The 144,179-nt window shown below is 38.8% G+C and overlaps 5 protein-coding genes across 12 annotated transcripts in view; 2 read left to right on the forward strand and 3 right to left on the reverse strand.

Moving 5' to 3' along the window:
- Nucleotides 1-23,920: 23,920 nt before the first annotated feature.
- On the reverse strand, nt 23,921-62,189 carry LOC139695758 (CLIP domain-containing serine protease B9-like). Of its 2 annotated transcripts, none has more exons than XM_071594536.1 (7): nt 62,001-62,189; nt 49,203-49,295; nt 41,265-42,218; nt 31,544-31,652; nt 29,732-29,916; nt 27,891-27,989; nt 23,921-25,092 (listed from the first exon to the last, which is right to left on the reverse strand). In XM_071594536.1, the coding sequence occupies exons 2-7, from the start codon at nt 49,279-49,281 to the stop codon at nt 24,755-24,757; spliced, it is 1,764 nt and encodes a 587-aa protein (XP_071450637.1). In that variant the 5' UTR covers nt 49,282-49,295; nt 62,001-62,189; the 3' UTR covers nt 23,921-24,754. The 2 variants fall into 2 exon arrangements, with proteins under 2 accessions (XP_071450637.1, XP_071450636.1); XM_071594535.1 differs by having other exon boundaries at nt 41,265-42,308.
- Nucleotides 62,190-89,482: 27,293 nt separating this feature from the next.
- On the reverse strand, nt 89,483-91,690 carry Sgf11 (SAGA associated factor 11kDa). 2 transcript variants are annotated; one of them, XM_071594556.1, is made up of 2 exons: nt 91,544-91,690; nt 89,483-91,294 (listed from the first exon to the last, which is right to left on the reverse strand). In XM_071594556.1, exons 1-2 carry the CDS (start codon nt 91,565-91,567, stop codon nt 90,026-90,028), a joined length of 1,293 nt encoding a protein of 430 aa, XP_071450657.1. In that variant the 5' UTR covers nt 91,568-91,690; the 3' UTR covers nt 89,483-90,025. The 2 variants fall into 2 exon arrangements, with proteins under 2 accessions (XP_071450657.1, XP_071450658.1); XM_071594557.1 differs by lacking the exon at nt 91,544-91,690 and adding an exon at nt 91,362-91,468 and having other exon boundaries at nt 89,483-91,267.
- Nucleotides 91,691-94,585: 2,895 nt separating this feature from the next.
- flfl (serine/threonine-protein phosphatase 4 regulatory subunit 3 flfl) lies at nt 94,586-120,820 on the forward strand. Of its 2 annotated transcripts, none has more exons than XM_071594552.1 (17): nt 94,586-94,659; nt 95,679-95,875; nt 95,969-96,024; nt 96,103-96,201; nt 96,482-96,625; nt 97,891-98,095; nt 98,183-98,276; nt 98,357-98,537; nt 98,643-98,792; nt 102,218-102,379; nt 102,732-102,924; nt 103,164-103,364; nt 103,475-103,644; nt 103,721-103,869; nt 110,239-110,426; nt 113,312-113,466; nt 117,991-120,820. In XM_071594552.1, the coding sequence occupies exons 2-17, from the start codon at nt 95,734-95,736 to the stop codon at nt 118,099-118,101; spliced, it is 2,400 nt and encodes a 799-aa protein (XP_071450653.1). In that variant the 5' UTR covers nt 94,586-94,659; nt 95,679-95,733; the 3' UTR covers nt 118,102-120,820. The 2 variants fall into 2 exon arrangements, with proteins under 2 accessions (XP_071450653.1, XP_071450656.1); XM_071594555.1 differs by having other exon boundaries at nt 110,254-110,426.
- A 7,634-nt stretch (nt 120,821-128,454) lies between these two features.
- LOC139695763 (cilia- and flagella-associated protein 36) lies at nt 128,455-136,315 on the reverse strand. Its single transcript, XM_071594541.1, has 7 exons — nt 136,139-136,315; nt 135,803-135,867; nt 135,543-135,650; nt 135,271-135,467; nt 131,851-132,008; nt 131,590-131,657; nt 128,455-129,223 (listed from the first exon to the last, which is right to left on the reverse strand). The coding sequence occupies exons 1-7, from the start codon at nt 136,242-136,244 to the stop codon at nt 128,951-128,953; spliced, it is 975 nt and encodes a 324-aa protein (XP_071450642.1). The 5' UTR covers nt 136,245-136,315; the 3' UTR covers nt 128,455-128,950.
- A 480-nt stretch (nt 136,316-136,795) lies between these two features.
- Nucleotides 136,796-144,179, forward strand: part of LOC139695755 (transcriptional regulator ATRX homolog) — a 23,725-nt gene continuing 16,341 nt past the window's right edge. For all 5 annotated transcript variants that reach the window (XR_011702388.1, XR_011702389.1, XM_071594530.1 and 2 more), the window contains exons 1-3: nt 136,796-137,444; nt 138,160-138,420; nt 144,131-144,179. The exon at nt 144,131-144,179 is cut by the window's right edge and continues 105 nt beyond it. Coding sequence is in view for 3 of the 5 variants with exons in the window: in XM_071594530.1 (XP_071450631.1) it covers nt 136,911-137,444; nt 138,160-138,420; nt 144,131-144,179 (844 nt within the window). In the remaining 2 variants the exon portion in view is untranslated. The remainder of the gene's footprint in view (nt 137,445-138,159; nt 138,421-144,130) is intronic.

Genomic DNA, 144,179 nt, shown 5'->3' on the forward strand with positions numbered 1-144,179 from the left:
CCTCATAATCGTCGTTACTCGTATTTTCCAAATCTTTGACGCTTTCCTACGTTTTAGTGTGATATGAACAATCAAACCCAGCCGTAATCGTAATGTATTACGTTAGGTCAATATATTTTAGTGGTTTATTGCCTCTATAACCGTTACAGCAATTAAAGTTCAATAAACGTTCATCGGAGAAATTTGCATTTTCCAACAGATCCAATTTTATTATAGCAAAAAAAATAAATTCATTTTATTGAACAAAATATTACAATATTATTGGGTAAAAGATAACGTTTAATAAAAAAGTATTTTAAAGCTGACTGTACTCTGGATGCGAAAAATCGTTATTAGCCTAGAAGCAGCATATAAAAAGCGACTCATGGCGATGGAAATTAAGTGCTACAAAATATTGATATAGCATCCCTCATAAACCACGCCAAATGATTAACAAGTCTTTTGGAAATTGGATGGGTTGAAGATCAAGTATGTGGAAAACTTAGGAACATTAGCATTCATAACCTATTTATTACCTGTGCACCCATTAAGGAAGAAGCTAAAGAAGTGAGGAGCAAGTTCGAGGTTGTAATGTAAGATTTCAAAGGCTCGTAATAAGCTATAGAATACGTCAGCATTAAACATTTGAGGAATGAATAATAGAAACAGGGAAAATCAATTTGGAAAGCTGCAATAAAAAATCCTTGGGTTAAAAACGTTTGGTAATGAATTGGTAAAAAGATAATGTTGCATGACTGTGCATCAAATATATTTTGATGCAACTTGAACACATGCCGATTGTACCCAAGAAATTACACAATCCAAAACAGGGATAAACGTTTTGTAATCACCCAAAACAATTTATTTTCCTTTCTTTAAATTCTCCCCTCGTTGATAACAAATGTTCAAAACAGCATAAATAAAGCCTCGAAAGAATTTTGTACTGCCTAAGTTTTCCCTAGGGGTTGACAATTTTATTTAAAATGTTTAAAATCCGAACCGTTAACATCTCTGAATAGGTTGGATGCTGTTAAAAGGCCCCTATGTTAGTTTATTTGTTTATCTACATCCAACCGTAAATTAACTGGGAAAAAATGCTTTGTTGTCATATCTACCAGAACGAATTTATTCCCGTATCCTATGGCTTAAGTAACTTTAAGGACATATAAACGGTGCCGCGGGTATCACCGGACAAATTTCAATTTGAATTTTCCCCCATATGATAGTTCCACTGGAGGATTTAATTGGCATTCTTAAAAGCAATAGGCATCAAGTAAACAGTCATAACCTCAAAATAGGCGAGATGTTACGTACAAGTGCGGCGAATAATCGAAGAGTCGCTATTATCGAAAGTGTTCGCACTGGGCGTTATATTTCGAAATAGTTTGATTCTTCTGGTACCCCAGATCAACTGTTTACGATATAATGGATGAGTATAATGCTTCGGAAAAGTCAAGGGAAGGTTTCGCAAACCCGGCGAGGAAATCTCATTCGAGTATTTGCGTGCTTGTCCGGATTTAAGCGTCGCACCCCGTGCATAAGCTCTGGCTATGGCGGAAAGATATCATTAAAATACTATTATCAATGTCGCCACTATGAGATTCAGAAGTGCACACAATAATTGAGATGCAATGCTTCCAAAGAATTCTGATATAATTCATAATTCTTTGACTTCGTTTCTTCATGTATTAGTCCATGGTGGTGCATGGTTTCACTTGTATTTTTTTACTTGTATTTTTTTAATCTTGACAAAATTTGAGTGCAATAGAAAAGTTGTGTTTTATTATACATTTATGCCATATTTTATTGAGTTAAAATATATTTGGGCCGATAATTTAATGAAAATGCTTCATACCAAGTAGAAAACATTTTATATTGCCTTCCTTAAGTTCGACTCGGAAAGTATAACTCTTGCATGAGTGTTATCGAATTGATAACAAGTGTGGCAACCATGGACGTCTATGAAGCAAAAATATTCCCGTGTTAATATACCTCTAGGGCCTATGAATTACTGGATATGATCACAAATCCCTATTCTCACTTAGTCTGAGATACCTAGCAAAGCTAAGGATATATAAGGAACGTATTAAAAAATCCAAAGAAAATGCTTGGAGAAAGTTTGCTAGACAAAACTTTGGAGACAACTCCTGGGGCTTTATCTACAAGCTGTTCTCAGATAAACTGAAACTCCCAACAATACCAGGGACTAGACGAAATGACAAGGGTGAGGTAATGCTGATAGAAGAATGGATGGACGAAATGTTGGACACCCTTCTACCTGACGAAGATCAATCAGATAATTGTTACCACGAGTCTACCAGGAGAATGTACAATGAACCGCTTGAGAAAAGCGCCGCAAGGCTCTTCTCAGACGAGGAAGTCAGTGAAGCCATCTACCTGATAAGAGATGGCAAAGCCCCCGGCCACGATCAGATTCCGGGTACTGTAATAAGAAAACTGTGTCAGCCTATCTCAGGAGAGCTAACCAATATCATTAATGATTGTATAGTCCTCTCATACTTTCCGAACACCTGGAAACTTGGGAAGCTACACGCTATTCTAATGGATAAGCGTAAAGGCCCAGCGAACGCTGAAGCATTCCGACCAATCACTCTCCTCCCAGAGCTGGGAAAGGTAATGGAGAGACTTATTAAAAAGAGAATTATAGAAGAGGCTGGGGAATGCCAGATCTACCACCCCAAGCAATACGGGTTTACTCCAGGGAGAAGCACGATTGATGCCATAACTAAACTGCTGAGACTAACTAACAACGATTGCAAATACACCATGGTGGTTTTTATAGACATAAAAGGCGCTTTTGATTCCGTCTGGTGGCCATCCGTAATTAAAGAACTAAAATATTTAAGGGTCTCCAACAACCTAATAAAATTAGTCAAAAACTATTTTACCAACCGCGTGATAGAATACTCCAGCAAACACCTCAAGTTCTCTAAAGTAGCCACGAAGGGGTGCCCACAGGGTTCGGTTCTTGGCCCAACCTTGTGGAACCTCTTAACCAATTCACTTTTAACAGAAGAACTCCCGGATAGGTGCGATATTATCGCATACGCGGATGACATCGCAGTAACTATCCCTGGAAACAGCAGAAAAGAGCTGGAAATGTTGGCGGAGAAAACTCTACTTATCCTAGAAACCTGGGCAAAAAGTAACAAACTGAAGTTATCCATAGAAAAAAGCCAATACATGACCCTAGGAGCAAAAATATTAAGAAACCCGGCATGTAAAATCAATGGGAAACAGCTAAAGAGAACGAAGACCTTTAAATACCTCGGCATACACATAGACGATAAACTTACCTTCCAACCTCACATGAACTACACTTGCTCGAAGGTTAAGACTATCTTTGGTGCCATAAGAAGGCTTTGCCGTTGTACATATGGCCTCAAACCGATGGAAAACATTTATGAGGGAGTAGTAATACCCATTGTCACTTATGGGTGCGAAATTTGGTCCCATAGAGTCAATCTCGCAAAATTCGAGAGAAAGCTAAAGGAGACACAGCGTGCCTGCTTGATAGCGATGTGCAACAGCTATTCCACCGTGAGCTGCGACGCACTCTTTATAGTGGCTGCAACTCCACCTCTAAAATACCGAATTTGGGAAAGAATTGCTATAAACAAATCGAGGAAAAAATTAAATATAGAGTATTTCAACCTCTCGTTAGATGCAGAAAATGCAGTACAAATATCAAAATTAAAAAGGCTACTGAGACAGGAAACACATAGAGAATGGAACGACGAATGGAACAGAACAGAAAAGGGAAGGAAAACACACCGTATATTTCCGAACATAGATGACCGGATTAAATTAAATATTAAACACACATCAGCAAGCACACAAGTGTTAACCAGACATGGAAACTTTAACTCCTACTTAAACTTCATAGGGAAATGTTTTACCCCTCTGTGTAACTGTGGAAAAGAAGACACAGCAGAACACAGAGTGGAGGATTGTGTTTACTATGAGACAAAGCGGCAACTCTTATGGAACAATATGGAAGAGAAGCTAACGAGCTTTAGGGAAATGATCACATTCTGCCTACAGAACAACAATAACCTGCTCGGAAAATTTGCAATAAGAAAACCAGCAAATAGTGAACCACAACAATCGAACTAACTGGGAAATATTTTGTGTAAAATTTTATGTAAAATGTAGCAATGTATTCTATATGTCTATTGAGTGATTTTTTTTCTTGAATTGTTTATCATTAGTTTAACTCCCAACATATATAAGCACCTGTAGATGTTAAAATTTTAGAAAAACTTTCCTTATGTCTGATTATTTTTGTCTTTTTGTCTGTTTTGTTATGTATGTTGTTTCCTTATGTCTCATTATTGTTTGTAAAAAGGGGAACTAAGATTCAAAGGAATCCCCAACTAACTGTGAAGTAAAATAAAAGTGAACCCAGGAAACCATTGGTCAAATGGGTCCAAAAATTATTCTCACTTAGTGCGTGGCCACTCGGTTATAGAATAGTGTTCAAACTAACAGGCGTTGAAGTCTCCAAGATACAATCTCACGATCAATTATGAAGATTGTACTACTATGCTATACAATTTAGTTTACAATTGTAAAGACGTAATTTAAAAAAAATGATTTAGTATGAAAAATAAAATTTCGCTTCGATGAACAGATTTTTGCTTTAGGAGATGACTAGACTACTCTTTTTGGGATTACTATTAAATACTAACGAAAGATTCTCAGCAAATCCAACTCATTAAGGATATATTTCAAAACCCCATTTACTTATCAAGATTTATTCAGATCTGAGTGAGTTAGTAGTAGTAAACCCTTTCCAAATGTCGACGTTGTGTAATTATAACTGTGATTACCTTACACGGATGCTGTAAAAATCCTTTCTTCATACTTTACAATTTTCCTTTGATAGTACTTAGCTCTTTACCAACCTCTATGACTTCCTCAACAGCCTGTTGGTACTCCTTCATTTTTAATCCGTTTAATGCTTCTATGTGCCATTTTCTAACCCACCGCCCCTGCCTTATCCTTTTAAAACGGACGCTACACTTCATAACAACTAAATTGTGGTCAGTGTCCGCACCCGCTCTCAGGAAGCTGTGCGAATCTATAACACTGTTCCTGAACCTGCGTCTAACCAGGATATAATGCAGCTGATACCTTCCTGAGTCACCTGGCATTTTCTATGTATACCTGCGTCTTTTGTGGTGTCTAAACCAAGTGTTGGTGATGACTTGCCCCTGTCTCCTGCAGAACTCAACTGCTTTCTCCCCTCGGTCATTCCTCGTGCCTAAACCGTAGTCCCCGACCTTGTCACCATCTCTTCCTTCGCCTACCGTCGCATTCCAATCCCCCATCACTATCAAATATTTCTCTGCAGTAACACACGCGATTATGTCCTCTAACTGATCGTATATCCTATCGACCTCTCCTTCTTTATGGTTGCTCGGTGGCATGTATACCTGAATAATAACCAAGTTCGTCGGTTCTGCTTTTATCTCTACTAGTAGTATTCTATCCGTTACCTGCTCTATGTTGACTACACTTCTCCCTACCTCTTCATTTAATGCTATGGAAACCCCTCGTTGGTTCTCGTCCCCGCCGCTGTATATTATTCAATACTTATCACTCCAGTAATCCCCGCTATCCTTCCATCTCACCTCGCATAGACCTAAAATATTGATATTTCCCCTTCCCATTTCTCGCTTAACATTCTCCAATTTTCCTGTCCTCATCATTGTCCTAACGTTCCACGTTCCTATTCTAACTAATTTGGTCTTCTTCTCCTGCGTCTTCTGTCCTGCTACTGCCGGTTTTCCCTTGCAAAGGTTTCGTGGGAGGGCGACCGCAGAAGCCTTGCCTCCCCCGCTGCCGGGCACGACACACGGCCGATTGTGCCGAGCGCCGTAGTTGCCAGGACTCAAAATCTCTGTAGTGACCATCATATTTATCTTGGGAATGATAATTGAGGTGGTTTCCCGTTGCCTCCCTCAATAGTGTTTTTAACGTGACACCATCACTTACTGGCCGCCCCAGTGGGGTCAGACGCCATTGCAGCCGCCTCACTGAGGAACAGACGCTGTGTGGACTACCTATCATATGGCTCCTAACCTTGGACCTATCTGGCATGGAGACCCTTCCAGGAGCAATTATTATTACTCCCGCCAGCACAGCTCTATAGGTAATCGTAACGCATGTGCCCTTCCACCACGTCAAGGTTGTAGTCCGGGGAGGGACATATATATATATATATATATATATATATATATATATATATATATCATTTCAGTGATTTATAAAATATCATCATAATATATTTGGAAAGTAAAGGCAAAAATCAATGGAGTAATTTGTGAAATGAAAATGGACGATACACAAATAGAAACGCAGCATGGGGTAAAAATGCTAGAGGAAAGAAAAGCATGGTTTCTCCGCTCCAGAAATGGTTCTATGAAGGGTAACTTCAGGAAGAACGAGGAGAAATGTATTATTTATTGTAAACACATAATCCGTCAGTGATCGGGGAGGTCTGTGGTGCGGACGTCTCTTTTGTTGTTACGGTGTAGAGATTTGTGAAGATTGAAAAAATTAATATTGAAGCTGTGATTAGTAAAGAAAGGTGTGAAAGTAAAGGAAATTCATGCCGACTGTAAGAACAATTAAGGGACTCTGGCCCTTCATATTCAACTGTTGCTTAGTGAACAAACGAGTTAAAGTTTGGTCGGGACAGCTTAGATCATGATCCGCGTAGTAGTCGGCCGAAATTTGTCAATACCCCCGAAATTATTAAACTATTACCCCCAAAATGCATTAAATGATCATTGAGGATCGCCGACTGAAGGTGCCAGAAATGACTGAATCTGCAGGGATGTCATCTGAACAGGGTTATCACATTTTAACAGTGGAGTCGGATATGATATAATTAATTAAGACATGGGTGCCGCGGCCATTGCTGCAGGATCCTTGGGCTTCACTCTCGCCCGAAGCTGTGGCTGTTAATGCTGGACCGATATCCTTGATCTACGCTATCAATGCCTGCTTCCTCTCAGTAGTTTGGTCATTTTGTGTTACCTGTAAAAAATTTCACTTATTCGCTGCTAAATATTTTCCGACAATGTAGCCATAAAAATATTCTCCGTGTTTTGGTCTCGAGCCTGCGACCCTCAATCTAAGAGACGAACACGCTACCACTTGACATCCCCGGTCCGCATTAAGCTTCATTATTATGTATTATTACAAACAAGTATGCGATACGCCGATAAAGCCTGTGATCTGATAAATATCTCGATGCCACAAGTGAACTCTGAGTGTCCTTTGCTTTTCTAGAAGTCTTCGTCGAAGATTTTTGTGATGGGAAGGAAACGGTGATCGGAATTGAGAGACCTTATTTATTACTCAATACGTCATTGAGCAATCAGATACGCTAAATTCACTGAATCCAAGAAGACGGCCATGGACGCAAGTATAGCCTCTTGGACACCACAGGGAAGGTTTTCTCTAGCGGTGAGGGATCACCTGTCCTGTATATAACTTACAGCCTCGTTTTTCCTATGCCCGTGACGTAGTGAGCAGCAGTCAACACGTAACGGTTGCTAATGAGAGACCCACCGCACAGGAACTGCCGTCCGTTTCCTGAACGATAATATAAAAAAATAAAGCCAGTGTATCAAAAATCTGTGAAAGACAGTGGTTGCTAAAATATTTATACATCTGACTGGGTAAGATTGAAATTCACGCAAATAAGGGAGACGTAAATATAAATTTCAAAATTGTCATCAAAATCAAGATGTTAATAGCTTGATATTTACAAAAATAATATTCCGTATTATACAAGAGAGCATACGCATGGCTAAATATGCCATTTTCATTCATCTGCTGAATGTAAAAGTGGTTAATATTTTAGATTAATAATCACAACCAAATGTAGAAACCCGAAAAGATAACAGCCATCGTAATTTTAAAGTAATATTTTGCAGGTACAAAACCAAGAAATTTAAATTCTCCTTAAAATAGAAGGTTCCGGTGAAAAACTATCGTTTATGTTGGTCTAGCAATGCCTAAATCCTTGAGATTCATGTAATGTCAAATCTTTAATTAAACTTCTTAGGCATTTGAATGATAATTATTATCCATAATTTTCAAAATTTTCCAAAATTTTCATAAGAAATAAACGAAGATTTATTTTCAAGGAAGTAACTGGATAACCTGCTTTTAGAATGACTTTATAATAGTGAATTATTATTAGGTTAGCTTATAGGTGAGGGTAGACCTCACCTGGTACTAAGCCCGACAGCGTGTGAAATTCACACATTAGTAGGGTAATAAGGGGAAGTCAGTTCTTTTCTCAGTGCCGTCTATGGTTTCCCAGGAATATCAGGTACCCAAAAAATCACGCAACTTGGGAAAAGCTTAGGGGGCCCAGAGGCGAACCCGCGAATTGAACCCGGGCCTTCCGGTCTATAGTCCAACGCCCTACTAACAGGATTACCATGTCACCATAATTGAAAATAACTCGACAATAATACAAATTAAGCAAGCTTATATTATTTATTATTTAAGCCGAAGATTCGGTGAGATCATTTTGATTGGTAGTGCTTTAGTGGTTTGCCGTAAATATTAATTTCCATGAGTATAACTTGATCTTAAAGCATCAGTTCACTGTGTCCCCGTTTAGTTTAGTGTAAAAACCAATTGCGTTCATGCATGCAATAGCATCTTCCAGCCAAAATATAGTTCTCACGCGTCTGGTACTCCAGGAGCGCGAGCCAGGGATATTCCTTGAGGTTGGCTTCCTCCCCGCCGAAGATGCGGTCGCTGACGTCCGCCCCACAGACGTCCGTCCTCAGGTATCTCCAGTTGGGGTGGTTGTCCACGTTGGACACTGAGGCCCCCGATCCGCCCCCTTGATTGTATCCCTGCGCCGGAGGTCGCCTCGTCGTAGTCATCGGCGGAGTCACTTGGCCGGTTCCGGACGAAGGGCAGCACACAAAGGGACGATTACCCTGGGAGAGACGGCATTCCGCATTGAAGTGTAACGTCAAGGGAAAACAATCACTTGCTTGGACTGAAGGGGACGGATTTGAAGACTAAACCGATTTTCAAAGTTTTAGCAGAACAAACATACCTACTTCCGACACTCGGATTAAAATCAAAGTCCAAGTTGGGCAAGCGGGCGGTCAGATAAGGGTGACAGAGCTGTTGAGATGGAATATCGAATTGATATTTTTAAGGATTCTTTTTGTACTTGTTTAGAATGATGACCAGAACTCACAGAGAGAAACACACCAATGTGTTTCCATATGCTTTCCAGTAAAAGACTCTCTTTTTTACACAAAAGGTAGGAGTATTCTGTCGTCACTTCGAGCAAACCTTGATGATTTATTCTTTTAAAATAAGTTTAAGTTAATTCTATAATAAGGCTCTTCTATGCCTCCAGAGTCCGCATTCCCAGATTCCGAAGTAACTACGTGAGGCGCGGTGTATTATGTTTATGAACCGCACGACGTTCACCTATGTTTCCTTCGTTTCTTGAGACAACGACAAATACATGGAATGGACCTACTATGATTGGTTATGCAGAAAGAATAATTAGGATAAATGAGCGAGAATTATTTTCCCTACCGGCACCTTCCTCACAAAAACTATCCTAAAGAGCAAGTATAATAAAGGTTCAAAATTAACTCGCTAAGAGACACACTCGACCACGTGAAGTTAATCCACAAAAAAAGGAGAAGTCCCCAACCTATAACTTTCTGCCGCATATACGACGAACACACATATGTCGATAAACGCGTACCCAAATGAGACGGGGATCGAGTTGGTGCGGGGGCTAACGTACTGGCTTCCCATCCAGAGGGCCCGGGTTCAAATCCCGGCGGTGATGAATATTTTTATAGGTATCTCGAGCCCTACTTGAGGTGCTTTGTGGAGGGCACTTTGAGTGAGTACGGCGTCCGTCGGATGGGACGTTAAGCTGCGGACCCCTTGACGCCTTTCGTATGGAGTAGGCTAATGCCGACGCCGGGTTTCTCTCCACCCCTTATCCTTTCCTGTCCATCCAAATGGCGCAAAAACCTCAGCTGTCGGTCGCCTCCCCTAAAATACTACTACTACCCAAATGAGACGATTTGATACAGCAGAAGAGAGCTTCAATGCCATTGTATCTATGCGATATGTTGATGCAACTGATCTCAAGCGAATTGGATGGGCGCTATCTTTAGAATACGATATTTTGAATCATTCAATTCAAGCATATCGATTACTGCCAGTCCAATTGAATCGATTCATTCCCATAATTCACCCATCTCTGGTGCTGGCGCCCCGGCGGGTGCTTAGGGAGCGGAAGTGCTTGGACTGCTGACGCGAGTCCCACCTAGGAGGCATGAGCGAAGTTGAGCAGGAATGAGGGCCAAGAGAATGGGGGGGGGGGTTAATTTGGTCATATGTAGCTCGTGTTGCATTTAATAAAGCATCAAATTCTCACCTGGAATCCGCACTGATACCGACTAAGGAAATCCACCGTGTTCGGTGGAAGCGGCCTCTGATTCAACATAGCCCGGTAAGACTCGCAGGACAATATGGAAATGCACCGGCCCGGATGGTTATTCGGAGTTTGGCATCTTCCCCCAATGTAAGGTAGGTTTTTGGTTGGACACAGCCACTAAATAAATATTTTCTGACTCCTAACAAAACACAAAATCCAGCATCCTACTCTACATCAGGTCCCTCTTCATCTCTGAGAACTTTCTTCCTCCCTTCATCTCGTCCAGCATCCCTATCCTGTTCCTTCCCTTTCCTCGTTTAACATTCTCCCCTCTATCACAGTCTTCAACATCCCACTGCCGGCCAATACCCCCTTCATCCACTTTTCCTGCCTCCATAGGATTGCTCCCAACAAACCCCTCTCTTCGCTCACTATACCAAGTACTTCATCATTTGTTTTCTTCTCGGTCCATTTCACCTTCTCCACTCGTCTCCACACCCACATTTCAAAAGCCTCCAGTCTACGTCTATCCTCCTGCTTCAATGACCACGTTTCCGCGCCGTATATAGCTACGCTCCATATCTAATTTTTTACGAGTCTTTTCTTAACATCCTTACTCAACGTCCCTGTCATCAACTCCCTCCTCCTTGTAAAAGCCTCTTTGCTTAGCACAATTCTTCTCATTACGTCCCTACTACTTTGACCGTGTTGGTCCGAAATCACTTCAGAGATACGTAAACTGTTCTACCTGCTTTAGTTTTTGCCCTCGTATTTCAATGCTAATATTAGCCTTTTTCTTTCTAGAAAATCAGATAATCTTTGTTTCATTAATTTTTATTCTCATCCCATACCTGTCGCACTGAATTTCCAATTCGCTCAGCAATGCCTGCAACCCCTTGGCTGACTGAAAAACTAAAGCTTGGTCATCAGCAAACCTAACTGATTTTACGAATTCCCCGCCCACTTTCATTCCTACCTCCAGGTCTTCCCATGCCTCTTTAATCATTTCCTCTACATACAGGTTGAACAGCAACGTGAAAGGGCACTAAGGGAATTGAATTCAAAAAAGGCATGGGGGTAGAAAGCATTCTCGCAAACTTATCGAAGTGTTTAGAAATATGTGGGATGAATTTTTTCGATGAACTTAATTGTGGCATTTGTGGACAAAACACTTGAACGGTAGAATTCGTTCGATCATGATTAGTTCCCATTCCAAAATAGAGAAATGAAAAAATATATGAAGAATTAAGAACTATATATTTGTAGCAAAATTAGTTCTTATGTTCATCAATAAGACGATGGAGAGACAATGATTAATTACGGCATGATGTTTGGTTTCAGATAGGGGAGAGGTACGCGTGATAGCAATGCTAAGATGACTCTTAGGAAGGAACGTGGAGCACAGAAGGAAGAGAGACGCGTGACGCCATAGTAGTAATGAGGTCACTAACTGAGAGGGACGTATAATCAGGGTGTATTAGACTGTTTCGCAGATTTCGTGAAAGCGCATGACAAATGAGCAAATTGGGTAGAATTCATGAATGCATTTCAGAAAAAAGGAGCAAATTAAACGGATAGGAGACATACGCAACCTGTGTATGTATCAGACTGGTCAGGTGTGAGTGGCGGGTGAAGAGTCAGGAGGGGGTAGTGCTAGGAAGAGGTTACCACCCTTGTTGCTTTTTAACTTTCATTTGGAGGAAATGGCTAAAGAAGCATAGAAAGAACTGGAGATAGAAATGAAGGTCGGATTAGAATTCAGGAATTCAGTTTATTTTGCGAATGATCAAGCTTTAGTTAGCACGTCATGTTGGACTCATCAGATGACATTGTGATAGGTTTGGAACGAGAGATATTTTATTCTTCTCTGAAGAGACCTACTTGGCAGGCGAAAAACCTGATGTAAGGTTTTATCTAAGGACTAACCTACCCCCGGCACTTATTTCCTTGTTTTTTGTTTGTATTTGTGCGATTGACGGGTCCCTGGCATCAGAGGAATCCTTGTAAACCCTGAATGAGTGAGTGAGCGCGATTCACAAAAGTCTAATACACCCGAGTGATTGAGTGATTGTGAACGGGAACTTGGACCTTTTCTTTTTAATGTTTATTGTTTAAATTCCTGTGTGAGTAAAACGGGTCCCTGGCATATGAGATGCCCTTGCAAACCCTGAGTATTTGCGTGTGACTGCGATTCACGAGAGTGACTGCTATTCCTTAACACACACCCTAGTGATCGAGTGGTTGTAAGTTTGTTTTATTTTTTATTATTAATTTTGGTTTTTTGTGTGTGATTGAGGTATACGTGGGTCACTGTTTCCCCCAACACACCCAACTGACCTAGTGTGGGTTCCCTATTTTTTCTCTTACTTGCAACTTTGTTTTACCTCCCCCCCTTTACAAACCTAGTGTCATGGGAAGAGTTCACCCCAGCCGTACTCTTATAAATGGGCAAAGGATGGGTGGGGGATATTGGAGAAAATAGAAGCAGTAAATCGATAAAAATTATAAAATTAAATAATTAACTGAAAATAAGACTAACAATAGTAAAAAACTGAAAATAATTGAAATATTGAAATACCGCAAACGGTTAGAACAATGAAATGGAGAGGGGAAAAAAAATTAATTTTTTGAATACTAAAAAAGTGAAAATTAATCACGCATTCTCTAGCTTGGATGTACTATGCAGCAGTGATCCTTGCTAGTCCCATACACTCCCACTCTATCAGGGCTTACGAGAGGTTTCCCTCTGCGTCAGGGGCCCACCAATCACACGTATTAAAATAAAATTAAGAAATATAATAAACGAAAAATGATCACGCGCAGGTTGCGGATAAGCCTCCTGTCCCTCCAATCTAATCCTATTTTCTTCAATATACTCATTAGTTTTTTTTCAAATTCACTCTTTCTAAAGCTTTTTCGAAATCTATGAAAAACAGGCAAATACCTCCTGGTTGTATTTCATATTCCTCTCGATTAATAATCTCATTACTGTAATGGCATCACGCGTACCTCTCCCCTTCCTAAACACAAACTAATCATTTCCCCACTCTCAATCGTTTTGTTTATGATAATGAGAACTTTAGCTGCGTGAGATATTAAACTTATTGTCGTGTGGTCCTCACATGATGTAGCCTTTACCTTTTTCGGAATAGGAACTAAAACTGATCTCACAAACTCTTCCGGCCAGATTCCTTCCTCATAGATACTACGAATCAGCCCATATAGCCTCTTCCTCCCACATTTTCCTAAACATTTCAGTAGTTCCGCGGGAATGTTATCCACCCCCACGGCCTTATTTAGCTTCATCTCCCTTAATGCTCTTTCTATCTCATCGTCTAGCATGCCTGGACCTAAGGTATCGTCCTCTACGTCATGTTCCTTTTCTATGTCTAACTTTGTTGGTCAAAGTTCTTTACTATACAGTTCTTCCATATATTCCTTCCATCTCGCTTGGATCTTTCCTATGTCAACTATTATCTTACCCGCCCTATGTCCAACTGTTATCATAGATCTTCCCTTCCTACTTCCCGATAAAGATTACTTTGCTGTACAGCGCACCCATTTCACCCTTCCTCTGCAAACTTTCCATATCCTTCGTGTCTTCCACCATGCTTCTTTTGCTTTATTTGTTGCCCGCCTCAATATTGTTTAACTCTTTGCACTTCATTTTGACTAACTCTGTGTTTATATTCTTCCATTTTCTCCTCTCATTCATCTTTGCCATCATCTCATCCGTGATCCACGGTTTCCTAGTCCTTTTAGCGTTAACGGTTCCAATAGTGTCTTTTGCGGCTTTAGACAACCCTTTCTTGATACTTTCCCATTTTTCTTCGATAGTACTCAGCTCTTTACCGTCCTCCATGATTATCTCTACAGCCTGCTGGTTCTCCTTCCTTTTCAATCTATTTAACGCTTCTATATTCCTTTTCCTATTCCGCCGCCAATTCCTTATCTTTTTGAAACGGAGGCTACACTTCATTACAACTAAATTGTGGCCAGAGCCCGCATCCGCTCCCGGGAAGCTGTGCGAATACATCACACCGTCCCTAAACCTGTGTCTAACCAGAATATAATCTAATAAAGAAGGCTCAGTGCCTCGCGACTGGAAGCTAGCCCATATAACTCCCATCTATAAAGGCGGCGATAGGGATAAACCAACCAATGGCAGACCCATTTCTTAAACATCGATCTCTTGTAAAATATTGGAACACATTATTGTCACTAACATTATGAGATTTCTTGATAATAGAAAAATACTAATCCACAACCAGCACGGATTTAGGAAAAGCAGATCTTGCGAAACACAACTTGGTCTCTTCATTCACGATATACTTAGATCGGGAGAAATCAACACACAAGTCGATGCAGTATTCTTGGATTTCAAAAAAGCCTTCGACAAAGTCCCACACAATAAACTGTCACATAAACTTAAATACAATGGAGTCAATGAGAAAATTATTAATTGGATTAGAGACTTCTTGTCAGATCGCAAACAAATAGTAGTCATGGATGGGTTATGCTCAACGGATAGAAATGTAACTTCGGGCGTCCTCCAGGGAAGTGTAATAGTGCCTCTTCAGTTCTTAATATACATTAATGACTTAAGCACACACGTTGGTAACAATCTGTGTTTATATGCTGACGACACGGTGGTATATAGGGAAATAAGGTGCCAACTAGATCGCGAGCTACTCTCTAGAGACTTAGATAATATCTCGGAATGGTGCAATAAATGGGGATTAACACTTAATATAGATAAATGCGCAGTTTTGAAATTTTGAAACAAAAGAAGCGACGAACAGGATATAAAGTACGAAATAGAGAGTTCAGTGCTGACTACGGCCAATCAATTTAATTATTTGGGGGTTGTTCTAACACCACGCCTTTCATGGGGAGCACATATCAGGACAGTATGCGGATCAGCTTTAAAAAAACTTGGCTTCAAAAAACGGGGGGTGGTGAAATGTGATGAACAATTTAAAGAGAGGCGTTATTTTGCTCTAGTTAGACCTTATTTGGAATATGCCGCAAGTATTTGGGATCCTTGGGAGAGAATTTGGCAAAAAGAATTAGATAAAATACAGAGAAAATCCGCTAGATTCGTAAAACATTGTTACGAACACGAGTGTGAGAGGTCTCTTTGGGGATTTAGGCTGGGAGCCACTTGAGATACGAAGGGGACAAGCGAGGCCTAGACTTTTAGTAAGGTTCAGAACAAACGAGTTTAACTATGGCACTGAAGGAATTATAATGGCTCCACACTACTTAGGTAGATCAGACCACAAATTTAAAATAAGGGAGATAGATTCCAGTACATATATATACAAATACCCATTCTTTCCCCGAACAATCAGAAATCATAGTAGCAGGAAACCGAAGTCACTTTAGAAACATTTAATTCACAAGTCGGAACAAATTTAAACACTGCAAAGACATCAGGTATATTTGTAGGTGCATGTGTATGTTATTTGGTAGTTTGAGAGTTTGCATATGTGTGGGATGTAAGGGTTTTTGCATTAATGCATGCCATGTTTTGTTTGTGCATTGTATAAATTTGTGGTTATTGCATGTGTTTTTTTGTCTTAATTACGGGTGGTGCCCGAACACCCTCCGCCGCACGCCCTTGCGGCGGCTTGCGCGGTATTAGGTAGATGTAAATATAAATAAACTTCGCATCTGTCAACCTGTGATTAATCAGTACTTATTTCAATTCCTATGCAAACATAAACCTGTGCTGACACTAATGAAAAGATAAAACAATCGTAAAATATATGCACAAAAATATAATAGAATACCAAAAAAACTAAAGAATGTTAGTATCAAAATTTGGATTCAAAGGTAAGTGATGAGGATGTCTGCGGTAAGACTGTTTATGTTGACAGTCTGCCTGGTGAGAGTTGCAACAAAAAGTCTTCAACCTCCACCTCCGATATGAGTCGTGTTTTCCTCTCTCCTTATCACCTTAACCAAACGCGGGGAATGTGGCAAAAACACTTCCTGAGACCTAATGAATGCTCTTCAACAACTTTAAAAACAAGCAAGCCTTATGTAAGAAAGCCATCGCCATGAACCCGAAGTTTGGTTTGCATACATGGCACCCTCATACATACATACATACATACATGGCACCCTGCAAGTCACCGCAAGGGTGCGTCGCAGGGGACGTTTACTCACCAGACAACCCATGACGCAAAAAACTTTTCCATACTGACGCAATTGGACAATATGATTCTGGTCAATAATCGTTCGTGATAAAAATGATATTTTAAATTTATCCGTTCTACAATTAACCTATCAAAAATTATTTACATGATCTCTCCTACGGAGGTAAAAATGGGCTAATAAAAGATTTAAATCATTGCTGAAGAGACGCCCTTCAAATTTATGGAAGAGATTTAATCAGTAATTTAACCTTCACTCTATTGAGTGATGGCCGGCCAAGCTCCTCTAAAATACTTTATACGCTACTCAGTTTATCAGAACGACGTTTTACAAATCTAGCTCCTCTGCGCTACGCGCGATCCAATTCGGCAATCAATCCGAATTCGTGAGGATCCCATAATATACTTTCAGCATATTCTAAATGAGGCCTCACCTGCGACAGATAACATTTCTCTTTAACCTTTTCCTCAAATTTCCCCAATACTCTTATAATAATTCTAATTTTTTTTTGTCGGCTTAAACATATATTTCCCGTATATGTTTCATCCAAACTCCGGATTATTGTTGAATAATTTATAGGAATGATGCAAAAGATACTAATGGTCGATAAATCCCAAGAAAACAATAAGAACAAGATTCTCCTAAAAAGGAAAACGAGTTAAATATTAAATTAGGATGAAATAAACTAGAGAGAGTGGAATAGTTAATGTCTTTGGGCAGTATTTTAGATGAAAAAGGGTGCAGTAGTAGAGGCATTGAGATAGCGACTGACAGGGACATTTGAGAGAAAAGAGAAGCGTTGGCGAGTACACTAAGTAAATATTTAAAGACAAGATTTTAACTTGGATCAAAAGGTTTTATGGACATGAACCATGATCTGTGACGTAAATTGGATAACAGAGTTTTGGGCTGCGTATTGGAGAAAAACTTGGAAAAAGTTGGGCGGAGAGGAATTGAAACGCCGAGGTTTTAAATAGGGTAGACAGAGAAAGGAAGGGAACTTGGGGAAATCGGAAAAAGGAAGAGGAAATGGATGGAGGATTTATTGAAAGGTATTGGTAATCTGAAGACAGCGAAACAAGGTAGAATTTTGGGTGAGAGGCTTAGATAAAGGGAGAAAATAGGTTATTTTCCGATAGCATGAGGGAAGGGAAAAGTTACGAAAATATGAAGAGAAAAATAATGCAGGGCAACGAATGAGGCAGTTCGACGGCATCAACCAACTTGGCATTGTGCCAGCAGACTCAATGTATGATTATAGGTCGCCTGTTACTTTATCAATGCATATTTCAATCAATTGTTGGACAAGCATAATATACTAGGTGTGTTCAAAAAGTAAGGTGACTATATTTTTATGAAAAATAATTATTTATTCTTCAATATTCAAGTTGTTCCCTTCAAATCAATTCCCCCCAAAGATAATACACTTGGTAGTAGTAGTATTTAGGGGAGGCGACCGACAGCTTAGGTCATTTGCGCCATTAGGGATGGACAGGAAAGGGCGAAGTGTGGGGAGAAACCCGGCGTCGGCATTAGCCTACTCTTTACGAAAGGCGCCAAGGGGTCCGCAGTTTATTGTCCCATCCGACGGACGGCGTACTCACTCGAAGTGCCCTCCACAAAGCACCTCAAGTAGGGATCGAGATACCACCTTAAAATATTGAACACCGCAATACACTTGGGCCAACTCTTTTTCTAATCCTCGAAGCAATTCATATAAGCACTTTTTGGTATAGCCTTGAGCTCTTCCGACGATGCAGTCCCTCTCGTCTCCTCACTCGTTACAAATCTCCGTCCTTTCATAGGTCTCTTCAGTTTTGAAAACAGGAAAAAGTTGCAAGGGGCCAAATCGAGTGAATATGGAGGCTGAGGCATGATTGTGGTGTTGATTTTGGTCAAAAAATCTCCCACGAGCAACAAAGAGTGAGCAGGTGCATTATCGAGATGCAAAAGCCATGAATTGTTTTTCCACAATTCCGGATGTTTTCTTCGTATTGCTTCTCGAAAATGGTGTATAACTTCAAGATAATACTCCTTATTGACCGTACGACCTCGTGGTAATAACTCCTGATGCCACGGTAATCTAAGGAAACAGGGAGAATAACCTTGACATTAGATCGAACTTGGCGTGCTTTTTTCGGCCTTGATTATCCTGAGTTCTTCCATTGGGACGATTGGGCTTTGGTTTCAACGTCATAACCATATGCCCATGATTGATATGATCCTTTTGAGCAAATCAGGATCATCATTGGCGTCATTCAACAGCTCCTGAGCGATGCTCATGCGAAGGTTTTCCGTGTCAAAATTAAGCAGTTTCTGAACGAACTTCGCGAAATGTCTCATGCGCAAAACATCCGAAAATATTACATAGTACAATCCAATTGATATGCCAACATCCTCAGAAACGTCTCTAATAGTGGTTTGATGATTTTTTTAAACAATTTTCTTCACTGCTTCAACGTTTTCATCTGCTGTTGACGTGCCGGGGCGTCAAAGGCGAGGTTCGCCATTGGCACATTCTCGGCCATCTTGGAAGAGCTCTTACCACTTGTAAACGTTTATTTTACTTAGACCAGACTCACTGTATGACACTTTCAACATTACAAGTGTTTTGGAGCACTTAATTTCATTTTTTACACAAAATCTGATGCATATTATTTAATCCTTTTTTATAGTATAAAATCACCGAGCACACCAAAATACGTCTAACACCTTAGTATTTGTCAAATTACAAACTGAATATGCTATATTGCTAAATGTTTGGGACATGTGTACCAACACAACAAAACAAAAAAATCGAAAATTGAATATATGTTGCACGCGAAATTTGAAAAGTCACTTTACTTTTTGAACGCACCTCGTACAATCTGGAATTCCTTCCAAATCGGCGAGCACTCTTTGTAATTCGGATGCATGGCGGGTAAACGGGAAGATGACGGCAAAGTCATTGAAACAAATATATTACCCGCTTTAAAAAATAATCTCCACTCAGCTCCTAATGACCCTCACCGTTAACAACACTTTACCGTATAACATCCTCCCAACTCTCGTCAGGTAATCTCATCCGATTACCCTTATTCTCGAGAAATAGGAAAAGGCATCTATTCAACTTCCTACTTACTCGTGCATCCCTTCTTTTGCTCCTCCAAAGTTAAATCGTGCATATGACCAAGTGCAAGGAGCCATGGATGCAACCTCAAATGGCCAATTCTCTGGTTCCCTTTGAGTGAAAAACTTTTAGAATGATTTTGACACTATTTGGCGCCCAAGGATCAATTTACAATTAATTGGTAAAAAACCCGTTTATCAAAAACATAATGTAATGCAGCGTTAACTTTGTCGCTTGCTAATTCAGAATCTTTTGATGATGCCGGCCGTGCCTTCTAAGCGTCAAAACTAAATATGTGAGTGTCCTTTCTGTGTATTTCTGTTTATGATGTTTTAATCAAAGTTTTAATGTTCCTGTCGTCGCTGAAGATCATTCTTTTTCATTAATTAAAAAAATCCAAGTTTGATAACCTGTTCCGGACGATGAGTGAGAATTTCAGGAGGATGTGTTGCTTTGGAGACCGTTTCATACGGTGCTGCCAACGGCGTGCACCCGAAATGTTTCAGGGCGCCATCTAATCCTTACCTCGCAAGTCGCCACGAGAGGGCCTAGTGGAAGGTGTCGGGTAACAGGTAATTAGAGGAATTCCTGAGTGAGTCATGGTATTCCTAATCAATTCGATAATTTCTATCTATTCAACTTCCTACTTACTCGTGCATCCCTTCTTTTGCTCCTCCAAAGGTAAATTGTGCATATGACCAAGTGCAAGGAGCCATGGATGCAACCTCAAATGGCCAATTCTCTGGTTCCCTTTGAGTGAAAAACTTTTAGAATGATTTTGACACTATTTGGCGCACAAGGATCAACTTACAATTTATTGGTTTTAAAATCCGTTTATCAAAAATATAATTCTATGTAGCGTTAACTTTGTCGCTTGTAATAATTCAGATGTCACGGGTTCAGTTCCTACCTGCACGATTTTTACTTAACCTTAGCCTTGAACTTGACCACATTGACAGTTTATGATTTTGCTCGTTTCTGTAAAATAATAATATGTAATGCCAAATTGTGCCTTTTTGGAGGAGTATTATAAAAAAATCAGCTAATATATTTCAAATTCACTACTAAACTTTGATTGGGCAATTTCATATTTTTTGCATCCTAATTATATATTTTAAAATGCATTTGTTGCCTTTTTATTGCTATCAATTCCGAATTAGGACCTTTCAGATGCATTCTGGAAGGCACCCATCCCAATATACAATTCCTTGTATCTTCTAGCAAAAAGAGTTCTACCCTCAACTTTAATACCAAACCTTCAATTCTTATTTGAACCATGGTAACCCTATTAGACTTCTATCGGAAGTTATTCACGTCATGTGACTCAGGATATTTGTTATTTTAGTACCATGCAAGCCACCACTAGGATATGTGGTAGGGGAAGGGTTATTAACAAGGTCACCCGGAGATTTCCTCCTCTCCAAAATGAGATTTTCGCTATAATGCATGATGGATCTCCCTTCAATTTTTCTCTTTTTGCCCGGACATTAATTTAAAAAGTCCAAGTTTCATAACCTGTTCCGGACGATGAGTGAGAATTTCAGGAGGATGTGTTGCTTTGGAGACCGTTTCATACGGTGCTGCCAACGGCGTGCACCCGAAATGTTTAAGGGCGCCATCTAAGCCTTACCTCGCGAGTCGCCACGAGAGGGCCAAGTGGAAAGTATCGGGTAACAGTTAATCAGAGGAATTCATGAGTGACTCATGGTATTCCTTATCAATTCGATAATTTCTAATTACCGTACGTGATGTTTACTATTGCTGTGGTCACGAATTTAGCGAGAGTAAGAGATTCCATGCGGTTCTTTTCACGAGTCCATTTCCCGTTATTCCTCGATATGATCTCGCCTACCATTGCTCTGCTGGGATATAATTATTCCCTCTTATTTCGGTACAAAGCTCTCGTGATGTTTAGACTATGAGTTTAAGACGTGAATGCAATCGTTGAGCTTTCAACGGCTCCCAAATAAGTCATGCAATATTAGTGTGACGCTTTCAGTTCGTCCATCATGATTTTTTCAAGAATCTGTAACATTTTATCACAATCCTGTATAATGCTGAAATTAGGCCTATCTGCGAATGGAACCGAATGATCAAAGCATACTCAAAGTGTGGAGTAATCAACTAGAAATAGCGCCTGTACAACTTTTTCATTCGACTACTTTCCCACCGTTCCTATGATGAAACCATTTTTCCTTAATACGAGGTCTGTCCAATAAATACGCGAACTGAGGCCAAAAAAACCTTATTTTGCAAAATTTAGTCTATATCGATTTTTCCCCTTCAAAGTACTCTCCATTCATTGCTATGCACTTATTCCATCTTCTTTTCCACTGTTTAAAGCACCCTTGGAAGCCCTCGGCAGTTAGGCTTTTTAGTGTTCTCGTCGTTTCTTACTTTATTGTGTCCACATCTCCCCAGTGATGTCCCCTCATCATGTTTTTTTCATTTTAAGAACTGGAATAAATTCGCAGGGGGCGAGAATGGCGAATAAGTGGGAAGATCAAGGATGGTGATTGAATTTTTTGCTTGAAACTGGCGAACAATCATTGCTGAATGTGCAGGTGCATTGTCATGGTGAAGGATAAATTCATCGCCTTGGGTCAAATTTGGTCGCACACGATGCACGCGATCTCTCAAACGCTTGACAACTGAGCTGTAAGGTAGAACTCAGCATTTACTGTTTGTCCTTCAGGAAGAAATTCATGATGAACCTTACCTTCGGAATCAAAGAAAACCAGGAGACTGACTTTGATTTTCGATCGGTTTTTTCTTGTTTGTTCCCTTAAGTCACTTGAATACACGGATGTTTCCTTCAGAGCATTACCACCGTAAACAGCTGTCAATATTACAGTGATTTCTTGATAACCTTTGCCGCACTCCACCAAAAACTTGATGTTGATTCGTTACTCCATGATTTCGTCAATTTCCATTTTCGACAAACAGTAAAAATAGGACAACAGAATCTAATATAACTGGCACCATACGCAGAGCTCGACGATCAGCCAAGTACAGACGGCTCATTGGGTATCAGACAACTAGCGCCGCTAGTGGGTGGGGCTATGATCCGCGCCATGGCTGCCGCATTGCACCAGTTCGTGCATTTATTGGATAGACCTTGCATAGCTCCACAGATAAACCTGGTCGAGGTCACATTAATGACTTGGAGGAAACAGAATTCGCGCCACTAAAGAATGCGGTATTTCTGAAAGCTTCTGCGGTATTCATTTCATTTCCCATATGAGCTTTTGATATACTTGAAATATTCAATTAATGAACTAGATACTGCTAATGGAGCGAATAATGAATTCGGATAAAGATAAGAAATGAAAGTAATTAGGTTACCAAAGAATTGAAAAAATCATTATACCGAAAGCATTTAGGATGGAAGGGAAAATGAAAGTTCAAGAAGAACATTAACAGAAAAATATGCTGCGGAATTTAAGAAAAAGTGGCAGCTAATATACGTTGAAAATTGAATAATTGTATGAAAAACGGTTTAAGTTGCTCTATTATTTGATGCATAATTTATAACAAGTTAAATGTAATACACACTACATAGTCTTAAAACTCTGATTTTAATTTTGAAAAACCCTGTACTTCAATAAAAAAACCGACGATATTAGAAATCAAAAATCATGAAAGTGAAACTTATATTTTGTAATTATGAAGGATAAATTACTGAAATCTATGAAAAATATCATGATTTTCTGTTTATTATCATGTCTGAAACGTGTTAGTAATCACTAGAATAATAAATCGTCATATTCAAGGGAATGATTAAAGTTCGGGATAAAATATAGGAATGTATGGAGAGCAACAAACCTTAAACCTCACCAGTTCAGAAATTTGTAGCAAAAAGGAAGTACCTTAATAACATAAATGCAACTTGGAAAGGAATTGTAACCATAGTTATGATCATCCGCGATAATTACTTTACTTGACTGTTTTCAAATCCCAACGCTATTCCATCCAGTTCTGCATTGTAATTAAAACATTTTATTGAACGAAATTATCAGCATCAGAGGGAAATATTCTCGATATATATTTCGTAAGTAAGGTAATTCAGTTGAGAAAATGAAGGCGGTACCACTTCACTTTGCAACGTCTTAAAAGATAAAACAGAAAATTTAACTGTATTTTTTTTATGATTAACACCAAATAAGATTCCAAATTATAAGATCTTGGAGTTGAACATTTTAATTAAGGAAATTATTTTCATAAAAAGTAATTATTCTCTAATTAATTTGATTTCATAATCCATTTTCCAAATGCTACATTTCAATTACCAGTCGATGGTGATGAAATCCAATAGAGTATAAAAATACAGTGGAAACTCTTAATCGTGATGGACGCACGTGACAGGAAAAACAACAGCTGTTGCAACAACCTTTCAACAACAATAATCAAGAGGAGGAATGTCACACAAAAAAGTGATAAATTAAGTAAATATTTTCATACAGGTGCACAGTTAAGAGTAAAATACTCAACATTGGGCATACTCCATCGCTGTCCTTCATATCATAAACAATAAATTTGTTGCACAACTCTTATAAGTCGTTTTTTACTTATCTTTATGACATTTACACATTCCTTAGTTCTATATTATTTCTCTAGAGATCGCCTGTTCAGGAGAAATTAGAACTGGATTCGCGTTCAGTATTGGTTTGATAGTGATAATCACGATTGGTCAAATTCACGCCCCGGGGCGTTCACATGCCTTAGAGAGCATTTCAAAATGTTTGGACGTAATTTATCGCTACTACGATATCGCTTCACGAATTGCTGAAAGTTACACATCAATGTCTCTCCATCTCTGTCCGAGAGTATTCCGGTTCGATCACCGAGCTGTCTACTCAAACCAGAAAGCCACAGAATATTCACACGCACGCACAAACAACAATTTCAGTCATTCGACTGGAGCTTCCCTTTCGTCGTTGGCAAAATGGTAGTGGCTCGCGACTTGCTAGTCCCACAAGCAGAATCAAAAGAAACGAACGAGTCGGTGGCATCTTGACCCCCGCTCACTCGCGGATAGTGTCCAGTATCCAGTCCAGGTAGCTGGTCACTCTCGCGTACACCCCCGGCATGTTGACCGAGCCGCAGAGCCTCGAGCCGAAGGACACCACGCCGATGAGGACGTGCCTGGGGGTCGAGGCCTCGGCGGGGTCGAGGGCGTCCTCCTCTCGGGACAGCGGGCCCCCGCTGTCCCCCTCACACGAGTCCTGGTCCTCCTGCCCCCCGGCGCAAATCTGGCTGGAAGGGTCCACGTCCGCCTCCTGCCGGAACGCCTCGGTGCAGACGCCCGGGGACACCACCCGGACGTTCACGAAGCGGAGAGTCGGACTTCCACTCGGGGAACCTGGAACGATTCAAATGGTGAAAGTTAATTTTCCTGTCCCTTCATCAATTCAGCCGGGAGATGGCACTCACCGAGGGCAGTATGAGAGGGATGGTATCGGCATTATTGCTCTTAAGACTATGAATACACACTGATAAGAGACAAAAATAATCACACATCGCAATTGACATTTTACCAGGAGCTCAGAGTAAAACACTTTCTTGAAAGGTATCGTAATAACAGCAGCCAGAAGTCTATTTTTCAAGGTTGGTTTTTGATAGATCCAGGGAATAACAGGCGACTAAAAGCCTTCCGGATTCAGTTGAAATAAAATATTAAAAGAATATTACCCCCAAGATCGTATTTTTTGAGGGCATATTTGGGAGAAAGGGGAATATTCACAAAGTTATTAAAAATAAATTAAATATATGTGGATGCGAATGTAACGTTTCACAAATCCTTGTAGGGGTTATTTTTATGGTAAATATTTTTTTATAATTTTCCTTTTGTTTAGTTTTAGCGTGATTGACGCATATAATTATTATTATTATTAAAACTCACATGTGCAGATAGACAATGTCAGGTTGCACAAAGGGCCCAAGTATTGCAATCAAACTTGCCTTGGATAAATAACATGACATACCATGACATGAATCAGTATCACAAAAGATAATAAATAAAATCAGTCAGAATAAAAACAATACGCTTAAAGGAAACTTCCAAACACCAATCTCTCCAAGAAAACCCCCCTCGAAATTTTTGCTCCCTCGAAAATGGCCAAATATATATATTCCAAAATTATATGGAGAGACGGTTGGGAAGAGATATATTCCACCAGGTTTTCCTCCGGACAGAATTCAAACCAAGTCGACTTTTGTGTTCCCAGAAAGGAAAAGGTTTGTCCTAGAGGCGAAAGTGTATCCCTCAGCAGACTCATATAATAAAATATCCAATACTGGTTGTGTGCAAAAAGCATTTTGGTGAAATAGCTATCCTTCTAATAAGGATTTTCACAGACTAGGCGGATGTTCCCTGAAGGAAATAATTTAATAGAGATATTTTGATATTAACATTTTGATATTTTCGTACCCTGCAAGCCACCACTGGGGTTTGTGGCAGGGGGGCGAATACACATAAAATTGATTTTGACACGAATATGACCATATCGCGGTAAGACAATGTTAATTCAAATCCCTTATCGTTCGTGGAAAAAATTACACCTTAAATCTATATGCTCTACACTTAATCTCTCAAATTTTATTGAAATGATATCTCCTTCCGTTGTACGACGGGAGTAATAATACATTTTCATCATCACTGATATAAAGACGTCCTTACAATTTATGCAAGAGCTTCAATATGTAATTTAACCTTCGCTTAGCTCCCAGGCTAGTTGCTCTAATGTTTTGGATACGCTACTTAGTTTATGGTAGCAACGTTTTACAAATCTAGCTCCTCTACGCTGCACGCGATCCAATTCGGTAATCAATCCAACCCATATACCTGCTGTATATCCTAAATGAAGCCTGACCTGCGAAAGATAACATTTCTCTTTGACCTTTTCATCACATTTACCTAGTTTTTCTACCATTCTTCTAATAAATCCTACTTTTTCGTTAGCTTGTCCACACATTCCGCGTATGTGTTTCACCCAGGAGAATTCGTGAATGAGGGTACCGCCTAGGTATGTAATTGAGTCTGCACATTCCGTTTCGGTGTTCCCGATGCAGTAGGCGTTAATAAATTACATAAAGGCGGGGGAAGTTGTCCACCCCATTCCATCTTAGATTGATCCCTGATCATAGCATAAACACAAATACTCTCTAACCTAAATCGTGGAAATTATTCAAAGCCAGCAATTTTACTTGTTTTGAATGTGCTCAGGCATATGCTGAGCATGTTCATAGGGCGTTTGTTTGCTGAATGGTACTTTGGTAAAGGGATCCCAGAACTTGGGCGACGGATCGGCGACCATCGAACGTTTATGATACAACTAAAGAAGCGAAAACTCGTAATCCCTCCGACTAATTGCACCATTGGTGTCATGTTGTGAAAGTAAATTGTATATGTAATTAGAAAATGTGGAAGGTGCACTAATTAGATTTCACATGAACGCTAAACAAAGCGAAACAAAGGCAAGTAATTGATCGGATTTTGAAGCATAAAACAGAATTCAAGTTATACAATTGTGTTGCAATTGAGGCGTTCCTTGTATGAGGTTGTATATCCTAAATACTTGATCCCAGGACGCATTGTCATGGGGCATTGTGACAGAAGAGATCGTAACTAATAGCTAATTAAAAGAAGCAGGAAGACAATATCGTATTCACAACGATATGCTTACACCCCAGTGTACGTTTGTTTCAACATGCACTCAATTAAAGCCTTCGAAAATCCCCTCGCTGTGATTTCCCTCGATAAATTTAGTACTTCATCAATTGTTAAATAATAATTAGCTTTTAGACCTTGAAAAGTCTCTTGGTGAAAGAAATGTTGACAACAAAACTGATGGCGCGCATCAGTTATTTCCATTAAACACACGAAATGACATTGTTTGGGAGCATTATGGAATAATACTTTACGAGTAGCAGTGAGGGTAAGAGGCAATCCTGCAAATGGTAACGATTCGCGAAAATTCCAATCCCCTCACCCGCAAAAGGATACGGTTTTTCCTCGAATTAAAATACCTCAAACCCGAAAATACCTCATTTAGCAAGCACTCTGTTGCCCATGTTTTCGATTAGAAGCCGCCATGTTATTGTTATCGTAATCATAGCGCATTTTGTTTGCGTTAATTTGGCCATTTATTGTTGTCTTACCAATTTCTGTTACTCCCCAGCCGGCGACCGAGGATCTCAGGCCGGTGTAGTTCTTCGTTGAAAGTGAATCGAAGGGCAGACAGATCGGAGACACATATGCTGAAAAGGTGAGTGAAAATTAAAAGTGATTAGATTTGAATAGTATATGTACCAAACGCCATAGTATTGATTATGTGAGATACATTTTTTAACCTCATTATACACACTTGTATGTTTTTCACGGTAAACTCGAATACACTACAATACTTTCAAAAGATATATAAAACTGGGTAGCAAGTGCCACGATTTGAAGCTTTTTTACATGATTGCGTTTCGTGTTTGACTCTGGATATCAAACTACCGAAATGCATCGTAGATAAATTTGAACCTTGTTATATGTACAATACCTTGGTAAATCGCATAATCAGGTATTTTCCATAATTATGGCAAATTCTGATATGATTCGATAAGGATCTAGCGGAAAGCAATCACATTACCATCATAAGAGTGGGAAGACATACCAAAGTCGCAACATTTCACGCTGTAAAATACGAATTCGTAATTCTTATTAGTTATATGAGATGTGCAATTTTTAAGACGAGGTTTCCAACAAGAAGCTTAAGTTGAGCATGCGAATTTTCAGAGTTCCATAGCATGCAATTCATGTTACGCATTCATTCTGTGACGCTATACGTACGAGAGTTATCATGGCAGTTTTCCGCAAACCCTTGATATTCTGTTGAATTCTCAGAAACATTTTTTTCCACTGATAAAAAAAATGCTTATAGTATATAAAATTTGGAGTATAACTAACGAGAGATAAGAATGTTCTCCTCATTTTGAATCACTATATTTCCTCACGACACGTTTCAAAAATGCGAACTTCTTCAGCAATACCGGCACCGCATAGATTAGTTGAACATGCCATTCCCAAGTAAGATCCAATATGAAACCCTGCCATGTGAAAAATCCTTTGACGCAAACACTACCATTTATTACGCGATAGAGAAATATTGATCAACTAAAATTTACTCAAGTAACTGTTCACTCTTTTAATTCAACGTAATTTTGAATGAACTGGTAAAGGGTCATAACATGATGTTGGTGGATTGATTATCGTTAAGAATGGGGTACAACAAGCTAAATCTTCAAAGAACATTCTCTGCACCAATTAACATATTTCAATGCTAGTAATTATTAGCTTATACAATATAGTTAAAGGTTAATATATCAAGGCATGCGTTGCCATAATTAGGAAACTCTTTAGACGAAGGCGAGCAATGCTGTTAGGATATTAAATAAAAAATTACGTTAAGTAAATAATTTGTTACAAAGGGGGAGTTGATGAGAAGCACTCCCAGTAAACATGTAACGAAAAGATTATTAAAACTATGATTTAAATGAGTTTATACTAAAGGAAGATAAGTGTGCATTGGAGGCTGTTGGAATATGCGAATGGAGAAGGATGGAAACATTTGAATTGACAGAAAGAAAAACAAGTATGAAGCTCTGGGAACTATGGGAAAGAGAAAGGACCATCGAGGTAAATTTAAAGTAGACTGATAATATGGATCGAGGCTATATTAAGTGGCCATGGCATGTTGAAAACTATGATACAGGGAGGAATGTGGGGTATGCGAGGTAAAGGCAGGATAAAAATAGACAGGTTTGACGAAGTGAAGGGAAGTAAAAAGTACGAGTTGAAGAGTGGTTTATTGTAGTGTAATGAATTGCGGTGTTACGCGTCGTGTAGGTCGTGGTTTTCAAGCAGAAATTAAGCAGTAGTTAGTCCCAAGCCAAAAGAGAACAGTGATGGCCAGGCCCTGTTTGGCCTGGGGATGCAGTCCTCAATCGCCATTTACTTGAAATGTTTACGGCCCTGTCGAGACGGACGAGGCCGACGTCGTTGCGGTACTTGGGGGTGTCGTAGGCCCGGTGCGCGGTGACGCCCTGAGGCGCGAAGTCTTGCACGGGGTCCGCGCAAACGCCATCTTCGCCGCAGTCCCTCGCGGTCCGCTCATCGTGCTCCCCCAGCCTCACAGTCACGCTGGAAGCGAAAAAGTAATATATTAATTTAAGGGTGGTCATCTTCAGGTCCCCAAGGTGGTTGAGTCGAATTTTGAGCCTGCAAATATGACACCAACATTGCATACGACAAAGGCTGGTCTGGGAACCTCAAAAATTATTTTTTTTTAGAAGGAAATGAAAACTTTAGATGTTTACGCTAAGCGAAGCCGTAGAAAGATCATTAAGGTGTTAGTTCGGAGAGAAGTTGAGAAAACAAGTTGGACAGAAAGAAAAACCAGCAACGAAATTGTAAATTTGATGGGCGAAGAGAGGGAGTTGCAACGTTTAATCCTCAATTAAATACCTAGGCGCTATCCTCACTTACGACCTCTCCAGGGTGAAACACATAAATGTGGGGACAAGCTAATAAAAGTTAATGAGCTAAATAAGCTAATACGGGGACAAGCTAACAAAAAATTAGGACTTATGAGAAGAGTACTGCGTAAATGTGATGAAGGGGTCAAATAGAAATGTTTTTCTTTCGCTGTTAGGCCTCATTTAGGATATGCTACAGGTACTAGTGTATCCATAATATTAAAGGAGCTAGGCTGGAAATCATTCAATGGAGCGAAGGTGAAATTACAGATTAAATCTCTTGCAAAAATTGGAAGGACGTCTTTATATCAGTGATGTTGAAAATGTATTATAACCCCCATCGTACTACGGTGGGAGATATCATGTCAATAAAATTAGAGCGATCAAGTGTAGAACATATTGATTTAAGGTGTCATTTTTTCCACGAACGATAAGGGGTTATAATAACATTGTCCGACCGCGGTAGGATCATATTCTGGTCAAACTAATCTGGTGTATTCACCCCGTGCTACACACCCTATCTGTGGCTTGCAGGGTACTAATAAAGAATGCAAAAATGTGAGTGGAGAATACTGAGAGGTAGAGGCAGGTTAAAACTCACGATGGGAGGGGCGATAGTACATTATCGTGGTAGAGTAAGGAAGACAGGCTGATTTGTGGACTTGGAGTCAAGTAGGTAGTCTGAAGAGCTGTAGAAGGAAATAACACAGGAAAAACAAGAGGAAGGTCACACGAAATCTAATTATTAAGAGTTAAAGGGAAGTCCATAAGCTATTTTTAACAGATATATTACGAATGAGTATTATGAATGATGTTAGTCTACCGATTAAGGTAGGTCCATGATGAACAAATTTACTAATCACCATCAATACCTCCAAACCTCGCATAACAAGAAATTACATGAATCCATACACATTTTTTGGGTATGGGAACAGGAAGGGGGGAGGGGGTACTGTGACGCTCCTAAATTTGGGACGTTTGCCATATTTCTGAGCCTCATAAGAATTTATTACACAGACATATAGCGAAAAATAATTGGTCTCCAGCCAAATTTAATAATAGGAGAATCCTGAAGTGTAATGTAGAGATGAGTCAACAAACATTCAGGCTCATAAACATCATCAGAACTGTCTTCAGTCTCTAGATTGGCTTTATCTTCAAAATAATTGCAAAGCACAAAAACTAGATCACATGTGCAGCGTAAAAAATTGCCTCAACAGAGTTCAGAATGGCCATTTTTTTTAGGTCCCTTTGATATGCGCGAGACGTTGATATTTCAACGGGAGACTCACAGCCTCATTCCAGAGGGCAACTTGGTCACGCAGTGAGCGGCGGTGATCACGTATCTGCTGTTGATCAGTGTACCGCCGCATCTGTAGACCACGTCGTTGGAATTCCTCCCTGAAAATAAAATGGGAAATTTATTGAATGAGGGTATGTCTTCAAACTCCATTTCGCAAACAATTCGCTAAATATTCACCCACGAATAATACTTTGGCGTTGTCTTCAAATAATCATGACTATTTATTAAAGTCACGCAACTAATCCCAGTAGCAACTACATATATCCACTAGCCCATAATGGTGTAAGAAAAAATACACCATACTCGTCCTAACTATAACGGTCCAAGAGCAAAATTTGGGGAATCAAGGTGTCTTTTCATCAAAATTGTCGTTGTACTACCTTTCTTCTTTTTACCCAATTATTCATGAATCGATTTGTTATAGAATCAATGGCTTTAATGGTACATGCTCGTGGTGTGATCAAAAAAACAAAAATAGGTGGGAACTGATCGAACTTCAGATTTGAACCTTTACATGCTTTTCTTTATTGATCTCAATCTTTTTTCATTTCATCTTGTTATTTTACAATGGTAAAATATAAGATTGCTAAATCTTTTGTTCCGGTGATTTCCAGTTCTGAAATGGAATGAATTGGCATGGATTCCGGTGGCACTTTCCATAAAACATTGTTTTTAACAATTTTACAAATAGCTTTTAACCAATCGTGCTCTTCTTCATTGAATCCTCTTGATGACGAGTATGAAACGTTTTAAGCCGGCTCCCTTTCCCTGATAATGTATTCTAATCAGTGCGAATGGCAATGGCAACATCGAGGTTTTCTCTATTTTGATACACTTCCACCGATATTACCAGAACAATTTTGAATGTGCAACTCGTTTCCTTCAAATTTTCCGCATAATAATAATGTAAGTTACCAGTTATATGTACTCTGCTGAGCTTAACCAAATCTAATACATCTGCGATAACCCCAACAAAAGCAGGTGTACATTAAAACGGCGAAAGAACACTTAATACAAAAAATCATCATCCATCACACCGTTTCAAAGATTCTTCAAATCACTCAAGTATTAACAAGGAATTTGATAAAATAGAACTTGATAATGATTCAGAATTCTTATGAATGAATATTGAAAATGTCTCTTGATTAATGTTGCTTTCTAATTTTCAGGTTTCAACACGTTTCTGACGTAAATAAAGAAATATGGCCAACCAGAATTGCGAAGAAATAAACGTAGATGAGCTCAGGGCTTCAGCGGAGGTGAGATGTTTTAGAAATACGCATTTTGTTAGTTTAACTTCATTCCACCAACTGCACAGAAATTCTCCATGGGACAGCAATGCAAAAATGTTACACAATCATCAACTACAAAATTAAGTCTACCTTATTGCATTTCACTTCAAATTCCAAGAGATATCTAAACTTAAGATAAAGGGCATTTAAAACATTTTAACGTCAGGAGTTCATTGAGTCAGGCCGCACGGCTCTAATCTGGAATCCAATGTTCTTATCATTTATGTACATCCACTTGCCAAAGCAGGAAAAGAGAAATTCACCGAAAAGATACCCCGTTATAGGCTCAGGGAGATTATGATTGGCCACTAAAAACGCGCATTGCGCAATTCGAATTTATGTTTTATTGTTAGGCAAATATACATGCCTTCAGTGCAGAGATTTTGCAGTGAGCCCGCGTGATCAATATATCCGAAATATTATTACCGCATGAACAGGGCTGTCGGAAGAACTCTGCAAACAAGACGTGAGCATTCGCTGATAAAATGCACCTCATATAATTATTTAGGAGGACTAGAAAAGAATTTTTTACGATCTCCTTTACGCCTCAAAAATCAAACGTTTTCTAAGAAATTCTTTTTCTTCTTCCTGGTAAGTCGGACATATATTTATTGGGCATTTAAAATACGCGGTATAAGATATACTATCTATCTAAAAGATATTATCCTATAGCATTTTAGTTAATGACGAATTATTCCTCCTTCAGTGTCACAGGTATGCCCAAGGACCGGTGCGACCCACGGACATGCGCCGGCCGAAGGCATCGACAGACAGGGCCGGCGAGAGAGATAGAAAGAGCTGCGAAGATTGCCCGCAGTCTTCAGGGGCGGCGGGAGCGGTGGCGGGCTTCCTTAGTCGCTGGAACACAGACCCCTTCTACTGGGACTTCACTAAGAGCGTCTTTCTGTTCGCCGTGGGCATCAAAATTGCCTTTGATTGCAAAGGCGTCATCGTCATGAAGCCGTGCTTCTAAACACGATGGACCCCGACATGGACTTTCCTTTGAATTCTGATTTAAATTTACTAATTTTCTCTTTAAAAAAATCATATACGAATCGTCCATCCTAGCTGACCATTTGTTTCACCATTTACTAGCTCTACTATTACTCGATTTATGGGTAAGGTTGTGTGATTTTTGTAACGCATTTCAAATTAGTAATGATGGTTTCTGATAAACAACTCCCCACTTCTATGAAATCCCAAAACGTTCAAAATGACACAGGCGTTCGCCTGCGTGGCGAATGAAGTGGCGCGGCTTCGTAGGAATCTGTACTTTGGCTAGGAGACGGGAAACGGAATCCGTTTATCTTTTGCTGGAAATCAGGTGTAAATAATCCGGCATTGTGATTCAAGATTTCATCAGCCCACCGAATGTGAAAAGACACGATTTATTCGGTTTTTGATATTCTAATAATGTTTGATTTAACTTGAAATAATACTATTTTTTATCCAAGATTTTTCCAATACTTTTTCTCGAGAATTAAACTGGGTTATTAAAATTTCACGTTTCTACATCAATAAATAATGTTACATTAAGTACAACAGTTTCAGTACTTACGAGAAAAACACCATCTCGTGTTATCGCCCAATTATTATATCCGGAGTAAATCCAGTGTTTTTCGTTTCAACAATCAAATCAGTAAACGAGTTTTTCGATAAGTTAAGTTCATTGCCAAATAAATTATTTTTTTCCAGTAATTTTAAACTATCATACCAATAAGCATGATTTTATTTTCACTTTAACTGTCCAATCAAACAAATTTTACAAATATGCCTTCCAATAAGATTCGAAATTTGAAAATCACACCTAAATTACATTTTACCTCTGTTATATTTCAAAAATGTAATCATGAGTTTTATTAAGCAATAAATCAAGAAACATGCTAATGTTTTTACACTCCATTATTCATAAGGATCATGCTAACTATATACCTCTGACAGACAAAAAACATCTTCATCACCCCATTTGCGTCACATTCTAGGGAAATGCTGAACTTTCGCGCCATCATTCATTTAAATTGAATTGTGGCGCTGTTTTAGAAAGGACTAATTAATTAAGCAACTGAAAGAGTTTTGACGATCACGATGCGGTCGTTTGTTGACAGGATATGAAGCTCCCACGAGGAGAAATATTTCTGTAGGAAGCCTGCGGTTTCCTGGTTTTCCGACTCTTCTCATCTGTTTTTAAATCATCACTCCCTATATGGCAATGCAAATGTAATATTTGGTTCATCCATGTCGAAAGGGAGAAAATAAAATAACATTTCAATAATTTTCAACAACTAAGTTATGTTTTGCTACTATAATAAGTAATCGATACGTGACACTTGGTGAAATCACTTTAAAAATTACCCCAGACGAAATTCTTACCACTAAAATGGAATATCTTTCATATAGATTGCGGAAACCATGCGTTCTCAAGGGGGCATGTTAACTTCAGACACATGAATGATGACAGTGAGTTAATGCTGCAGCGTTAATTCTCTCTTATCCTTCACTTTTCATTGAAAATTGAGACTGCATTAAACCTAATTACAAATATTTCATAGTTTGCAATCATCTAAAGGCCTCCTTACAGCTGATAATATCACTGCATGCGAGCACACAGACTGAGCTTCCGTTTCATGAACAGCATTTTATCCCATGTCAATCATTTTGTGGATCATGCATGAATGCCGAATAAATCGCTCTGAAGCATTTCGCCGTCCCTCTGCACCGCTACTTACCGTGAATAATTGAATATTACAATGGAGATTTTTGTAAACCGTTATCACTCATGCCTATAATCGATATTGAGGCAACTATGACGCTTATCTGAAGAATTACTGGTACGTACGGGCAACTTGCAACTTCCCTTTCTTGCCGTTCGAAGTCGAGGTCTGAATTAATTCTATTTTTTAATTCATTACCCATCATATTATATAGTCAACTCGGCATGTGATATTTAATAAAAAAATTATTTTTATCGAAGAAGAGTGTTTGGGATCCAGAACCCAAAGTTACTTCTTATAAGTATCAAAGTATAAGTTACTAAGTAAAAGTTACTTCTTATTAGTATGAAAGATACTTCTTATACTACTACCCATCGTCCAATAAGTCCCTGGACCATCTAAGAAAACAACATTTGTTTCGCAAAATTCATTTTTATTCATCAACAGAATCACCTTCAAGAGCTATACCATCATTCCAAAGCTCTTCTAAGTTTTCGATACCTTGCTTGTAAAACAATTTGTCCTTGTCTCCTCAAAACAAGCTTCAGTTGCAGCGATGACTTCCTCATTCGAGCCAAATCTTTTTCCCTGGGGCATCTATTTGAGATCAGCAAACAGCCAGTAGTCGCTGGGGGGGGGCAGTAGATCTGGAGAGTACGTTGGGTGGGGAAGTAGATTGAATCCCAACTCGTTCAATGTGGCCATTGTATTTCATTGACTTGTGGAGCGGCGCATTGTCTTGATGAAAGATGATATTTTTCTTCTTCATGTGCGGTTTTTTTTTGCGATTTCGTCCTTCAAAAGCACCAATAATTCAATTTAATAGTCGCTATTGATATATTTTCCCTTTTCAAGATAGTAGATGTAAATTATACCTTGCGAATCCCAAAATAATATCCCTTTCATTAAGTCCCGGGATTTATTGAATGATGGGTTAATCACTTCGGTATGATTATCAGTTAAAATATCAATTATCATTCAGCAGCATTGAATTATTTCACTTCATGTGCAGCAACTTAAGGTAGCACTGGAGTATTATTATTCATTTGTAGTCATACTTTGATCGGAATTCTTCAAATAGGCTCAGTAGTCGTGGAAAATTATCTTATCGTTTCATGATCTCTTACTCTTTTCGGATAAATCCCTTTCTATTTGGAGTCTAGTAATGTTCTTAATCTTTCATTTGACTTTATCAGTTCTAATTTTGATGGAGTTGTTCTCGGTATGAGTTCGACTATTGTTTTTTCTCATATCTGCATTAATGTATTCACGAATGAATTATCTTCTTTTTGGAAACGCACGAAAATTTCCCGCTAGTCCATCCCGGGCGACAATCACAAGCGCATTCCTGACTGACGGTATCATTCCGATTGTTTCCGCTTCTAAGAAGCAGTGATTCGATCTCGCCTTCTTTCAAACCGCGGGATGTGCACAAGACACGCTCATGACGACGGCGACTGCCGCTCGCCTCTCACATCACGTGCCGCGAGCACAGAGACCCGGGAGGATTTCGGTGACGGCATTGTCAGATATCAATCTTGAAGAAATAACGCTACGACTTGCATAGCAATCTACCATTCAAAAGCTGTGAGCAATGACTGGATTTAATGGCATTTGGACGCGCTGAATTTCCAATTCACTCAGAAATACTTGAAACCGCTTGGCTGACTGACAAACTAAAGCTTGGTCATCAACAAACCTAACTGATTTTACGAATTCCCCGCCGTATTTCATTCCTACTTCCAGTTCTTCCCATGCCTCTTTAATCATTTCCTCTGCATACAGGTTGAACAGCAACGGGCGATAACGGGCAACCCTGCCTTACACCTCTTCCTAACACTGCCCATCCGGACTCCCCGTTCCCCACTCGACATGAGCAGTCTGAGACATGCACAGGTTGCGGATTAGCCTCCTATCCCTCCAATCTATTCCTATTTTCTGCAATATACTCATTAGTTTTCCCCAATTCATTCTATCAAACGCTTTTTCTAAATCTACGAAACAGGCAAATACCTCCTGGTTGTATTCTATATTCCTCTGGATTAATAATCTCATTACTCGAATGGCATCACGCGTACCTCTCCCCTTCCTAAACCCAAACTGGTCATCCCCTAAGTAATCATTTGCCCTACTCTTTATCCTTTTGTTTACGATCTTGAGAACAACTTTAGCTGCGTGGGATATCAAACTAATTGTCCTGTAGTCCTCACATGACGTGGCCTTTACCTTTTTCGGAATCGGAACTAAAACTGCTCTCACAAAGTCTTCCGGCCAGATTCCCTCCTCATAAATACTACGGATCAGCCCATATAGCCTCTTCCTCCCACATTTTCCTAAGCATTTTAAAAGTTCCACGGGAATGTTATCCACCCCCACGGCCTTATTTTGTTTCATCTCCCTTAATGCCCTTTCTATCTCATTGTCTAGTATGCCTGGACCTAAGCTGTCTTGGATCTTTCCTGCGTCAACTATTACCTTACCCGCCTTATCTCTAACTGTTAGCTTAGCTCTTCCTTTCTTACTTCCCGATAACGATTTAACTTTGCTGTACAGCGCACCGATTTCACCCTTCCTCTGCAGACTTTCCATATCCTCGCACTGCGTCTTCCACCATGCTTCTTTGGCTTTATTTGTTGCCCGCCTCAATTTATTGTTCAATTCTTTGTACTTCATTTTGCCTAATTCTGTATTTATATTCTTCCATTTTCGCCGCTCATCCATCTTTGTAATCATCTCATCCGTGATTCATGGTTTCCTAGTCCTTTTAGCGTTAACGGTTCCAATAGTGTCTTTTGCGGCTTTAGACAACCCTTTCTTGATACTTTCCCATTTTTCTTCGATAGTACTTAGCTCTTTACCGTCCTCCATGATTATCTTTACAGCCTGCTAGTTCTCCTTCCTTGTCAATCTATTTAACGCTTCTACATTCCTTTTCCTAATCCGCCGCCAATTCCTTATCTTTTTGAAACGGAGGCTACATTTCATTATTGCTAAATCATGGTCAGAGGCCGCATACGCTCCCGGGAAGCTGTGCGAATACATCACACTGTTCCTAAACCTGTGTCTAACCAGGATATAATCTAGCTGATACCTTTCTGAGTCACCTGGCATTTTCCATGCATACTTGCGTCTTTTGTGGTGTCTAAACCAAGTGCTGGTGATGACTAGCCCCTGTCTCCTGCAGAACTCAACTGCTTTCTCCCCGCGGTCATTCCTCATGCCTAATCCGTAGTCCCCGATCTCGTCACCATCTCTTCCTTCACCTACCGTCGAATTTCAATCCCCCATCACTATCAAATGTTTCCCTGCAGGAACACACGCGATTATGTCCTCTAACTGATCGTATATCCTATCGACCTCTCCTTCTTTATGGTTGCTCGGTGGCATGTATACCTGAATAATAACAAAGTTCGTCGGTTCTGCTTTTATCTCTACTAGTAGTATTCTATCCGTTACCTGCTCTATGTTGACTACGCTTCTTCCTACCTCTTCATTTAATACTATGGCGACCCCACGTTGGCTCTCGTCCCCGCCGCTGTATATTATTCTATACTTATCACTCCAGTAATCCCCGCTATCTTTCCATCTCACCTCGCAGAGACCTAAAATATCTACATTTCCCCTTTCCATCTCTCGCTTAACATTCTCCAATTTCCCTGTCCTCATCATTTTCCTAACATTCCACGTTCCTATTCTAACTAATGTGGTCTTCTTCTTCTGCGTCTTCTGTCCTGCTGCTGCCGGTTTTCCCCTGCAAGGGTTTCGTGGGATGACGACCGCGGAAGCCTTGCCTCCCCCGCTGCCGGGCACGACACACGGCCGATTGGGCCGAGCGCCGTAGTTGCCAGGACTCAAAATCTCTGTAGTGACCATCATATTTATCTTGGGAATGATAATTGAGGTGGTTTCCCGTTGCCTTCCTCAATAGTGTTTTAACGTGACACCATCACTTACTGGCCGCCCCACTGGGGTCAGACGCCATTGCAGCGTCTGTTCCTCAGCCACTGAGGAACAGACGCTGCGTGGACTACCTTTTGTCTGGCTCCTAACCCTCTACCTATCTGGCATGGGGGACCCTACCAGGAGCAATTATTATTACTCCCGCCAGCACAGCTCTAGGGGTCATCGGAACGCACAAGCCCTTCCACCACGTCAAGGTTGTAGTCCGGGGAGGGATATATATATATATGTGTGTGTGTGTGTGTGTGTTTATTAGTCAATTTGTATGCTTATCCTGGCATTAAAACATGTTCACTTGAATGCAGCAACGTCAGATAGTGCACACACTGCAATAAAAGTTTTAGATTACAGTCGCTTCTTTACTTACGCCAGATCATTGGTCCCTTTCACTTGGCAACAGACTAATACTACATATTAATTTTGAGTATTGAATATAAGCCCAAGCCACCAGTTTTCTCCTCAGGAATGGCTGGGAACGATAAAGCACTGGAAAATAGAGGGCACGTTTTGTTGCCAATTGCAAACTCAGAAGGAAATCAACCAGAAGAATTCCATCAAGGAAGTGGAATATATTTTGTTTAGTGCTTATTCACTACAGTCTAAGAAGAAAATGTCCAATGTTAATGCATTCCTTTCCCGTTAGATATTCGCATTACTCCGCTCGCTTTTAAAGGAAATATTACGCGGTGAGGTCTACGTACAAATGAATAATAGCGGCAGGAAGGAAAACGATTACTGTGAATAACCACAAAGTGTGGCGCAGATTTGAATTTTTCCATTCCAATAAACCTGCCGATAATTTGCGGAAAGTGTTTTACGCTCTGGATCCTCTATCACAATGAAACACTAGCCTGAGCACGTGGGTCACAGAGAGAGGCTTCATCGGCTTACGAAATGAACTCCAATTCAAATGCGGATAAGGCCTACTCCCAATCATTATCACTACTTTCATGACCATCAATCAATGCTTAAGTTAAAAGCGGAATACAGGACCGAAAAGTGGGAGTACATAAAAAATGAACACCGAAAGCCGTAACAGAAAACATAAGAAGAGTAAATAGGAAAGGGGCAAGAAAACCATGGATTATGAAGGAGATGATTATTCGAGATAATTAAACGGAGGAAAGTAAGTACAGAGTTAGGTAGAAGAAACATAGAGAGTTATGTTGAGCTCTGATGACTTCATCGAAAAGTCAGTGCGATAGGTATGGAATGAGAATAAATGTAAATAAAACAATAGTAATGCGGTTTTTGAGAAAGAGAAAGGCAAAGTGAAACGTTAAAATAGGAGGGCAAAACCTAGAGCGGGTGGAAGAGTTAACCTATCTCGGAAGTGTTTTGGGCGAAAAGATTAAAAGTCGTTAGAACATTGGGAGAGTTACTGTATTAGATAAAGAAGCTTTGAACAAGGAGGAGAGAATAGATGACAGGGACGTTGAGTCTGGATGTTCAGAAAAAGCACGTAAAAACTTTGAAATGAAGCGCAGTTTTGTACGGCGCGGAAACGGTCATTGAACAGGATAAAAGGCATGGATTGGGAGGCTTGGGAACTCGTAAACAATGTTTAAAAAAATAAAATAATAATACCAACTAAGATTCTTTCTGAATCAATCAACCGCCACATTGAAATATCACGTCCCGCCTATTCCCAAAAAAAACCTTACGTAATTAGAGTGAAGCCCTAGTTATCCCGTAAATTTCATTGGTATTTCTTCGGATGTTTTTAGAAGTCAAATGTTATACTCACTTTGGTATCCGAGCCGCGCAATCCAGGGGAAGGCCCCAAGGTTGGCCTCTCGGCCCCCGACGATTCTCTCGTCCACGGAGATCCCGCAGGCCCCTGCCTCCGGTAACAGCCTCCTCTTCACCTCCCTCGCCGCCCTCCGGGAGGACACCTCTGAGTCTTCACCCTCCGGAGCTGGCGCCGGAGGACGGCTCACGGTCCCGGGGGTCGTTGTCGGGGGACGGTTTGGGGCGCTGGATGTCGTCGGCTGTGGCAGAGGCGTCACCATGGTTGACGTCACCGGCCGCCGGGTCCCCCCGCCGCCCCCAGGGGTCGTGCTCGATGACGGCCTCCCCGTAGACGCGTCGGGCCTCGCGGTGGCCTCCGGGTGAAACGGCTCGTGGCGGTCGGGCCCGGAGTCTTCCGGATGGTCGTGGTGATCGTCGAAGCCCGCGTGGGGCCTCGGCTGCGGGGGGTCATCCGGGCAGTCGCGGTTACTGCTTCGGTGCCTCCCCATACCGTGGCAACCACCCACCACTTCTCTCCCATCCTCCTCCGAGGACTCATCGCCGTGATGCTCTCCCCCATGGGGACTGTGGTGGTGGAACCCGCCGTCGCTTTCCCCGCCCCACCCGGCATGGTGCACAGGGTCATCCCCCCCGTGGACGGGGTAACGGTGCCCTCCGCCTCCTTCACCTCCCGGAATGTGGTGCGGGTTCTCTTCTTCCCGGTTTCCGTGGTGCTCCCCACGGCCCTGCGGGCAACACACTAGCGGGTGCGGGGGCGAGCCGTGGTACCCGCAGTTGGCCTCCCTCAGGTGGTGCAGCTGAGTCTCGGAGGCAGTCCCCAAGCGGCGAGACTCAAGGATGTGGAACATCGGAGGGCAAGTCCGGAGGTCGACGCATCGCTCCCCGCGGGAGCAGCGGCCCGAGCCCGTCGGTGGGGCCTCTGGAAACCTCCTGTGTCCCGGATGGGAGTCTGGGAAGAATATAGTGGGGTGGGAAGAAGGGTAGGTGGCCCAGGGCATGGGCCACGAGGTTGCGGTGGGCCTCGGAGGGAGACGTCCCGCTTCACCCAACGACAAATAAGGCTCTTCAGATAATTCATTTGAGCAATCGACATAAACAAATCACTAAATTTTGAGAATGAATACATAATAAACTGCACCGTGGGGCCGAAAAAATTTATTTTTCCTTTGATTTGCTCAATTAGCAAAACTGCAAAACGCGATATCCCAATTGTTCAATAATGAAGCCGACACGTCCCTTGGATATTCCAATATGGTTTGTGATACGCTTTTGAGTGATTCGCCGGTCATTTTGAATCACATTTTCGACGAGTTTGCAATGTTTATCGTCTGTGGCAGTGATCGGACGACCCCTGCGTGTTTCATCAACAATTATGAATTTTCCAGGCTCGCAACCACGAAATTTTACTGCCCATCGATTTACAGTAGACATATTAACAGCATCGTCACCATTAACAGCCTTTTAACGATGATGAATCTCAGTAGGAGTCACTTTTTCAGCAGTTAAAAACTCGATAACAGTCCGCTGTTTAACTCGCGTTGATATTGCCCTATAACTTGTCTCCATACTTCCGCTTCTCAAAATACACTGGATAAATGTACTGACCTCAAACCTGGGCATGCGTGTGGAGAGGGAATGTTACTTCCACATGACACCAGGATTGCTTATGAAAGTTATTTTGTTTGTGGTCTACAAGCATGCGTGCATTAGTTTTCAGCCTACCGTCGTGTGTAACTTCAAAACAGTTTTTTCACCAAATCAGTTAATAATATCCTAACACTGCCTAATTCGTCTGGATTTTTTGTATTTGAGAATTTTATATTTTTTTATAGTCAACATGAATCTAACATATTCAAATCGGGTCATTATTCTGCTGCTTAACTGCGGTAAACTTTCTTGTCGGTATGAAGAGTACTACGCCTCTCCAACACCGCGTGGATTTGACTATATTATGGAGATTACTGTGGCGTGGTAACACCATTGCTCGCTCCTAAGTGGGCCATCCGAGAGATTCCTCAAACATTCCAAGAAATAATCCACCCAAACGGTGTGATGCTGTGGATCCCAGAACCAGGTAGGAAACCAGGCTGTAACGTGGCGGAGAGATACTTCTATCCTATAAATGTGTGACATTCACGGCCCCTAGGGATTCTCACTTCGTGATATGTACCCTCATCTCACAAAACCACTCTCAGGATAAATTATTCTTGATGCTTTAAGGTAAGTACACGCACTATTCGACAACCAAAAACGTCCACCTCCTAACTTGTACAAAGCAATTAATTTTGCAGTTTTGAACATTAAAACATTGTAAAAATACCCTTTTATAATTCAGGCATGACAAAGTGTAAAAATCATATGCCTTAACCGAGATTCGAACTAGGATGTGCGTGGCTAAGTGCTTTAGTCAGCTTAGTTATCGAGGCATCCTCTGACACTACGAAAATTTTGGGGCTTTAAAGGAACAAGAAGTGATGACGCAATGCTGAGCATACAATGTTACAAGGTATTCAAAGGTTATAAATTCAAAGAACCGCGGGAGAACTTTGAACTGAGTCATCCACTAATATGCATTAAAATGCAGAAATTTCTAGGTGTAAACATCATTCACTAAACTTTACTGTCGCAGCATCTCCCACAGTTCCTTGAATGTGCATAAGATGGACATTCTTTTGTTAATTAATACCTTTCACGAACTTCTATTTATCCTCTCTCCCGGCATTGCGAAACCATCGAAATTCTGAGAACGCCAAGGTATTATAGAAGCAAAGAAGATGAGTCAATAGATTAATAAAGAAGGATAAAGATGTAATTACTATCTTCTCATATAGGTCCACAGTGGCTAAAATTTACTTTCAACTTAGCCGGTTTCTTCGAAATAATGATGAATTTCTCGATTGGTTTAATTTATATGGAACAGACAGTAAATTTGAATCGATTTCGGAGAAAAAGATATTGATATTAATGCCTAGCAGTAAATTGTGCAAAGGTATTGATAAAATTCCTCCAAGGTAAATCAATTTTTGCAGCCCGACTGTGCAGTCAACTATCACCGAGAATATTGGAACAATTTGACACCAAAATAGATCTTCCACCTTATACTAACCCTTGAAAAATAGTAATAGGTTACTCATGCATTTCTCATATTATACTGTGCACGCTGTTGATCACTTAGGATCAATCGAAAGAGAATAATTATTTCAAGTGATAAGGAATTTTAGCGAACACCCTCAACCTTGGAACGGATATCAACTGTCAACCAATATTCTAAATGGAAAACTAGGTCAAGGAATGCTAAAATACATAAGTTTAATTTGGATGGCATGCGATGCTTTCATTGCATGAACATTCACATGGTATGAAAAGAGCACTCTTTGGCAAATACGCTCAATATACAAATTTAACAATTATGAAAATTTTCAGCAATTTTTTCATTGAACCTCTCAACTGTCAATGTCCTCCGTACTTGTCCGTAATCAGATAAGATAATTGATTTTCTGAATCGCTCACTTGCCGTAATTCTTCGATATATACCAGTGCTTCTTTGATCTTGTTTGGTTGGGTTTTCATAGTACATATGCTGCTAATATGAAATACAACGTACGAATAACGTTTCCGTACCATAATATCGTAAATAAAATTTAATACAGCACATTTAAATTAAATGAAGTGATATTTTAATCTACGTTGTTTAATATTTTTCACTGCCCTTCGTTATCTTTGAGCAATGCTATCGTCAAGTAACATTCTCTGTTTAGCTTACGGAGGAATTGTCAAAACCGCGTAGGAAAAATTTGAGTGTTTTTGTTCTATTTTGGGGAAAACAAAAACTGAAAAGCGCAAATGTGATGTGAAAAGCTGGTATTCAATAAAGGGTTTTGATAACCGAAAACACTTGGACATAAATCTAATTTGATTGGAAATTAAAGAATTTCTTTCATTGCAAAATAAGAATTAAGCTTTACCTTCTCCAAATAAATCTTACTGAAAAAACAGTTGCAAAGATTTCAGCAAGTGCTTCGTTTGATTAAAGTTTGATTGAACGCCGAAGGCAATTCTTAGCGAAAATAATTTGGCATCAAAATACATCTATATGTATACTTGCATTCCGCAACCAGGATGCACGTCATGACGAGTTAGCTAATTCGCCAAAATGAGCAATTCGTGACTTAATCAAACAAATAGTAAACGAATATACTCTCGTCAAAACTCCGAAACGTAAACACACAGGGAAAGCGACTGGGATAAATGTCCCCTTTTCGAATGTTATTCTCGAAAAATATGCAAGAGGACCGTTTAGGAAGTCAATTTATCAATCCTTATCACGTTCAAGTTACCAATAGAAGTAGTTAGCAGTTACTAGGGGAGGCGACCGGTAGCAGAGGTAATTTGCACCTGGAGGGATAGGAGGGTAAACTGTTAGGGGTGGGGCGTTTCAAAGGAATGGAGAAAGGCCAGAGAGAAACCAGGCGTCGGCATTAGCCTACGAGTATTCTTAGCGAAAAGCGCCAAAGGGTCACAATCGCCCCATCCGACGGACGGCGCTCCCAAAATACTCCCCACATAGCATCCAAATAGGAATCGGGAACAACTGAAAAATTCAACCACTACGAACCCGGGCCCTCAGTGTGGGAATCCAGTATATTAGCCACCGCACCATCCTGATCCCTAACACACGCAAACGTGACCTATAATAAGGATAAATCTGTAACATTATACATCAGGATTCTCAATTTCATTGAGAATAAATGTCTAGTAATTTATTTGTACACACAAATACAATAAACAGCATAAAAATGCTTTTACTATGATTTAGATCGATGTCTTTCCGTTGTTCGCCATTTCAGCTATTGCTGAGTGAATCGACGTGAGTAGGAAAGAGAACAAGACAGGAGAACGGACAAAGAGAATGATTTTGGAAAACTCTTCGAGTGGAAATGAACGACTGAAGTAGTCCCAAAAGCATCACGAAGCACACCCATTGCATTCCTTGTTAGAGACGGCGGTGGAGTAAACTATAGATGTTGGTGAATGGAATTTATGATGACCAACCAAGCTGGAAATACAACATTAAAATTACCCAAAGAGTGTGGTGATTTTAATGTTGATGAGAGAGGTCAGATTTTACGGTTCATTTAAAACAAAGAAATTCAACTTTTAAAAATGACCTGCAAAGAAGGGAATGTGGTCAAAGTTCGATTATCAACAACGATGTTTTGCAGCAACGAAGGAAAATCCGTGGTTAACCAGTCACTGAAACCTGCGTTTCGAGGTCGTGAATATGAACCTAATTGACGTAAAGTGGTGCGCAATACAAAGGGGATGGATTGAGTCCTCCATTTTTTTATCTCGGCAGAAGGATCCCAACCTCAAGATTACTCCGAGGAAGGATTCTGTCAAACAATGAAGCCTTTCATCATGAAGATAATCTCTTGAATGTGGACTTGATTTTCCTCCTAATCCACATTTGCAATCACTACAGCTGGTAATTAAAGATTATTTCAAGATGCAGTATCATAGGCCAGCCATTCCGTCCCTAGAAATGTAAATGAACCAAGGCGAATATATCTCCTAGCGGAGGATGCTGTTTCGCAAACTAATGCATAATGAAATGGATTAAGCGTGAAAACTATTTAAAGGTGTATTGAAATATGTGGAAGAGCATGAATCTTGGAGGAGATGGTTGAACCACCGCTGATGTTGAACAATAGCGAAGATAAAGTTTATTCGTATTCCCTACGGCAGAGAAGGAGTCATCATGTGTTGATGATTCAGAAGGTCACTGGCAGAGTCGGTTAAAAAAGGTTAACGAAGACCAAGGCTCTCCCTTGCTTTAAATTCCTAATTGTGAATTACTGAACTAAGTTAAATTCTTTATGTAAATACATAGTTTGTCCAAAAAAATGTAGAATTATTTTTTCCGCCCACGTGGACGGCTGAAGCGGGGCAATTTGTGACGGGAAAGGAAACGCGACCCGCGTCAGTAGTCTGTGGGCCGTTACAGTGTGCTGATCACTACTAAACCGGGCCCCTGTTCGAGAGTCGCGTCACCAATTCACGATGCCAAGTTCCGCGGAGCAACGATACGTGATTAAATTTTGAGTTAACATCGGAAAATTGGGTTCTATAGTTGCAGGAATGTCCCGAGGAATGGGTTTCCGTTTGAACGGGATGTTCTTGGAGGGTAGAGAGGAGGTTGACGATGAAGGATGCCCTGGACATCCATTAACAACACAGTATGATGAAAATGCGCAAAAAGTGAGAGACATGCTCCAAATGTTAGCAGAGGAGTGCAATATTCAGAAAACCACATTGCATTGCATTCTCACAGAAGATTCAGCCACGAGAAAGGTGCGCCAAGATGGTCGCCAAAGTGCTGTCGGAAGACTGCTTGTGTGACAATCTTGCTTCGAACCTCCTGGACCACGGTGAAAGTGACTCGAATGTTTTTAAAAATAGGCGGTTACTGGTGACGAGACATGGGTCTTTGAGTACGACCAAAGTATAACCCCTTTGAGTACCATTTTGGACCACTGGATTATGTCTGAGAGGCCATGACGAGGTGCCTCAACGAGGGTTCTAGTGATGCCTCACAGGATGCTTACCTACTGGCGGAGGCACTGTCATGTCGGTACATAAGGGTCCTCTCATGAATAATTTTAACAACTTGTACTTTGATCTGCAATAAATTTCATTCCCTAGATTTATGCTACTTATTTTTGGGACACCTTGTATGCCATTTAAGAATTATTATTGTTGAGCATTGTATCTTGTAACTCCCTGACAAGTATAATTGTCATCCAGTCATTGATTCAAATGCAAATGAAAACCAAAAAATTAATGAAAACACATTGATACAGCGATTCATTCAAACCTAACAGAAAGGGATTAAAAGGTTAATTTTTGTAAGCTGTCATTTACACTAAAGGTTATCTGTACGTTTTCGTAAAATGTTTTTGCACTTTGGGGAATTTATGGCAGCCTGTGCATTATTTTAAGTAGCAATTAGTTGGTAAACCAGCCTGAGATAACGAGAAAACAAGAAATGACAGAAGGCCCGGGCTCGAACCCCGGCGGCGATAGATACTTTTCAGTGATATCCTGATCCCTACTTGTGCTTTGTGGAGAGCCCCTGGAGGGAGTACGACATCCGTTGGATGGGCCGTTAAACTGTTTGACCCCCGGGCGCCTTTCATCATTAAGGGTAGTCTAAGGTCGACGCTGGGTTTCTCTCCACTCTTCATCATCTCCCGTCCATCCCTAATGCGCAAATGTCCTCAGCTGTCGGTGGCCTCCCCTAAAAAAACTGCTACTACTACTACTTAATAAAATCACAATGGGGCATCTGTTATTTCCTCAACCTCCCCAAAAAACCCACCACAATTCAAAGACCAATACTCTTTTACTGGACTTTGATCAATCAAAAAAAGTTTACCTGCAGGTATTTCTAGTGGGAGTCGGCGGGGAAAGAAAGAAATCAATTTGAGAGTTGCCGCATCAGGAGGTGGTCCACGAGAGAGGGTGATAGGCGGACGCACATCAGACCAAGTAAGCGTTAATGATCGGGAACGCTAGTGGATCTTGGTTCATTATCCTTAGACCTAAGGTTAAACGTCAGAAAATGTGCGCCTGCTCAAGGAGAGTGTCCGTAAAAGCATAGAAACACGTTGCCAAACCATCATCATTTGGAAAAATGAACGTTTTTTTTTTGATATTTTTATTATGGCGAGGTTCCACCACGTCACTCCAGGCAACGTGATTTAACTCTTCATATACGTTAACGACTGGTTTTGATAACTTTTTAGCGACTAATGGCTTCCAGAAACGGACCCCGAAGTCGTTTTCCGAGAAATAAATTGGAAAGGAGGGCTAACATCCCCTTCACTTAATACGTGCCGGAGGAAATCCTCGGATCAGCTTAGTCGTGACTCACCTCTCCCCGCACAGCAGCTGCCGCAGGTGACCATCAACAGCACCTGACAGGCCACGGCCAAGTCTTTCGTTCCAAACATCGTGAGGATCTTCCCTGGAAATCAACAGAACTTGGGTCAAAAAAAACAACAAGGAAGATCAACAGAAGCTCACGCTGAAATTACGGAGGCATTTCATTAAATCCTATGGTATACGAATGCATTTGAAAATTAAATCAATATGATTGGTGATTAATTTCAGTCTATGGCATCATTCAAAGGTATCTTAGTGCCTTGCCTAAAAATGTCTTCATTTCTTCCCAATTCCATTCGATGAGGCCTTTCAGTTTGTATTTATGCTAATTCATCCTCAGCCCTTCTCTGCATATTCATCACCTCTTTACTTTCCTTCAGATACGGTCTTCAGATAACTAAGGTGCATCGATCGTGCCCAAATAGTTTATCATTTCTTCTTGTAAGTGTCCTTCACGGAATTCTGTCCACCCAACAACTTCTGTTCCTCAATTCGTCAATCCCTTTCATTGTCACCTCACTCCCATAGGATCAACCATAGAAACAAGGCCGAAGAAAAAATCTAGGGAATTAGTCTAAACGATTTCATTATTGGTTGCAATACTATATGTTTGATATTTTAAAGAGTATTAAAAAATGGGCATTCCTACGGCGAAAAAAATGTTACCGACCATATGCCTGTATGTACTGTATTCCATTTCATTTGAAAGGATAATATCTAATTCAACCTTCCCCGTATATAAATACATTAAAACATTCCTAGTCAAGAGGAAAACTAATAAAATACTTAACAACAGTCAGCTATTGTAGGCTATATATACAATTTTGACCAAGCACTTATCAATTCGCCACTAGATCACAATCTGAAAATCGCTAAAAAAAGAAGAACCAACTTGGGATACCATTAAGCATGACATTAAGAACATTCATTTTGTCATTCTATTTTCTGAACATATTTTGGTGTCTTATGGAATTGCAGCAGATATATGATGCATATAAATCTGTTGAAACCTGGTAATTGTTCCGTTTCCATTGGCGTTCGGCATTTTTGCAAGGGAAAATAAGCCGTAGAACATTTTTTTAACATTCCATCTCTCCCAATTATTACAGCCTTAACCAACGGCCGTCGGAGTGCGAGCGTTTGTTACCTCATTGACTCAAGTAAATCGCACTTTTGATAGATATCAAGGCACTTGATAAACATAACAGTTTTAGGTTTAACTTTGTGGAATTCCTTCATAATGAGATTAAAAAGAAACTTAACACTTCCACCAAAAAGATTTAATATATCACGACCATGGTTTCGATGCTGCGCATAATCATCAGGTGTTAGCACCCACCTGATAATGATGCGCAGCATCGAAACCATGGTCGTGATATATTAAATCTTTTTGGTGGAAATGTTAAGTTTCTTTTTACTCTCATAAATATCAATGCGTTAAGTGTTATCTACAGGTACACCTGTAGTACTGCATTTTGTTAGGCTGCAGAGATTCCCCGGATATGTTTGGTCTACTGAGAATTGTGCAAGCCTAGAAAGAGTCTTTCACGAACCGAGAGGCTTTTCTAGTGTTTGGTGATCTTTTTGCATCAGCATTTTTTTATGCATCCCGTAAATCAACTCCAGAAAAAATTACTCGATCTGCTCTCAAAATAATAAGTAGTAGTACTTTCCCCCATTCTCATTTCTATAACGTACTACTTGGGAAAAAATAGTATTTTGAATATCAAATGGAGAAAAAAACGAGACCATTTAGGGCAACAGAGAAACATGCCGTGCGTAGCGCTCTAGAAAAAAAATTTCTTTTTTGTCATATTGTTAATGGATATATGTAGAAATTTAGAAGAAACCAGGAAAAAATAAGAAAGGGCCCCACGGGCAACTACATATGGCACATTTAGAGGGATGTGGGAGAAAAACTTCAACAGGTGTATTCCACCTATCTGTGGGCTGAAAGGTATTATGAACTTTCCAACAAATGGCATTTCCTAATGGTAAATGTCAGGAGTTAAATTTCTGGGATATATCCGAAATGCGTGGGACGTACGAGAGGGGTTCAATAAGTTTCCGTGTTTGACAACAAAGGGCATTCCTGAGGGAATTGAGGTTTAGTTTACCGTTTATTCATACCCTTAGAGTTCGGAATTACATCGAGTACTTGCTAAATGATAAAGATACTCGCGAAGTATAAAAAATCATTTAAGAGTTGTAAATTTACAGTGATAAGAATAGTATACGGAGGGATGGTAGCCTAGTGGTTAGAGCGATCGGCTATTGATCTGAGGACCAGGCTCGATTACCGTCGAAATTATTTCCCAACTTCATACAAGAGTGAGTATTTAGCGAGTAGCAGATCTTCCTAAGTAACCACGAGAGGCACAGGGCAAACTATTGCCCCCCCCCCCCCCCGGTGGGGAACTTACGCCCTCTCCTCAAGCTCAGTACAAGGGTGGTTCAATAAGTACCCGTGTATGACAACAAAGAGCGTTCCTGAGGGAAGTTTATGTTATCATCGTGTGCTGCCATCTATCAAACGAAGGTGAAACAAATTTCAGATTGATTTAAAGGTTAGTTTGGATTTGGCAGCCATTCGAGTAAGACGTGTTTCGTGATTTTCGCTAAGATGGAAAAAGAGCAGTAACGTTCAGCAATTCGCTTTTTGTTTTTGGATGGGAAGAAATGCGAGGAGATAAAAGTAAAGTTGGATGCTGTTTATGGGGACACTTCGCCATCTATGATCACAGTTAGATATTGGTTCAAAGAATTTAAACGTGGGCGTACATCTGTTTTTGATGAGGAGCGACCAGGACGCCCGGCAGACGTGGTTACCGAGAATATCATTCAAAAAGTCCACGCCATGATTCTCGCTAATCGACAAACGAAAGTGCGCGAAGCAGCAGAGGCTGTGGGTGTGTCGACCGGAACGGCAATTGATATTTTACATGATAAGTTGGAGATGAAAAAATTGTCGGCCCTATGGGTGCCGCGATTGCTCACGGTGGACAACAGGCCGATCCGGCTGTCAACTTCGAAGCAGTGTTTGCAGCACTTTAAGCGAGATCCGAAGGTGTTTTTGCGTCGAGTTATCACTGTTGATGGAACCTGGATTCATCATTACACACCAGAAACTAAGCAACAATCAAACCAATGGATTTCTCCCGGTGAATCTGCTCTAAAGAAGGCGAAGATGGTCCGGTCCGATCGGCCGGAAAGGTCATGGCGACGGTTTTTTGGGATGCAAATGGCGCCATCCTCATTGAGTTTTTAGAAAAAGGAAGAACGATCACTGGGAAATACTACAGTGAGTTATTGGACCGCTTTGACAAAAAATTGAAGGAGACACGGCCGCATTTGGCGAAAAAGAAGGTGCTGTTTCACCACGGTAACGCACTAGTACATTCCTCCGGAGTTGTCGCCGCCAAATTGCATGAACTACGTTATGAATTGCTGCCGCACCCCCCGTATTCACCCTATCTGGCTCCCTGCGACTTTTTCTTATTCCCTAACATGAATAAATGGCTGGCGGGGAAAAAATTTAGCTCAAACGAGGACGTTATCGCCGAGACAGAGGCGTATTTTGGAGAGTTCGACAAATCCTAATTTTTGGAGGGGTTAAAAAAATGGCCGGAACGTTGGGAGAAGTGGATCTTTCTAAAAGGGGACTATGTTGAAAAATAAAAAAAAAAGTTTTTGAAAAAATGGTTTCTTCATTTCTAACACGGGTACTTATTGAACCGCCCCTCGTATTCCCCCTGCGGACTGCATGCGAGTATATGTAACCGAGAGAGAATTGAAATTTTCCATCATTTTTTTTCATTTCCATTATGCAAATATTTTTTTGACAACTGCTACTTTCTTCAAGTTGGCGTTTAGTGGCTTATCAAAGGAGTCTTGTTTTTTTTTAATACTTACCACACGGGCGAATTTTATATAGTATTTCAATTATACCAGGATACACCAGGTCTGATCAGTAGGTATCCAGCCATGAAATATTTTGAGAAAAATAGTCTACACGTATATAAAACGATGAGGCCTTAGGCCCCCCCTTCGAAGTACTCCCCTTGGGACCTTACACACATCACAGCGTCTCTTCCACTTTTCATAACAATTTGCGAAGTCCTTTTTCGGAATGGTCATCAGCTGCCTCGTCGCATTCTCCTCTAACGATATATAACTCTCCTCTATCGGCATAAAACTGTCCGAATGATAGCTGATGAACTGAAATGAAGATGTTGGATAGATCCTTCGCCATGGCAATGCACCTCCACATTCAGCATTGATTGTTCGCCAGTTCCTGGCAAACAATTCAATCAATATCATTAATAATCCTGCTGTTTCGCTAGATCTCGCCCCCAGCGACTTTTTCCTATTCCCAAAATGCAAAAATGTGATGAGGGGACATCACTGGGAAGATGTGGACACAATAAGGCAAGACACGACGAGAAAACTAAAAAGCCTAACTGCCGAGGACTTCCAAGGGTGCTTTAAACAGTGGAAAAGAAGATGGAATAAGTGCATAGCAACAAATGGAGAGTACTTTGAAGGGGACAAAATGAATGTGGACTTTATTTTGCAAAATAAAGTTTTAAAGCCTCAGTTCGCGTATTTATTGGACAGGGTAGGTAGTAATATTATTAATTTTTACAAAATATGGACATAATTATCAAGAACACAGTAACCGACTCTGAGTTCGAGCGTGTTCCACCCTCCCTCTCTCCGCCGCCGCCCCGCGGGAGGAGGGCCGCACCGAACTAGGTGCTCAAATACTTCTCTCTTGTCCAAAGAGACCGAGTAGGCGCGACTCTGCGCCCCTCTCCGGGCTCTCTACCTACCGCTCACTCTCCCCTCTCCGCCCCAAGATATCTTGTAAAAGCCCTCGAGCGGCAATAAACCCAGGCGGCGAAGGATCCAAAGGTCCACATCGAAGAAATTCAGCCGACGAAGCTGGGAACGCCAATTCGAAAGGTTTGTCCGATTCAAGTGAACCCAAATTCAGACGGCATTAGGGAACATCAATAGATAGATTTATAGTTACGCCAAGAGTGAATTCAAATGAGCCGAATTTAAGTATTAATTTATAGGATTACCTGAATAGATATGTTTACGGCTCCACTCGTACACAGAAACATCCCAATGAAAGGCTGAAATGGTTTTTTCGCATCATCAAAATTTCACATTAAAGGGATCCGAATGCCTTCCACGAGGGCGGAGCAAACACCTCCCCTGTAAACAAGTTCCGGTTTCCGAAATAAATCTTCTTTGTTAAGAAAAATGAATGAATTTGACGCCGCAGTGCGCATGTTATCGGGGGGTCGTTAAAGAAAGTTGAGCAGAAGACATGGATCACAGCGTGAGCGTACTCAGTTACTGGTACATTGGCCGAAAGAATTATTTCCTGCTCTGATAGATTTGAAAGCTAAGGACTAGCAGTATAGTAATTTATTCCTTTTTTTAATAGATACAACAGAGTAGAATTTATTTCCTGGAGGCTACTTAAATCCATTGCCTATCGATGTCAAGCTGTTAAAAATAGAATTAAAAGGTATCATAATGTAAAATTTTGAATGAATTTCGATCTAGCCACCTACTTTAAGACTTTAATCTTCAAGTGGGTCAGAATAAATATTACTAGTGGAAATAGTAGGGCTAGAACTATTAGTGCTTCTTCTTTTTAACTGTAGACTAAATAAAACATTCGTTGCGCGCCTCCTACACGTAACAGCCAGCCCGTGAATCGCACCGTTGAATCATATTCAACCGCCGACTTGTTGCGAAGCCCCCATGACACCGAGGAGATATTTAAAAATTTAACTGTCGCTGAATGACAAATATGTTAATCTTTATGATTCTAAGCTTTTATATGTAATCATGAAGAAGCACGAGAATTGGGCATCAAAGGAGTCAAGGTTAATGGCGAATAAATTAACACGCTGCGGTTCGCAGACGACATCACAGTAGCAGCAGAGTCGCGAGAGGACCTGCAATACTACGGACCAAGTACTTCGGGAATATAATATGAGCATCAACAACAAGAAGAAAACGAAAATCCTTGAGTGTGGATGGGAGAAGCTGAATGCAGAAATCACAATTCGAGGGATGAAACAAGTGGAATCCTTCATCTACTTGAGGAGCAGTATAACTTGACGGAAGGGATGGAAGAAGCTCGACCGACATCAAGCGAAGAATAGCTCAAGCAAAGAAGGCGTTTATTGAGAAGAGGCAGCTTCTGAGTTCAAAGAACATAAGATTACAAACAAGGAAGCAGCTCGACAAAACGTTCTTATGGAGCATGGCTTTGTACGGATCGGAGACATGGACCAACGAAGAATAGAAGCTTTTGAATCTAGGTGCTGGAGGAAAATGCTGAAGATCAAATAGACAGACAAAGTGAGGAACGATGAAGTATATAGAAGGGAGCAAAAGGGCCATCTGAAGAGCTCTGCGGCAAAGGAGAACTAGATGGATTGGACACACATTGAGGCACAATGGATTAGTTAGAAACATAATAGAAGGAACAATTGAAGGGAAGATACCGCAAGGAAGGCCAGGAGACAAGTACAGAGCAATTATTAATAAATTGGCAATAAATTAAGAAGGAGGTAAAACAGAAAAGCTATCAGAGGGTGAGGGAATTCACACTAAATAGGAAAGAATGGAGGGCTACAGTAAACCAATCTTAGGATTGAAATACTAATGATGATGATGACATGTAATCTTGCGAATTTTGGCGGATTGTATGAATAAGAAATAGAAAATGGCTTGGATAGTACTCCAAATTCAAAAGTAGCATGATGGATAAAAATTTGGATGGGGAGACAAAAAGAGAAAAGTGGAGGAGAAAATGCTAACTAAGCACAGGTGGGAGGTGAGCGAGACAAGATATATGGATCACCAAGGAGAAGGGAGGGATGCATTTTGGGAGAAATTCGGCTGCATTTTAAGTGGCCCATCAGGTAGGGTCCGGACGTGACTCCCCCAGGATCCCGGTTCCAAAACAGTGGGCTGTTTCAGGGAAACCCCAGATAGACCTCACCTGTGTGAATGTATGGGTCCGAGAACTTCGCAGGAAACCGCAGGTGACCCAAAGAAAGGAACTCCTTTCACCCTATGGTGAATGTGTTAACTTTACAATCCTAAGGGCTTAATAGCAGGACCCTAAATTCCTCCAGTAAAACCGAACTTGGGTTGAAGAAATTGGTTTCGTTATGATTAGGAAGACCTGTTGGACTGTGCTCATTGATTTTCGGGATGAGACTTTAATGATTCATGGTAGCCCACCCCCACATACGTAGTGTGTACAATACATACGCGAACTGGTGCAATCTGGTGGCCAAGACGCGGACTATAGCCCTGCCCGCTAGTTGCCTGAGACCCAATGAGCCGTCTATGCTTGGCGGATCGTCGAGCTGTGCGTATGGTGTCAGCTATGTTAGTTTCCGTTGTCCTTGTTTTTACTGTTTGTCGAAAATGGAAATTGACGAAATCACGGAGCAACGAATCAGCATCAGATTGTTTGGTGAAGTGCGGTAAAAGTTGTCAAGAAATTACCGAAATGTTGATTGCTGTTTACGGTGATAATGCTCTGAAGAAGATATCCGTTTTCAAGTGGATTAAGCGTTTTAAAGATGGCCGACAAGACGCCACGGATGATGCAAGGCCGGGACGACCTTCAACCACCTGTGTTGACAACAACATTGATCGTGTGCGGTCCCTTGTCCTTACCGATCGTCGAAAAACTGTCCGAATGATAGCTGATGAACTGAATTTAGGAAAATCAACAGTGAATACTATTTTAACCGGACATGATGGATGGATCCTTCACCATGACAATACCCCTCCTCCTTATTCACCAGATCTCGCCCCCTGCGACTTCTTCCTATACCCAAAATTCAAGAATGTGATTGGGGTCATCACTGAGAAGATGTGGACACAATAAAGCAAGAAACTACGAGAAAACTAAGAAAGTCTAACTGCCGAGTACTTCCACGAGTGCTTTAAACAGAGGAAACGAAGATGCAATAAGTGCATAGCGACGAATGGAGTGTTCGTATTATGAAGGGGACAAAATCGATGCAGGGTAAATTTTGCAAAATATTTTTTTATGGCGGCCTCAGTTCGCGTATTTATTGGACAGGCCTCGTATATTACGGTGCATGCAAGGCATAGGTGCCTGGTCGGATACAATCCCCCCGAGAACTGTTCCACACGGTGTCGCTAAATTGTCCATATGACCACTGATGCTGCTGTAAATACATACACACACACTGGGTTTTACGTGAGGAATTGTTAATAAAAGGATTCGGCATTGTCGAGCCACCCACATTGACGGAATTTTGACGTCTTGACGTAGATCAATCCTAATTCATTTTTTTTTGTTTTCTAGTTATTTAGCGACTTTATCCGGACGAGATTGAGACTTCATAGTATGAACTTTGACTTTCCACCTAACTTTTAAACATTACAATGAAGACAATCCTAATTAGCTACGTCTTCAAAAATTCGAGATTCGTGGAGACCTTCACAGTCAACACCTCGCCAGATTGTCCAGATTCAAACATGTCGACTCCTTCAATGACGGGCCTCTTTCCCTCATTTCGCGCCGAATCGTTTCCCCCGCCCCTGCGCGAGAGAGGACACCGAGCTCAGAGTTGCGAAATACGAAGCCGTAACGGAAATGTGTAAGCGGAGGAGAGGTCGTGAGCACACGGAGCAACTGGACGCAAAGGCGGGCGTCCGAGATGAGATCTCACCAAAACAAAGAGCGCTTTAGGGATTTGTGTCACTCCTTCAAATCCTCGGGACCACCGCATTACAGTTGTTCAATCTTGTGCTTTTGAGCGTATACTAGAGTCAACTTTTGCAGCAGTCTGATTATCCCTGTGAATCATGTCCCAAATTGAATTCACTTCCCCCCCCCCCAATAAAACGACAGGAATAAAATCAAAACATATCACCGGAATGATAAGTCAGTAGCGGTGATCTAAATTCTAAAGCAATTTGTTTTAAAAGGAGTCTGATGTACAAGAAAATATGATTAGAATGAAATTGCCCCATCATTTATGATTTCACTCCAGAGCAAAGAGATGAATGCAGGACGGACATAATGAGAAACCCAAGGAGATAATGAAAACCCCGGAATGCAGAAGGATCAAGCTGATGATAAAAGAGTTCCGCTTGGAGAAGAGAAATTACGGTACCTGGATTAACTCTTGGAAATAAGATAAGTTACTATGAATTTAATTAACTTCGCGAATACACCTTTGAGGAGTTTATTAGTACAGGGAACAGAAATATATGCCTATGATTGGGAAAGCAGATCATGGTGTATAGAAGCATTTCAAAGCATTCCGAAGGAACTTTTTGAATAACGCAGTAATGAATAAAGTGAATTACAGATAATATGTAAAGGTTTTTGGGCTGAAATTTTTATCGAGGCCATACCTGAACCGTCAAGTGAGTATGAATCAACATGCTATACAAATTAATTATTTATTTATAATATTTCATTGAAAAAAGGTCGTTTAACCAGTTATCTTGAATATTGTGAAGCGTGGAAGTTCGTTTGGCACTGGTCAACTGTAGTATGGATAGGCATTCAGATCTATGAGCACGGAAGTCTATTTATATTTACGTATCTCATCCCCGAATAGTAAATCTGCCGAGTCCTATGCTCTAGATGACACTAGGATTGTTGTTGATATTTTCCGAGCCAGTAGTACCTCCATTTCACGTTCATCCCTCAAAATACTATGATTTTTCAGACCGCCTTGAATTCATTTCCATCGATTAAAATACTTACCACCTCGCACATAACGAAATTCCTCAGCTTCCTGTGTGCACTGACCGTGACCGTGATCAGCGACGAAGTGGTCAACACTACTCGGCAGTTGATTCCAACAATTAGTCAGTGATTAACATCCTAAGAATATATTACAGCCTAGATTCATGACGATAGTAACCTCCGCGGCCGGATAACAGAAAAAAAATCATCGCAGCCAGCGGAAGACCTCAAACAGGTGGTTCCGCGGCGGCAGGTGGCAGTACAATGCGTACGTTAAGGGTAGCGTGCAAGGTTAAAAAATTTAGCGGAGACGTGAATACTAAAATTAAATATTTTATGCACAGAAAAAATGTAATCTCGTTGACAATAAAATTGCCATACGTCGGGTGGATTTGTAAAAAAAAGAAATAGTGGCATTGATATAGCGTGGGTGTCCAAACGTTTTCAACCGTAAATATATCATTCGAGGAGTCATTTTATTGGCTCCCACAGAACTAAAATAATTCTTCTTTCAAAATATCGATTGACCCTGCAAAAATGGAGTCCGACGTAGTATATATCGCCCCGGGATCGAATGGGTTAAGAAGGAACATTGCAATCTGAATAAAATGGAGATTTACGCACCCACCATTTGTTCAATTTGAAGCGTTAACAATTCCACGTAGTTCTTTATGGCCGATAAATTAATCCACCATCATATTCAACAGATTCAGGCGAGATGTAGTGGAAGTTCGTCATAATGAGAAAAGCACAAAATTTGCACTTTTTCGCAGATTTATTTGTAACGTGCAACGCGTTTCAGTTCATCAAACAATCTTCAGGCAGAAGACAAGATTCAAATTGAGAATGCATCACATTTATACCCGTTTGAGGAAGGGGGGGGGAAGAAAAGAGTGAGGAGTAAGTCAGGCGGGGAGAAAGAGGGGAAATGTGATATAAATATGATGCATTCCCAATTTGAATCTTGTCTTGTACCTGAAGATGGCTCCATGACATGAAATGCATTGTACGTTACAGATTAATCTGTGGAAAAGTGCAAATTTTGTGTTTTTCTCATAATCTACCATTAAATTCTATAAATTGAGTCATTTAAATTCATAAACACTTCCAGGGACATGATTCACCTCAATAATCAATTAGTCAAGGTCTTATCCCCAAATAAATGTGACGGCCTGTCATTTGTGGGGAAATAAATAACCCAGAGGCCATCAGACCTGAGTATTCAACATGAAGACTTGGTTTTGAAAGGTAATTACAGAGCCCGCCCCGTACTAACAGTAAAGGGTGGCTGAAATTTGCCCATTGTCTGGGCGCGGGGGGGGGGGAGGAGAGGGCAGTTCCTTTCCCTGTACCACCGTTTGGTTTCGAACACCTAGTTCCAGAAAACAGAAACTCGTTCTTCATGAGATGGAGATGTGAAGTAAGAATTTGAATCCGGGACACCCTTCGGTCAGTAGCCCCGAGCTATAATACCCACTGGACCAGGTAAATAGATTTTGAGATTAAGTGGACACAGTGTTTCATCACGTGCGACTTAAAATATAGATATTTCCTTCCTTCCGCAGCAAAATAGCTTTCAGATAGAATATGGGGAGCGTGGCACTCTACTGGGTAAAGCATGGGTTCAAATCCTGATTTGTTTTTCGAACCCACTTATATAGAAATCAAACGCTAAGATTTCCTGGGATAACTATAACTTCAAGGGAAATGGAAAATTCACGCCATTACAAGAGTGATTGACTGCCCATACCCTGAGCGTGTGACTTTAATATTCCTTCAGGATTACTTCGAGATGAGCCTCAAGCCCAACTATGAAAATATCCTCCGAGTAGGATTACTCCTATTATTTGACTAGGTTGAGAATTTTGGATAAGAAAGATAATTGGCTCCATAGTATTCAAACTATAATATGTTCGGCTTCCATGACAGAAAAACAATCTGAGAGAAAGATATCATTATCTAGATCTAAGCCAGCACACAAAGTTAAAAGGTATAAAGGTTTTCTACAAAGAGCACTCCACGGAAACATTAAGTCTTTCGCCAATGAAAATAATATATTTAAAAATTCATACGTTCATCAGAAATAAAATATTCCTCGGCCTAGGGAAATGAGAAGACAATTTTAATTACGTGAAATAATATCTGCTCTTAGCAAATTTGAATTGGAAGGATATCTCTTTAGCAATGATGTTGAAAATGTATTATTACCCCATCATATTACGGTAGGAGAGGTCACGTCAATAGAATTAGAGCGATTAAGTGTAGAACAGATAGATTTAAGATGTAATTTTTTCCACGAACGATAAAGGATTATAATATCATTGTCCAACCGCGTTATTTTCATGTTCGGGTAAAAATTAGTCTGAAGTGTATTCACCCCCCTGCCACACACCCTAGCGGTGGTTTACGGGGTACTAAAATATCTAAATATCATGTCACGTGCTTTAATACGGACGGGCTTCAAGAATTTGGTGCATTTTCCGAATAGCCAACAAACTCATTGTTGTTAGACTAAGTCATTTCTTCGTTGATTTACCATTGATTTATATGCTATGCTGCCCTCCGAATGTTTCGGTGCTTTGAGTTGCCATCTACAGCCGGCCTTACGGCTGAAATTACACTCAACCTGCATGAAAATTAGGAAACTGGTATATAATTTACGTAGGATATTTTTCTAGCCCTTCAATTTGTCCTCCAAAATGAGACTACTCCGCAATTTGACGATGGGACGATACAGTCAACCTGTATTCCGTATTTTATGCACAACGGAATTGTTTTGCAAATTGCTCGAAGATCTCTTCATTACACGTACGAAGACATTCAAACATTTTTCAACACATTAAGAATGCACTTCAACTGGAAAAAACTCAAATGAGGGGGTTGATGTTTACACTTGCACGACAGAAGATAAGCCACACACAAGACTACAGTTTCCGATGGCGTTCTCCGCCGTGAGTGAAGCGGAGTTGGCGCGAATTGGTGAAGAAGACAATGACATGCACTCACCGCACAGAATCTCCGATCGTCTCCTCCGCGCAGTCCAGCGGGGCGTGCGTCGCCGGGCAAACGAGGTCTAAACCCAGGAGAACCCCTGGCGCCGGTGTACTATACACTCTCGCACCTTCCCTAGGGCGAGGGAAATAAACTGGAGGCGACGGGAGGCGAGACGTACGCCACACGTCCTCGAAACCGTCTCTAAACGCTCCTCCGTCCGCACTACGCCCAGCCGATCATTGCCGACCGATGTTTCTCCGGGAGTCCCTCCCCCTCTCTCTCTTGTTGCACCCCTCCCTCCGCCCCCCTACCATTCCCCAGCCCTTTGTTCCTCCTTTCGGCAGTCGGCGGACGTCGCTGCGTCCGCCCGGCACGTCCAGAGAGGTGTCCTATCGCGAGAAAACTTTTTTCTTCTTCACAGAAGAAACGGCCGTGTCCGGATGTCCACGCGTGTCCATTTTCAAGGGACGGATGCCTGGTTGGGGGAGGGAGAGTGAGTGATTCACGCGGGTATTCCCTCCTCCGACCCTGTCCATAGTGCATCCTGTCCCTCCCCCCCCTCCCGGCGTCAAAACTACCGGAGCCTTTTTGATCGTGAAACGCATTTATTCTTCTCCCGAGAAACGCATGGAGTTGGTCGTTCCTGCACGCACTCCTGCCAATGCCCCGAGCCTCCCTTCCGATGAGGCGGTCGAATTTGAATTGGCATTGTCTTCACGGAATTTTGACAAAGAGATGCCTTTTATATGTCATCATTAGCGATATTGGTGATCGACCATCCGAAGGCGGTTTTCATTCGGCACGGAACCCGTAAGGCATAACAGATCCTGGCGGCTCTTCGTAAGAACTGGCGACACTTTTAGGGCCGCTTTGCCGATATACTCGTCATCTCGATGCAGTGAACTCTGTAAAGATGTGTCCTCGTAATGAAGTCAGATCGGTTGGCCAGTATGCTCCGCTTCATACCGGAATATATGGCCATGAGAAATGCTTCCAGAGTAGTGCCCACGAAGCGAAGGCCGACGGTAAAAGAACCCACCTTCCCGATTCTATCTAAAAATATCTCAGAAGCAGAAGATATAAATATGAAGCTCTCATAAAGTTCCCTACTTTTTGGCACCATTTAAGCTCAGTAGATGTAATTTGAAGACTATTCGTGATGGCGTTTGCCGTGAGGAAAGAAAAATCAACGCCAAGCTAAATAAATGCCTGACTAAACACGATCTAAACTTTGTCATTCTACATTCCCATCACATAGATAAGATCCATTAACAAAAGCCATAGAATCACAATGTCACAGATACGATTAAATCTTTTAACCCTACACTAGAGTGTTACTTTATTGAATATTTTTTTTACTCTTTAACTTTGAATGCCTTCGGTTCATTTACCAGAGGGAGCATTTAATACTAAGGAAATTATGCGTAAAACCTTGATATCAATACTTATCAGTTATAAAATTACTAATTACTCTAAAAATCTTCTTGTCTTTTATCATTACCTTCAACCGTAAATTACAAATACGGTATCATCTCGACTGCTGGAAGTTATTTACTCTGGTAGCTGCACAGTAAATTCACTCCATTTGTATAAAATTCTATTATATTCATTCCTGCTGAAACCGTTTCTCCCTTTGCTGTATTTTATATTAAAGTATTCATAAATCACAATAAAAAGAGAAAAGTATGGTTATGTGGTCGACAGAGTATTCTACATTATTCATGTGACGGGCCCATTCTCGTCCCCAGTGGTTACCATACCTCCGGATAACTGACAATGTTCGCAGCTTAGAGGCTTTTCAACACGGATGACCATCTGAGGAACGAAATGTTCTTGTGGCAACGTGAACATCAGATGGCATGTCTGCGGCAAGATTAACTACATTGATACAGCTGTTTTAGGGGTTAAAAATCTTAACATTTATTTTTTTATTTATTCATGTACCTTGCAGAGGCAGATAGGGTGTGTGGCAGGGGGTGAATACACTTCAAACTAATTTTTACCCGAACATGACTCTAATGCGGTTGGACAATGATATTATAATCCCTTATCGTTCGTGGAAAAAAATGACATCTTAAATCTATCTCTTCTACACTTAATCTCTCTAATTCTATTGACCTGATCTCTCCTACCATAATATGATTGGGGTTATGATACATTGTCAACATCACTGCTGAAGAGACCTCATTCCAATTTATGCAAGAGCTTCAATCTGTAATTCAACCTTCGCTCCGTGAGTGATCACACACATGAGAGCTGAGTCAATAACTCAGCTCTCATTATCCAAATCTTTTTCAAAGTATTGTGATTTCTACAGCAATGTAAATGGATGCCTAACGGATCATTTGAAAATAAATTCGTATCAATCGCGAAAGACCAGCATCAAAGAAGACCGCAATTGACCTGGAGGCTGACAGGCCTCCTTTCCTGGATAATGGCTCAATTGACCTTGCCGGAAATCCGAGGCAATGATGGGGTTAAATATTTTGAACCATAAGGGTTTTGTTTTCCTCATCTTTCCAAGAACCAATTTCGATCCGTTTGTGGCGAGAGCGACAACAACTCGGTTGCGAGCAAGGTTGCCAACCCATGCGGAGGTGCAAACAAAAATAATTTAATTAAAGAAAGGGAAGAGAGGGTCAAGTGGTCAAAGTTGTGTCCCACTGGGCTTTGAGATATTATAGCCAGGTTTGTGAAAAAGCTAGTATAGCGTACGTCGACTTAAAGGTACAAGGGTAGGCTGAAAAGTAATGCACACATGCTTGTAGACCACAAACAAATTGACCTTCAGAAGCACTCCTGATGGCATGTGGAAGTAACATTCCCCACCAACACGCATGCGTAGCTTTGAGGTCGTTTCATTCATCCAGTGCATTTTGAAAAGCGGAAGCATGGAGACGTGTTCCAGTACTATGTCAAATCGAGTTAAACAGCGTGCTGTTATCGAATTTTTAACTGCCGGAAAAGCGACTCCTACTGAGATTAATCGTCGTTTAAAGGCTGTTTGTGGTAGTAAAACTTCGTGGTTGCGAGCCTGGAAAATCCATAACCGTTGATGAAACACGTAGCGGACGTCCGATCACTGCCACAGACGATAAACATCGCAAACTCGTCGAAGATTTAATTCAAAATGACCGGCGAATCACTCAAAAGCGTATCGCAAACTACTATATATTGGAATATCCAAGGAACGTGTCGGCTTCATTATTGAACAATTGGAATACCATAATACCTGTGCAGGATGGGTACCACGCCATCTCACATACGAGAAAAACAAAACCCTCCTTATCGCCCCGATCTTGCGCCTTGCGATTTTTATTTTTTTCCTCAACTCAAGGTACGCCTCAAGGCTAATCATTACACCTCGGACGATGAGGTGAAGGCCCCGTGTCTCATAAACTCAAGACTAAGATTTTTTCATATTCGGCATCAATGGGGTTTCTCAAAAATGAAAACGCAAGCAGGTACAACCAATAGAGATGCCTAATATATAAATAATATTAATATATAATAATATTAATAAAAAACAATATTAATCGATAAATAAAATTAATAGATAGTATTATTGATATGCAATGATATTAACCTATTTGAGATGCATATAATCAATTCAGCGGAGGAGTAAGAGAGGGGGGGGGGTTGGAGAAGATTTAATGCGGCGACGAAGGTTGAAGGGGACGATGTTAAGTAGAGGCACGAGATGACAGTTTCATATAAATTAGCGCTACGGTTATCTTCTACCAAATCACGACTGAAGTCTAAGAATCGCTCGCTGCCAATTGCGAAAGGAAAGCGCGTCGTCCATCGCGGCATTTCCGAATCATTGAACCAGGCGAGCTGCCAAGAGAAGAGAGAGAGGAATGGGGGGGTCTTTGGGAAGGGTGGAGGGCGAAGGAAAAGGGGCTTGGCGTTCCTAGAAGTTCTGTATCCTTCCCCGTAATTCTTACACACACGCCTACTCCTCACACGGCAGGGCGAGCGCCTCAAAACAAATCCTAACTGTTGAGAGGAAGTTCGTTTAAATGGCGGAACCCTGGTCAAACTTAGGTGAAATATATATATATATATATATATATATATATATATATATATATATATATATATATATATATATATGCTTTCGTAGACGTAACACGGAAGTGCCGAATAGTGCAATACACAGTAACACACAATATAGAAACACAAAAAAAAAGAAGAACACTCACACGTTATTTCTTGATATTTCGACGGAAACACTCCGTCTTCATCGGAAGATATAGAAGTGATGCAATGCCATTTCTTCTATATCTTCCGATGAAGACGGAGTGTTTCCGTCGAAATATCAAGAAATAACGTGTGAGTGTTCTTCTTTTTTTTGTGTTTCTATATTGTGTGTTACTGTGTATTGTACTATATATATATATATATATATATATATATATATATATATATATATATATATATATATATAGTATGTGTGTATATGTATATATATATATATATATATATATATATATATATATATATATATATATATATATATATCTTGTGCTGTGTATGTGTTAGGTCACCACCCGTAACAGGGAACAAAACCACATTCAAAACCAAAAAATTCATGCAAACATACATCCACAGCGGGGCATACATTCATGCAAAAACTATTTCATTGTAAACGCATGCATATAAATATACTATCATCTAACAAACAATTGCACCTTAGGATTCAGTAAGAAATTTATCCAATAGCATCAAAACTACATCAATATTTGATGAAATTTTCTCAGGTCTTCCACCGGGTCAGGGGTTCCATGTTGGCCGACGTTTCGATGCACGAGTCGGGCATCGAAACTTCATCGAGCAAATATGCCGGGAAAGCACCACATCTTACTGCATCAATATTTTCTCCTGAAAGTAATAGGAGGACCTTTGGCAGGCAGGTGCAATCGGTTAATACCGCGATATTATTACTTTGGGATAGCAGTAGGTTAAGGGGAGGTGGCCGAGAGTCGACGTCATTTGTGCCATTAGGGATGGATGGGAAAGGAGGAAAGAAACCCGGCGTCGCCATTAGCCTTCTCTTCACTGCCAAGGGGTCAAACAGTGTAACGTCTCCTCTGACGGACGGCATATTCATTTAAGGTGCTCTCCACATAGCACCTGAATTAGGGGTCAGGATACCACCGAAAAAGATCTGCCGTCTCAAGGATTCGAACCCGGGCTCTCTGGGTTGGAAGCCAGTGCATAAATCTCCGCACCATCCCGATCCCCGTAATTTCATTAAGACTTTTTGATAACACTGAAGATTGTTTTAATGCAAACGGTAATTAAGGCAAAATATTCTTCCTTATCGATGAGCTTTCTACAAAATTGATCGACTTTCAAGTATCTATTTTGTTTTCTTCCCAAACGATGATAATTGTTCATGAAATAAGGCACTACACTCGGCGGAGATTATTTACGCCTTCGGTCCATTTCAAGGGAGGATCATCGCTGTCATAAGATCCTTCTCGTAGGGTGTAGCCAATTTTTATCGTGCAGTCAAACCCGTGCCTATGTTTTTAGGGGTAGTGTCAAACGTGATGTTTCCTACTGCTGTGGTCCCGCATAATGAGAAGAAGAATGGATTCCTAAAATAACTCTCTTCAGAAATTTCTCTGGGCTAGCATTATTTCAAGCCAGCGTTAAACTCAAGAGGCTTGTATTTATCTAACAGTTTAAGTCTTGCACGTGTTTAAATTAGTAGCTCCAATAATAGTTTGACTTTCGTTTATAACGATTTTCTAGGGAAGAAGGCAGCTTTTCTCTGAGTATTCTTTAACACAGAATCTTAAGCCCTTCTGCGCAGTCTCGCACATTCGGCTCCCAGGTTTAAATCCGGATTCTTCTTGAAAGCATTAATTCACGACAGGCGATACTCATGCCATTCATTACATCTCCCCTTACCCCTCTTCCATCTGCTTTAAGACCTCACCTCTTCGCATTGCTTGGCACCACTCTTTGACCTGCGATGCGAAGCAAAACACATAATGAACGGCTATTTGCGCCCATCCTATGCCTTTTATCTTGAAAAGAACATGAAAAAATTGAATGCTGTCTTTCGCCGGTTAGACCTTATTTAGAACATGCTGCTGGTGTATGGGATACCCATGAGGTCGGATTGATATGCCGAATTGGATCGCGCGTAGCGTAGAGGAGCTAGATATGTAACACGTTGTTATGATAAACTTAGTAGCGCATCCAAAATATTAGAACAACTAGGTTGGCAATCATTCAATAGAGCGAAGGTTAAATTATAGATTAAATCCCTTGCATAAATTGGAAGGATATCTCTTCAGCAATGATTTTAAAAATCTTTTATTAGCCCCATCTTACTCCGGTAGGAGAGATCATGTAAATAATTTTTGATAGGTTGATTGTAGAACAGATAAATTTTAAATGTCCTTTTTCTCACAAAAGATAATTGGCCAGCATCATATTGTCCGATTGCGTCAGGAGGGAAAAGTGTTTTCCGTCAGGTGTTGTCTGGTGTCGCCTGCCTAACTAAACTATAAACTAAGTACCGTATCCAGAATATGAGAGCAGCTAGGCGAGGAATCACTCAAAGGAGCGAGGGTTAAATTACAGATTAACAGATCTCTTGCATAAATTGGAAGGATGTCTCTTTAGTTGTGATGTTGAAAAATGTGTTATTACCCTCATCGTACTACGGTAGGAGAGATCATGTTGGTAAAATTAGAGAGATTAAGTGTAGAAAAGATAGATTTAAGATGCCGTTTTTTCCATGAACGACAAGGGATCAGAATAACATAATTCGACCGCGGTAGGGTCATATTCGGGTCAAAATTATTCTGGCGTGTATTCACCCCCTGCCACACACCCTAGCGGTGGCTTGCAGGGTACTAAAAAATACAAATGCAAAACGAAATATCCTCCTTTCTGCGAGTCAGGTTGAAACCAAAGTCCCAAATTGGTGCTCCTGTGCTGTGAATAGCCCAAACCTGACCACCAGCTGCTGTAAAATCTAGAGGACAGCGACAGGAATCGATAAAGACGCGCGAGCATGTTCTTTGCAACGTTCACTAAGAAGACGATGATGAGCTCTACAACGGCTCTACCCTTGACCTTCAGGAGTGTGAGCCCATCGATCGTCAATTGCGCTTCCCCAACGTCCCCGAGCGCCCTTACATGCTTTCCATTTGATGCTCGCGTCTCTGGGAGTCCTTTGAGGGCGTCGACTCAAAGCGAATCGTCAAAACGGGGGAGTTTTTGCTGAAGGAAGTCTGCCGCCGCGAATCGGCGTCCGTTCTTCAAATATGCTTTTCCTTTTGACCTAGAGAAGGAATCGATGAAAATCACCGCACGTGTCGTCGGGAGCCATTTGAGTGTAGGTGAGTCACCTACGACTATCGCGATTGAATTGAGGGGACTCCATTCATCTTTCGTCTGTTGTCTGCCAAGATTCCAGGCACAGTTACACAGGGAATGCAATCTTTTCATTTTTTGGCTTGTGCATATTCTGTTTGCCCAATTATAGATTAAGGAGAGTACCCGTCTTTCCCGCCTAGTTTTCAGTTGTTCATTAATTTTCAAGATGATCATTTTATGTCAGTGGTTTTGGTTCAAACTTTGGTCGATAAATAGATTATTTGTCAAGGACATGCTGTTTCTTTCATTATTCTGCATAAATATGTTGTTTAAAGTAGCACTAGATAACATTTAGTTAACTCGTTTTTTTTAATTTGCCGTTAAACATTAAGCATTTATTTCAAAGCTGCAAGTCAATTTAAAAACCCTCTTAGAATCAGAAAAGTCCTTAATGTGATAAAATACTTTCAAATTATTATTATGTTAAATTTGGTTAAGAAACAAGTACTGCATCATTTATTGCCGCCAGCGGACTTTGCATAAGGAAATTGCAAGGAATTGTAAAGTGAATCGTTGTTTGAATACTAATTAGCTGGAAACCACATATTTCAAATGAGACCTTAAATAGCTGAACCGACGAGCCATTTCTACTAGAGTTCAATAAACAAAAATAGCTGTAGTAAAAACTCCTCAGAATGAATCCAAATGGGTCCGATTTCCGGCGTGAGCCCATTTCCGGGAAGCATCGACGATCATCAAGGTGAGGAGGTATTTGTCTCCCCAATGTAATTCGGTGATTATCACTTTGCATGAATTGTTCTCCATCCGGAATGGCATTAAATGGGTCGACCGAACTGTTTCGTGGAATCCCAATAGGCATGTATGCGCGGAATGAATAAATGGCACCGAACAATAAGGACTACGGATGGAGTTCAAGGTTCTCCTGCGCCCGAGGTCATTTAGCACCTTGATCACACTCGAAAAGACGACGGGCTCGTATCATTGCGCGAAATCGACATTCATACAACATGGGACTCCAACGACCGTCGTGCGCCCAGAGGAACGTTTAACCAATAGGAACAAACGGAGCGGCGGCTAAGGGGAAAAAATGTTTCTTCGAGCTGAATATGCGCGAATTGGTATCAGCCAAAATCGGAGTCTCCCGACTTCAATAGCAGCATCCATGATCTCAGGCATCAGTTCTACGATATTGTACGCGGCTCATCTACATCTACTTAATACCCCGCTAGCCGCCACAAGGGCGTGTGGCGGGGGGTGTACGGGCACCACCCGTAATTAAGAAAAAACCGCATGCAAAAGCCACAAATTTATACAATCCACAAACAAAACATGGGATGCATTCATGCAAAAACCCTTACAACCCAAACACATGCAAACACTCAAATTATCAACTAACCTACAAATGCCGCTACAACTATACCTGATGTCTTTGCAGTGTTTAGTTTTGTTCCGGCTGGTAAATTAAATGTTTTCAATGTTTCTAAAATGACTTCGGTTTCTTACTATCATTATTTCTGATTCTTCGGGAAAAGAATGGGTATTTGTATGTATATGTACTGGAATCTACCACCCTTATTTTATCTTTGTGGTCTGCTCTACATACGTAGTGTGGGGCCATATTAATTACATTAGTGTCATAGTTAAACTCGTTTGTTCTGAACCTTTCTAAAAATCTAAGCCTCGCTTGTTCTCTCCGCATTTCAACTGGTTCCCAGCCTAAATCCCCTAAGAGACCTGTCACACTTGTGTTCTCATCATAACAATTTTTTTACGAATCTGGCGGATTTTCTCTGGACTTTATCCAATTCTTTTTGCCAAATTTTCTCCCAAGGATCCCAAATACTTGCTGCATATTCCAAACGAGGTCTAACTAGAGTAAAATAACACCTCTCTTTAACTTTATCATTACATTTCCCCACCATCCGTTTTATGAAGCCAAATTTCTTTGAAGCGGATCCGCATATTGTCATGATATATGCTCTCCATGAAATACCTGGTGTTATAACTACCCCTAAATATTTAACTTGATAACTTCTTGCTGCTCTGAATGCTTATCTAACTATAAAAACATGAAATTTGTTCTTGTGTGATACAAAACTACTGTCTCGAACAACCAAGAATGTCCTCATTCATCGCCGACGTCCTGCATCCTTTTTTCAGCATATCTATCTCCCATAAATCTCATCACCATTTTGCCCTCAACCTCAGATGGTGTTGCCAACTGGTTAAGAGCCCACATTTCCCCCAAAAACGCAAGTTTCTAACGGAAGCAAAAGAAAACCACGAACTGCTTTGGAAAGTTAACCACAACATTCGACACGAAATGAGTACAAAGAGGCGCTTGGAATTGGTCAATGTATAAAAAAAACCATTTACACAGTAATCAACATGAGTCATATTTTTAAGTTGTACCCCATCGCCTGTCATCTGCTTCATTCAACTCTGATCGCATTTCTTTCTGCAGGCATAGATTTCCGATTCACTGATTCGGCCCTAAACCAGAATATGAAATCATTTTCCATATTCTTTGATGATACTGTGCATGCCAAATATACACCAAATTACTTTTGAAATAGAGCAGAGTACTCGATCAAATCCATCCTGTTTCCCAGCCAAAAAACCTTTGCTTTCTTTTCTTTAATTCTCATTCCCTTTTATCGCAGTGATCCCCTGATGCACTCAGAAATATCTGCAAGCAACTTGCAAGTAACCACAAACTAATAACCATAACTAATTTCATGTGTTCCCCACCTCCAGTTCTTTCTATGCCTCTTTTACCATTTCCATTACGGATGCGATGAACAGCTCACGTGTTAATGGACACCCTTACCTTAGTCCTCTTATCAAAACTGCCCATTAGGACTCTCCATCCACCACTCGCACCTCGGCAGTCTGATACATGTACAGGTTACGGATACATCTCTCATCCTCCTATTCCTCTAATATACTATTACCGTACTATCATACTCTACTTCGATTGTCAACAATGCATTCATTAATTCTGCTCAATTCACTCAATGAGACGCCTTCTGAAAATCTGCGAAACAGATAAATACAAATTGACTATATTGTACACACCTTATTAATAATCTCTCATTCGATGCGATGACATTGCGCGTCTGAGAACCACTTTTGCTGCGCGCGAAATCTCATAAATCGTAGAGTACTCGTCTATTGTGAATCTCCATAAATTATCCTCATGCAAATTGTAGTAAATCTAAGTCATCAGATGCAAAATATTGTAAAACTCATTCTCGTATTTAAAACTATGAAGAAAATCATGGCTCAATTCAGGGGAACATAGACACGTTAATTCTGCATTCAAAATAATATTTTGTTGGAAATTCTTGCATTACTGGGATGTGATAGACCAAAGGATAACCAGAGGGTTTGAGTTCAATTCCTGGTGAAACCTTCGAGTGATATTTTAATCAAACACTCTCTTATCTCCAAAGAAATGCTCAAGGTAAATACCCCTATGAAACTAAAAAACTTAAGAAAAACTCATTTCGGCAATTTATGGAGGAATATAAGAAATTGACAGAGTATTGGCAATTCGCCTAAATTACGATATTTGCATGTTCAAGTCTTGTGCAACTAATCTGGAGAAACCAAATTGAGGACCTCCGCAATTTTTATCACTTTTTTCTCCGAGCCGCATCTCCAGGCATTTGCGGTTGCACCAATGACGTCACCCATATTGTTCTCGCGCCTTGAACTCTATGGCGAACGCTTGTCGGCTTTGAAGGAAGTGACGTTGTTCGCGGGGATGCTGTGTTAACATGACGCCGACGAAAGTGACTCCGGTCTAGCCGACGGTGACGTCCGCTGACGCCATTAAAATGTCCGAATTTGGAGCTCCACTGCGACAAGAGCGTTGCCCCTCGAGATGAGAATGGGCACGAGGGTGGACCGGATTGAGTCGAGGCAGGTGTGACGTGTGATTGGAAAAATTATGAATCACAAAATGTGTGATTTTCCACCGGATGAAATCGTTTGATATGACAGAGGTCCGATGCATCAAAATCATCACCAATATGGAGTATATAAGAAATTGATGTTTGCCTGAAACAGCAAATGTAGCTGGGTATGAAAGTGTAACATTTCCCATATTTTTTTAGTTAAAAGTAGTTTAAATTTTAAAAAAATCAATTTAATCCAAAATGAAAAAGCTCGATTGAATACGGTGGGTAAGTGTTACTTGAAGAGGGTTTGCGGTAAAATTAGCAGTGCGAGAGAGAGATAGATATAGAAAGATAGATAGATAGATAAATAGATAGAGGTCTTAATGTTGGCGAAATTGAGACCTAATGGTCCCTGCTTCCATTTGACCCATCGTCGTATACATATCAGGCATAAAATTTATTTTTCCATGCATATACACACATAAATACATATAGACTGACACAAATTCACTATGGGCACATTCGCACATCGAAAAGAAATATATACATACATTTATGCATGCATATGGATATATAAATTAAGGATACACCTACACATACACACCTACTCAAAGTAAATGAAAGTGAAGAAAGATAACAATAAAATAGGGAAAGTCTAAGCAAAGAATGAGGTTATGTGGGAAAAGCTAGGGAGAACGTGGCATTGCTCACCTAGTAAATAAACCCACGCAGGAAACCACCCATGAAGTCAAGGGAGATGTGAAAAGCCTGCGAAAACCATACTAATCAGAGGAAAGATACATATACATTGAAACAATCATTTTTCACATAGTAAACATATTATTAAGCTACTGAAATTGAAATGAAGTAATTAATTATGTCGACAACGCATGAGGAGTAATGAAAAACATAATATTGACTGAAAATAATGATGCAAAATTCTACTGCTTGAGATGACAAAAGAAAAAGTAGAAACGGTGATCCGTATAGCAGCTGAGTGAAATGAGGGAGGTCGTTTGCAGGTTAAGTTTTGTACCTGAGGAAAAAGAACTTGTGAAGTGCTCTTCTAAATGTTGTTGTTGATGGAGAGTTTTATATGTCATCTGGGAGAGGGTTACACAGACGGCATGCTGTAAAGAGAGGACGGTGAAAGAGTAAAATGCCAGAATTACCTAAATAGTGAGCATTTTTAACCTTTCTTTAAAACGAAAGGGATCGAAATTTTGAGTAGATAGAGATAGATAGTAGATATCCCACATTTTCCAAGTATCCTGCCCCTGTGCCTGGAAATGGGAGGCGGGAACTTTCAAACCTGTCACCCATTCATGTGGGCTCTGTTTCCCAGGTTGTCAGGATTTAGAATTCCCGTATTGGAGGCATAATATCAAAATGCTGCTCAAGGATATGATTGGCAGAAGCAGTAATAATGGAAATTGAATTTTTAAGAGCATGAGAAGTCGTTTGGTAACTATAAATGGGGAAATAGCATGTCAAGAATAAAAATTTGGATATTTCCTCTGATTGATGGGGTGTTAGAGACTATTAGACGCTATAAAGGTGGGGTCAGTCATATTATCGCATGGAGAATCGTGGGGTGAGTGATTTTGGCTGAGGATTCAGGCGGGGCATTCAATTATGACCCTGGCTTTTTAACCTACAATTGGTGAAAAAAGAGAGGCAGGGTGTAATGCTCGGAGCAGTAATGAGAGCTGTAACCTGGGAACTGATTAAGTCGGTTATATTTACGGTAAATCAATTTTTTTTATCCAGTCATACACGGTATTGAAATCATTGCCTGACGTATTAAACGACAAGCATATTGAGGGCATAAATTTCAATAGACAAAAAATTCAGCTTCTGGAATTATTTTAGGCGAAAATAAAAAGAATTTTTGCGAATATTAACAAAATAACTGCATTATGTAGGAAATAAGTTGATGAGATGAGGGAATTAATGACAAGTGCAGCAAAGGTGGAGTTAAAAATATTGTTCAAGAAAGGAAAATAATATGTATATGTCAAATATGAAGGACGATCCAAAAAGCCTGGTTTAAATCGAGATAGAATCGCGGAAGTTGGAAATTTCAAGTATACTCGTATGCATCCAAGAGAAAGGGAAGAACTGGACAACCTGGAGAAGGAAATCACTCGATGTACGCACGAGAACCAAATTTCAAAGGTTTATCAATGTACGAAAAGCACCTACAACTTTTCTATGAAAAGTATCGGTAACATTTTTTTCCTGGCGTGCATTGCGTGAAGTGCTGAATTCAAACCGTCGGTATTTGAGTTTGCGCATGATCGTAGATCGTATTATTGGCATTGATAAGACCGTGACAGTGCACACACACACACACACACACACACACACACACACACACACACACACACACAGCATTATATCACTGAAAATATGGAGATTCGAAATATCTGCGCTAAACTCGTCCTCCCGAAGGTCTTTGGACGGACTACCAAGAAGAGCAGAGTAGAGAGTATCTGCTTGCGAGGACCTTCTGCGACGACATCGCGACGATTCCCCAACCCTCTCACAGTCCCGACTTGGCACCAGCAAACTACTATTCTTATTCCGAAAAGTTAAATCCTCCCTCCCTCAAAGGACACCACCCTAGGGGACCCTAAGTGCCGTCAAAGAAGCTTGCTCTCATACCCTATCCGGAATCCGCGAACCACGGAGCCTTGGAGTTGTGGAAATGCCGCTCTGGCCAAAGTGTTTGTCGACGCTCAAGAAGGGATGTACTTCGAAGAATTTTGAGTATAAAAAAAGCACTCATCAATGAAAGCCAAATCCAGACAATATTTTGCCGGAGAGAGGCCAGGAGCTATTTACGTTGTTGAATTCCTTAAAATGGATAAAGAAGAGGCTAGAGGGAAAAATTGTAAATTGGAGAGAGATCTTGATGAGGCCCAATCGGAGACAGTGGAGTACATGGAAGAAAATGCAATCACAAATAAACAGAAAAGATTAAGGAGTTACGGAAAACATAAAGAAGAGTTACATTTTATGAGCACTCGAAAGAGATGAAATTAGCCAATACTATTCGGAAGTATTTATCAGATAAAATGATAAAGGGTGCATGGTTTGTGAATTTGGAAAAGGACTTTGGAGGAATGAGAATTACTTGGGAGGACATGAAGGATCGTCATGTAATCAGGAGCAAGGTAATAGATAGTGAATGGGGAAGAGAAATGGAAGACGGAACGGAAAAAAGCAGAAGATAGGAAAAAGATAGGACAGATTATAAAATGAAGGGGTATAAGAAGAGGTAAAAAATGAAAATCAGTTCAACCAACGTGATCCGGAGTCGGACAAATCAAAAAAAGATACTGATTAGAGTAATTTGCACTGTGTAATAGTCTTCTGTGTCCATTAAATAGCTAACGCTGAGTGACTCACTCTTTATGGATTCAGAAATCAGAGGTTAAAAAAAAATATAGCCACTTTTGCTGCCATTAACGAGAAGAACAACAATTTTAACGCTCGTGAACGGGAAATCTTTGTTCAATTTTGGTTTCTCGGACAGTAATATGAAATATGGTAAGCTTTAAATAAACAACACGAATGTAGAAATACCAATTTTATTCATTTATTTTAAGGGCGCTGATTTTTTTCACTTTGATGAAAGATGCAAATACTTATAACGAAAACCTCGTATGAAACGGTGTGTTTTCCCCTTGTAGGACAGAACTAGGTGTGACACCTAGTATATTACTTTTTCTGAAACTCATTTTCACTCAAATGAAGTGCTACCACGAATTGTATACGTCATCGAATGACTTTCAAGCGATTACGTTGGCCGTTGCGTCACGGCGCATACGGCGAACGGGAATGATATTCGCGATGCCTCGCTTTGCCAAAAAAAGGCGTTCTTTTCTTCGTTCCTCTTATTATTTCAGTCAATAAAGAGAACCAAACACAAGTAACACGTCACACTTTTGAGTTGAATAGAATTTCTTCGTAAAAATTTTTAATTTTTTATCCCGGCAGTTGTAAAAGCAACCATTATATTTAGATTAAATTTTGCCTTGCCGAGCCCCCAGAATGAGACACCTTCACGGCACTCTCTTTTGTAACGTGATAAAAAAGATATTTTTTTGCTTAGGTACTTATTTTCAAACACGAAACCGAATGCAACGAATGTTACCGGACCGCTTCTCAAAATACACTGGATGAATGTAACGACCTCCAACCTGCGCATGCGTGTTGAGAGGGAATGTTACTTCCACATGCCACCAGGATTGCTTCTAAAGGTCATTTAGTTCGCACTCTACAAGCATGTGTGCATTACTTTTCAGCCTACCCTCGTACGTGGCTGCGTCTCTAACCCGAGATGTTTACGTCGCTAATTAAGTTAAATCGCCTCGCTCGATGAAACGCGAGAGAAACATTTGGGCACATCAGCTATCCCTAAGTTCTAATAGTGAAGATGGGTAACTTGAATATTTCAGATTCTACGATGAGAGATGTGTTGTCGCTAGCTAAACAGACAAAAATCATAGCTCGACAACAAGTATTGTTGCTCTTGATGGGAAGGGAGTTCAAAACCTAAATCTTAAGATTACGTTTAGCGTTAACGGTGAAAGTTCCTCGCGACGATATAGTCGGCCTAAACATTAACAATATTAAAATTTCAAATTCGAAAAATTAATTCACCCAAAAAAATTTTGAAGTGATTTCCGTCATTTGGGAAAGACATGCTGAGTTAAAGATTCTAGTACGGAGACAATATAAAAACAGCGTATAATTACCCCTGCGGTGTTGTTGCGAGCTATGGCCGTGCTTTTTAATATGAAACTTAATCACGACCCTCTGATCGCCAGGCGAGCGCACTTCACTCCAAACTGACCGAGCTAGACCTTTGACTGCCTGTTAACATGTGGTAGAAGATAGTGTTATCAGTACTGGTATACTGCCGGTAAGATACCGGTATTGGTAAGAAGTTTTGGATGGACACAGCCTAAACAGGGTGGGTTCCAACGGTAATGCAATTATTATTTTTTAAAGTAATTTATTGAACATATTTGCACAAACACTTGAAATTCTTCAAAGTACTGTCCTTTGGCCTCTATAATGTTTTTCCAGCGATTCTGCCATACATACCGATTCTAAACTACATACCGATTCACTGCATAATTCACCGAGAACATCTCCTTACAAAATATTTAAAATATCCTGATGTCATGAAATGTAAACAACATTCGCACCAACCAAAAAAACAACCACAATTCAAACATTTCCTTGAAGAATTAAAGGACCAAGAACTTCTAAATCACATTAATTTCTTTTGCATTGTTAGATGATATCTAGCTAAAACGTATTAAATCGATTTGTGGATTTTTTGGATCCGATAACTGCATTTCTATTTAGTTTTCAAACTAAATTAAAACCTTTTCAAAAGGACATTAAAAATAAAACATTTTGCCATTTTCCTCGGATTAAAAAAATTGTTCCAATGCTAAACAAGAAAAACTCAACGAGTATGTAAAAAAGCTAGGAAGAATATTGACGGAATTACAAAATAGATTTCAACACTTGAAATAATTTAAATCGTCTGTTGATTTTTACTAAATCCATTTGAAGTTGACATAATTCAAGGTGAGTTTTCCATTTCCAATATAATTATGACCCAAAAAGCATCTGGAGAATTAGAATTAATAGAGATGCAAGAAGATCAAGCTCTACAATCAAAATAGAAGTCGACGCTGATAACTGAATTTTGGAAATTTGTACCAGAATCGAAGTATCCTGAATTAAAAAAGGCTGCTTGCCGAATTATTTCAATTTTAGAAACAACGTACTCATGTGAATCATTTTATTCCACTTTAAAATTCTTGAAATCCAAGCACCGATCAGTATTAACTAACCAGAATCTGAAAGAATTACTGAGAAGTGCTGTCACCACTTAATCACCAAATTTTAAAGAATGATCAAGAGAAGTAAAATAAATGAATTAAAATTTTAATATTAAAATGCAATTCACATAATTTGTACTTTTATTTATATGTTTTCAATAAACACCATTTCTGTAAAAAAAAAGTTTTAATACCTTTTAAAGACGTATTCAATTGCGGCTCGCGAAAAAATTCAAATTTTGAAAAATGGCTGGGATTATCAAGGAACTTGACCACCCCTGGTGTACCTGTACACTATAATTTTCTGAGGCACATTAAAAAATTCCGATTTTTTAAACTCCGACTCTCTGATTACCCTCCATTCTGTTGGCTTCACTTAGTTTCTCCGTAGTGCTGGAAAATAGACGGAAATCAAAATAAACGAGGAAATTCTTGGTATAGTAGGAGAGGGGAGAAGGTTGCTGGTAGGAATTCTAAGATGCAGGGAAATAAGATGCAGAGCATAATGAGTGGCAATGGAATATTGAAGAAGGTGAAGGAGGCTGGGCAGGCGATGGAGGGAAAAAATGGCAGGTTGAATTCAATTGAAGAATAGTTTACTGTAACGAAGGGATTAAAAAATTTGTCCACTGTCTTCACATTCCGGGTTCGGGAGTACAGAACTTCTAAATCCATGGATCCATTAATAACCTACCTCGACCGGTACGCTAAACATAATATTAATAATGGATCGCTTTAGTAATGCATTTTGTTCATTGCTACAGGGTTCGTCCGGAAAATAAGTGTACTGAGCTCAGGAAAAAAAATTTATTACACTTTTACATATCTTAAGCTAATATTCCTCAAAATAGGACCCTTGTGAGTCGATACACTTGTTCCAGCGGCGTTCCCATTCCTGGAACGCTCCCGCGAAGGCATCATCGGGAACCTCTCGAAGACACGTCGTCACGGCCTCTTTGACCGCGTCCAAAGTCCCGTATCGCGTTCCTTTCAAACTCTTCTTTATCTTCGGGAACAGAAAGAATTCCGGTGGTGCCAAGTCCGGGCTGTAGGGCGGGTGCGGCAGCGTTGCCACGCCGTGCTTGGCCAAGAAGTCCGACACGACAAGCGCGGTGTGAGACGGCGCATTGTCGTGATGCAGCCGCCAGATGTTTTTGATCGCTGGCCGGACGCGGGCGACTCGTTTTCGAAGATTACACTGCTCTGCTATCATCCGAACACTAAGACGACGATCAGAGTTCAGTACATCGCGAACTTTTCGCACATTTTCGTCGGTGAGTGTCGTTGATGGGCGTCCAGGCCGTGGTTCGTCGTCGACCTCTTCTCTGCCCTCCACGAGCATCTTGTGCCACCGAAAGATCATGTTTCTGGACATGGCTGACTCCCCGTAAGCCTGGTTAATCATACCGACAGTTTCGGTAGACGATTTCCCAAGCTTTACCGCAAATTTGATGGAATAACGCTGCTCCAAAAACTTCGGCATCGCGTTCCGTGACGTGGGTCGAGCGTGGAGGTTCGTGTTAACAGAGCTCCTCACTACACCACAGCTCAGAGCCGACTGCCTTTTTCAGCGTCGCTTGCCAACATACCCCACTCCAATCGCAGCCCGTCAGAGCGGTGCTGGGCGCGCCTGGAGCGGCGGGAAAAAATCAGTACACTTATTTTCCGGACGAACCCTGTATTATCATCACTGCTGACCAATCCTGAGATTTGTCTGACTCATCCCTCCACTAGATTCTTCTATCGACCAGCCTCTAACATCATAGATATTCAATTACAGATTCATTCACATTACTGCCTACATTACCCCACCAACAACTGTAATTGCCCCATGCTGGAGTAAGTAAATAAATAAAATTACTCAGGGTATTAAATTGACCAAAATATTAACTTTGGTGAACGTATTTTAAAAATTAATAACAACTTAAATTACATGCTCCGTCAATTTCACTACATTTCTAGTTTTGTAAGTTTTAATGTCATCAAAATAGTGTAATTTTCCCTGGTTGAGAGTATTTTAAGATATGGTATAACCGCCCGGGGAACCACTGGTTACACAAAAATTAATATACTAAAATATAAACAGTAAAAAATCCTAGAGAAAATGTCTGAGGCTTGATCAAAAAAATACAAATATTCTAGATGGAAGAAATATCTTTCAAAAATTAGGAATTCTGCCTGTAGACAGGTTATGTAGAAATGCCGTCATAATAGGAAACTATTATTATGACAAATATAAAACACCTGATTTAAATAAAAAGGAATTGCCATTTAGGGACAATATTAAGTATACTATCACAAAACAATTTCATACAAATGAAGGTAGAAGAAAATTGGAGGTTACTGTTCATCTAATTTTTAATGAAATACCTTAAAGATTCAAGAATTTTAACTGTCAATAAACGATGTGAAAAGGAGAATAAAAGACTGCCTATTATACATAATGGATTAGGGCTTGAAAAAAACGTGACGCAATGTATGTAATTTATAATTTCATACACTTTAAGCTCTCATTTTTACTTACGTGGCACCTGCTGTGAATCCAGAACTGATTGGCTTAGCAGGACCAGAATTGAGCATTCCATTTATAAATTTTAATGCATGCCACTATTGAATATTAGGATGATCATATCACAATGGTATATGATAAAGATTGTCTGTAGTTGTATATATACCAAGTAATTCATATATTATACTAAAATTGTAAACTATGCATCAATTTAAAAAAAAAGGTCGTTGCATTTCTTCCCTTAGTCTTCATGGATCATCATTATTTGTTTCATGTAACACATACCTCCGGAGTCTTCCTTCCCCGTCCACATTTCGCGGGATGAATACTTTTATGGTTCCTCCAATTGCGTCCGAAAAGGGTGTCCGTTCTTCGTTCCGGAGTTCTCATTCGGTTTCTTTCTTTCTCCGCTCTTCGAAGAGTAACATAGTCACTCATTCCATCCATCCCTTTGTTCTTCATCATTCAGACGTCGCACCACAACACCAATACTCTCGGGCTAACGTACTGGCTTCCCACCCAGAGGGTGCGGGTTCAAATCCCGGCGGTGTTGAATATTTTTCAGAGATATCTCGATCCCTACTTGAGGTGCTTTGTGGAGGGCACTTTGAGTGAGTACGCCGTCCGTCGGATGGGAAGTTAAACTGCGAACCCCTTGGCGCCTATCGTAAAGAGTAGGCTAATGCCGACGAGGCCGGGTTTCTCTCCACCCTTTCCTGTCCATCCCCTATGGCGCAAATGGCCTCAGTTGTCGGTCGCCTCCCCTAAATACTACTACTACCAATGCTCTCAACCCTCTCTCTTTCAAACCCATCCCATTCTGACATTCATAGTACTCCACGTGCCTCCTGAACATTCGCCCATGGATGATGTCTCTATCCAATCGTACCCCTCAAACCATTCTCTCTCTCCGATGGCCACCTCTGTGTTTGGAGATTCCTCTCTCAGCGCCACTCATCTTTCAAGTTCGTCTATTCACAGAGCATCCAATTCGTTTTCATTCATCTGCTTCAACTGCCTACTCTATTCACATCGATTGGAAGAACTAAGCGAATTCATAATACTAGAGCTTCTTGACTTTTAGTGATTGAATTATTACTCATGTGAGTGGAAAAATTCAAAAATATACGATGTTGTTCCTACATGTTACACTGGCTATTTTGCACTGGTCACTTGGCTCTGATTGGCTAAAATTGTTCTTCAGAGCGCAGTTCGCGCGTGAAACTCATTACCTACCAATGATTTCTATTACCCTTCCTTTCCTACTCCCGCCTTTCAGTATCGCCTGGCACCTGCGACCACAAATTTGACCCACTAGCATCAAAGTTTATTGTCTAAATAGAATATACGGGGGTAGGCATAAAATTGATGCACACATGCTTGTAGACCACAAACAAAATGACATTTAGAAGCACTTCAGGAGGCATGTGGAAGTAATATTCCCCTTCAACACGCATGCGCAGGTTTGAGATGGTTATATTCATCCAGTGTATTTTGAGAAGCGGAAGTATGGAGACGTGTAATTGATGAAGCGGTAGTAAAATTTCGTGGTTGCGAGCATGAAAAAGCCATAATTGTTGATGAAACACGCAGCGGACGTCCGATCACTGCCATAGACGATAAACATCGCAAACTCTTCGAAGATTTGATTCAAAATGACCGACGAATCACTCAAAAACATATCGTAAACCATAATGGTCGACTTTGTCGCGTAAAAACGGGTCTGGGGCCAATAATCTTGCAACATGACAACGCTCGTCCACACACCTCGCGCGCAACTGGAGAGGCTCTGCGAAACCAGAAATTTGAACGAATTCCACACCCTCCTCATTTTGTCACCCATCGCTGGCTCTCTTCCCCACCCCTGTTTATTATTTCATAACTTTCACCACATTAATCCCCCACTATCCTTCCATCTCACCTCCCCTTAAATTCCTATTTTTCCTCTCTCCATCTATCGCTTTATATTCTCTCATTTTTCTGTCCTCAACATCGTCCTAGCACACCATAGCCCTGTGTTCTAAATTTTTCGTGCCTTTCCTCATACGTATGTGCTTCCGCTGTCGATTTTGCTTTGCGAGGATTTCGAGGGATGACGACCGGGGAAACCTTGAATCTCCCGCTTCCGGGCACAACACACGACCATAATTGTCATTATTATTTCATTATTAAATAGTACCCTGAAAGCCACTACTAGGGCGTGAGGCAGGGGGTGGTTACACACCAGACTACTTTTGACCCAAAATATTTTCTCCCCCCAGCGCGGTCGAACTAATTAATTTTAATCCCTTATTGTTGGTGGGAGAAATGAAATCTATGTTCTACATTTAATTGTAGGAAACTAGGAATGGAAAAAAGGGATTTCTAACAGAAGAAAACCTCTCCTTTCGTTAAAAATAGTACCAGCAAAGGCGTCACAATAGGACGGGATTCAAAACTGCCTACGCATGGAATTTTATTTTTAAAGGATGTGAGACGCGGACAATAGAGACAGCAAAGAAATGTAGATTGGGTCGGCGATGAAAATGTGGCGCTACAGTAGAACGATGAAGATAACATGGACACACCGATTGGCAAGTGAACAAGTACTTCACGGATTTGGAGAAGAGAGAAGTCTGTCACATACAAGAAGATGAGGGAAACTGAATATACCTAGAACGCTTGAGAAGCGGTAGTTTACTCGGGACTCTCTGTCTGAAGGAAAACTGGAAGAAAAGGTCTGGAGAGGGAGGCGATGATCAATTAGCGAGAAGCAGATGATATGGTGGAAGTCGGCGCGAGGAACTCCGAAGAAATTAAAAGATTTCCAAGTATTAGGATTGCTTGGAAAATACGAACGACCAATCCTCTGATTAATAAACCAATACGATGATAACCCACTCATAAGAATTAGCTTTTGAGGGAGTTTGAAAATCGACACTTAATTTTGAGAAACGTGCCTCGGGCAGGGTCAAATCACCCAAATATCACATCACCTCAATATTTAGCCAAATGTCTCGGAGGGAGATAAATGGGCACAATGGCGAACGCACAAACCCATTATCTACGGTGAATCCCATCCTGAAATCATTGGCATAATGAATTTGAATGAGAATTTAAGTTTGCTTTTGACCAAATTAATATTCTGTGAGGTTATGAAATTCTTATGAACACGGTTCGATCACCTCGAAATACACTGCCGTTAACGGAAAAGCTTTTACCCCTGAAAGAAAAATAGTCCTTTCCACTAGACCCTAAAATTGTGAGGGAATTACTAAATATATTTACTTAAGATTTTGTAACTCACACATACTAAGAATAAATCGTACAGTGTCATCTCTCAGGTCAATGTAGTATTCCACATGGGTTTGAATTTTGATTCGTTTTCGCACTTCTATTGTTTTATGGCCTGATTATATTGAAAGCAAATACAATTATTTAATTTCCATGAAAGCATTTTTTTGAACTCGTATTGGCATCGCAATTAATTTCAGGGTTATCTCTGGCGTTGCCGAATCAGTGGGTAAACTTTTAAAGTAAATAATAGTCGGGAAATTCACATTAAAAATCGCTCACCTTGATGGGAGTCGGGTTCGAATTCTGGTCTAAGCGAATGATTTTTACAATCTGAAAAAGTTGCATTGTAATGTAAATGCAGCAGATGACTCCGTTAAAAGTTACCGTCGCGTCATCTTCCACAATTTCTTAGTCGGGAAGTTGAATGTTGGAATTCATTAGGGGTTAGTGACGTCGGGATGAGAGATGACGTGATTTCTTCTTCAGTTTTAAATTCAGTATTCCCTGATTCCCATGAGGAATATAGAATACAATCAGGACGTATTTGCCTGTTTCGTAGATTTCTAAAAAGTGTTTGATAGAGTGAAGTGGGAAAAACTAATGAGTATGTTGCAGAAAATAGGAATAGATTGGAGGGAAAGGAGGCTAATCTGCAACCTGTATTTGTCTCAGACTGCTCAGGTGCGAGTGGGGGATAAAGAGTCCGAATGGGCAGTGTTAGGAAGAGGTGTAAGGCAGGGTTGTCCTTTGTCACCAGTGCTGTTCAACATATATTCATATATACATTATATATATATATATATATATATATATATATATATATATATATATATATATATATACACGTGTGTGTGTGTGTGTGTGTGTGTGTGGAGGAAATGATTAAAGAAACATGAGAAAAATTGGAGGTAGGAATGAAAGTGGGCGGGGAATTCGTTTATTCAGTTAGGTTTGCTGATGACCAAACTCTATTGTATCAGTCAGCCAAGGGGTTGCAAGCATTGGTGAGTGAACTGGAAATGCAGTGCAATAGATATGGGATGAGAATAAATATAAATAAAACTAAGGTTATGTAATTTTCCAAAAAGAAAAAGGCTAAGCTAAACAAATAGGAGGGCAAAAACTATATCAGGTAGAACAGTTTACGCATCTCGGAAGTGTTTTGGATCAACACGGTCAAAGTAGTAGGAACGTAAGGAGAAGAATTGCACTAGGTAAAGAGGCTTTTGCAAGGAGGAGGGAGTCAAAGAAAAGAGTCGTAAAAACTTTGAGATGGAGCGTAGCTACGAGGGTGGTCTAAAAATTTCCGACCTAGCAAAGATACAAGACATTTTTTCTGAAATTTTCTGAGGTCGGAAATTTTTCAATCCACCCTCGCATGTACGGCGCGGAGTCATGGTCTTGTAGGAGTACAGACGTAGATTGGAGGCTTTTGAAATGTGGTTGTGGAGAAGAATGGAGAAGATGTAATGGACCAAAAGGAAAATAAATGATGAAGTGCCAGGTATGGTGAAGAGGATGGTATGGTGGGAGAAGGGCTTGTTCGGAGAAACCCTAAGGAGGCAGGAAAAATGAATGAAAAACATACTTATCAGCAGCGGAATGTTGAAGACTGTGATAGAGGAGGTAATTTTTGCCACATGATAACTCCCTGGTTTAAATCATAGCATGATTTGAAGTATTTCCTCTCAAGAAATAATTCTGCGCGAGAATTCGCAGTCACTAAGTACATCAGTTCACCATCGGGAGTGAATGGACAGCATGGGCCCGCCCTCGTCCACAATTGACCTCATACAGACTAGGGACCGAATTAATTAGGTATTCAGTCCCTAGACTATTTTTCGCTTTTTCGGCAAATGAATTAACCCAAGAAGGTATATTTCGAAAGATCCAAGAGAGATGGAAGCAGTATATAGAAGAACTGTATGGTAAAGAACTCAGACCAACAAAGTTAGACATTGAAAAAGAAAATGACGTAGAGGAGGACAGCTTAGGTCCAGGCATACTAGACCATGAGATAGAAAGGGCATTAAGGGAGATGAAACTAAATAAGGCCGTAGGGGTAGATAACATTCCCGTGGAACTTTTAAAATGCTTAGGAAAATGTGGGAGGAAGAGACTATATGGGCTGATCCGTAGTATTTATGAGGAGGGAATCTGGCCGGAAGACTTTGTGAAATCAGTTTTAGTTCCTATTCCGAAAAAGGTAAAGGCCACGTCATGTGAGGACTATAGGACAATTAGTTTGATATCCCACGCAGCTAAAGTTGTTCTCAGGATCATAAACAAAAGGATAGAGAGTAGGGCAAATGATTACTTAGGGGATGATCAGTTTGGGTTTAGGAAGGGGAGAGGTACGCGTGATGCCATTGCAGTAATGAGATTATTAATCGAGAGGAAAATAGAACAGAACCAGGAGGTATTTGCCTGTTTCGTAGATTTCGAAAAAGCGTTTGATAGGGTGAATTGGGAAAAACTAATGAGTATATTGCAGAAAATAGGAATAGATTGGAGGGAAAGGAGGCTAATCCACAACCTGTACATGTCTCAGACTGCTCAGGTGCGGGTGGGAAACGGGGAGTCAGGATGGGCAGTGTTAGGAAGGGGTGTAAGGCAGGGTTGCCCATTATCACCGTTGCTGTTCAACCTGTATGCAGAGGAAATGATTAAAGAGGCATGGGAAGAACTCGAGGTAGGAATGAAAGTGGGCGGGGAATTCGTAAAATCAGTTAGGTTTGCTTATGACCAAGCTTTAGTTTGTCAGTCAGCCAAGGGGCTGCAAGCATTGCTGAGTGAATTGGAAATTCAGTGCGACAGGTATGGGATGAGAATCAATATTAATAAAACAAAGGTTATGCGATTTTCTAGAAAGAAAAAGGCCAAGCTTAACATTAAAATAGGAGGGCAAAAACTAGAGCAGGTAGAACAGTTTACGTATCTCGGTAGTGTTTTGGACCAACACGGTCAAAGTAGTAGGGACGTGAGGAGAAGAATTGCGCTAGGCAAAGAGGCTTTCACAAGGAGGAGGGAGTTGATGACGGGGACTCTGAGTAAGGATGTTAAGAAAAGACTCGTAAAAACTTTGATATGGAGCGTAGCTATGTACGGTGCGGAAACGTGGTCATTGAAGCAGGAGGATAGACGTAGATTGGAGGCTTTTGAAATGTGGGTGTGGAGAAGAATGGAGAAGGTGAAATGGACAGAGAAGAAAACAAATGAGGAAGTACTTGGTATGGTGGGCGAAGAGAGGGGTTTGTTGGGAGAAATCCTGTGGAGGCAGGAAAAGTGGATGAAGGGGGTATTGACCGGCAGTGGGATGTTGAAGACTGTGATAGAGGGTAGAATGTTGGGCAAAAGAGGAAAGGGAAGGAACAGGATAGGGATGTTGGACGGGATGAAGGGAGGAAGAAAGTACTCAGAGATGAAGAGGGACCTGATATAGAGTAGGATGATGGATTTTGTGTTTTGTTAGGAGTAATAAAATATTTGTTTGGTAGTTGTGTCCATCCAAAATCTACCTTAACCGGTAGATTACCTTAAAAAAAATATGACGGGGGAGTCTTGGGGAATACGGAAGAATTACCGAGGAAGGTGCAATAGCTTTTACTCCCCCCGTCCGACATTACAAGATTCAGGAATTGGTCAACAATCCTGTAGGTCCTAGGGATCCATCGAGAGGGTGCTTGCTTGCTTAAGGAGGAAGGCCATACCAAAAAAAGGAATGCCAAGCGCAAAAACATGAGAATGTGGACACATTTTCAGATTTAGGTCCTAAATAACATTCTTTAGTACACGCCGAGGTAAAATAATTTCAGTTCGCCTGAAAATAATATCCTACATACATATCTTCACACTGGTGAAGAAAACACGCTTAATCACTAGGGAAAGGAATACAGGGCGAGTAAGGGGGAAATCCGAAAGAGGAGCGAAAAGATAGTGCCCATTACCGAAGCGATTGCCAATACTCAGGGTTTAGTATACTCAGCCTACCTACCAGAAGAACGAAAATTTGCATTAGAAGTCCCGAAAAGCAAGAAAGTATGGGCGTTCAGATCTTTCCGATAAGTGATATAAGATAAGACATTTGGTAGGGCTTGCGAGTAAAATTCTAGAAAAGATGTGTTTGCACTTCATATCAGCTGTAAGAACCTCACTACGATTCGATGAAATGGCATACATTGAGCAAGGCTATTATTATTGATTAAATATGAAGCGGTTGTTCTAGTACCTTAAATACTCGCTAGATGTCATATGCGTCCAATCCAAATGTCCATTGCTCAAAATAGTTCGCACGGACGTCGTCAGAGAGCAGTGCTACTGGTATCTAATCGTCAACACTAGGTCTAATGTAAATAGAAGAAAAACAAAGTATATTTTAATTATTACCCTTAAATTTCGAACAAAGTAATCATCTTATGAAATTCAAGATAATTATGTATACAACATTATAAATTAAGTTAGCATTTTCGTAATTATTGAATGTTCACCTGTGAAATGAACCAAGTACCTATGGCTAATAAGGAGGGCCACTTATTTAATAATGATATTATACATTATGTTCACAATATTTATTCTATATGAGCAACAAAACCTCTGAGTGTCTTCGCATTCATTAAACGATGCAAACCAAAAGTACAGATTTTGGGACAACAAACGATTAAAGCCACATTCAGAAGTACAATTCAACATTAAATTGCACCATAAATCACAGAGACCTTTTTTTTAAATTACAGAGCAGTACATTAATATAGTAGCAAACATAGTGTCGACATTTGGAATGTTGTCAAATCCACTCATCAAAGACCTGCAACGTATACTGCATTTCGTTTTTCTCAATAAAAACAAGTCAGTCCATACCTCACAGAAGCTACCTCACTCTGTCAATACCCTTTCATCACAAAGCTTGGCTTGAAGAATTGACATTAACACTCTTCGCTTGGGCATGCTAATTCAAACATGCATGAAGAAGAATGATGAAATAGTTGCAATACTGCCTAATAACTGAGGAACATGTGACCCCACACATTCATCTATTGATAGTAATGAGCATACTTGTACAGTATCAAGTACACAAAAAGAAGTACACGGAATCATGTTACTAGTAACCACTGATCAGTCTCCACCAACTTGGTGATTACTTATGAGAACATTTGCAGAGACTTTCACTCCTTTGGAAGAGTTTTTCTTCTTTGCTTTAGAAGACTTTTCGCGCTTCTTATTGGAGGAAGATGAACTCGTAGAAGCTGAGTCTGCTGGGGACGATGTATTGGAGTGTTCAACTTCCCAACCACCCTTACCAGCGGGTTCCCTAGTGATAGGTACGTCGCCATCGTACATTTCGACATCGACCTGAGAGCCACCCCTCTGAGGTACAGCTGCTTGATTAACGCCTATCAAACTCACAACTGTACTAGACCCACGTTCGACTACCATGCTAATACAATCGCTTACTTCAACTTCCTGAGAACTCTTATTTACCTGCCCAACGAACTGCTGCTGCCCAAGAAGGTTCACCCTCACGGCTCGCCTTTGGTCTTCTGTATGCAAAGGACACCTCATTGACCTCAAACACAGCTTACCCGTGTGTTCAGAAATGACACCACAAATCTGTGTCATTAAATTCCTTTTGTCTTCGTCTGACATGGACTCAAAAAAACCTTTGGAAGGGAGTGCAGCGTCAGATGAAGAAGAGGCCCCCAAAGATGTAGATGGCATTGTACTTGCACCTGCTCCCCCGCCATCCTTTGACGAAGAGGTAGTTGCTGCAGCGGTAGAATTGGATGTACAAGTACTATTCGCTGTAGGCGGTGGTACTTCGCCGTTACGCACCTTCTGAGTTTTAGTTCTCCTACCACCTCCACCACCTCCACAGTGACGATCTCGACGTTTCCTTCGACGATCCGACCCGCCTGCAGTCCAATCGGCATCATCGTCATCGTCACTCACTGTTCCTCCACCACCGTAAGAAGCATTTTCTTTACTGTTGTTTGCTATTCTTCGACTGGCTATCCGCGAACTATTTCTTCCCATTCCCATGCACTTCTCTAAGTGAGGAGCAAACCGAGATGCTGCTAAATTACGATGACAACTGGGACACACACATTCATGCTGTTTTTTCACCGGTAACTGCCCAAAAACATCAACATCAGGACCTTCAACAATTTGGTACTTGTTTTCTTCTTCGATCAGACCGTCCTCCAGAGCAGTTAGTCCCAATTTCACGGCTCTATGTACATCAAAACATACACCTAATATCACATCATCCACCAATTCTTCGAACGCAGACTCCGCAGATTTCTCCAAACACTCGGGAGTACTAACCAGGCGTTTTAATTGCATTAAAATTTCCATAGCCTTTTCGTCAGCCATCATTTCGGATACCTATAAATAAAAACAACACATTTAAAAAGATAAAAAACAGAAAATAGCGAGTACCTAGGCGACCTACATTTTAAAATAACATGTTTTGTGATTTTCCCCATATACACAGGCAAAAATACCTAGGGACGATATCATTTCATGAACCAGAGACCTCAAGTAATAAGCACGATCAATTGAATAAAAGAAAACAGAGAAAAACAGACGACGCGGTAATGATCTTTGCCGAACGACAAGAAAGTCAATACTAACCTGAGCAATATTTGGCGATTTCATAAGTATTTGAGATGTACTTGGAATAATCCGAAAATATTAAGCTCGTTTTCAAGCATTTAGTATCACAAATCCACATCTACGCACATTTTTACAAAAAGTAGGCTTGGCTTCATATCGAGAAGCTTTACGCCGAAAACCAGCTGATGAATTACTGCGCTTGAAAGCAACTCCTTTATTTGTCACAATTCGGAGTAGCAAGGAGGGCAGCTAGCGACGCGTAGTGGATAAAGGAAAAATGTTTTTCTGCTAACGTAGTAATCCGGGTCACGGAAGTGAGCGGCCAATCCATTGATGCCGTCCTCGGCGCCAATTCAATTCATCTAACTCACTTACTAGCAATTATTCACATTCTTCGATCTTATAGATTACTATTTGGGAGTGGTATTCGAATATTATAGCTACCGCATAAGGTATTTATAAGTTCCTCTGTATTTGTTATCAATTCGTTAAATTTTTAATATATAATGCGATCAAGTCAAGAAAAACTAAGTCATAATGTTTGCATAAAAATATCGCCATAATACTGGTTGACAAACACAGAATGCAATACTACATTAATTACTATCATATCATTTATTATCCGCGTCTCTTGAGTTTACTATTTTCATAAATATGAGCCGTTTCTTTATTCGTAAACTTATTTTTCTCTTAAATATCTCCATTGTATAATTTTTATATGGCCCTGTTTTTTTTTAGTCATGCCTCTTCCAATTTCTGGATTTGTCTCCAAATTTGGCTCACCGCAATGGAAATGAGACCTTCCTCGCAGAAAGGACCTTCCTTAAAATATTTAAATGCTTTGGGCCGTTTTGCCGTGCATAAAAGCATCAGGTTTGTTATCTTTCTGTTCGGATTGAATCTGATGACGTCGAATTAAATTTATTACTATGCTTGGCCATATTTTTGGCATCAAATTTTTAAAGCCGCGGTTATTCAACAATATGCTATCAATGTTCGTGCATAGATTAATGATTATAGCGAAGCTTTCCACAAATTTCCCGGTTCAGTCATTTATTTCGTCCTTTCCCCGCTATTCAACATTTATACTATTCATGTCCATGCATAGATTAATGATTCGAGTGAAGCCTTCCACAAATTGCCCGATTGAGTCACTCAAAGCAAAATTACAGCGCTACCCCATCCAAATCGTTGTCGTCGTTATTTAATCCCGGTTGTAAACAAACATTTTTAGTGGCCTGGGCTCATACTAGAAAACGCGTTGAATACAGTATTCATTCATTCATCAGATAGCAGAATAAACAAGAGGATCCATCAAATATTCACCGTGATTAAATTTATTCCGAGAGTTTTCTTAACATCTCTCGGCCACTGAATTACTATTGTATGGCAAATCCCAGTGTTTGAAGAAACAGTGTCTATAAAAATTATTTATAGGTCAGTACTTCTTTCTGTTGGGGACCAACAACTAGCATACTCGTAAACCATGGATTTTACAGGTTAATAGCATTCTGTTTGACGCACTCGCGTAAGAACTAGAGGCAGAGTCCAATCTAGATTAGATGTTACTTATGTTGATTATGTAGTATAGCATACTACCATTCTCTCCTCCTCAGTAGGTTAACCAGTATTTCCTTGAATCGACTGTGGAGGACGGACACCTACTTATTGGTCTATAATAATAACAAGCATTTCTTTCCTGCTCATTGTCCCCGTGACGAAGCAATTTTTTTCTTGAATTAAAGAAGGCAACATAGTGTCGAACAATTTGGAACATTAATTCTGCTACACATGTATTTATCTATTTGAATTTTTCAATGAATGGAGATCACTTCAATTTAATGTCTATACTTCAGAATGACTTATTGCTCTTGCCGAAAACAAATTTCATTCGCGCCGAGTAAATATTTTATTAGATTATCTCCTCGTCCCTTGCACGCAAATCAAAATAAATAATAGTGCCTACCAAAATCTCACTAAATGTTAAATAGTGGTAGTGTTAGTTTAATGGTACTACTTTATATTTTCTAATATCTGATTTTGTTGACCGGCAAAGGAATTAAGTGTCATGGGTCACCCTTGTAGGTATTGGGTAGATCATAACAGGACATACTCGCTCACTACCTTACAAGAATTTAAAAACTGAGCTTTGATAAAATCGTAAATCGCTCCCTAAAGCCTATCTTCTTATTAAATATTAAAGATTTATTTCATATCTCTATTACCATTAACTCCAGATTATGTGAACCAGAAGCGAAGATAATTATCTTCATGAATACACAAACAAGTACATGCCAAAGATAAACAAGTTTGTGAAGTATCTACTGAATTGATTATTTTAAATTGTTAGCGAGGAAAGAAAATTTAATAAGGTATGGCAGACAGCGTATACTACATGAACTGACGATATCTGAAGATTAATTGAAAATAATTATTTTATTGAGAACAGGACAATCCCCGGCATACCTTACATCTACGAATTTGAATTGCCATAACTCCAAGCGGACTTATACCTGATTCTTTGACATTTTTTTATTCCTAATCCACAACTAATACCAATCGGAATACCCTTGATTATGAATATCCCAAATATAGGAGCTGTTAAATATTATCTTATCACAATCGGCCACAGTTATTGTGATAATGACCATATTTACCCTGATTGATTTATTACATTTCTACAACATTTCAAAACGCTTTCCCACGATTTTTTAGTTCCTAAATAATTCAGAGCAGCATATTATAATGCGAGTCCCTTTGGAGTATTCGCGTAATATAACTAACCCTAACAACCTTATCATTTATTATACAAACACGCTAATACTGGTTCAATTGTTTATTGATCGTTTTTATTTTTTTATTTTAATGCATGCTTGTGGCATTTTTCCTAGAAAGGAGATTATGAAGATCAAACGGAGTAAAATAAATATTTTTTCAAAAATTAATCCTGCCATCGACTTACCGTAATACTGTGATTATAATTTAGTATAAATAATACTCATCGCCCAAATAATTTCATATTTCGCGGGGTCTTTGCACTCTACAATGTAAACCCCGTAGCGCGTTGTTGTGAATTCAATATGGCGTGTAATGTTGTGTCTAAGTGAGAGAGTACGTCAATCTATAGATATTAGGTAATTCTTTGTTAATGTGTACTACCTTGGCTTTACTCAGGTTGATTTTAATTCTCCATTTTTCCTTGTAAAATTATCTTAAAAGTGCATGATTATCATCCAAGTTTGCTGCCGTATGTATGTCGACGGTACAACGTAAGGGCATTGGTATAAATTTTGAGTGAAAACTCATACTGTGGCTGTTAAGTCGTGGAAAATAGTTAGAAAGTAATTTATTTCACGCATATATTTTATGAGATTCTCGCCAGGATGAACCAATTGTGCTTGTTCAGTGTTGAATGTTCATGAATCATGATTCATGCCTCAAGAGTTATACCAATACAGGACACAGTACGATTTTCGTAAAAGCTTTAATGTTGTGTTTTAGCGTCGACTAACCTAATGTGACTCTACTCAAGCCTCCAATGCGTATTTGAAGCAGTTACTTAGTAATGGAGTAATGTATAGATGTTTATTTGAGAATTTGATAAGTTAACTTTGTTGACATTTTAAATGTACTATTATGTTGATGCTTCTGCCCTGTTTTTGCATTGATAATATGCTAATTTGCATCATTTTTATTGATATCCTTTTCCATATTATTGATAAGTGAGTTGAATTTGATGATTAAGTATTTTTGGGTCTGTTGTGCGGTGATATTTACTTGGAAAGCCAGCTCCTACTTGGGACTTGATGAGTGACCATGATTTGTAATTTTTAGTCTATTAGGCAACTGTGTATTTAAGGATACCTTTTTAAATGTTTGATACTTCTTCCTAATTATGGACTACATAAATTGCCATTTTGTTCATATTAATTGGTGGGACGGGAATATTCTGAGTACGATATATGTTTCACCGTTATTCCAATGATGCCTCTGTGCTAGCATTTTGTGCTTTCCTTTTGATCTAATACATTTCCCGCTAAAGTTATACTTGGCAGTATTTCATACCACTACAAAGTTTTACAAGAAAAATTTAGTGTCTGTTTTATCCGTCCAAGGGATTACGAATTGTAATTAATGTATACCGCTCTTACAGGTCATATTATCCAGGGATGTAAGGGAATGCAATCCTTATAAATTTTTTGTTGGCCATGACGGACACAAGAAGACGTGTCAAGCTATATGCACTCAACGCAGACAGGCAATGGGATGATCGAGGGACCGGACACGTTTCTTCATCGTATGTTGATCGCCTTAAAGGAGTTTCACTGCTTGTGAGGGCTGAATCTGATGGTGAGTGTCAATCAAATTATTTTCACATTTTATAACATCTTATGTTTCTTATGTTTTGAACGCTGAGCCAAATCCAAGAATTAAACATTACAGGCTCCCTGTTATTGGAGTCTAAGATTCAACCCGACACAGCTTACCAAAAGCAACAGGTTAGCTCAATATTCCTTTATTTCTCTTGTCTATTTGGTAAAATCTTCTAATACAAATCTGTTAATCCTCATATTTAGGATACATTAATTGTGTGGTCAGAAGGTGACAACTTTGACTTGGCGCTAAGCTTTCAAGAAAAAGCAGGTTGCGATGAAATATGGGAGAAAATTTGTCAGGTAGGTGTCAGTTCATTGTGTATTTGAAAGTTGAAATAAATCTGAAGCTGCTTTGAAGAAAATTATTCATAAACTCTTTGGCCCCTAGATCTTTCCATTTTAAATTTATAATTGAAATAGTTTGTTTTTAGAGAAATAATTAAATGTGTTGTTTTACATAAAAAAAAGTTTTATTTGCATATCATTGCAGTGACAATCTCTGTGGAAACGTTTTGGTGAATGTTCGTTTTGGTTCTTTATGTGGTAAATGTTCTAAATAGGCTTCCTCCTTTTGTATTAGGTTCAAGGGAAAGATCCATCTGTGGACATCACCCAAGACATTGTTGAAGAGTCTGAAGATGAGCGCTACGATGATATGTCAGATGCTGCCCTCCCTGTTGAACTTCCCCCATGTGAACTCAGTAGATTAGAAGAAATTGATGAGGTTAGTGGGATCTACCATGAATATGTATAGTTTTTAATAAAAAACATTTTTACAGTTTTACATGAAAAATTAATTTGATTATGGCTGGGAAGATCTTTTTCATATTTTTTCATGTAATACATAAATTGAGGAATTTACTGAAAATAACCCTTCTCAAAATAATACTGTCCAGTTTTATCCGATGTGTTAAGTCAATAGATGAGCATTAGCATTAATTATTCTCTGCATTAAAAATTAAATTTATAGATGTCATTGAAAATTTTAATGCAGAGAAATTCTAATTACAAGCAGAGAAATTCTAATTACAAAACATCCACTACTTTAACCATACAAAAACTGGCCTGGTCTTTTTTGTGAGTGCTGCTTCATCAAACTTGTGGATTCCTCAGTACCACTTTGGAAAGAGATTTATTTTTGCGATAGAAATGTGTCATAAAAACAGTATGAATCTGCCCAAATAGGCAATAATATGTGTTCAAAATAATCTTATGATAGAATTAGATGCCATTATGGTTGGTAAGAAACTCGTGCTAGATTTTTGGTGTTTGTTAGGTTTTAATGGAAGATGATATGCCCTGCATTAACAAGATTATTGTTTTTTGTCTCATTATTACATCTATGGACGATTTGTGTAAATATTTCACTTACAATATTAGCAAAGAATCATCAGTCAGTATTTATGGTAGTAATGTTCCATTATTAAATTTATATTCATATAAATTTCTATAAATATCAATGGGAATGCCATCACTAAATTCAAATTCATTTGAATTAGCTGGTGACATCTCTTATGCATATGCATTTAGTGATAAATTTTTATTTGGAAATTCTTGAACTTTAAAGAAGCATTATTATTTTATTGTGTTCATTAGTGATAATCAAAGCAATGTAAAAAATGCCAGTATATTAACAATTATTTTCAATTATTAATTACAATGCAGCTGTTATGAGTTGATGCGTAACAAAAGATTTTAAGTTATGTTGTAAGTGGTATATAATGATGAAATAATAGTGTGGATAATAAATTAAAGCATTTTAATTTTATATAATGTTAAGTGAAGAGTGATATTTATAAATAGAGATATATACAGGATATTGACTTTTATAAACACATCTTAGAATCACTCTTATATGGCTTTTGGGTTTTCATACACCTGATGTTGATTTATTTATATTTTAAATTTTATGCTGATTCATATGAAATATTAAGTTCTAATTGTAATGATTGTTTTACTATATAATTTGCATGTGTTTATTTATTTTAGCTTATATCAAGTTGTTTGACCTCACCTATAAGAAAGGAAAAGCTGGCTATTGCTATTGAGAGTGAGACTTATATTAAGAAGCTGCTAAATTTATTTCACATCTGTGAAGATTTGGAAAATACAGAGGGGCTCCATCATTTGTATGAAATTTTTAAGAACATTTTCCTTTTAAATAAAAATGCCCTGTTTGATGTAATGTTTTCAGGTAAGTTCTTGGATGCAAGAAAGTTCTTTCATGACTGTATGATATTTAACTCCTATGTGCATAACTTTCTATTTTTTTACTTCTTAGATGATACCATATTTGATGTTGTGGGCTGCCTCGAATATGACCCATCTTCCCCATCACCTAAACAACATAGACAGTACCTGAAACAAATGGCTAGGTAATCTTTTGTTGCAAATACATCTTGATGTACGTTGGAGAGAATTTGGCATCATTTTTAATGTACTTTTTGTTTTTCAGGTTTAGGGAAGTAATACCCATTACAAACACAGAGCTATTGACTAAAATTCACCAAACGTATCGTGTACAATATATTCAGGATGTAGTTCTACCAACACCCTCTGTTTTCGAGGAAAATATGCTTTCTACTCTATCAAGTTTTATTTTCTTTAATAAAGTTGAAATAGTAAATTTGATACAGGTATGGTATATACATATATTAATGTACATTATCGGTTACTTATTTAAATGTGCCATGCTATTCATGCTAGAGTTGCAATATTGATTTGTTTTTTCATGCCCTTAGGAGGATGGAAAATTTTTGAATGAACTTTTTGCCCAGCTAACTGATGAGTCAACACTAGATGAAAAACGCAGGGACCTGGTTTTATTTCTTAAAGAATTTTGTAATTTTTCCCAGAATCTTCAACCAAATGGAAAGGAATCATTCTATAAGGTAAAGGAAAGCATACTTTTAATCAAGTGAAGTATAGAATCTTTTGACTTTTGTTGCTAATTCCACATTTAAGTTTGCCGTCATCATATTTGTCTCTGTTGCGTTGGATTTTCTTTAATTCTGCATGTTCAGAGTTGACTTTGAAAATGTAATTCAATGCAGGTGTGCATCCTGTACATTTTTATTGAAATTATGTGTGAATTTTGTACTATAAATATACTTTTATTTTGTTTTTAATATGAACTGAATATAAATGTATGACTTCAACTGAAACTGGCTTCCCCCTAGAAAAACAAGTGATGATAACAGTGGTAATGGTTTGCAAAAAGCATTTTAAATCAACTGGTGTTCTTAACCCTGTTAGTGCATCATCTACAAAGATTGTCATTACAGTTTCTAGTCACCATTTTCTTTTAGATTTTTTACTTGTGGTATTGTATGCAGACCTTCATTATCCTACTGTTTATGATCCTACTTCATTCCAAGGAAACAAGAAGCTTGAGTTGAGCATCCATGATGCCCTGCTCATTGCATTGGTTAATGGTTGTTAGCCTGTACAATTTTTGGAGTAACTTGAAGATTTTGCTAATCTAGAGTTCATCTCTCCAGAGGTCCTTTATCGGTGTGTTGGACCTCCTTGGTGAAATTTATTAAATCATTAAAGCTTCACTTTTGGCTTTCCTCTAGATAAATAAGCCTATACATTTTTGCTGGATAACAGTTTAAGGACTAAATTGCTTAGCAGGATACATTGTTGTGTTGTATCTCTACCACGGGTGTATTTATATTTTAAACTGCTTTTCATTTGAGGTAATCAACCGATTAAAGTTTGAGTTACATCAGTCCTTTACGATGCTGCACATTGTCTGGATTTCCAATGGCCTGCTGTACAGTTTTTTCTTTCTTCAGTTCCTTGTACCTACTAAATGCCTTAACTTTGTTCAATTAGCCTTCTTTCTCTCCAATTAAATCATTCCTTCTTCAATGAACATCCCATGAGCTCTCAGTATATACTCCAACCATATTTTGTCTTCCTCAGATTTCATGTAGCAACATAATCTCTTCTAATACAATATTTTAAACGTAATTATTACCTAAACGTAGTTAACTTAATAGTTAATTTTCCTCTCTGGGCCTCTTTCTTTTCTCGTTTCTTCTCCATGGACGCATTCTAGTAGCCTCCTGTCTGCAATCATATTTTTGATTCCGAGACCAGGCTTTGGATTAGTTTATATTACCATATTGGCTTGCATGAAATTTCATCCCATATTACTTTTTATTTTGAAAGGAATTTCCTGAATAAAAAAATGTCTTTTGTATTATGCATTGAAATTAATGAGCTAACGTGTGTTTGCTTCTCTTAGAGTGTATTTTATGTTACCACTTTGGTGTTAATGCTTTAAAATATCTTTAGTAACTAAATTGGTAAGTGGCCTTCAATGAAAGGTAGGCCATGCAGTTAAATGTATTAAAGTGGGATGTTATGTTTGTTAAATCATTAATTGGCTCCACCAAATCACATCATGATCAAGTTTTTTACATTTTGCTGTTCTTCATTTAATTCTTACCGTTAGCACAGTTTGCAATCTCAAATATAGTGGCCCAGCTCCAATAAGTTGCAACTGTGAAAGAAATGTCATGGTATTGAGTTTCATGTTGTAACGTGAAATATTCACTATCCCTTGAGTAAAGTGCCAATAAAATGAGTGTGTTTTGTGTGTGTGTGATCCATGATTATTCCTCATTTATACAGGGTGCAGCTATACAACTTCCTTATTTGCAAGGCAAAACCCCTTTAATAAAGAAGTTATGTTGCCGCACCCTGTAGTAGCGAATTTAATGCATTAAATTATCTGCTCTTAATTGCAAGGAATTATAAATAAAGTAATTATGTGCTTGATTTCGATTTCTCTTGATATCCATATGATTTCCAGCAACTATGACTATGGTCAAATTCTTTGATTAAATTATCTAATTGTTAGCTAATTAATAATACAATATTTTCACCATGCTTAGTGAAGCTGATTTGGAATTAATAATGCCATATTGGCCACAGTAACCATTTTTTAAATCTTCCATGAAATTTCATGCCACCTGAAAGCAGGAGATAGTGAAGTTGATATTGTAGAGAAAACACATTGTTTGATGCATGTATTTTAGACTTTGATTTTCCTCCCTTTAGTCACATTGGATTAAATTAAAATATCCAATCACAAAGTGCCAGCTTCTGATAATTTAAATTATGTTGCACAATTTCTTATTTTTGTAGAGTTAATAAATTGGCAGTTTTTTTGTTTGTCACTCTTTCAGTACTTTTCGAATTCAAAAAGATTATTTTAAATGTCATTGTCACCCCAGAATGAATATAACTGAGAGCATTGCATTTCACTGATATAGCAGCAGATACATGCAGATGCTAAATGCTTGCATTATTATTGGAGATTACAATTGTATCCATTAGGGTAGGTGAACTTTTCTCAAAATACGGTCGTCTATCTCTCTCAAGGGCTGTTCAACTAAATCAGCTGTGATCACTGCACCTTGCATAAGAGCTCGGTTAGAAATTTATTTGTTGGATTCGTGTACATATTTTTGTGTATGTAAAAGTAAAAGATAAAATGTGTCTTTTCATCAATGTAAGTGCAAAATTCATGTTTATTCTTCAAGATGTGTTTAAGTTTTGTAATGACATGTCTCTCCCATGGTGTACATTTTTGAAGATAAATAAGTGGGGCACATATGGCTGGACCTGCTGATCCACTAGGATTTGCCTTTCCATAAATGGTCGCCCAAGAAAGTTAAATGAATTCTCAATCTTGCTGGCCTCATGTCTGCCCACCAACCTGTGAAATGCATTCATGGCAGCATAGACATAGAATGGCAGAGATAAGAATTACAGGCAAATTTTATTTTGTGCCAAATTCTTCTGAGAGTATCTGTGTGCGTGCATGAGCCGAGTTGGTTCTAGGAATTTTTGTGACAAAGGAGATTTCTAAAAAGCTGTTAAATAATAATTTTAAATTTGAAGGTGACTCTGACATTATTCCTTCATTTTGACTTACAGATGCTAATAGAAAAAATTTTAATATACCAGAGTAATGCAGTAAGTTACCATTAATTAGTAGAGCTGTCTTTGGTAATGCAAAGGAAAATCATACGCAAGCATGCTTTCAAATTTAAAATGGCGGGGAAGTTAATTCCTTAAGACTTTTAGTATCCTAACTATATGTATATGCATCCCGTCTCTTTGCAAGAATTCTCACAATGGGTACATTAGATGAATTAGTTTATAATTGTTTCAGCTATTTGCTATTTTAAGGAACAGAAGAGTTAGATAGGGCATCTCATGTCAGTAAACAGAGCCATTGGAAAGATAATATGATGTCATTTATTTTCCACGTCCTCATTGTTTCCTTCCTTTTCAGACTCTGACCTCCCTTGGCATTCTTCCTGCTTTGGAGATAACTCTAGCAATGGATGATCCCCCCACTAAAACAGCATCTATAGACATTCTTACCCATATTGTGGAATTCTCACCGTCCGTAGTTCGGGACTACACACTCCAGCAAGCCAACAATACTGATGAAGTATGCATTTTAGTTTTATAGTTGTCTTAGTGCCATTTTGGTCTTGTTGTGAGGTGAAAATTTTAATTGAAGGATAAGATAAACTGTAAAATTCACAAAAAGGTGACAACACAATACTACCAATTTCGTCAAATAGGTAGCATCTTTGGGTACGTTACTAGATACCTGAAAATGTCGCCTATGTGATGAAAGCGTTAGTCCCGTGTTGATAAATTTTTTTGTGAATTTCACAAAGTTTATCTTATTTTTTAAGATGAAGTTTGGTTGATGAAAGGTTGAGCCGGATACCGTTAAAAAAAATATTTTTGATATTTTGGTGTGCTTTTCAAATATTTTTAATGTATCTCCACAGGACCAAATGCTAATGAATATTGTCATCGAACAAATGATCTGTGATAATGATCCTGAGTTAGGAGGGGCAGTACAGCTGATGGGAATTTTGAGGGTATCATTAGATCCTGAAAATATGTTGGCTTCAGCAAATAAAACTGAAAAAACGGACTTCCTGAACTACTTCTATAAACATAGTATACATGTACTCATAGGTATGCTATTAGGATTATTTTTCTAGTTTATATGATAACTTATTATCTTGATGATTATTTACAGTTAAGCAGTAACATTATAGTTGTACCCAGATCTCTGGTAAAACCGTGTAAGATTTGATATGATTGTATAATAATGTTACATTTAAAGATTGCATAAATAATGCATCATGTTCTTCCAGTTGTTTTTAATATTTCAGTTTCTTGATTGCATTTCACTTATTATTTGTTTATTTCAGCTCCTCTTCTGGCCAATACCGCAGAAGATGAACCATCTAAGGAAGACTACCAGACAGTTCAGTTACTTGGGCTCATTTTAGAGCTTCTTTCCTTCTGTGTTGAACACCATTCATACCATGCTAAAAATTATATTCTGAATAAGGATCTTCTTAGACGGATCCTAGTTCTGATGAAGTCCAAACACACTTTTCTTGTTCTCTGTAAGCTTTTAAAAAATTTTATTGAAATCAGTTGGAAATTTGACTTTTCATGCATAAAATGTGCTTGTTGTTACGATTATGGTCTCATTATATAATGCTTTTCTTTTTAGGTGCATTAAGGTTTATGAGAAAAATTATTGCCTTAAAGGATGAATTTTACAATAGATACATAATCAGAGGTAATTTATTTGCTCCAGTAATAGATGCATTTGTTAGAAATAATGGAAGATACAACCTACTTGATTCTGCCATATTGGAGATGTTTGAATTCATTAAATTGGTGAGTGGTTTCTAATAATTAATATATATTTAGTAAAACAAGGCTCCCATCTAATTACCTATCAATTATTTTTCAGGAGGATATTAAATCATTATGTACTCACGTTGTGGAAAATTTTGGAAAGGTGCTAGATGGAGTAGAATATGTTCAAACATTTAAAGCGTTGAGGCTCAAGTACGATCAGCATCAAGATAAGCTTAAGGACAGAGACAGGTCACTGGAGAGGTAAATGCTTTGTTGTTCTGTTGTCAGTGTATACACTTAGCCTAGTTTTCTGTAGGCAATGTACATTTTGTTTTGCAAACATTTTTCCCAAAAATGTGCATGCTAATCATAGTGGCAAATGCAGTTTTTTTCAAAATGTAATCTCTGTATTTTTTATATTTTTGCCAGCTATTGTGTTACCACATATTTTACTTAACTATTATTATTATATGCATTTAAATAATCCTCCAATGCATTAGCTTAAAAGTTTGAACGCAAGAAAAAATTATAATTGTATGTTTTAAAGAATGAAACCTTGGTATTGGTATTATACCTGGTTATTCAGATAAAATATCATTATATGTACCTTTCAATTTGTCAATAGCCATTGTATTAGGATAATACATACTTGTTATCACTGCTTGATTGAAAAGTGTCTAAAAATCAAATTCTGGGCTGTATCATGATTCTGTGGCTGATGAACATACTGTTTAACCTGTTGTGGTCATACCTCCCAGCCATGGCATATGCTATGGCTGGTGTAATCACAATGGGTTAGCTTGAAATCATTCAAGATATTGTGTGTTGGAAACGTTTGGTGCACTAATTATTCTCACAAAGATTTCTAGAAGATCCTCTATGTTCGTCATGGCAGATGTTGTGGGTATCAGATTAGGAGGTAGAAATGTAAAGCTCTCTGACTCACATTTCTGTATAATCACAGGCATATATTTGTCTTAAGCAGTTCATTTCGTGTTTCAGCACATGGGTTGCTACGAGGGTCATCCGGAAAGTAGTACCCGTTCGTGAAATAAAAAGACAAAAGTAAATATTAACAAACATAAAAAATTTTATTTGAAAGAGGATACTTTAAACTACTTCTCAACATAATCTCCAAGCAAATTAAGGCATTTGTCATAACGTGTGACAAGTTTCTGTATTCCTGCTGCATAGTCCTTCGCCGCCAGCTCATTGAGATACGCGAGGGACCCATCTTGCACAAATTTTTGCATAATGCAGATGGTGTTTAACAATTTCATGAACAATTGTTCGAGAAACATTGGGAAAATGCTCACAGATGTCATCAATTGTGACGCGCCGATCGTTCCTCACGAATTCGTCAACTGAGCTCACCAGTTGGTCTGTAATGACAGACGGTCTCCCCGAACGCTCATCGTCGTGTGTGTTACCCCTCCCCATGTTGAAGTTGCGACACCACCGCCGAACAGACGACTCGTCCATTACATTGTCTCCATACACCTCCTTTAATTGGCGATGAATATCACATGGGCGAACGTTTCTTGCATTGAGGAATTTAATCACTGCCCTCACTTCACAACTGGCGGCGTTCTCAATTTTTTTAAACATTGTAAACAATCACAGAAACAACACAGGCAATGCTAGCGTCACGCAACTTGGCTCAGAGGAGGCAGACAAGCCACTGAAGCTATCTGACCTCGTCCAGCGGCTACTCGCGTCGTCAGCACTTCATGCGGCACGAACGGGTACTACTTTCCGGATGATCCTCGTAGATTTTAACTATTCAATCATGACTTTTATGATGGTAGAATTTGTATTGCATGCAAATTATGATGTTTGAAATGGATTTCTTAGTCTAAAGTGTGGATCATAATTACTGGCTGTCAGAGGGAAGCAGATGCAGACAGATAAGGTAGCTTTCAGAGGCGGTAGGAAAAGAATTTTGAGGTTATATTAGCCCAGCTGATAAAAGGAATGATGTTGCCATGTTTGACTATCCAAACACTGCCACCAAGTGGGTTATAAGAAACTTATTGGAAGAGCACAAGTGTCTGCATTTGAATATGGCAACAAGGGGTAGTCCCTGGGTTTCCTAAGCGAAGGGGATGAGCTAAGCTTAATTTGGCCTTCCCGTATTCCCTAACCATAATGTAATAGCTGGATGATGGAATACATAAGTTTTATGAAAACATTTACTTCATATGAATCCGTTCATCAAAAGATGGGAAATAACAGAGGGTAAGAAATTGCAATATTCTACTGATAATAACTGCCCTTAACATGACTGACCATGTATTCCATGCATAGGTTAAATCTGCAAATGGCAGGAATTATGAATTGGAAAATGTTGTTAATATATGCTGTGTAAGAATTTTCAGCTTATAGTGGAACTTGGTTAGTATGTTTTTGTGGTGGATGCAAAATTTGACGTTTCAACCAGAACATGTATTGCGAGTGATAACATTTAAAATAATGCAATTTAAGTAGAGTAGTCATTATTAATGATTATGTTCAGAATTCGTGATATTTTCCTCTTCCCCTTTTCCAAAGTATAAACCTTATTATAATTGGTGCCCAATCATGAAAAATCATTAGACTTAAGACAAATTTGTATAGCTTTTCCAGAGTTTGCACAGGAAAATGTCATCAAATCAACTTGATTTATTGGTCAAAAGAGGGGGTTGTAAACGATAGACATTTTGTCTCTCAAGGATAAACGGCTTGATTATCCTTAGAATACTTATAAATGGTTCTTAGAAAATTGATTAGCAATCAGTTATTTGCGAACCTAAGATAACTTCAATGGGAGCAACGCCTAACTTGCATTTCTCAGGTGATTCTGTTTGATCAGTTATTATAATCAAAAATCAAATGAGAACATATTTTTAAGAAAACTTAGGTTTTTCACAAATGAGAGAGTTAATTTTGATTTGAAAAATTCCTCAAGATGAATGACATTTTTCATTCAAGTCACCAAAATATTTTGAGGATGTATATGTATTGCATTCAGGTAGTAATATATTGCATTTGAAGGTTCAATATGTTGTCGGCTACCAATACTCAAATACCTCTCCTATTATTGGCTTGTAAGCACAGGGTTTGCCTATTGCGTGCTGGTTCAGTTCCATCGTCTCTTGCTTCTGTGTTTCATTCATTGAAAGGGCGTAGTTATTGACAAGATTCTCATTTAGAATGCAATACTTATCGAAAGTCATCTTTGCCATTATCAAATGCTATTCTATGACTGAAGCATTCTGATATTGCTTAAATTGCGGCTGCATCTACAGTTATGTTACCACAATGTTCGTGATCACATGTTGTCACATGATTGAATCCTGCTGCTTTGGTTGGTTATGCTTTTCTCATAAAGTCACACTCAGATTTGTTAATGTGCCTACCATGCATAATTTATATCTATCATAGAGTTGTTTTGTAGTGTGATCAGCCTCTTTTATACTAACAGCCTTTTATATGTGTGTTTTAAAAAGTCCGATATGCCTAAAATTAGAAATGCGCGGACCTTGTGACAATACAGTTCACAGTGTTAGCTGCAGAGAAATTGCTTCACCTTGCCAAGGTATGTTTTATCGACAGATAAGTGTCATATTGGTCATCAAAGAGTAAATTTTGATCTACATATGCAGACCATTTTGCCATCTAATTGGGGCAAAAAATTTAAAAAATACATGGGTGTTTAGATTTCCCTCTCTCAAACATCATCAGCTTTCCATGCCACTCTTGTGACAGCAGGGTAAAATAGTCACTCTCTTCTTGTATATACTTCTCGCCTACAAGTGTTAGTGCTCAATCTGGTATTTGAAGTTGAAAAATAAGCTGGTCTCAACAGCATTGTAGATACTATCGGGACTGAAACCTTCAAGTAAACTAGTCAGACTTGCTTCCATGCTTCCAGTAACTTCTGCAATCACTCTGCCCACCTCACAATGCACAAATATCTAAGCTACCCAATATTTATTTCAAATTATTGGAGATTTTGAACTTTTCAATGTCCATTTTTTCAACCTAATAAAATGATTTTTATCCTCAAGTTCAAACGACATGTTTAGGATGTGCGCTTTTATGCTCCATTTAAGAAGGTTTCTAATTTTCCCATCATGTACATACTTTCTAAAAGTGTGCAAAGAGGGAACATACTAGCTAGGTTCCATTTTGTGAAATAGGTCCAAAACTCATGGATGGGGAAGTTCTCTCCGTTAGGTAGGTTGCTTGAGAAGGTGAGGTAATGCAAACATGAAAGTATAATCCTAACCACGGTTATCAACCCAAAAGTTTTTTTGATAGGCTAGGGTAGAGCTCTCCCAATTACCCGTGAAATTCACATGTTAGGATGTTGAGAGAGCCAATTCCTTTCCCTATGCCATTAATGGTTTCCCAGGAAGGTGTGGTACCCGAAAAATCACACAGCTAAAGTGTGACGCTGAGGGTACCCAGGGAATCCAACCCTTGCCCTCTGGTTAATACTCCAGTAATCTTCTCACTGGACTACCACATCCCCGGAGGTAGAGCACTTGGGTATCTATTTTCATGCTGTTGAAGGAACATCTACACATTTCACTCATGAAAAAAGGGAACAAGGGAAAAAAGGGAAGTTCTGTTTGACATTTCAATTGTAGCTAGCATTTTGCAGCGTACATGGTTGTTTTCCCCATTAGTCATCAACGCCCAGTGATTCTGATTTATTCATATAAGTAGAGTATTCAGTAGGAGTAATCTATAGCAGACCCTAAATATGTTGTGAACCTGCCTTTTTATTGAAAAATTTCTTGTTGCTGATCATTATTCAAATTTCTATGCATTCAAACCTACGTACAAGGGAGCCTTGACCCTGCAGGAACTATTGTCTAGCCGTATCTTTCTCATTTACGATAAGGAACTTCATTTGGATACTGCACTGAATACATTTGGTACACTGCATTGGATTCTACTTGCCAAGGAAGACTCTCAAAACACCGTATCAGTTTAGCGCCCCTGACTATCGATAATGAATTACCGGGATAGAAGTCTAGTGTTTACAAGTGTCTCCTGTAACTTGTCCCCCATTCCTCATATGTCGAGTTTCAACATATGAGGGTTATCCGGAAAGTAGTACCCGTTCGTGAAATAAAGACACAAAAGTAAATATTAACAAACATAAAAAATTTTATTTGAAAGAGGATACTTTAAACTACTTCTCAACATAATCTCCAAGCAAATTAAGGCATTTGTCATAACGTGTGACAAGTTTCTGTATTCCTGCTGCATAGTCCTTCGCCGCCAGCTCATTGAGATACGCGAGGGACCCATCTTGCACAAATTTTTGCATAATGCAGATGGTGTTTAACAATTTCATGAACAATTGTTCGAGAAACATTGGGAAAATGCTCACAGATGTCATCAATTGTGACGCGCCGATCGTTCCTCACGAATTCGTCAACTGAGCTCACCAGTTGGTCTGTAATGACAGACGGTCTCCCCGAACGCTCATCGTCGTGTGTGTTCCCCCTCCCCATGTTGAAGTTGCGACACCACCGCCGAACAGACGACTCGTCCATTACATTGTCTCCATACACCTCCTTTAATTGGCGATGAATATCACATGGGCGAACGTTTCTTGCATTGAGGAATTTAATCACTGCCCTCACTTCACAACTGGCGGCGTTCTCAATTTTTTTAAACATTGTAAACAATCACAGAAACAACACAGGCAATGCTAGCGTCACGCAACTTGGCTCAGAGGAGGCAGACAAGCCACTGAAGCTATCTGACCTCGTCCAGCGGCTACTCGCGTCGTCAGCACTTCATGCGGCACGAACGGGTACTACTTTCCGGATGACCCTCGTAGGTTGTAAATAGTCTATAATAATTATATTAAGCTTGCTGGACAAAATTTTAATGGAGACGACTCATTCAAAACAGGGCTGTGTGAAAGAAAAATTAGAGAAAATTTATTGTGTTGTTAAACTACCTTGATTATCTAGTGATGTATGAATATCTTAAGCCAAGAAAGATAACTTTTGCTCATCAGTTAGTATCCAACACTTAGCAAAATTAATATTCTGTAAGCCTTCCTACATTGGAAAATTTTTATAATATTTTGTATTGTAGTCTATTTTTTTTAACCATTGTCACTGGCAAGGCATATCAGTGAAAGCTACAATAAGCATGTCAGGACGAGTATCGATTAATTGAAGGTGCCATTGGCTATGTAGGACTCTATTAGGTAATATTGGGGAACTTTTTTTGATGCTAATGTTGCATGAGTATTTTTATGCTCTGCTTCCTTCGCTGTAAGCTCTCATCACATAGAAATTCCACCGTTTTTGTTAAACAGTATGAAATTCAGAAAAATGGTGCCATTACAGAGTTAATTTATCACTATGTGAACCATTTATAAAGTCAGGACACAGTATTCCCAGTGCATTTGCGTCTATACTTAACAATTTAGAATTTTTTTGTCGGAAAAACTTATCCAGCCTCAATTGTACTCCCTCTGAATGTGATGTGACATGATTTATTGTGAATGTCATATCGTTTCAGTTAGTGACGAATTGAATTTATCAGCTCTCAGTTTCTAAGTCCAGCTTTCACGTGTGTCACAGGTAAGTTTGTTGAGGAAATTAATGTAAGTAGTTCGATATGTTCCAGTGTCCCTTCCATTCTACGAAACAGCCGATATCGTAGAGATCAACGGCAGTTGGAGGAGGAGGAAGAAATGTGGTTCAACGAAGATGATGACTTCGATGATGGGGATGCTGTCATGCCTGCCAGCAATGATATCCTAGGCAAGAAGCAAATGGAGTCTGACCTGGACACAATAGGTGAGTAAAACATCTAGATGTTTCAATTTCAAAAGATGGGCTAAGAATCCATCCAAGCATCAACAAAATATTTTCAGCAAATGAATTGAAAAAAATATATTAATTTAGCCCATTTTGGAGGTTGGCTGAAATCATAATGCTTCACCGAGGGTTTAAAGTTAAAAATACTTACCAATAATTACTTCCTGACAAAGTGCATTTCCTTGTTGTAATGAGAGTGCAAAGTTTGTGAAGACACAATCATCATAGATTTCCTTCTATGATATTCTGGTATAACTTGTGAATGTTTTAATACACATTTGAGTATATGTTTTTTTGTCTGTTCTTAAATGGGATATTTTTATTTAAGCATCTAAACTGAGAAATTTATGTGATAATCTACCGGCCTGCAATCACTTTACATGCATTTATCTGTAGATTTAATGAAAATGCTCCTGTTAAATATGAAAAAGCATTACACCTAAAGAGAATTTAAGTTGAAAAAAGCTGAAAAAATAGCCCTGCCCTTAAGATTTATTAACCTGATGAATTGTCAATTGAGAAATGAATTTAAATACCTTGGTATTTCAATAAGTCCTTCCATAAGTTCAATGTGAGCAAACAGAGACAATGATGATCTCAAGTTCTGTGAAGGCTCAGTTAAACATTAAAATTGTTGGGCATAAACTGGGGCAGGTCGAGCTGTTCACACATATGGGTAGTTCAATAGGTCCTCAGAAAAAAATAAGAGAAACCAATTATTTTGACCAGGCTGTTTTTATTGTACAACATAATCTTATTTTTGCTTGATGCACTTCTCAACAATTCTTAAACCTAAGTCATGCAACAATAAGGATTTCTGAGGACCCTCAAAATAAGCATCAGCGGTGGCATTGACCTCCTTGTTTGATGTGAAATGTTTTCCGCCCAGCAAATTTTTCGAGATTAGAAATTAACTAAGTCACTGAGGGCCAAATCTGGTGAATATGGTGGATTTTGTATTAATCAAACTTTGATTTCATAATTTTCACCTTTGAAGCCGCACAGGTGTGCATCCATGCATTGTCTTGATGGAAGAGACTTTTTTTCTCAATTTCACAAATTTGACGCAAAAAACTCTCATTTGTCATTTTTGCCAGTACAGTGGAACCTCATGTGAGCATGATCCATTCCGTGATCTTCCTCGTAAAGCAAATAATTTGTTTAGCAAAACAATTTTTCCCATATTAATTAATGTAAAATATAATAATGGGTTCCGTGCCGAAAATAAATTGTGTCCAAGGTTTATCCAAAGAAAATTATGCATACATTGTTTAGGATCAAGGATCACATTTGCCTTTTCTTTTATGGTGGAATGAAGCAAGAGGGAATGCGAACTCAATTTATAAAAGCATAATATAATCTAAATGAATCGTTAATTATTTAATATACATACCTAATTCGGTCATTGATGATCCTGTCATCATATGAATAAGGTTGGCGAAAATTGCTTTTCGTTTATGCATATGAGAAGCTACCTTTTGGCATCGTTGTGAAATTTATATCTGACGTGTCCTATGTTTGTGCATGTATGAATATGCAACAAATCTCTGGACAAAGAAATGTATTATTATTATCATCATTAAGAATTCATAGTGGTTGTGAAGATACTCCTGTCACTCCGTGTTGAACATCTATCTCCTTGTTCTGGTCCGTGTCCGATTGTTGATGTACGTGCTAGATTAGTCACACTCGCACTTTGTTCCTGATTTTCAATGATTTTACTTTTAATTTCTACCCTAATTTTTTATTTTTATTCTCTTATGGCTTTCTTCTTACAGATTTTTCTTTGGGGGTCAATTTTAAAACCATACACAAAATATTGTTAATATTAAACTTGGTGCAAAAAAATCACTAATAATATGTTTGGGCACAGGTTTGGAAAATTTGTGATCACTGAATATGCTAAGATACTAGCGGAATGAGTGTTAGAAACAAACTACTGCAGCAGGTGCACCATCAATCCAAAAATTCCCCTCTTCTTGTCACTCATTAAGTTTTTCTTTTTCGGGATGAATATTTTTGCTGTGCGTGGTGCTCGTTAGGTGGCATTCCACTGTAATCAATATAGATGATTCTGCAGGGATCCCAAAAAACCATGACTGTCACCTTGTCAATGGTCTTTACCTTCTTCTGTGCTGGATCACCAAAAATATTTCGCTAATTACTTAAATCAATATTATATTACCCTAAATTTTAAATTTTTTCATTTGTGTTTTCAAAACATAAATTTGTGGTTTGTATCTTATTTTAACTATATAATTAACTTGTGCTGCCTTATTTAAATGTATGTAATTTCAAAAGCCAAAGTACTGTGGCTGTATTGTAAACATTTCGTATACTTATGTATACAAAGTGTTTACAATACAGCCACATACATAAGTAAAAACATTTTATGCATAAGAACTCAATGTTTCAGCAAGACATGCAGCTTGTTTTTATGTCATTTTGGCTTATGAGGTAAAATTAATTTAAACCTATCCTCTTTTCTCCATACATTTTTCCTGTGCTAGACCTGAGATCTATGTGTACAATACTTTTCTTAAGTTGTATGGTTATGAAGGAATGGACCAGATAAATTTTCTGGCAGTTGAAGGAAAATTGGATAAGAGGGTGTCACATGTATTTTTTGTGAACATTTCACTGACTGAAGGAAACAGTATTATTGAATGTTGTCTCTGGAAGAATGTCAAAAAATATTAAAATAACCATTGACAGACATGCTGCCAGAGAGAATTTTGTCTATCATATATATCCTAAGTTCATGATTTAATTGTACTTTTCTCTATTTTTAGCTTTTGTGTAATCTTATGCAGAATACCCTAAATGTATTAAGCTTTTCAATTTTGTTATACGTTTCAATTCAGGTAAAATAATTGACAAAAAAGCAGATAACAACTCCCCCAAGATGCTCAACAATACCAACAAATCTGGAATGCTTAACAACAATCTCACCAGCAATTCCGCAGTGAACTCCCCACCTAGTCCAGGGGGGGATGTGAAAGTTACTTTATATAAAAAGGTGAGGACAAAGTGGCATTTTTTTACATTTATTTGATTGTTACTTTCTTAGTCAATTTTAATTCGATATTTTTTCCTTTTTGCAATGCGTGGCTCACATTATCTTTGTTAGAGTTTCTGTACAGTTTCAATTTGATGAGCACACAAATAAGTTTTGAAGAGCAAGTATTTTCACAATCCATGTTAGCTGATATGAATGGCATGTAAATTCAGCTTGTACTATCAGTGCACAAAATTGTGGGGGGACAACTTACCACATACTCATTTCTGCAAGGTATTAGGATAATACATTTCCTAATTTTTTATGGAACTCTCGAGTGATTTCTTAAGGAAATGAGAAACATAAGTAGTACATACACATGTACTGTGACAATGAATAAAATAATATAGAGACATTACAAGTTGTAGAGTGATAAAAGGGTCATATGAGAATCTGTTTATTTCCTTTTAAATTCCTTTAAGTTTATAGTTGAAGCTCCATGTATTCCAGGATTTCTTCTGCGTAGGTTCAACTTTCTGAGATGACAGTTCTTCCAGCATTGCATTCAGCAATTTCAGGCAAAGATTGTTGAACCTGAAGTCTGTGTTTGCAATGCCTCTGATACTGTTGTCCCAGAAAGAGGAAGAAATCCTTGAAGGCCTTGAGCTTTAACAACATCTTGCTGGGTAAGCCTTCACAAGGAATCCTGTAAGTACAGTAATACATTTTTGTCAAATAAATGTAATGCTTCCTCCAAAAGCCAATATTACATCAATCATTTTTACATGTAACACTTACAAACATTTTTCCTTAATAAAATTTAACCTAAACTGCTCAAACATTTGTTTAGAAATCTACTAATATGTAAAATAAGGTTATTCAGTATATTCTATTTATTTTATGTACATTTTTGTATTTAACCTTTACTTTTAAGTCCATATCTTTATCTGCAGTTCAATCAATATTTTTGTAGGTTTTAATAGGTTTTCATCAATTTCCGATAATTCTGAGGATACATTCTAAGGCAAGAGCAGTGAGTCAATTGTTAGTGGCATTTTTCCTTGTGTATTAATTCACGTAGTGTAATTAACTTGAAGTGACTTGTGCTCAGATAAGGAGCTCTCCTCTGTTGATTCTGGGAGTATCAGGGTTAGCTGCCCACCTGCTATTAACACTTTCAGCCAATTGATGGCTGGAGTATTTTCTCATCTTCAACAATTCTTTTATAAAGTTTTGGTTTCAACAATTAGCTTATTATGAGGTGTGTCCCAACAGTATCTGACTTGTGTTCATAACTCCACTACAAAACATTCGAGTGAAATCTGTGGGGTATGAGAGTAACCGGTGACTCCTCGCGAACTCATTGACTGCCACAGTTACCGACGGGATGTGTTAATTCACACGCAGCATGCATTTGTTTACAGTGCCTTTTTTGCCTTTGTCCGTTTGTCAGATTTAGCTATCACTGCTAATAATGGAAGAAATGTGACCAGTGAATTTGCATCAAGGTTTGCTTTAAACTTGAAAAGTGCTGTGCGTAAACTATTGAAGTGATTCAGTAAGCCTTCGGCAACAAGTGTATGGGAAAAATACTTGGGCACAAGCAGTTAAAAGAGAGACAGCAAGACTGTTGAGAGTTACCCCTCTTCTGGCCATCCCTCGAGTGCAATAAAACTGGAAAATATCGAACAAGTTTGGCTTGCAATTGGAAAATATCTTTGTTTCACTCTGTGAACGATAAAGTGATCTTAGAATTTCGAAAACTTGTTTCGCAAATTTGGGAATGCCTCGCTAGTGAATGGTGATTGGTTTCTTCACCATGATAATGCACCAGCGCATTCATTGAACAATGTGCAACAGAATATGGCAAAACACAAGATTACACACCTTTACCAGCCTCAGCACAAATTCGACTTACCCCCCTGCAACTTTTCCCTGTTTCCAAGATTGAAAATTCCGCTCTAAGGCACCAGTTCAATGACTTAAAGATGATTCAAACAATGGGACAAGTGCACTGAAGGTCATTCCGCAAATTGACTTCCAGAACTGCTTTGGGATGTGAAAGCAGCGATGGGAGCATGTTGTTTAGTCAAATGGGGGTTACTTTTAAGAATGTCATGAGCCAGATGACAAATAATGGCAGCATGGAGTTATGAATGCAGTATGAATGTGGGTTCAAGTAATATCGCCAGAAAATAGGGCATGTATTCTCATGGTTAAACTTTTTCAATCACATAGTACAACAGTTCTTTTTACAATTAGTTACTCAAATGGAATATAGTATAAAGAAATTTAGATCTTTATAAATATTTCATTGATTTTACTGTGTTGTGATGGTGTATGTTCTCTTGTGTACTTACATTTTATAATCTGCTATCGAAATATATTTACTTGCGCAATTGGTTGGTGTCGCTAAAATATATGAGCATATCAGAGTTTATGTTCCTTGTTGTTCCAGCACAATTTGGTTTGCGGCATTTACATTTCAGTGAAGCTTCTGCTGATGAATGATGTTAAGAGAATTAACCTGCTGTTGGCTGATGGGTGGTATCACTGTGAGAGCATTTGTGTGCATGTTTCATGGTGTATTAATCCAATGGACATGAATGATATGGTATTTTCACTTTTCCCTAGTAATTATAAGAAAGGGCATATTTCTTCCCTTAGATATTCCCAAAATAAGTTTGTTGTTTCCTAACCCGATTGTATTGATTTAGGAGCAAAATGGTTATGGGGTCAGTCTGTTGTGATAGGCCCAATAAACCATCCATTTAAGGTATTCTTTCAAGGTAAGGAGAATTCATCCACATCCCTTTCCCGAGTTCAGATTGTCAATATAATCCCATGGCAATACATTTCAGCTTTTGGCTGCAATCAGCATTAGCACACAATATTTGACTCTCTTTCTGTTCTGATTTTTTTCTCCGAGTGTCTTGAATTCACCTATTCAAGCTTTTGTATCTTCTCTACAGGCTCTATTGCAAAACAATGTTGTCTCTTGTGTGTCACTGCCGTACATTTCTACTTCTTGTGATCATTTATGCTCATACCACCCATGGACGGTATAATTTTAACTTTAAATTCCAGTAACAATTTCACGCACATGACTTTCCATTTTTGGAAATTCAATGCAAACTTTATGAGCTAATAGGTAGATTTTAGTGGCAATCTTCTTTGGTGTTATTGTCAAAAGATACCATAATCTCTTGAGTATCTAGGTATACGGAGTGTTGCAAAATCTCATTTAAAGAAGGAGCCATACTTTTTCAAATAAGTATGTCACCTACCCATGAAAAAGATGACTTCAAAATGTGCAGCAATTTCATGAACATTTGTCTTTGTGAATTATATTTCATGTAACAATAGTTAATTTTTAATTTTATTGCACGCTTGAACACATATTGAAATGCATGTTTTAATGTATTTAGCCATGTATTTCCAGCTAAAAATATATTTCAACTGAGTACAGGGGTCATGCTTCTTGTGTCCGTCCCCTTCTTGAGCCACCTGCAGTGCACGGTTGCACTTTTGTCAGGATTAAGTGGCAGTTCAGATTATCTGGGTCTGGATTTGTGAGGGCTTACTATATATGCGATGAATTTAAGGATGCACAGTAAAATCATCTCTCTTATTAGCTTGACTTACCCTGAAAACAAGGCACAAACTTCTCTGAGACAGCCCTTGCCGATAAATATACTGGATCATTTTGCCAAAGTCATTGAATGAGGTAGATGTTCCTCATAGCTTTGTGTGACTTCCTGAATCCATTCAGAACCATGGTCTCCCATGGAATGCAACCCTTAGAAAAACTTTCCTTGGAGGGCTATAAAAGTAGGAAATTGTTCATTGATTGCATTCAGTGCTTCTAGTGTTAATTCATTAAGTGTATAGTCAGAGAGGAATTTTTCTTTTACGGTAATTTATTTGAAAATATTTATTATGTTCTCTTGTTTGACTTAATGTTGCTGCTGCTGACTATGATATTCTTTGGAGTGCCCTGTTTAGCCAAAAATGTGGATGTCTGAATCAAAAACCAATCGCTGGTAGAATAGCATTATAATTACTTACCAAAATAGAGACATGAATTTTTTTATGTACTTCCATATTTTATGAATTAAAAGAAATGGCATCTATTAATAAGCTCTGTGGAGTATCGATTTTCCTCTCTTTATTTACCAGAAACCTTCATCTAGAAAATTAAATTCTTCCAGATATGTGCCCATACTTAGGTGTGCTGTTTAGTTTATCTTTGCATGTTGTGCAGTTTGTTGGTCAATCAAACAAGTTCTTTTTGGCTATTGCCGCAATTTTTTAATTTAAAGGCAGTAACCTGAACACTGTGGTGAAACCCTTCAAAAAAGTTAATGCTCTCAGTGAAGACCCTAAGGAGTTGGTGGAGCAGAGATAATCTAATACTAGTGGTCTCATTATTTTGCAGACACACATGCATATTTTGATTAATTTTGCCTCGTTTTTCCCTATTACTTGTGGATATTTTCTGATGATTTAACTGAAATTTTCTTTGTCTTCAACCCCCTAATAAAGGCTCTTGTGGACTATGAAGGAGACTCTGATGAAGAGGAGGAGGAAGAAGATGAAGAGGAGGAAGATGGAGAGGTTCTAACTCCTTCACCCAAGCGTGCCAGACTCACATAGTGAAACAGGGATATCTGGGATATCTTGCTAAATTGTTGTCATCAAGTACCGTTGAGAGCCATGAGGCTACGTGGGGGGGAAATTTGGGATCGTAGCAGGCCGAAATAAATGTGCTTGTGGTGCGACCAAATATCTTATGTGTGCCTGTTTTTCTGAGCTGACCAAGTGTGGATGTGTGAATGTTTTGACGGCTTGATGTTGCATCTCATTACCCTAAATTGTTAGGGTACACAAATTTATTATCTCTCCCTGCCAAGATACAAAAAAAAGGTTTTGAGTTTGTGTAGGGGCAATCCCTTTGTGCGGTTGTGCATAGAGAAAGCACAAGGGATTGAAGTGCACCACGTACATGCACCTTGCGGTCATGCAAGGGTGTTTTAGTTGTCTCTCCAAGGCAATAGTTGTTGGGCAACCATTGTCTCTCCATCCGCCTGCCTCTCTCACCATAGCACAGAGGACCAGGCGTAACCCTGGAAATTCAAAAAAAAATTCTTTTTCCATTGAAGTATGCCAGTGAAAAGCACAGGTTCACACAGGTGCAATGGACTGCCTTTCCTGTTTTTTTAATGCTACAGAAATTTAGTCAAATTTAACAATCATTTTTCCGTACGCCCTAGCATAAAACCGCCTCGAGTGTGTCGAGTTCACATATCACTTGCTAACACTGCACACAAGGAACGTGTCATACTTGTAAGTGTTGGGGATATGTGGAACCTGAAAAGTGGTTTTTGTCTCTAAAATGTGAGTTTTATTGCATCTGTGTGTTGACAGAGGCTATTCAAATTTATGAGATCAAGTGCTGAAAAAAGGCCAACCATACCCTGCATGTAAGCCGTGCACATATTCCTCAAAATGTCACTCCTCACCCCATTTCCCTCCTTCCTCAAAATTGGCTGCCAGTGAAATAAATATTGCGGTCCAGAGGGCAGGTATGTAAAGTTTTTTTTGGCCTTGGTCCAGGATCCTGGTATTGCTCTTAAGAGAAGAAGTGCTTCTAGCTGCCTCTGGAGTGATGGTTCATATTCACATGTTGAACTACTTTGTACATGAACATTACCACGCTGGTTGCCTTGGAACTTGAAGTGCATGGGATTTTCATGTAAATTTTTTCAGTGTTCTACACAAGTATAAATGAATTCAGAAAACATTCTTTAAGTTAGCATGCTGACATTTCATAATCTTCAAGGGTTGGGATCTAAAAAAATGTGGGATGTATGTGTGGGAAGAAATATATGCATATAGAAGGCCTTCTGTAGTGTGGATTTTTCATTGTGTGATTGTGTGCATAAAAGAAGTTGACTGTCTATGACAGCTGTCTTCTCCGATATTAGGAGTGAGAAAGTGTTTATGGTTTTCACCTGGTTCGTTTTGGTGGTGAGTGTAATATAGGCCATGAGGCTCTGGTAACGTTATATTGACTCAAAAGTGGCAGTAAGGGACATTCGTTGTACCTCTTTACCAGGGCTGTGATAGACGTTAGGCTTGTGAACTGTATCCCAGTAGAGCCAAATAGGTTCTCATAGTTACAAATTAGGGAGTGGGTTTCTACTGTAGAAGCTGTAGCCATTTTTGCTGTTTGGTCATTTTGTTAAAAAAATTCATACCATAGTGAAAAAAGGGAAAAATTATATCCTATTGGATAAAATGACTTGTTCCTACATTAATGTTGTGTATTCTGTCCCATTAGGCAATGTACCATGATCAAATCTATTCTTGAGTTCAGTATTGTTGATTACCCAAGATGTGAAGTAACTGTAGGAATGATTATTTTAATTGGCTCATTCACCAATTTTTATGAGCCATGTTGAACATTGTTATTCATCTTAATAAGTACAATGTGTGGACTTTTAAAAAAGTGACATTTATTGAATGAACTATATCATTACATATAATTTTATTTTATTTATCATGTGGGATTTAACTGTTAACATGCCTACTTACCGTGTCACTTAAAAAGAAGTTCACCACTATGAAAACATTACATTCACTTGCTCATAAATTTGCACAAAATATATATTTTTATTTGGGTAAACTTCCCAAACTAATGTTTCAAACAAAAGGTTTAGGTAATAATTTTACAACATTTATTAATTTGCAAATTTTATTTAGCAACTTCACTGACGTGGGACTTGTGTGTCAAACTTGTTATTCCCATTCATGTGTGTCATGTGAGCATTAGTGCCCTCAAAAATGGGGACTCCAAAATTGTCCTTTCTTATTTGTTTCAAACATGAAGATCATTCAGTGCTGTGCAATGCTCACTGCATGTGAAAATTGCAGGTCACCATTATATTATTTATTGGGAGTTTTATGTGGGAAAGTTCCTTTAATTGGATATGGTACACCAAATTGAAATCAGCCGAACATATTTTTGTCGTAGTACACTCGCATAGCCCTGGGAGCTCCCTTTTGAGTGTATGACGCATAATGGTGTGGGGGGATGCAAATAAACACTCTTCTGCAGCAGCCTGTCTCTTCTTTAGCTACCTGTTACAACAGATTGAGGGTAATAGATAACTCAGTGGCCTTCTGTGCTGTTTTTGATGCTGGCTGAATTGGTTATTTTGTTACCCTCTTCATTATCAACATCATCATCTTCTTCTTTCTGATAACATTTAGCAAATATAATAGTGAAATTCATGTTTTGTAGAATCATCAAAAAGGGACTTTTTGATTGTACATTGTAATCAAGTTATATTCCTGAATAAAAAAATTTATGTACAGCGGTTCTTGTAGCAAACTTTTGAATAGTACCTTTAAATGACCCCGTGTCGTTGGCTTTTGGGTGGCCCTTGATAACATTTACTTTTAAACTTCCTGGCTTGTTTCTATTACAATTGAGGATAAAATATTAGATGAAAAATCTTACTTAATTTGGTGTGTTTTATGACCATTTCACAGTTTGTCAAGAATGCAATCTTCATATAATATTATTTTCTCAGTGCTACTCACCAATAACAGAATTCTTTACCGAGTGGCTCAATAAAGTACGAGGGTCATCCGGAAAGTAGTACCCGTTCGTGAAATAAAGACACAAAAGTAAATATTAACAAACATAAAAAATTTTATTTGAAAGACGATACTTTAAACTACTTCTCAACATAATCTCCAAGCAAATTAAGGCATTTGTCATAACGTGTGACAAGTTTCTGTATTCCTGCTGCATAGTCCTTCGCCGCCAGCTCATTGAGATACGCGAGGGACCCATCTTGCACAAATTTTTGCATAATGCAGATGGTGTTTAACAATTTCATGAACAATTGTTCGAGAAACATTGGGAAAATGCTCACAGATGTCATCAATTGTGACGCGCCGATCGTTCCTCACGAATTCGTCAACTGAGCTCACCAGTTGGTCTGTAATGACAGACGGTCTCCCCGAACGCTCATCGTCGTGTGTGTTCCCCCTCCCCATGTTGAAGTTGCGACACCACCGCCGAACAGACGACTCGTCCATTACATTGTCTCCATACACCTCCTTTAATTGGCGATGAATATCACATGGGCGAACGTTTCTTGCATTGAGGAATTTAATCACTGCCCTCACTTCACAACTGGCGGCGTTCTCAATTTTTTTAAACATTGTAAACAATCACAGAAACAACACAGGCAATGCTAGCGTCATGCAACTTGGCTCAGAGAAGGCAGACAAGCCACTGAAGCTATCTGACCTCGTCCAGCGGCTACTCGCGTCGTCAGCACTTCATGCGGCACGAACGGGTACTACTTTCCGGATGACCCTCGTATAAACAAAATTCACACCAGTGTTGAGCAAATAGGCTGCTCTTGTGTATATTGATAGGGAGGTTTGCTGAGATGTTATTGCATCACACCATTATATTTATATTTCCCAATATGCTAGTTTTTAAAAATTTAATAAGTGCTTGGAGAACTTTAAATTTAAGTGTCCAAAATAGGAATATTAATGGGAATCGTAAATACATCGTAATTGCTATAAAAGATACCTTGCTTCAATTAAATATTAATTTGAGTCATTTCAATGAGTATCCTTTCCTTCAGTCTAAGTGGACTGATTCGTAGCTTCTATGATAAAGGAATCTGGCCGGAAGACTGAGATTAGTATTTGTTCCTTTTTGACAAAAGGTAAAGACTACATCATGAGAGGATTACAGAACAATAAGTTTGATTTACCAAGCAGCTGTAGTGGTTCTTAGAATCATCAACAAAAGGATGGAGAGCAGGGCAAATGATTACTTAGAGGGTTAATCAGTTTGGGTTTACAAAGGGGAGAGGTACATGTGATGCCATTGCATTAATGAGATTATTAGTCGAGAGGAATATGGAATACAATCAGGTGGTATTTGCCTCTCGTAGATTTCAATAAAGTGTTTGATAGAGTGAATTGGGAAATACTAATGAGGAAATTGAAGAAAAAAGGAATAGATTGGAGGGACAGGAGGCTAACCCGCAACCTGTACATGTCTCAGACTGCTTAGGTGTGAGTTGGGAACAGGGAGTCCAGATGGGCAGTGTTAGGAAGAGGTGTAAGGCAGGATTGCCGATTATCAAAGATTATCTGTGTGTATAGGAAATGATTAAAGAGGCATGGGAAGAACTGGAGGTAAGAATGAAAGTGGGCGGGGAATTCGTAAAATCAGTTAGGTTTGCTTATGACCAAGCTTTAGTTTGTCAGTCGGCCAAGGGGTTGCAAGCATTGCTGAGTGAATTGGAAATTCAGTGCGACAGGTATGGGATGAGAATCAATATTAATAAAACAAAGGTTATGCGATTTTCTAGAAAGAAAAAGGCTAAGCTAAACATTAAAATAGGAGGGCAAAAACTAGAGTAGGTAGAACAGTTTACGTATCTCGGAAGTGTTTTGGACCAACACGGTCAAATTAGTAGGGACGTAAGGAGTAGAATTGCGCTAGGCATAGAGGCTTTCACAAGGAAGAGAGAGTTGATGAGAGGGACGTTGAGTAAGGATATTAAGAAAAGACTCGTAAAAACTTTGATATGGAGCGTAGCTATGTATGGTGCGGAAACGTGGTAATTGAAACAGGAGGATAGATGTAGACTGGAGGCTTTTGAAACATGGGTGTGGAGAAGAATGGAGAAGGTGAAATGGACAGAGAAGAAAACAAATGAGGAAGTACTTGGTATGGTGGGCGAAGATTTGGGTCTGTTGGGAGAAATCCTATGGAGGCAGGAAAAGTGGATGAAGGGGGTAATGACCGGCAGTGGTATGTTGAAGACTATGAATGAGGAGGTAATGTTTGGCGAAAGAGAAAAGGGCAGGAATAGGATAGGGATGTTGGACGGGATGAAGGGAGGAAGGAAGTACACAAAGATGAAGATAGCCTTGCTGTAGACTCGGCTGTTGGGTTTTTTTTGTTAAGAGAAACAAAATATTTATTTGGTTGTTGTCCCCATTCAAAACCTACCTTAACTGGTAGATTACCTTATTATAATAATCCTTCACTTATGGGCATTCTGCAAAGTTTTAAATGAGTCAACAAAATTTGTGTTGGATTGATAATTTGTCATTTATCCTTTTTATATCTGTTAATATTAGGGTATGTGCTAGTCCAGGGGTAGATAGTTGGTACTGACCAGAGGGCCGGAGTTTAATTCCTGGGCACCCTTGGCTTCACCCTAGCTGTGCAATTTTTTTGGGTACCTGAGTTACATGGGAATCCATAGGGGTCACAGGGAAAGGAACTGACCACCCTACCCTGATGTGTGAATTTCACATGCCATTGGGCTTAGTATTGGGTGAGCTCTACCCTTGTATATTAAACCGACCTTCTGGTTATTAACTTTTTATTTCTATCTACTTATATATACCTTGTCATTTAAGCAAAATCATTGCCGCTGTCTTTGATTTCATATAGGTACCTGCCCTGAATTACAAAAAAATAACTACCCAACTCGAAATATGAGTGTGGAGTGCACTTTTTGGGGTCCATAGGAAATGAAAATTAGGACTAGGCAAGGGAAAATAATTTCTTTGATGACAGAACAGTTGGTACAAGGGTGAAATACAAGTTAGTGGTTTACTGTAGGAAAATAATAAAAGCCATGTGTACAAGGCACAAGGTGCAAATTTAGTAATGTAAATTTCAGTAGCTTTTAAATAGAAAAAAAACAAGGCAAAATGCATTAGTTTGGTCAAGCTTCAGCATCAATAAATGAAAAATTCAATTCAGGCTGACAAAAATTCTCTGCAAACAAAGGAAAATAGAAACGTTTGTGCTTCATTGACGAATAACTGTTGATTTCTTTAAGATACATTAGACACTTGCAAAGTCACATCCATCAAGTCACTAATTCTTGTCATGAAATTTCACAAACATTAAAGAAAAATACAGGAGTGAAACTGCATAAAAGTTTTCAAAGTAATAATATTTCAGAGTTGTTTTGGATCTTCCCCATAGCAGTTAAAATGTCACACCATGAGGTTTGAAGTAAAGGATCATTCAACTGGGGCTCACAGTTAAATGTTTGTAGTCCTTAGTCAACCCTTGATCTGTTAAAAAATATTTGAATAACTTAGAGTTGGTATATGTATTGATATGTTGTCATACATATTGACCATCAAGTATTGACACTGATTATCATTGTTACTGTTATTGGCACTGATATGAAGTTATCTGTTTGTGGTGGCATTTTCATTAGCCTGAACATAGTAGTTTTTTATTTGTGGACACTAAAAGCTAATCCAATGCATAGTTCCTATTTTTGATATATTTGCAAATTTTTCTCTATTAAATGCATTCTAGTAAGACTTACATTTATAAATTATCATGTGTTTACTCCATACTTAAAGCATGCAGAATCTGCATGTATGCCCAATACTTAAATTACTGGTGCTGGTATGTGGACAATGTGTATCGACAGGGGCAGTGAGACAAATGAACAAGTTTTTATCTGTATTAAATTCCACTGACAAAAAAATCCAATTCACAAGTGAGTTCGAGAGAGAAGGAACACTTAATTTCCTGGATTTGTCTGTCAAAATAAGCAATTGAAAATTCTATTTGCCTATCTTTTGGAAACAGGCCCAGGAATAATACATGCTCGTTCCATATACCACATTACTAACAACGATTACTCCCCAAGGAAAAAGTCAAAGCTGTCTTTTACAACAGACACATGCTCAAAGACATTTTGGGAATCAACAAAGACAGATTAGACATCTTACAACAAAGTGGAGTTCACCAACTCTGCAGTGATGACTAATGCCATGTATATTGGGTAGAATGGGAGGATATTCAACATTAGAACCAAACAATAGCTCATTAACCAGACCCCTCTGGTTGATTAACTATTGTACCCTTCCTACTCTCCCGTTCTATGCTCTCCATTTGCCCAACCATATCATTCGACCACACAGTGCTCTCACACCCTTGTGAGGGTTCCGATAGTCCTCCATTTGTACCCTAACTTGTCTTCTTCAACACCACCTGCCCCTTCTTTCTGTGTATATATACCTGGCTTTTTGATTTATCCTCACTTGATGGCCACACACAGGTGAAACCATGGTCATTTAGAATATTGAAATGTAATGAAATAATTGACTTTGTAATTCCACACACTTTTTTTGTTTTTGACAAATTCCAAAAGTGTGTGGAATTACAAAGTCAATTATTTCATTACATTTCAATATGTTATGCAAATTCCACAAAGTTACGCCTGAGACAACAAATTTCAAAAGTCATTTAGAATAATTAATAATTGTGGCATTGCTGTTTCATTTTATCTTTACAGAAGCCCAAAGTTTGGTTTTGATGGGCAAGGATCAAGCTCACCCAAAACTAAGCCATCAGGTATGTGGAATCCACACGATCAGTAGAGGAGGGGCAGTTCCATTTACTTAAGCGGGTGCCTACAATTTTAATTTCCCATGAAGTTCCAGTAACCAGAATATCATCACATGTTTTTATAATTGGGTCTTTCTAGAGTGTCACGTGGGATACCGATAATTAGCTGAGCACTATCCACTTTCTGAATATCTATGTTTTGTGCATTTATTTCCCACAAAAACTTATCTGTGAGAGTTTATGAAACATGAAGCTATGCATAGCTCTAATTACACGATGAAGGACAGAAAACAGTTTTGCCTCATTCCCCAACAGTCTGCATTTCTCTCCCCACCAATTGGTGGTTGTCATGACCCAGCCAAGAGGAGAAATTTTACTCATGTGGGTGAAAATGTTGTCACCCATATCTTAGCTATCCACTTGGGAAGAGGAGGGACCTGTTGGTGATTCATTGTAAGGCTCAAAAGAATTGTTTACCAATATCAATGTTCATCATCTTAATGCTCATTCCATCAGATTGATCCTCCTTATATTTGCAAGGATTACTGTGGGATGCTGTTCTGAGTTAGACTTTCAAATGATTTGTCAGATATAAATGTTTCTATTTTAGGCCATTTGATACAGATTAGAAGGAAAGGAGTAATGCTGGTTGGGAAAATACAGAAGAAAACCAAACTAATTGATGACATTATTTAAAATCATCAATGAATAAAGTTCCTAAATGAGTCAGATATCAATTAGTATGCAAACCCTGATAATACTCAACTACAGCAATGTCAAAAGGTGATAAAAACAGGCAATTTGCATAAAATCCAATGTGTATGGTCTTCACATGGATGGTAGCTATCCATTTCTCCCAGTTCTTTGATTCCCTCATCATCTTATTGTATTTTCTTTCCATCTTCAGGCTAGCCATCATCTGGCTGCTTCATTCCCTCCATTTTCTTCCTTCCATAGGATCAAGCAGTAAGAGTTTCTGCCTTAGCTCTACTCTTATGCGTGTATGGAACCTCTTCCTGTTCCTTTAAAATTTCAATATGCTTCCTTCTTTATCAAACCTTCCAATATCTCGTATTGCCCAGCTCTTTTCCCATGTCTCTCTTGCATGCCCACATTTCAAACATTCATTAATTCTCTTCTCCCTATTTTAATGTCCATGTATTCACTCCATGCAGTGCGATATTTCAAACCAAATTGTTACCATCCTTTTCCTTGACACTCTATAATGAGAACCTCAACAAAATAAGATATTAGAGAGTGCAATTTACATCATGAAGAAAAAAGTAATGACAGCAGGAGTCTAAAGAATAGTGGAGGTGATCATAGAGAAAGACTGGACCCACTACAGTAATTTAAATACCTTAAGAAGGGCAATAAAATGGAAAGGAAGTTGTAAAGAGATATTAAGTAGAGCACACTAAAGGGAAATAGCTTTTGGTTTATGAAAATAACTACCAACAGCCAAAAGAACTAAATAGAACTGAGGTAAACATTTGCTGAATGCTTAACTTCGACCATTATAATACACTGATCATAAATGATCAAAGGGAATTTATAGAATATCTGGAAAGCAGAGAAATTTATGTGGCTAGGAAGAAGCGAAAATGAAGTTCTGAAAGGAATACATGGAAGAAGAAGTTTTATAAGAGACATAAGAAAAACCTGTGGTGGCCAGTACATTGATTTCTCCACACAGCTTTTCTTTTACAACCAAAGATACGGACTGTATATTATTATAGTACTTACCCGTAGATCGTATGTATTACAAGTTTTTCAATAGGTTGATAATGAAATTCTAGCCCTTGTGACTAATCAATTTCATTGACTTGAAAATTACCCAAGATATGCATTCTCGAAGCATTGTGTGTACCCTCCACTTTCCTGTTGATTCCCTAAAACTCCATCGATGTGAACATCATATCAATCTATGTAGGCGAAGATCACCTTGCTAAGTTTAAAAGTTACGTTAATTCCAAGAATCACAAGCATATCTTCAATGCCATTTTTGTAATACATAGTGCAAATTAGGCACTCTAACCATTCTGGCATAACTATTGGGATGATGGTATGATTTGTTATTAGATGCAAATTATAGAGTTCAAAATGGATTTGGCAGTCTAATGAGAGGAGTCATAGTTACTGGTTGTTGCAGGAGCTTATAGGGTGGCCTCATGAGGCAGAGGAGGAATTTGGAATTTATATCACTCCACAGATACTATAATGATATATTTTCATAATACTATAATGACATTAATCTTGCAAAAAGCTCTTTACCATAAACAAAGCCCCCAAGTGAATTGTCTCCAAGAAGATTGAGGTTATATGCGAGCAATTTTAAGATGACAACCCTGATATCCCTCTAGCTAGTTGAAAGGGTGAGTAGTGCTGAACTGTGCCATTCCCTATCCCGCAATCCTTTCTTTTGAGGTAGAACCTTGCAATATGTGGCCATCATCTCTCTATTTGCAATGGATCATTATTGATTTTCTGTGAAACTTCCCATGTAATCATTCAAATAACCACAGTAATAAGAATTGTTGCATAGGATTTATTGATCATCTGAGATTTCTATAAGTTACCAGAGGAATGAAGAAAGTTCTCATTTAATCATTCCATATTTCTTATGACATTTTTTTAGTTTTACTTAGCATATCAACAATCATTTTCTACATTAGACAGTTATGATTAACTTTTAATTTGAAAGCAAAACTGACATAAAGATAATTATGTAACGGATGTAACAACCAGACCACAAGTAAGAATGTGTTATTAAAGCAGTTCTGTAAAGTTGCATTTATGAGCAAAAGGTAATGAAAGTTTGAATAATGGAAAATACTTATTTTTTAAAAAGCATGACAGTATTTTTTGCATGAAATTTTCTGCCCTTAAAATGGATAAAATGAACATTTGAAAAATGTGCTTTGGATAACAATGCATTGTGCTCATGTTTCTACGCTCAAGTTATCACACTGTATGCCATGGGTCTGATCAGTAGAACATAAAAGCAGCATATAAGCCACCAATTTAACACAAGATTTTTTATCACCAGGGATCTCTTGAATGAGTTTACTCAGTTGAACTCTGAGGTTTTTTTATCACCTCTTCTTTCAATCTCTTTGCCAGGGCTTTGCGGATTTGCAGGGTTTTTGGGTTAATGTCACCATTGCCAACATTTACTGAATGAGAAGTTTCTGCTGCAGCGCCAGACTGTGGGATTTCCCCCACGGCACCAGCATTGGTATTACTCATTGTGAGCTCTTCTTCTCGTTTCTTCAATTGCACAAGTTTGTCCCTCTGTGATTTCAGGTACTCTTTCCGTTTCTGCAGTTTTTCTTCGGCCTGGGAAGGGGCAACAAAATATCATTATTGTAAAATAAGTGAGTGTAACATACTTTTTGATTAAAGTTTGAAGAAATGAGTCAGATTATTTTAGTTAACTATTCTGAGTTAACTATTCTAGCTACGATGTTTATCAGGATGGTTTTCTTGCAAAATTGTTAGTGTTGAACAAGAGTTTTATAACACATAAATTGTGAGATTTTTGGAAGAAAGAGACTGGGGAAAAAATAATACAATAAAACCGAATCAGTTTGATCCAACTTATTTGGAAATATCAAGTTAATTTTTTCTCAATGCGTAGCAAAATAAGTTAAACAATAAAATAGGAGAAAATAAACCAGAGGTGTAGCAATACATTTATTTGGGCATTATTTTAGAGGAAAGGGGGCATAGTAACTTTGTGTCATTTGGTGAAGAATAACATTAGGCATTTGCAAAAAGAGAAATGATGATGGGTACACTAACTAAAGTGTGACAAAAAGATCAGCAAAGACTTTAATATGGAACTTAAAGATTATGGATGTACGAATTGGTCTCTGAGGCAAGAGGATGGTAGTAGATTAGAGGGTTTTGAGATGTGGGTATCACAGTGAATAGGAGAAAAAAGTTGGACCGAGAGTAAGACAAATGCCAATGTTTTAAATAGGGCGGGCAAAAAGAGGATTTTGCATGGAGAAATCCAAAAAAAAAGGCAGAGGAAGGGGATAAAGGAAATATTGAAAGGTTGTGATAATTTGAAGACCATCATATAAGGGTAGGTGGGGCAGCGGATGGAATAGAGTAGGTTTTTTTGGACAGCATGAAGGCAGGCAGAAGTTACAATGAATTGAAGAAGGAAATAATGATAGGCAATGAAAGAGAAATTTATTTCAATTCAAAAAAGTAAACAGTCACTAGGGATTAAGCAAATCTACCTTCAAATGTCCCTTTTTCGGAATGGTCATCAGCTGCCTCGTTGCGTTCTCTTTTGTCTTGTCAATATCAAGAATTTTGTGCTGTAGTTGCAGGTGACTTGTCCCAAGCCACAAATGATGACCTAGGTTTTCTAAAAAAGTTCACAATTGGAGATGAGTCATGGGTCTATGGCTATGACCCTGAAACAAAAGCTCAGCATTCCCAACAGTCGGTAGACAAAATAAAGGAGATTGTGACGAGGCAGCTGATGACCATTCCGAAAAAGGACTTTGCCTATTCTTTTTAAAAGTGGTAGAGATGCTGGGATAAATGCGTGAGGTCCCAAGGGGAGTATTTTGAAGGGTACTACGGCCTCATTGTTCTAGATAGGCTATTTTCCCAAAATATTGCATGAATAAAGTGGAATAGCAATCTTAGGAACTCTATTTCCTAAACTTAATATTAGTTCCAAGGGTATGCCATTAATCCCTGGTGTTTGGTTTTCCCTTAGGTCCTGTACTGCAGCATCAAACTCAAACCTTCAGATGTAGTATCCTCTCTCATCATCAATGACTGCATCCTCTTCTTCCAGTATTATAGCATGAATTTATTTTATATCACAGATTCTCTACATAGATTAATTTCTATAAAGGATTCTCCAAATACTCACTCCATATATTCACTTTATTCTTATCTATAATTTCAGCACTGAGTGAGTTCCTCTTGTGCCTTCCACTGGGTCAAGTTCTCCAGCTCTGCCAAAGTTTTGTAGACTGACTAGTTAACTGTCTTGAGGGCTTCTGAATTCCATTTTGCCAACAGCCATTTCATTTCCTTTATACCTAAGATCTCTAAATCTATTCTATACACATTTAATTTAATTCTTTAACATACAGCATTCCTTGAATGACCCCCTGGATTCCAGGCCCCAATTGTAATTGATTCAGACATATGTTGATACACTCTCTGGAGTGCTCCCCACATTGAGATCCAAATCAGGCTCTACATTACTTCCATAAACTTAAGTTGACAGGGTTCTATTTCACATGTAATTCGAATCAATTAAAAAGATAAAGAAGAATGGGTGAGCTGCAGCTTCTTGGGAGAGTATAGTTGCTCACTTCATTCTAAGCCAATGGTGTGAGAATTTCAAAAATTTATGCCAAGGTGGTCCTTTCCCTATCCTGTCAGTGGATATCCACCACACTCTGGCGATCGCTACTTGGTTTCAGATAGGAGATCCCAAAGACATGAGGACAAATGTGCTCCATCCACTAAGCTATCATACCAAAGGCTTTCATATTTCTGCTATAGCATTCAGTGAGCCATGCTTGCATTTTATTTCAATGGTAAACTTACTGCCGTCAGGCCAGAAGAAGGTCTTCTGGTTGCATTCATACTTCACTCATTTACACACTTCATTACATCAGATTAAAAAACTTAATTCTTTATTTACATTTGAAGGTACTCACCATAAGCAATGAGTCAGGCTGAGGTCCCATTTTTTCAGGTTCCACAGTTTTTGATTTGGAAGCAGCAGCTAGAATTAGCAATGGATATATATTGGTTGTTAGCCATCCAAACTCTAGCATGCATAATCCACTTGTGCAGTATTTTTCAAGTGCAATGTGCATATCAATTTCTTTTCAGAGTGCTTCAAAAACCAATTAAGGCTTTGCAGAATATAAGTGATGCCCATCAAAGTAAATAGGATGCCTCCAAGAATTTCTCACTTGGAACATATGTGGTCTTTCTGGTTTTCCCCCCTGCTGCTAAACTGGCTTCATTTTCTTCTTTATCCACTTTTTTAATTCCCATTGTGTTTTCATTACATGAACTCAGCCTCGGGGAGGGCATGTCATTTGTCTTGGTTTCATGCTCTAGAGATAGCCTGCAAAACCAAAGTAATGAAATCTCTGGTGAACTAATATGACAATCCATTTCACATCAAAATTAAATTTAAAAGATACACCTACTCAAACTAGTGAGTTTTCTTGCAAGGTTGACAACCCAGCAAGCACAATGGATTTCTAAATTTGAAAAAGAAAAACCATGAAGAACCACTGTCAATGTCAACTTTTTATTAGTAATATTTCTCAGAGGAGACAAAAGTATTTTTTTAAAGAATGAAGTGGCTAGCTCTTTGAACAGTTACATGAGCTAAACCAATTTCTTATCATAACTAGCAGAATAATAGAAATTATGTATTGTAGCAATGAAATCAGTAGTTGCCTCCATTTATTGCTCACCTAATAGTGACTTCAATTTGTTCTTTGAACAATTGTAGAAGGTTCTACATTTTCAAAACCTATATGTACATATCGTTATTTGTACTGACTTAATAGTTAACATGCTTTGCTTTAAATGCTGTCTGTTCAAGTTGATAATAATAGTATTTATTCAAAATTAAGTTTAGTAGCCATAATATATTAAGTATACAAGAGAACAAATGCACATATATACAGAAAATCTCATGAGGTCTGAAGACATCACATTATAAATCAAGATGTATTATGTCCTCAAAGTTCCCATCAAAATACTCTCCAACACAGTAGAATGTTCTAAATACCAGCCACAAGGAAATACATTCAATAATTTTAACTTTTCTGACCTTCCAAAGAAACTGCAGGAGATGCTGCAACAGTAACTTTTTATGCAGTCATCCGCTACTATGCATTTCAATGCAATAATTTCAGAGTGTAAACATCATTTGCCTTGACCCGGATCCCTCAATGTCCAGTCGAGTGGCGCATCACGCATGACTACAATTACCTGTGACATTGTATGTACGGTATTTCGTCACAACATCTTGTTCCTTTAAAAGCCCCAAAATTACAGAGTTTAAGAGGAGGCCTCGATAGCTTAACTGGCTAAAGCACTTGACCGGACATTAAGGGATTCAGGTTCGAATCCCCGTCAAGGCGAATGATTTTTACACTCTAAAATTGTTGCGTCTTCGGGCCTTGTCAGGTAACATGTTTAAAAGTGCTAGGCTTAAATTACCATTGAGACTGTGCATCTTAGCTAGTCTGCACAGACAGACATTTCATTTACCTTTGTTCCTAGTGACATGGGAATGGACGGTAGATGGCACACAATCAGAATTTCTCAAATGTGAAGCATGGTGTGTCACATGGCTCTGTAATCTGGCTCCTATTTTTTGGTGATGATGAATGACCTGGTGTTTAATGTAACTGCTGACTGTGTCCCCTTTGCTGATGTCAATACATTGTGGCATAAGGTTACTGATCTCAGGGATGCCGCAGATTTCTTTTGATACTCTGACATAAGCCACCAACTGGTTTTCAGCCCAAAATATACTTAGTAACATCTAAAACCCAATTTCCTATTTGCATCCTAAAATCTGTGATGTCCTTGCTCAGAAAACTACTTGGGTTTCATCTAGACCCCAAATTAACATGGAGTAGTCATATTTTGTCTTTACTAAAAAAAACTAAAACCATGGGTTAGTAAAATATCATATCAATGCATAGCTATCTTGCATTTTTCCACTCCCATTTCACATATGGCCTTAAGACTCTAGGAGCATACATGATATGTGAAGCTGATAGTTTTACTTCAAATAAGGTGGCCAACTATTCAACCTACTCAGGCTATCTTGAAAATTGTAACCCAATCTTTGTAGGTCTGAAAATTATTGTTAGTAGGTATTAAGATTAGTGAGTGCCTCAACAGCTGTAGTAATTTTGCACTACCTAAAGCCAATCAAAAACTCAGTACATATACCATTAGTACTTCAGGAGAAATTTGAAGTATCCATTTAAACATGATATATAAATCAATATATCCTAATATTATAATAGGCTGAATACATCAATTTCTTTTTAAAATATCATAAATACTACTGGTATTCTCGAGGTTATCTCCTGAAATATGGGATATGTCGCCCTTTGCATTTAGCACTTCGCCCATATCCCAGAACTTTTCAAACTCTACCAGGGGATGCCTCACACTGAAGAGAGTCAAAGTCATCACAATGGGGCTGTACCTTTTCTTCCAAAAAGAAATGGATGCCCAATTCTCACACAAGTGATTGTGCCTTCTTATATTCGATAACTTCTAACAGAAGCAAGCCATACTGATATCATGGACTTAATTCTCTCCACCATTCCAAGGCTATGCTTTACAACTTAGCCTTTAGATCGTAGATAGCAAAGTAAATTAAACCTCGGGTCCAACCAGTTTTCTTTAGTTACGGCATCAGCCTTATTTCATTTCCAGCTATTCCTATGCAACCAGGAATCCATAAGTGTCATTTGCACTCCTTCCCTTTTAAGTGAAAGGATAGGAATGAATTTCCTGGGCAAACTGTATGTAAGGAAAAGAAACTAGAGATGGTTAACGGTGCATTTAGGAAGCCTGCGCAAACAAAGAAAGCTAGCACTGTTGCGAATAATCGTCCTTAATTTCGTTTTTATGGCCAAAATGTCCACTGCAAACTCAGCACATAGTGGATTCTGCTTTACTTTCCACATTCCGCGATAGGGCAATACCATGGTGCAGGCTGAATCTGACTTAAACCAGAAATCTTTCATGGGGACAGTGTTGGAGATCATTCCCAGGAATAACTAGGGATTGGCCCTGAGGGAGCCAAAGGCCAATCACAAGCCTGCATTGTGAGTTACAGGTGTATGTCTGTGGTATGTCTAAGGTGTCTTAGATAAGACACAGTCGAGGGACAAACTAAGTGTAATCCAACTTGGAACACACAAGCACTAGTGTAAGTAAAATCAAAGGATTGCGCTCAGCACCCGCAAGTCATGAGTCTAAGGAAGCATAAGATGTTTACCTTCTGATAGTACTTATCATGCGAAGTGCGAATATGCTCCCTCCAGTCCAATAAGCAGTCAAATACCATTTCTAGTAAACAGATGAGTTGCACAAATGGAAGATTTCCTTTTAAGAATGCACAACGTTAACACGCCAGTATGCAAATCATTGGACCTTAACTTGGCTTTTGCTGTGATGAGCACAGAACCCGAATTAGAATATTGCTATGAAAGTAACATTAGATAAAATATGGGTATTTTTGGAGGGTGATTACATTTAGCATTATCAGTACGAATAATTCATTATTTTTAAAAATATCAATAAGACTACATTAACCATTCTATATATACGAAGGCACCTACTTGACAACTTGTTTCTCCAAAACACTTTCGCACTTATCTCTTTTAGGCGAAAAGTTAAGTACGTAAGATTGCGGTGTGACACCAAAACGATTATGAATCATCTCGAGAGCCTGGAGCTGTAGGTCCAAATTTTTCTCGGCCATCATCTGCTGAAATATATCCATATCATTCGCGGCCCATATCTGCTCAAACAAAGTCTGAAACATAGATATTATATTAGCCAATGTAAGCAATGACTAAAATGGCAATCAATATATAATGTAGGTATTTACTTGATGCAGCTTTGCCTCTATCTCCCCCGTTGGTTCACAACAAGCATTTTCAAATTCAGCTGGAGTAATACCCATTTCTTCCATATATGTTCCCAGCATATAATCCACCTTCATCCCAACATAATTTAACGAAAGTGTACAATTTTATTCCCAATAATTTGTTCTACGTGTGCAGGATGCAGTAGTGTATGATAGAAAGGTGTATTACACCTGAGTTACTGTCTATAAATGAATTTAATAGACTGTGAAAACATTCTTACCAAATTTTTGTATTCGTTGTGGATCTTACTGTGTTCCTCTGTAGTATTCTCCCCCGATTCGAAAACTAAAATGTTAACAATGTATCACATGCATCAATACTGTTTTTCAATCATTATTAATAACAAACATTCAATGGAAAAAAGGTCGAAAAAATTTGATTGCATCAGTCAATCTAAAGTTCTTGGCGTCAGAAAAAATGTTTAGATTCCAGCAAAACATTATTTATTTTTGCAAGACGTTAACTGCATATATTGAAACGCCATCAAAACGTTCCTTCTAAAATGCAGTCCGATACCTCTGCATGGCTTAGCATTTACACACTTTTTAACACTTACATATAGATTTCTGCTCGACAAAGGAATTGATTGGGCCGTTCCACAGAGGTCCCTTTAAAAATCCGACCAACGAGTCAAAGACCCACGATTTATCTTCTGAACTCATATTTCAAGAAAAACCGTGTACCCGCCGATTTCATGCGTAACGAGTACTGAATGTCATTCAAAACATTGCGTTGCCATGGCAACGAGGAAAGTGTTTCAGCTGAGATGAGATATGCGCGCATCATTCCTCTTTGTTTACTTGTGCCATCGAAGTTATTCAATAATCTGCCTTAGAAAAGTAATTCAGCCGCTACAGACCTGTTAGTATAGCATCCACCGCAAGTGTAGCATTAATATAAAGTGTTGAATGACTACCCAGACGTGGTAGACCATAATCCTAATTAATCATCATCATTACTTTTGTTTCCGGGCGCGATTTCGATCGTAAGTACTTATGTAGAAAAAAGGTTTACATTCCTTCTTGCGAGAATATATGCAACGAACATTGGTAAATTTAAGTGTAAGACAAGCAGAATTCTGAGTTCTATTCTAGACATTACATTCATAAATGAATATAGACAGGTTATTATATTAGAATTATATTTCTCTTCATTGTGGTGTCGTGGTAATTATCAAACGTTTCGTATGTCAATTGTTCTGAGCCATGTGGTTAATATGCATCCTCTGTCTATCGTGTCACGTTTGAATTATTATTTAATAATGTTTTTTTGGTTATAAGGCAGGTGTTGCAATTGAGGAGACTTCAAAAAATAGGCGCGTGGTAGAAATGAAGACGAGAAAATCAATGTCTGGTGAAGATGAAAAGGCAGAAGATCACCATGAAAGGTGCAATCAGGAAGATACGGATAACAATGAAATAGTCAGCCCTCCAATCGTGAGAAAACTAAGATCAAGAGTTATCACGCCAGACCGAGCCCTTTTCAAAATCAAGACACCTAAATCACAGCGTAAATCAATCAAAGACAACGCCAGCTCTTCCTTCCCCAACGATAATGAAGTTGAAACGCCATCCACAGATTCAAGAAAATCTGTCAGCTTAACAAAAACTCCTAAGTCAATAAAACGATTTTCTGCTGCTAACTTATTCAAAATTATAGAAGAAAAGGAGGAAATGAGCATTGAATTAAATAACCAAGAGACTGGTTCTAAATATGAAGTGTTAAATCGCATTATATCTAAGGATCATTCACCAGTCAAGGAAACTGTAATGTCCAGTAATGAAGGAACAAGGGATATCTCTATCCTTAGGGGAAATGGAGAAGAATTTTCAAACCAGGAATCTGTGACTAAACCTTTCAAGGTAGGTAACGTTGGTTACAATGTAAACGAACTTCCTGTTTAAAATTGCTTGTTGTCATTATATACAATAGAATAAACAATTTCGTTGGACGTCTCGTAATTATTTATGACGATAAATGCGCGAGATAAAAACATTTTTATTGTTGTATTATTCATTGGCATGAAAGTATTTTGAGCTTGTTTTGATGCAGTGAAGATAGCTGGAAATTTCTTACATTTGCTCGTGGGAGGTTTAACTCTATGGACGATTGCAGTGTTCGATGCACAATGAAGTTGTTATGCATGGTATACTTACTGCTACAGGATCGCCTAACTTACAGTTTTACTGTGCATAGTCGTAATATTTGCATATGAGATGCTCGAGAATGTCATTAATAGGATCTAATTGAAGTTAAAACAATGCAAGAAAAGAGTCGAATGTGCTGTTAAGTTTAGTAAATCAATTAAATACAGAGATTGATACACCAACTTATTCATCGTTTCTTTGTTATCCAAAATAATTCTAAGAGGAAGCAAATATCAATGTGTAAATTACAGTCATATATTACCCATTAAATTGGGAAAGTGCTCAAATGATTTTGAGAAAAATAGCGAACATCAAATGTTTCTGTTGTAATTTATGGTCCCTAAATGCTATTTGTGAAGTTAGGTTTTATGGGTGCATTGAAATTTTATATTTAAATTAATAATATGATGTGATAAGTCCCAAAATTTAGTTTCAGGATGAATCCACTGGAAGAGATGAGATGCAGGAGGATGGCGCAAAGAAAAATTACTTTGATGATGATCAACCCATAGAATCAGAAAATGATTCTGAAACTGATAATATGCCAGAAGCTGTGCCATTTAGTATATCCAAAAATATGGTCAGTATGGAGTTATCTGCGATTGCTGAAGCAATCAGTAGGGAGAAAGAGAAAAAGAAAGAGCGTACAAGAAAAAAGATTGAGATGATCAGGAGCCAGAAGGCTGAAAAGGTAACATTTTTAGCATGGCTCATGTTACATTTTAGATTATTTTCTATGTTAATACTTTTGAGGGATAAATTGCCTTGGTTTTGTTGAGCATATGAATCTATTGTGTTTTGTTGATGATAATTTCAGTCACCCCAAAAGTTAGAATCCTGCAGATGCCCGAAGTAACGTGACTTGATCACCTAATTCATGTAAATTCAACAATAATGTATGGCCCATGTGTGTGGATAACAATATTTTGGCTGTGGGTTTGACGTTATATTCATTTTATGTTGAATGTTAACTAAATTCCTGATGAATAAATTATTCAATTTCCTATTGTGGGAAATAATGATTCCTGCATACTACTCTAATATGTATGTGTACAATTTCAGTGTCTTCCAGAATACTGCTCTTTTCACATTCAGAGACTCCTTTATATTACCCTTTTACTTGCATATGACTCAAAGTTAAATAGAGCTGCCTCTAGCCACTTTTCAATATTGTTACTGTAGGTTGTGGGGGTGATGGAATTTCAGGCAACATATCTATGTAAAGTTGGATTCTTAATGGAGCTTTTAGGAACATTTATTTCAACTCATAGATGCAGCTGTTGGCTCTAGGATGTAATCTTCTTATATTTTCTGATACTCTGTGTAGGATATGAGTTGCATATTACCTGGATCATCTTAGCATACAGAGCCATTAGTGTTGAGCCACCTTCTCATTATCATGTGGTAGGTATTCCATAGAGAAGACTCGTCTGGGATTGTATGTCTGCGTTACTTACACTATAGACCCTTTAAATACAGGATTATTGACACTCCCTCCGTGATAGGTTCAATGTTCCACTATTTCACATAGGTTTTCATTAAATTCTAATTTGTTTTATGGTTCCCAATTGCCTTGAGCAGCCAGTTAATTATACTTTTAAGAAGCGTGTGAACTTTGGTCAATGCACCTTTCGATTGTGGCCCTTCATGTACAAGCTGCAAATGTTGATAAGTTTTTTGCAAGAGACCTTTGAATGAAAAAGATATTTTAATTAACATTTTTTGTACAGACTCATTGACAGTAGCACTGAAGTTCAAGTATTCTAGTATTGCTATTTCAAGGATTTTGAGTTCAGTTTGATGTATTTATTGGCAATAATCAATAAATCCATCACCATTATGCGACTCTATGGGGTCCATGAAAATCACCTACCATGAACATAAAAGAACTAAAAGATGCCAATCTGATGAGTTTAATGTATAATTATTAAAATATAAATTCCCTGGTGTTATTCTAATATCATCATAATTACTGAAATGTAATTATGTGGTAAAATAATGACAAAAGATTAATAAAATCACCATGGTTTATGGACAGATTTTATTGTTTCTACGAGATTTACCTTTGCAAATGTGTTGGTAATGTAAAAAGTTTAATGAAACTTACCCATTGCACTAAATATAGCATTGCCATTGGTTGTGGTATATATGTATTTGCCCTCATCTTTGATTTACTTCTTCAAATAGTAGTATAAGATTATGCCATAATGGATGAATGGGAAAGGAGGAATGGTGGAGGGAAACACAGCATCAGCATTAGCCTAACAGTAACGAAAGACGCCTAGGGGTCCACACTTAAATGTCCCATCTGACGAATGGCGTACCTTCTCCAAGTTCTCTCCACAAAGCACCTCAAGTAGGGATCAGGATGCCTCTGAAAAATAGTTGCCACCTCCAGGATTCAAACCTGGGCTCTCTGAATTGGAAGCTGGTACGTTAGCCACTGCACCATCCCGATCCCATTCACTTTTTCGTGTATGGTGCTTTGACCTTGGCATAATTTCGTCCTCACACAACTGATTTCCAGACATAATTAGTGGCAATTGGTGGAATATGTAGAGGGAATTTTAAAAAAAAGTGAAAAATGCAAGTAACAGAGATATGTACGTACCATGGCTGCAGCACATCAAGGAACCTCTCACTTATGCTCAATCCTGAAGTGCACGTACACTACTTTCAGGGAATCCCATGTTAACTTATGACTTCTGCAAACCAAAAAAGTATACACAAATACCTGCAATTTACAAATATCTTTTTACAAAGTACTCTTTTAAAGAAGTTGGTTTGGTCTGGATCGGCTTTGTAAATTGTTTTCTTGTGATTTCAAACATTTGGCCTGTGAATTTTAATGTGATTTTCAACCGTCACGAATACATTTCCCAGTGTTTAGATTGTTAGAATTTAGTGATAACTGAATGAGCCTTTTGCTGGGCAACATTTTTGTGCACAGTAACTCATTCGTTTTGCTGCGAGTGAAGGCAATGGGTGGACATTGGTGGTTGGCCACTTGCTACACTAACTTAAAAAAAATCATCTAATAGGGGTGACTTTTTCTAGTACAAAATAATGCGATAAAAATACTGTATTTTCTGGCCCATTAGACTTTTTTGAATTTTTACTCATCGCTTTCCTTGATTTTTCAGCTTAGATTTAATGAAAAATACTTAGATCAGACAAGAAAGGATCCAAGTATTTGGATATTAACATTTAATACGAAGGAATCGAAGTTATGTGAAAAAATTAGTAGCTGCACATATATCAAAATTTATCCATCGTAGAATCCCAGAATTTCATCATCACTGGTGCTAAATCATTTCCGCTGTTATCTTCACATGGGTTGTCACTTTCCTCGTCATTAATGTCATGTTCATTTCCATGTAGTGATACACTCACTTCCACATTTTTAAAAAGACATTATGATGTATACTTTCAACTTTCTGCCTGGACTTTTTCAATCACAAGAACTAGAAATCGTTGCCCATTTCATTCTTTCTGTCAGTATGACATCATGAGTTGGCACCACATAACCTTTCTTTCATATCCAATTGGCAGCTTAAGGGGAAGCTTGAACCATTTAGGTGAATATTATCGTAATTTATTTTACTCCTCTGTATTTAATCAATCTGACTTCTTCTCCTTCTGTTCTAGTACCATTGTCTCAGCCAGAGGTGGGCCAAAAACACCTTTCAGCTGCTTTGTTTCCATGTTCTGAAGCATAATTCACAGAATCTAGTATTAATGCAATGCTCCGTTACAATCATCTCTATTAAGATTACATGAGGTTATTATAATTTGAACTTTTTTAGGTGGCGTTTAGTTTCTGTTATTATCAATATTTAAAAACAGCCATTTTCTATCCCTTTACATCACTCACTTATTGCTTCAGGTTGAATACCGGTAGACTCCGAGTTTATCAGGAGAGATACGACGTACAGGGTTCATCCGGAAAATAAGTGTACTGAGCTCAGGAAAAAAAATTTATTACACTTTTACATATCTTAAGCTAATATTCCTCAAAATAGGACCCTTGTGAGTCGATACACTTGTTCCAGCGGCGTTCCCATTCCTGGAACGCTCCCGCGAAGGCATCATTGGGAACCTCTCGAAGACTCGTCGTCGACCTCTTCTCTGCCCTCCACGAACACCTTGTGCCACCGAAAGATCATGTTTCTGGACATGGCTGACTCCCCGTAAACCTGGTTAATCATACCAACAGTTTCGGTAGACGATTTCCCAAGCTTTACCACAAATTTGATGGAATAACGCTGCTTCGGCATCGCGTTCCGTGACGTGGGTCGAGCGTGGAGGTTCGCGTTAACAGAGCTCCTCACTACACCACAGCTCAGAGCCGACTGCCTTTTTCAGCGTCGCTTGCCAACATACCCCCCTCCAATCGCAGCCCGTCAGAGCGGTGCTGGGCGCGCCTGGAGCGGCGCGCCCAGCCCAGGAGTCAGTACACTTATTTTCCGGACGAACCCTGTATGTGTTAGCAGAGGGACGACATGCCCATTAGCCCGACATGCATTAATTTTTAAAGCAGCTCCACGTGTGAGATGAAACTTAATAATTTTATACATTAACGATTAATTTGATCATTTTTTTAGGAAGTTCTTTCAACAAAATATGAAAACTCTGTTGCTTACTACTGTCTCAAAACAGTTATCAAAATCTGTAATAAAGGCAACAATTTCCTATGCCTAATGCTGAAAAAGTACTTAATAGTAAGTATTGTTCTGGCTAATTGGCTTGTGCTTATTAGTCAAAGTTATAACCCTGAACCATATGGCACAGGCTGATTTTGATGTAAAAAAAAGTATCGTATGGGCTGGGAAATATGGTAATACATCTAATTATACCTAACATAAACTGATGCAGCTATGTTTGTTGGCTAAATACTTGTACGTTTGTAGGCAGTACATGATCTCTTGCAGGGCACCTAAATCTCAGTGCAGTGATTTTATCATTCTTGTAATTTGTTGTAAGTATTTATTTTATATATTAGCAAAAATTATTATTCATTTATAAAGAATGATATCATTCTTTTCTTAATTACCCATACGTATCATGTTATTAACCCAGAGGCTGGTTTGGTAGGTTAAGGTAGAGTTCACCTAATACATAACCCAATGTCAGTGGAAATTCTCGCATCAGCATAGTTCCCTTCCCTGCTTTTGGTTCACCATGGAAATCTGGTGTCCGAAAATCGTACTGCCTGGGTGAAGCTGAGGGTGCCCAGAGATGTCTCCAGAAATTGAGCATGAGCTCTCCACCAGTGCTCTGATCACTGGACTAATACGTCCCTTTGCAATTTGTTAACCAACCTTCATACTTTTCATTGTAAAAATTCCCTTGATTAACAAGGGCATGCTTTAGTAGGAGTGTTAAATATAGGGTGCGGCAAAATAACTTCCTTTTTTGAAAGCATTTTGTGTTTGAAAAAAGGAAGTTATGTTGCCGCACCTTGTACTACAGCTGCACCAAAATAAATATGCAAATATTGGTGATTAATACAAAACAACATTCAGTTATCTTCAAAACGTTCAAATATACAGCTAAATTTATTGCTTGAATAGATTATTTTTACTTGAAATAATACCAAAAAAGGCACAAAAAATCCTGGTTTCTTTTAGCACTAATAAAATCATTTTGAATCTTTTATTAGATGTTGTTATCTTCTTCAGCAAATGGCCTTAATTTTTGGAGCCAGCCCTTTTGTTGGCCACTGTTACTGTTTTTATATCACAAGTCCAATTATTCTGTAGATGGCACTGTTAGTTGGAAAGCCAATCTTTTATTTGTGAATTTTTTAAACATTCTGTCAAGGATGCATCTCCTCCAATCAGACCATCTATCATCTGGAACTGCAAAATCTCTTAATGTAAATGGTTTTATAGGACAAGCCCTGCACAATAATGGCACACAAGTTCATATCATGCAGTACCGACCATACATCGATGATTCAGAGCTTCGGCAATGGTTGAGTTATGCATCTTGCAATGCATAATTCAACCATTGGTACAGAAATCCTGTATCAAAATACAACCCTTAGTATCATGATACAGAATTTTCTGTATCATCTCTTCATCAATTTTTTCCTGGGATGTTGTAATGTAATGTATATTAATTTTGGTTTTGTAAAACAATTTTTGATGAACATTATAATATTCATCTGCTCATAATAGTCCTTACTTATACTATGCTAGGTACTCTTTGCCACTTGAAATTTTCCTACTGTTATGTTAACAGATGAAAGTGGGTTATAATCACATTTTTAGACAAATTTTTGTCAGATGTTAATAATAGTTCAAGTTAGTGTATGCATAAATATTAGTGGTTGATTTTGTCATTCGTGCAATAATAATAATATTTATCTTTACTTCGGAATCACTTCTTTGCTTCAGGAAAAGAAGCAGTCACAGAAAATGAAATTCATTGGTGTCAGCGTTCCAG

Source organism: Hetaerina americana, unplaced genomic scaffold (genome assembly GCF_022747635.1).
Source record: "Hetaerina americana unplaced genomic scaffold, ioHetAmer1.1.p SCAF_63, whole genome shotgun sequence".
In the NCBI taxonomy this organism is placed as follows: domain Eukaryota; kingdom Metazoa; phylum Arthropoda; class Insecta; order Odonata; family Calopterygidae; genus Hetaerina; species Hetaerina americana.

Bases quoted from the DNA above. Each gene is read 5' to 3' on its own strand.
- LOC139695758 (XM_071594535.1), bottom strand. From the start codon at position 49,281: ATGTTTGGAACGAAAGACTTGGCCGTGGCCTGTCAGGTGCTGTTGATG. The intron at 31,653-41,264 runs GTGAGTATAACA...TTTTATTTTCAG, and splicing joins TGCGCGGCTCGGATACCAAA to GGAGGAATTCCAACGACGTG. The intron at 27,990-29,731 runs GTAAATGGCGAT...TCACCTTTTCAG, and splicing joins CAGGGCCGTAAACATTTCAA to CATATGTGTCTCCGATCTGT.
- Sgf11 (XM_071594556.1), bottom strand. From the start codon at position 91,567: ATGAAATCGCCAAATATTGCTCAG. The intron at 91,295-91,543 runs GTTAGTATTGAC...TTTTATTTATAG, and splicing joins AATCGCCAAATATTGCTCAG to GTATCCGAAATGATGGCTGA.
- flfl (XM_071594552.1), top strand. From the start codon at position 95,734: ATGACGGACACAAGAAGACGTGTCAAGCTATATGCACTCAACGCAGAC. The intron at 102,925-103,163 runs GTATGCTATTAG...TGTTTATTTCAG, and splicing joins TAGTATACATGTACTCATAG to CTCCTCTTCTGGCCAATACC. The intron at 110,427-113,311 runs GTGAGTAAAACA...GTTTCAATTCAG, and splicing joins GTCTGACCTGGACACAATAG to GTAAAATAATTGACAAAAAA.
- LOC139695763 (XM_071594541.1), bottom strand. From the start codon at position 136,244: ATGAGTTCAGAAGATAAATCGTGGGTCTTTGACTCGTTGGTCGGATTT. The intron at 135,868-136,138 runs GTAAGTGTTAAA...TTAACATTTTAG, and splicing joins TGTCGAGCAGAAATCTATAT to TTTTCGAATCGGGGGAGAAT. The intron at 135,468-135,542 runs GTAAATACCTAC...TCTATGTTTCAG, and splicing joins TAGAGGCAAAGCTGCATCAA to ACTTTGTTTGAGCAGATATG.